The following is a 144,179-nucleotide window of genomic DNA, read 5'->3' on the forward strand; positions in this document are numbered from 1 at the left end:
AGTTACACTGGGAGTTTTTAGAAGGGCAAATGATTCACCCGCAGCTTTTTTGCATCCCTTTTTATTTCTACAGAGAGCAAGTAGGAGAGTTCCAATCAAATATTTAATTTAATTTAATAGGGGCAAGACAGCAGACAACCATTATCCTGTGACAATGTTCTGGTCCATCGAATATAAAAAAGAATGCCCAGAGGACAACTAGTGATATTTCCTTCAGTAGTCTTACCTGATGCTCTGTCAGCGTTATAATGATGAGCTCCTCTGTCTGCAGATTCTGACAGAAGGCTTGAGTTTCACTTGCTTTTGAGAATTGTCCTTTTTCTCAAAAAGCTGATTTGCTTCTATGGAGAGGCTATGGATTCTTCCTGAAGATGTAGTGTTTGCTAGAATGTTGAACAGGTTAGTGTATGGGCCCATATTTGTAAGAGAAAAAGTCAGATAAAAATGCATGAATATAGAGATTACAAAAACCAAAAGCAAATAGGCATTTATTTTCAAGTCAGTTTTTAGGATTTAATTAGCTGCTTGTTCCAGTCTGTGATTTTCTTAAGGAAAAGAAGCTGTAAGAGCTAAAAACCCACTTTCTATCTTCAAAATGGGAATCCTGATTATTTTTTTTTTGGGTTGGTTTGTTGGTTGTTTGGATTCTATATCTATCCTGGTTTCAGTTTGGACAGAGTTAATTTTCTTCATATCAGTGGGTAAAGTGCTGTGTTTTGGATTTAGGATGAGAATGATATTGATAGCACACTGGTGTTTCAGTTGTTGCTAAGTTCAAGGACCTTTCAGCTTTGCCAGTCAGGAGGTGCACTAGAAGCTGGGAGGGAGCACAGCCAGGATAGCTCACCCAAACTGGCCAAAGCGATATTCCATACCATGTGCCATATATAACTGGGGGAATTGGCATGGGAAGCTCTGTGGCTCGGAACTAGCTGAGCATTGTTTAGCGGGTAGAGAGCAATTGTGCTGTGCATCACTTGTTTTATATATTTTTCTATTGTTGTTATGGTTGTTGTTATTATCTTCCATTTCTGTCGCAGTAAACTTTATCTCAGCCTGCAAGTTTCGCTCTTTTTTCTGATTCTCCTCCTCATCCCACTGGGGGTGGGGAGTGAGTGAGCAGCTGGTGGTGCTTCATGGCTAGTTGGGGTTAAACCACAACAATACCTAATGCTATGTTTTCCTGTCATTTTGATGTTGTTGGCTGGCAAGTACACCAAATGTTATCAGACTTAAGGGCTACAAATGGAGGAAGAAAGCAATGGAGAACTTTCAATCTATCTATGTTCTGCAAAATTGGAATGTAGTGTCTGCTCAGTGGGCCATGAAGCCTATGCTAGAACTGTTTCTCTCCAACTGTCTTCTGTTCCACAGTTACTGTAGAATTTCTACTTTAATGAGGGGAATATGCCTGTTAAAATACAGGTTTTGGCAGAATTTCAGTGGTCCATATTGAAGTATGGTAAGTCCAGTGCCTTCCAGTGTAGATTGCTACCAGTGGATGTCCACTAACTCTACTTTCTTAAACTGTTAACATATAAAAATAGGCATTGCCTGTCGCTGTAGGTCTAGCCTGGTGGCATGCTCCAGTTCCTGCAAGCTGAAATTGAGTTCTCTCTGCATTAAAAACAAGAACCCTTGATACTCTTGTCTTAAATGGCTAAACACCCTCCCCTCCCGCCACGCCCCGAAAATATAGGTATTAAAACAGAACAAACAAACCCCCTCTGATACTGTGTTCAGGCTAAATGATCGTGTGAAACCCTTGCCTAACTTTGCAGCTGTAGCATACCCTGGGCTGTCTTGGTCCCACAATACAGGCTGTGTCACTGTGTTACACCAGCACAAGTGTTGAAGTGACATCGCTGGGGAACTGATCTGCCTTAAAATCCTTTTTGGAAGGAGGCTTTTTTTAAAACTGAATATGACCTCCTTGTGTAGTTTGTATCCCTGAAGTATGGGAGCAGATGTAGGTGTCAGAGGAGTGGCAGAGTTGTAGAAACACCTTAAAGCAGTGGTGTTGTTTATTTTATACAGTGAGACATGGCCTCGTAATCAGGTCTCCCCTTCTCTGGTCAGATGGTGATTCCTGAGACAGCTTATTTTGAGAGTACCCTCACGAGCAACATGCAGCAAGTTGTGGAGCGCAGTAATGCACTGCATGATGTAGTACGACCTCGCCAAGTAGGACATGTGTCAGGACAGTGCTGTAACCACAGACCAATGCCATGATACTCAGTTTGAAGGGTTTTCAGGGGTTTTTTAAATTCCTTTCTGTGTGAAAGATCACTCTCAAAATCTGATTAAGGAATGAGTTCTCAGAGGTGGATTTTAAATTGTACCTTTCTTGCATTTCTCCACAGACACTATAGAAAGATTTTTCCCAAAGTAAAGAGCAAAGTGAGATGGGAGTCCATGGTTCACTCTGGACTAGACCCTGTATGGCTCAGAAGTTGTTTAGCCCTTCCTTGTGCATGGCAGAAACTGGAGACAGTGGTACCTATGAAGTGTGTTAGAGATGACATAATAGATTGTGAGGAATCAGTATGCTTTTTGTGGTACTGTGGAGTTTTGTAACTTCTAACATGCATCTGCTGTATCTGTACATTTGACGATACTCACTTTGGATTTTTGTTAAAGTGAAAACAAAATCCAGAGCAAACTCTGGATATGACTAAGGTTTCATGTGTAACATACACTTTTAACATTATGAATAGGAAGTATTAAAGTAAATAGAAGCTGCTTGTTCATTGTTTTGAATTTTGTCCAACTGGAAAAATCAGTCCTGTGACACTCACAATAAACAGTCTGTTTACTTTGTAAGTTTTCGAATTTATCTAGGAGATCCTCTTGTCAAGTGTGTATTAACACACTTTCCAGCCAAAATAAAAACGTTTTCTGTACTTAACAGACTTGCATTTTGATGCCGATTTTGTGCATTAGAGAAGAAAGGTAACAAAATGCAACTCTTCCTCAGAAAAACCCTTCATCAGTTTCAGAAAAATATTTTTTTTCTTTTTTTAGCAACTTCAGGGCTAATGTTTCTAGAAGTGGGTACATCATTGGAAATCAAGGGAACGGAAAACAAGTAATTTGTTACAAAGGAAAATTTTCTTTTTGTGCTCTTGACAGAAAATGTTTCAGAGTTTAAGTCATATGTTAAAAGCAGTGCTCCCAAGGATGGTATTGCAGCTTGCTGTTGGTACCGGACATGTAGTACTGTGAAAAGGATGTGACCTTATAATCAGGTCCCACTCTGGATTCATCTGAGCAAACCCAAGTACAGCTAACTTTCAGGTCACATGCGTTGCTTTTTTGAGGACTAGAGAATTAGGTAAATGCTTATTTCAGTACTAGGACACTGAGGCACTGGGGTCATGTCTGAGTTGTCTGCCACAACGCAAGGTATGGGAGATAAGGTCTCTGAGCTTTCTAATTCCCAGTCCAGTCACCTACCTGAGCTTCTGCCCTGTTTTTTCCTCTGTGCTGGAAACTCATTTTTGCAGTGCTGGGGGCTCTAGATGTGGTATGAGGACACATATACAGGAAAAGTCCTTCTGTGGCAACTGCAGAGAAGGGATGCGGTAGATTCAGGATCAAACCTGCTCCTCCATTCCTCCTCATGTTTTTTATTTGAGCTGGCAGTGATACCAATGAAGTTATCCTGGCCTCTTTGTGTCCCCAGTTGCTCATCTCTCTCGCTGCCTTGCTCTGGCAGAAGCATTTGTTTGGTGACAAAGTGGAGTGGATGCGGAGACCGACCCGCAGCAGAACAGATTGCTCTTACCTGGTGCTCACGGGATCCGTTTCCTGGCTGGGGTTCCCTGTTCTCACACAGGGGAACCCCAGTGCAGGGACAGAAGTGGGGTGAATGGGCTGAGTGCTGGGCTGCTTATTTTACGACAGTGTCAGAGTAAGTCAGCTGAAATATTTGTGCAGCTATGGCAAAGATTCCCTAGAAATGTTGCTTCGACGGTTGGACTCAGTGATCTCAAAGGTCTTTTCCAACCTAGTGAGTCTGTGATTCTGTGATTTGGTGAAGAGGACGACTCATCTGTGGGCCATTATCTTTGAAACAGGAATTTTCCTTTGGTGGTTCACGGTGCTTACTTCCATTAAAAGGGAAAATTACAATAATAAAAAAAAAAATTAGACTGAAAGGTCCACTATAAAATTTGAAGACAACTTACGCTGCTTAATCTTTTTTTCAGATTGTTTGTTCTTAATTTGCCATGCTTCTGAACAGGACAATCCACCCTGGCGATACTGGGGACCTTTCTCATTGTTTTCAGCAACAAAGAAAAACCTGCCTAGTTGCCATGCATATCCCAAGGTTGGCCAGAGTCAAAATTGCTTATTTAAAATATGTAGGACACCCCTTACTCCTAGAGGCCTCTTAGGAGCTTTTATTTTCTGTCAGCTCGAATATTCCAAATTATCTGGAATTTCTTCTTTCTTATTCTCTTCCTTTTTTCTCCCCATTGTAAGTGTGATTGTGGAAGTGTGTCGTCGTGTGTCCCCCCATCCCTTTGCTGTCTTGAAAGTAAAAGAGCAGAGACCTCTAATCTTCACTTTGTTACCGGTGTGGCTGTTGACACAATTGCTGTGGATTTCGGAAAAAGAAAAAAAGACCGAAAAAAAGAGACAACGGCCACCTCTCTGGTCCTACCTCGCCGTAGAAAAGCCCCCGTTACCCTAAGATAATGTTCAGCCTCAAAGGCTGTAACCCTACAGCGCGTTCCTTTATGCTTCTGCCGTTGCTGAGGTTGGCTTATCTGCAGGAGAGAGCACCGCGTTAATGCCTAATGATCAAAGGTGCGGGAGATGCGAAAACCTGTTTCGAGGATTGGGTTTTTTTTTTAATTGTTGTTGTTGTCGTTATCTTATTATTTTATTATTTATCTAGGCAGAGGAAGAGCCGAGCGACGATGCGTGGTGCCGGGCCGGCCGTGTGTGAGGGGTGCGAGCTAGGCGCCGGCCGCGGCCTCCCGGGCGCTGCCCCGCGGCGACGGGGGGTGTCCCGGCGGGCTCCCGGTAATGCCCTCCCTGCTACCCCGGGGCTGTGGCAGCCTGCACCCCCCCATGACCCCGGCTAGGCGGCACAGCCGCCGCTCCTGCCGGCCTCTCTCGCCGGCTCGGCGGGGGGAGGCTGTGCCGCACTTGGGAAATGCAGCAGCGATTCCTCCCTCCCTCCCTGCCCGGGGGGGTGAAGTGCGAGGCAGCGGGAGGAGCTGTGCGTGTGTGTGTGTGTGTGTGCGTGTGCGAGCAGCGCTCCGTGGCCGCCGTGTTTCCTGGTGCCTGCTCCCTGACCCCAGTGGCAGTCCCGCTCACTGCACCGCGCCCGCTCTCGCCGCCGCCCCGGACCCAGACCCGGACCCAGGCCGCCGCCGCCGGGCACAGCCGCGGGGTCGGGCGCAGGCTCTGCCCCGGCCGCGCCCCCGCAGCCCCATGGAGCGGCCCCGCTGCCCGCGCTGAAGGCATCCCCGATCCGCCCGCAGCGGCAGCCGGCGGAGGGAAGGTGAGCAGCCCCGGGTCGGTGTCTCCGTGCGGGGTCGGGGGGGGGGCTCAGCGGGGGGCAGCGGTGCACAAAGCGGCGGGTTAGAGGTGCCGTGTCATGGGCGAGAGCGGGGGGGGCGGGCAGGAGCTCCGGCGGCGGCGCCGGGGCCAGGCTTCTGCAAACAATAATAAGGATAAAACTGGCCGCCTGCTCTCTCTGCCTCCCCCGGCGTGAGCGCCCCGAGCCCGCTGGGTCGGGTCGGGTCGGGTCGGTGCGGCGGCGGTGGCGGCTCCGCAGCCCAGGCGGCTTTTTCGGCGGCGCTAAGCGAGCCTGCCCTGCCCTTCTCCCCCAGGCCGTGCCCCCGCTGCCCTCTGCTGCCGCCGCCTCAGTCCTTGGCGGTGCTGGTAGTGGCGGGGGGGGGGTGGTTGCAGCACTGGAAGTGGGCTGGGGGCGGGAGGCGACGCGCCGGCTCCCGGCTCGGGGGTCGGGGCGGGGGGCGCCGCGGCGGGGCCGGGAGGGTAGGCCGGGGAGCATTGTGCTGGCTGGGGCCAGCGGGCGGGCGGGCGGCAGCTCCGGCGAGCGCAGTGCCGAGCAGCCGGTGGGAGACGGGGCTCCTGTAGCGGAGGGACGCGGGGGTGGGCGAAGGGGGGGTGGTTGGGAGATACACCGCAAAAGTAAGGAGGGTAACGCGGGTTGCTTTGCCGTTTCCCGGCGGAGTTTCCCCTCTCCGCCTCGCCGGCGGGAGAACCCGCTTTGAAACCATGATCCCGGAGGCCTCAAGCACTTGGAAACCTTCTGGGGGTGGGGGCGAGGTGCGGGGGACGCCGGGGTTGGCACCGCTGGAATAAAAAGCAGCGGGCATCCTCAACCCCCTCCCCCCCATCCCACCCCTCGGCCGCGTTCGCCCGCGGCTCGCTGAGGAGTTTATTGCATCCCTTCCCCGAGCATCCTCTCCCTCTTCCCCCCCCCCCCCCCGAAATAATTTCGGCTCTGTGGCGATGGGGGTGCGATGCTAACTTTGTGCGCCATGGCACGTACTGCACAAAAACTGCAGAAATGCCCCTCGGTGGCAAGCCGGGGCCGGGGGGGCAGGGCAGGGGGCGCGGGGCGGGGGCTGCGGCACACGCCGGGACGGGGCCTCGCCGGAGCCATTGGCCACCCAGAGCCATCAATCACCGGGGGGCGAGCCCGGCGCCCCGCGGGGCCGCGGCCGGGGCGGCCCGGGAGCAGGCGGCGGCCGGAGGTGGGGAGCGGCCGCAACCCAGGTAGCGGGGGTCGGCGACGGGGGAAGCTGGGGGGGAGGGGTGGGGAGCCGGGGTCCGCCCCCCCCAACCCCCCCCCTTCCCCGACACCTCGCGGGTGCCTGCGCCTTGGACTCGGGTAGGCTGGAGCGCGGAGTTGCCCGCAAACTGCAGCGCAGCATCGCAGGGGCTGTTGGGGCAGTTGCTAAATTACCCCCGAGGCTCAGGGTAATAAACTGTGAGAAAGCGGGGGTGTGTGGGGGGCCCGCCGGCTGTCGGGGGTGAGGGGGGGGTGTTGCGGCGGGCAGTGCCCGCGCCCCGGCTGGGTGTAACGCGTCGTGCTGCTGTGACAGTGTCGGGATAGTGGATGTGGGCACGCACGGTGCTGACACGGGATTAACCCTTCCCGTCTCCCGCCTTTCACAATTCCCTTTTACAGCCCGGGAGCAGCCAGAAGGCAAATTTTTGAAATTCAGATGAGGAAGGCGTAAATATTTTATTTGGGGGGAATGCGTTTTTCGCGTGCCTGTATGTGCCTGCGCATACGGAGAGCCTCTGTGTGTGTAGCTCTGCGTGAAATGTTACGCTTTAAAATGACTTCTCTGTGCCTATTCTGTGATACTTTGGGTTCGGGGTTTTTTTTTTGTTTGGCTTTTTTTTTTTTTTTTTTTCTTGCCAGGGCAGCGGTGGGCTGATGTAAAATCAGCTGCGCCCAAGTTTGTGTCAGCCCTTTCCCGAAAAAGTGCGGGATTATACCTGTAAAACTCAGCAGACGCCTACAATAGCCCATCTCCTGCCTCGCTGTCGGTCCTCATCCACGCTGGGGAAGGTTTGCTGCCCCCAGGATAACAGCTATATTTGGGGAAACGCAACATGCCGAACAGCAGTGACAACAACAAAAATACACTTACTTGGATTTTGTTATGTAGTCATTGTCACTTAAACCCGCCACATAAGGCGTGGAAGGTGCGGCACATTGTTTTACTTGACAGATGTGAGAAATAATGCAACTTTTAGTCTTTTGTGCTCATCTCCTCTGTGTAATATTCAAAGAGCGATTGCAGTTGGAGAAAGGAGGACAGTAGTTATGAAAAGGCTACTCTGAATGATTTTTTTTTTTTTTTTAATCTTGGGCCTAAACCAAATTTGGTTTTAAAGTTTTGAAGCGTTCAGCTCCTTTTTGATATTTTCTTCAGAGGAATTCACAGTAAAGAAGGTAATAATTACATACTTCTGGTAGGTGAGCTGTAGTACTCTGTAGAGCACTAAATAGAAATTAAGAGAATTGTCACAGGAGCCAGCTTCAAATTTTACACTATCCCCTCTCCCCTCCCCCCCCCCCCCCTCCGGCCCCCCCCAGTCCCGCGTTTGTCGTTTAATTTCATTTAAAAGGATGCTTTGTTCGGCTTTATCTTAATTTAAGTATAGAGATGTATTCTTAAGATTAAAGATTGGAACAATGGAAAGCAATTGCAGCTTACCGAAAGTCAACTTTAAAGTATTTAATACAGCTATTCAAGTATCCTCTTATCATTTGTTTTATGCCAGTTGTAATTTCTTACTGTAACGTGGTTTGTTATAAACCTTGTAAAAAAATGCTTATTATCTTTATGTATAATTCACTCTCGTGAGCAAATTGGAATTTTTCCATGAGTGAACTATAATACACAATTTAATGTTCTGACCTTTCTTATGCTAGATTACTGAAAATAGTGTGATTTAGTTTTTCTGAAAACCTGAGCATGTTTCTGTTGTTGGTTTAACGTGGTGTTTTATATTGTAGCTTTTAATTGCAAAAAATAACATTAGACATGTAATTTTCATACTATTTCTTAGTTTATGCAGCAGCTAAAGTTCTTGCTGGGTAAAAGAAAAAGTGGGTTTTTTTTCTTTTTCTTTTTTTTTCTTTGTTTTCTTTCCTGGGAGCCTTGATGGCTAGCATTCTTGTTAATGACAGTCATTTTTCTAACAGGAAGATGTTTTCATTTGTATTTACTTCTCAGCGCAGGGCAATTATGCTGCTCTGCGTTGCACACTCTCCGTAGTTTCCACCTCAGAAGAATTACAGTGCTCGGAACGGGACTACAATTTGAAGCAGGTGTTGTGTTTTACTGTTATGCAAAATAACACTAAAATATAATTGTAAGGGAAATTAAGGAAACAGCTGCAAACTTGGTGTGGTAACAGCTACATTACGGTTCGTGAGCAGTTGTTGGCGCTGCTTACATCACCTCTAACAGAGGAAAATTTGGTTTAGCAAAGCTCACCTTGCTGGTTTTTGCTCCTGAAGCGATTGTGTGTGTCTTACGACATGGGGTTAGCGCAGTGAGCAGACCAAACCTCGATGACAGACATGTACTGTCTCACTCGTGACTCTGTTTTTAAATGGGAACTTAATGGTTTAGTTTCATCTTCCACCCCGCCCCCCCCCCCCCCCCCCCCCCTTCAAACGCTGAGGAAGATGAAGGATAGAACCCAATTACTGGAATGAAGGTTGCAGAATGTTTTAACCCAACTAACATATGGAAGCCTACATAGGCCTGAGGTTGTAAAATAGTAAAATAAATGGCCTATAGCAGGCCATCTGCCATTTGCAGGGCATTTTTATCGTGCTTCATGCCAAACTGGAAATTAGTCTTTGTATTAAAAGTATATTTTGAATACAAATCAAAGATTCCAAACGTTTAATGTTACACATGGCAAACACATTTCTGTCTGGAAGTGAAGAGAAGTCCAGGAATATCATGCTGGAAAAATACTGCTTAGCTTGATGCCCAGGGTTCAAGTCGCTCTTTTCTCTTTCCTATCTCTTGCCTCCCAGTAAGCACTGATTTACTTTTGTAAATTACACACCAGATACGACAAATTTACTATTGAGTGTTGCAACTAAAAGGGGGGGGGAAGAATCAACTGATGAAAAAGATCGTGATTTCAGGTAAGTCCTTGCAGCTAGAATAGCCTGCTGAGCATCTGCCTCATAAACGAGGCTGTTAAAGAGTTGCTCATCTTGAAAGTATTCTTCCAACATCAGCTGATCAATTTTCACAAAGTCCCTCTGAAAGGAAGGCAGCTGAGGTATCCTCAGCTAATTGAAGAAATCGAAGCTCAGACTCTGTGTGGGGAACTCTAAGGGACGGAGATCAGGTTTGGGGAGTTTCTGGCCGTTGGGCTTATGCTCATGTTAGAAAACTCCCAGCCTTGATGCAACGTCTGTTTAAGAGCACTTTGAAGAAGTGAAAGATAGGGATTCCGCATAGAGAGGGAAGAGTGTATTTCCTTTATCTCATGCAGAAATATTTATGCGCAAAATCGCACTTAAATCTGTCAGATAAATCATTACTGTCTGGTGATGAATCCAAGTGGTTTCACCGCGAGTGCACTGTAACATGGATGTTTTGTTAACATTGTGTAGATAGCAGCCTTTCTCTGGACAGATAAATGCTTTGATTCAGAGGTATTTGGGTGTACCTCTTGCTATGCGATTGTAAAAGTTTCTGCTTCGTATCAACTTCTCATAAGTCTCTTGAATGTAAGTTCTGTAAAGCTAAATCAGGCCCTAGGAAACAAACTGTATTTGTGGAAAGCCATTTGTCCTTCGGGAAACCGGGTCCACTTGTTAATTTTCATGGTTGTCCTTAGCAAAAAGATGTTATTTAAAATAAGGAATAGTAAGTGTGAAGTATTTAACTGGAGCATTCAACAAAGATTCTCCCCCTTTCACTCCCTCCATTTCCCCTCCCTCTCTCCAAAATAAAGCCTTATATTTAAACATTTATCCTTTGGATGTATTTAATGATAGTGAATTTAAATGATGAGGTAACTAAAAAAAAATTGTGAATAGTAATGCTTAGAGAGTTGGGTGATGGGTGCATCAAAAATACAGAAAGGGGTCTTTGGATGGAAATCAGGAGAGGGTAATAAAGTCATATGTCTGCATCTGTTTACATCTCCTTCCAGTTTATAGCAGTGTGTGCTGTCTCTCCTTCCTGACAGAGGTCGGTGGAGTTGATGAGGAGCTGCTGGGAGTTGTGAGCCGCCAGGAACACAATGCCCTACCCCACTCCTGGCCTTGGGAAGTTGTGAGCTGCTCATGTCCATAAGGAGGAAGGATGGCTCATGGAATTCCTTCACAAGGCAAAGTTACCATAACGGTGGATGAATACAGCTCCAACCCCACGCAGGCGTTCACACACTACAACATTAACCAGAGCAGGTTCCAGCCTCCGCACGTGCATATGTGAGTATTCCTGGCGTTGCCGTGGTGCGTGTGTCTGCCTGTGTGTCTGTGTGTGCGTTGAAGCTGAGGTCTGCTGCCCGAGGAGTGGAAAAATTGATTAGTCCCATTAGCTGATAGGCAAAACGGTTTGGTTATCGCTCTTCGTATGTGGCTGGTTGAGAAACACTGACTGCTTGTCATCTCCTGGAGATAACTGTGCCCCCGACTTGGTGAAACTTGGCCCAGGGTACATCATCAGAAACTGTGGCCTTACTATGTCACTGCAACTCGCCTGAGGCACTCATTACTTCAAAATTTAAGCCCCTTTCCCCTAGCCCTTAGGCTGGGCAGTGAAATAGGCCTAATTGGGACTAATTGTGCCCCCTGATCCCCGATCCTTTGTCCTCCTGTAGGAGCGAACGTGTGTCGCATGCTGCTTCCCGCAGTTCCTCCCGAGAAATACAAATGCTGCCTGAAAACCTTGTCTCTGAACTTAAACCAGCAACAGCGTGGGAAGTGTGTGTGTGTGGGGGGGCGAAGGCTTCCTACCTCACCTCCTTATTCCCGGGTGTTGTACCACCCCCGGGATGGTTCTACCTGGGCACAATGGTTTGCCCTGGGAGCTAAGTACCAGCTTTAACTCCGGATTTCCTTCCCATTGTGTGGTTGGGTTTGATCTTTATCGGTTATTTCTGTGCAGGTTCTTTTAGCATTAATAGACTGAAAAGCACGTGAAACTAAAACAAAGACAATATCTCTTGACCTCCTGTGTGCCATTGTTAGTCAGGAGTTTGAACGATGCCACACTATTGAATTTGATAAGGGTTTTGCATAATAAGGGGGGAAAAAGCTGTATGGAACTTCATTGCATTTTGTTATGTAGAAGCCCGCCGGAAGAGTCACAGTGTGGGAGTTCAGCAGCTCCTAATGGGATTTCCTGTGGCCCCGCTCTCCCTAAAGGTGACTTTGGGGAAGGATGCTCAGGAGTGTCTGTCCCGCACGGGACTTTGCAAGGTGGAAGAAGTTTTCGTCAGTTACGTTTGATTTATTACCACAACGGTGATGTAACTCCTCTGTTAGAAATATTTACATTGCTCGATTGGCTTTGCAGACCTTTTGTCAGCAAAATTTCCCTTGCATGTTTTGCACTCCAGACTGCGCTTCTGACCGAGTCCAGGTTCTGTGTAGGGACTGAATTCAGAACAAACAAAAGAAATTCAGAAAGCCGTTTTAAAGAGGCCCTTCTTACTGACAGTGGTTTCAGTGGGGGCTGATTTTAGGACCAGCTAAGTGTAGTGTCCAGCATCATAAAAATCCCTCGTGCTTTGTTTCAGAAACTCACATTTAATTAACTGCTAACCTAATTTGTGTATCTCTGACCTGACAGATGTCTTAAAAGATATTTTACTTGTTTAGAGAATTTGTGTAAATGAAATAAGTACTGAACTTGAAAGTACAACACAGCAACAGTATTTTAAAGGATTTTTAACTGAAATTCTGCAGCTTTCTTCAAAGCTTCCTATTTTCCAGGAAGGGTGTGGTATATTAAAAGGGAGCTCAAAATTTAGGAAAATTGGAAAATTGATGTCTCAGATTTACAGTTGAAGCAAAGAAAATGTTGCAGTATGGGAGGTGAATTCAGGTCTAGGTTTGGATAGCAAATGATGGGTTGCAAAAAACCTGGTGAGGAAAAAGTGATGGGATCCTACCAGGTGTCTGGAGTTGTGGGTAGAGGGGGAGCAAGCAGGTGAATATATACGACTCCTTGTGAGTTTGTGTGATGGTGAGAACTGCAGAGTTCTTTCTGGGGAGGAGAGACTAGAGTGTGCGATGGCTTCGGGGGGGGGGCTTGTCTTCCCAGTGCTTTGTAATGGCAGAGTACATATTTCAAAAAGAGGATGTCATCCTGAACAGAAAATTGGTAAAAGTGCTATTAACAAAATGTGATCTTTTTACTCTGTTGCATCTGTGCTAGTGCCACATTGTTGCAGCTGCCGGGATCCTATGGTTTGGTGTTTGGTTTGGTTTTGCAGTCTGCTTTTCTTTTTTTGCTATCTTAAAGTAATGCATATGTTGGGGTGTTTTTTTATTATTTGGTTAAGAGGGAGTTTGAGCAGGTTTTATTCTTCTCTAGTGAAAATTTATTAAAAGAGGTAATCATAGGGTGATGAAAAATGAGTAAGGCAACACAGGAACTGAGCATTGTGACATGCACATGAATGGCAGGGCAGTATATTGCTACAGGGCCCTGCTGCATACCACAAGCCAGTGGCTGGCTGCAGCTTAGGGACAGTGTTCTTTCCTAAAACAACTTTTGAGGGTTTTTTAAGGTAATTTCTTTATGAACGTGTGTCTTCATGTGCAAAGGTGAGAACTGGATTCTTGGCGTATACTGATCTGTTTCTGGTTCCGGTATCCTTTGGGTTTGACTCTCACAGAGAGTAGACAAGAGCCTATGGAATACCGCCAGTGTAAACCTGTGCATTGCACTGCCTGTTCTGTGGGACATGGATCCTGCACTTTTCCCCCCACTTCCATTTTGTGCCTTTTGCGTTACAGTGTCATGTAGTTTGATCAGCAGGGGCACAGTTCTCTTACTATCATCTTTTATATGTCTTTCTACACCAGCGCTTCTCAGTGAATCCATTCCAGTGTACTGTCAGGTAAATACTGCGTATTAAGGCTCCCGTTGTCTGTGCTGGCTGGGACAGAAGCTTTCAGCTCCTTAGGCTCTGCTGTAGCCTGAATTTTGAATCGTTTGTCCAGTCTCTGTATTTTATTTCTCTACTAATTAATGTTTGAACAGCTGTTCTAAAGGCAATTTTTACTGTATGATTACTTTGGATAAAGGGATATCGTGTTAATTTTTTTGTCATCTGGAACCAGTGCTCTCACCCAGAGGTTTCACTTACTTTCTGAAGCTGTTATAAAATGTTAGTATTTGAGTGTTTACTTTCAGTTAGCTTTAATTAACTGCATCACCCTAGTTCTCTACTTCAAAGGGCAGCCGCAAAATAATGACGATTATAACGTGCATGCCTTTGCTTCTAAATGAGTATTGTTCTTCTGAAAGTTTTTGTACTTTCCCTTTTTTTGTTAGGAATTGTGACCCGAGGAGGCAGATGCTTCTTGCTCCTTTGGTATAGTGCTGGCAAGTACTATAAGCCAGGTTTTTTGTTTGTTTTATTTATTTTTTTAAACAAACAAAAAACTTGTAAGCCTGTTTTGACCCTTGAGATGTATGTGAGGCTGGGATCAGCGTTGCCAGCAATACCATGAGCAGCAGTAGGATGGAGCCTAACCAGTGTGTTCTCTTTTTTTTTTTTTTAAAGACTTTTTACGTATGTGTGTGTGTCTCTTAACTGCAGCTTTTCAGCAGCAACCACAGCAGGTCTTTAAACCATTTCAATTTGAGAGGAATTACTAAGGCTTGGTTTTGTGGAACCTTCCTGTCTCAAATAATTTTTTTTTCCCCTCAGTCCAGTGGAAAGAAGCAGAAAAGAAAATGGGACAAATCCAGATGGAAACTTACTTAGGTATTAGCAAGAAGGAAAAATCTTCCTGTTTGGATATAACATATCATTTACTTGCATGGGAGAAAAAGTAGAGGAAAGTAAGATAAACTTTGTGTATCTGTCTTGGGAAATGCCCATTGTGACAGCCTGGGTTGGAGAGGGTGAGGGAGGTTTGTGGACATAAACTAGCTGCAGACTGAGGCTTTCAGAGGAGGTCAGTAGTTTTCCTCTGGTCCCACCAGAACGGCTCGGTGGCTTATTTTTGGGAGCAGAGTACACCTAAAAGTCAGCTATGGTTTATATTCAGTAGTATGGGACAAAGGAAGGAAGGAGGAAAGAAAGATTTCTGCGCCAGAGCAAAAGTCTTCTAAATGGGTTCGTGCATACCTGGAGATACATTGAACGATCTGTAACTACATAATTTTACTGCCTTTTCTGTACTGGAGTAATTTCCCAGGTGAGTATTCTTACTTTAAACAAAGAGCATAAACAGCATTTTATTTTACTAGACATATAGTTGAATAAAGTATTTAAATGTATGAGTGTATGTAAATGTGTATATATGATAATGATAGTAAACCAAAAATATAGCTGTATAATTGCAGAAGAAAAAACTTTGAACTCTGATGAAGCCTTAAATTGTTAAAATGCAGAGGTCTTGTTAGACTCCTGACCTTGAGAAATAGGTCCTTGCATGGTTGGTTTTTTCGGTTGTTTTTTTTTTTTTTTCTTGGGGAAACCATCCTGCATTTAATGGGTTTTATAAACTCCCACTGAGATTAGTGGGAAATCGTGCATTTGGTTTGTAGTAGTTCTCAAATTTATTTCGTGTAAGGTGTGTGATAGTTAGGGGAGGGAGGAGGGGTTGGCATTTGTGGAATATGGACTCATTTGACATTTACAGAATAGTGGCGTTCGTGCGTGTGGTGGTACTGGTTGGGAGAATACAGAGATTCAGGCTTAAGCTGGTTAGCTATACCTGGGCAGGCTATTTCAGTTGCTACTAATGTGATAGGGGGGTCATATTTTGTTGCTCTGTCCACTGATAACGCTTCACACAAAAGCTTATGTAGCTCATGGCCACCTAAGTTCATTTTGAGTACTTAATTTTTGAAGCAAAAAACCCCATCACTCCTTGAAACAGTCGAGTTACATTTAAGATTAGTCATGACTACATAAGCACCTCAAACAAGTGTAGTTAAAACTTGAGCCTTACTTTTCTGGACACAGGGATTTTTACTGGGGTCACGGCTCACTAATCAGTCAGCTTTACCTGTGAGCACTTGTAGCTTCCAGTCCCTTGCCGGACCCTCAGTGGCATGGGTGGCTCCTGAAGCACAGGGTTTTACAACCCAGTGGGCTAAGTCAAATAAACCTGTTTTTCTGAAGCCAGCAGCAGTGGCCCCTTGGCAGCTGCCCTGGTGCAACTGAGCTCTCCCTGCAGCGGCCTGGGGATTCCAGCAGAAAGGCAGCGAGGAGGGATGACAGCTGGAGGGGGGAATCCGGACAGCTGTCCCAAAATAAATAGTCCCCACTCAAGAAGAGGGCCATTAACTGATGACGTTTTCTGATTCTCCTGCCATAGAACAATGGAAGCCGAGTTGCAAAGATGCTAATTTTAATCATCGTTAAGAAAACTTCTGCTGCAGCGTGCCTCTGTGTGAGTTAAGATCCCTCATGATTTTAATGATTTTACATTATTCAAAGTTACTTATTTTGCAAGAACCTAAGTGTAATGTGAGTTCTAAGCTTAAACTACATGTAAAATGAGAATAAAAGCATTTTTGTGAGGATACACTCATATTTAAAGCCTTTTGAGATGCTGGAATGGGGCATGGTGAAAGTGTGCATACAGTGATGATACAAGGCTCAGGGATTGCAGTTGTGTACTGAAAACTCAGATTTAGGCCCTTTCTATTGTGTTTATGTGGTGTAGTCATCATATACTAAACTCTTGAAAAATTGATCAAGTTTCTGACCTCTCTTTTTGTCATTATAAGAAGGAATAATACCAGCCTACCTTTAAAAAAAAGTTCTGGCATCTCTGTAAGGCTGATGCTGGAGAAGTGACATTATGATTGTTATTACTGTTGGACAGGTTAAAAATAATTTTTTGCCTCTGTCACCCTACTAGTCACTACAGACTGGAGCCCCGACCTGCTGCTGCCTGGCTGGCATCCCTGCCCCTGTGCCACATCCCCCCCTCTGCCCCCTCCCTGGCAGTGCTGGCAGTCTTCTGCGAGGCTGCTGTAACGGTCTAGTTTAACCATGTCCATTCAGTGGTGGGTTTTTGTTGTGGGTTTTTTTTGGTGTTTTTTTTTTCTACTGAGCTACTTCCAGTGATGTCTTCCTTGGCGTAGCCTCACCGTTGGTGGGTTACGGGTGAGAGGGCAGTGAGCTTATGGATCAGCCACTGCGCAAGGGTAGGAGGAGATAGACGTTTCTTCACCTTACTACTTGATTGAGAGAGTTGTGCTGGAGAATCAGCCAGGCCCCTGTGGTAAATAAACCCTGGGAGGGAGAAAAGAAAATTAGGGTTTATGCACATGTATGTCAATGTTTTTTTATTCTGTATTAATCCTGTAATCAGGTTGCAAGTGCTTTAATTGCAAGGCCTGTTTCTGTAACTGAGCATTCTAAATGGAAATTTATCTGTTTCTATGTTACAGTATTGCCTGTGTAGTTCTTTCAGTGGTCATTCGTACTGAGTGACAGTTGACTTGTGATTTCGTGTCTGCGTACCACATACAGCATGTTCTTATGCCATGGGAAGTGTATGATGGGATCTGATGGGTAATGCTTCCTGCAGCAGTAGTCCCTGCCACGGCACCTTGTGCTGGAGGGAGACTGCTCGCTGAGGGAGGAGTGGATATAGGGTGGGTATATGTTTCAATCAGGATGATGCAGTGAGTTGGAAGCTTGTAATTCATTTTTTTTAAATACCAAGACAGTACTGATACTGTTGTGGAATTAGGAGATTGCTGCTTTTGTGTAGTGCTTGAAGGGTGAGAGCATGAGGTACCCTGGGAAACAACTTCTGGAGCACAGATTTCCAAACAGGGAGTTAATACTTTACAACATTTGCTGGCCATGTGCTGGGAATCATATCGTAGAGTTTTTGGCTCATGGTTTTCTACTAGTTGCAGACTGAGGCTGGTCCTCCCTGCCAGCAACAAGCGAGCCTGTGCCTTCTGATGGGTGGCTAACCCAAGCCCAAGGAAAGCGCTGCACCTACCTTCCTCACATGTTTTATTCTAAAACTCCTCGTTTGAACATCTTGTTGGACCGATAAACCAAAGGAAAGCCCTGTGTGCTGGTGAACATGGATTCTGTACTGAATGTTGTAACTTTTTCAGTTTATATTTCCAATTCAGAGCTACCAGAGATGACTTAATTTCTGAGTCAGTTGCCTAGCATGGGTATCTATGGAAAAAATGAGAACAGAGGGCCAGCACGTCTCCTTCTTAAAAGAGCACCTGATGTGTTTTGTTTTTAAATCTGTAAAATGTCATGGCATAAAATGAATGTGTTTAAGCATAGTAGAGATGCAGTAAGGCAGGGAGGTTTCTTTAAAACATGCATCTTAAAGCATAGAACAAACTATAAAGTTGCTTCTTGCTTGATAGAGAGCAGTTTGGGGTAGGGGCTGGTTGTTGCATTGTCCTGAGCGTTGGCAGAGCAGATGGTGGAGTGCCAGTGTTGGGCAGGTCCCCAAAGTCTTCCCTGGTAAAAACATTCACCTCTTAATTCATGTCAGGTTTTTTCCAATTCCCTAGAAAAGATTCCAGCAAGTTGTGAGTTTTGGTCCTTGAAGCACTGGCTTCTTGTTTCCAGAAGTTTGAATCATACTTGGCATATGCAGTTGTAGTTTTGTGGACTTCCTTGTGATGGTTTCTGCTTGCAGAAGGCCTGATGGTGGCTTTCTGGTCTTTTCTGTCCTGTGTATGTGAGGAAGGAGGTAAGCGTGTCTGCCTGTGTGCCTCCATGTACTTCATAGGAGATACTTCAGAAGACACAAGGAGCTGCTTGTTTGATGGGATATGGAAAGTCAGGTCTTGCCCATTTATTTTCCATGTTGAGGTGAGCCATGAAGATGGCAATTTTTCAGTCTCATATTGCAGAGGGCAAGTTTTGTGGAGCCGTCAGCGGTTGTTTTTAATTATGAGGAAGCTGTGGCCAAGATGTGTGTCTGTTTAAAGCACCAAGGTCAAACCAGTTCTGTCCTGTAGTAAATGTGACTAGACTTCATTTAGTGACTTTTATTTTGGTGTTTTTCAAACAAAAAAACTGTGTATGATAATCTTGTACCCAGTAATGTGCCTGGAGCGGTACCAAGCGGTTAGAGCAGGAAACTGCAAGTCTGGATTCCAAACAATAAACTTTAGGTACCTGAAGTTGCAGTCATTTTATTTATCTCCAGAAGAGTTGACCATAAAACTTGGTCTTAACCTCCATAAACCTGGAGATTTCTCCTGGCACATCAGCTGTATGCATCCTGCAGGATCTGCTGCGCCAAGATGGGCTGAAAAATAAAAGCTGGTGGGTGAGCATTGGTGTTGCACACTGCTGCTGAAGCTTTCAGGGCAGGGGCAGAAGATGGCTAGAGAGCAAGGCAACCCGTAATCTCCAAGTACAGTTGTCCTCTTCATAACTCAGATCAAGCCCATGTTAATTTTATTCTCTTGTCTTGCAGTGAACTCCATGCTGTCAACAGAGTTCACCTCTCTGCTCACAGGGAAATGCTTGCCCCTGTTCTGTATGCCCTGTTTTATAATGAGCATCTTCTACGTTTAAATCATTATATTGAAGGGAGAGACAAATAAGAAAACTCCAGCTCTCTCCTATTTTTACCAAAATACTATTTAAATGATTGTGCTGTGTGGTGTCTTGGAAGATTTGTTTTTGTCAATGGGTTGTGGATTTCATATTCCCAAACCCTCTCTTCCTTGCATTAGGGCTGCAGAGATTCCACTGGATGTTGACAAGGAAAAAACACTACTGGAGGCTTCCTCACAGCACAGTCCCCGCTTACTGTACTGGGCATTAACTTATATCCAGCACATTAGACTTAAAAGCACACAGCCATTAAGTGTAGCACTCCTTTCCCCCGGAGGGCAGCAGATGGAGAGAGAATGGGGGAGGGAAGGAGAAGGGAGTATGATAGAGGGACTGTATCTGATGTATTTGTAAGCCTGGAAACTTGCTATTTACCACGTTTACAATTTCTCTGGTATAAGGAATTGAGTGTAGTGACGGGGAGCATCAGGGTCAGCACATTACTCCTAAATGTTTAGCTATTGTATCAGTTTATGGGAAGGAAAAGGTGCAAGTCCAGTATATCTTCTTCCTCCGCGCTGCTTTTATATAGGGAGCACAAAGAAAAAAGTCATTACTTTTTAATTACTCCAGGCTTCTTTGTTTCTTAACGCACATTCACTTCTGGCCAGCAGTGAGAATTACCAAAGGGTTGTTTCCTTCCCTGTGATCGGTGAAGTAGTAAGTATTGGGGGAAATAATTGTTCACAATTAAATTTTCATGTGGTCCAGCATATTTAATAAATAGGAGCCTTGTCCTGTACTAGTTAAATGCAGTGATTAGTGACACTCTTAGTACCTCCAGTGGGACAGGACCACTCGCTTTGATTAAGTAGCTCCCTCAATTTTAAGCTATGATTTTTTTTCAGGGAGTCCTTTTCTCTTGTTGTTGACAGTGTACATACAAGATTATGATAATTAACAGATATTAAAGAAGATGGAAATTTCATCTTGATGGGGGTTTTTTTTGTAAATTTCAGGTTAGATTAGTATTCACTTTTCCTCCTGGTGAAAAGGAGTGATAAATTAAAATGAAATAAATATATAATTACAGAAAAAAATCATTGAATTCAGATGTGATTTTTGAAATTACGTGAAATTTTTTTGAATACATTGTTTTCATTTTGATTATATCTCTCTTGACATGTTTGATTTTCTATCATCTTTTGTTTGTTAAACAGCGATGTTTGCAGCTTTGAAAGGAAGGCATATTAACAAGAAGAACAAATTTTGTTCTGCTGTCATTGTTATGCTATGCTTTGAACATCTCCATTTAGGACACCCTCTCCGGGTTACTGAGGGAGAGTTATAACTCCGATTGCAACTTCTTAGATCTTTTGGAGGGTATTGTAATAGCTTGCACAAAGTTTGTAAGACAGCTTTTCTGCTAGAAATGATGTCAGTATAATGAGGCTGCACAGTAATGCAAGTGTCAGACACCCTTTGAAAATTAGAATGGTGATGATAATCCTCAGGAGTGGTATATGATTTTTTATTTTTTTATTTTTTTCTCTCCCTGCACTGTGACCTCTGGCATCGTGCTGCTCGGCTGCTTTGCATTGCTGCTTTGTGAGAGTGCTGCTGTGTTAATGGAAGGATCACACGTACTGTTCCTCTTGGAACCTGATACATCATCTTGGCAACAAAATGAAGACCTTTAACTCTTGGAGTTTTCATCGTTTGTTGTTAGTTATCTATTGCCTTCAAGAAAACAGGTTGTTTTTTGTATGTATTTGAGTAGAGCCTTCATTTTCTCTGACCCAGAGGAGAAAGGAAATCCTGGCACTGGTTTCAAGGAATTTAAATAGTCTGTTTAGGGGTTTGGTTTTTGGTTGGTTTTTATTTTTTTTTTTCCAGGCTCATTCCTTTTAAGTGTCATTAGTACAAAGCCTATTTTCCTGAAAAGTCTAGGTTGTCAAGAGGAATATTCGTTTAAGTTGAAAATTAATTTTGGGTTAGCTGGCTTCCATGATGGTCTGTTCATACCCTCATTTAATACCGTGACATGAGAGAGTCACTATTTTCAGTGTTTCTCTTAGAAAGGTTTTAAGACATCGTTCTACATAATTGGGAAGACTTTTATAAATAATTTTATTCAGGGCAGCGTTAAAAGGTGTAAACTGAAGCACCTGTAGTCAAGAAGGTAGAGGATTTTTAAAATTAATCAGTTCAAATTAAATGGGAACCTATAGAAAGTTTGGTAGAAGAAGTGGTAATTTTCTGGCCATGTATTTAATACAGAGGCAATAGCATTTCTTTAAGGTCCCACCACTTGTCCAATAAATTGCAAGAGGAATGTACTGGAAGTGACAGATACAGAATAAACAAATATGAGAAATGGATAAATGATTTAAAATACCTGGAGCTAAGCTGAGATAAGATGTTGGCTTAAAGTACAGTTCTTAGCACACCTTACACCTGCAGCTGTGTTTCATTTGCTATGATTTTACTGTCTGCATATGTGTGTAAAGGCAATCTTGCTCTAGTGCGAGGCGTAGTGGTAATATATGGCCTGTTATTGCTGCAGTGATAGTGTCGGAGTCTTTCAGGTTTGTATGTGTTTTATTATTTTCCTAAGAAAAGCTTTTTTTGATTTTGAGCTTCCAGACTTACGCCTTGTAGTTGTTCACAAGGGAATCTGGCAATGCTGACCAAGAGGTTGTACGTTACTGTTCAGAGGCAAGGTCACTTGAACCTTTCAGAGCTGTGCCCAGAACCTAGCAGCTTTAAAGGCACACCTTTTTCCTTTTTTTTTTTAACTTTATTTTATTCTTTACAATTTTTCTTCTGTTGGGCATAGTGTGCTTGTGAGCAGTGTCAGGCTACACGCTGGGAACAAACTTTATTTCTTGGCATATGCACACGAAGCTATTGTAGGTACTGTCAGAGCTTCCCTCCTAAGTTCCTGCAAATGACTGTTGTCTCTTACCTGTAGGGACTTCATGGCTAACCAGGAGGATAGATTAGTGTCTGCCTCCATTCAAACCAGAGTTTCTTCAGAGAGCACCAGTTGCCATAGTGGTCTTTGTTACATGAACGTCTTCGTAGGAACTAAAGCAAGGTCCTTTGTGGGTTTTTTAAGGCACTAAACAGCTGTCACGGGGTAGAATTTCTGTTTGTTTAGGGTCAGACTAGACAATGAGCTCTAAATGAAAACCAGGTATCCTGCTATCTATCCCCTGAGTCACCTAATCTTAAACAATATACTGTGCATTTGTAGGCTGTGAACAGTGCTGACAAGTATGTTCAATAAGTTTATGGATTTTTTCCCCCCGCCTCTTTATTTTCTGAACAGAAGAAGGCCAGAAGCTGAGGTAAAATGTTGACTCGCTGATGGTATAACTTAGGCATATTATGTATTGGCTACAGGGGTGGCTGCTGGAGTTGCCATCCAGCATTCTGACTTTCACAGCCTCTGGAAGGCTGTTACTATGCAGAAGGAACAGTTCCATGGAGCATGCAGGTCCCTCAACTGCCGTAGTTTGTACTTCAGTATCCTACTCCAAGTGAAAATCAGCTTTAGTTTACTTCAGCAGTTTGACTTGCAACAGTCTACCACCATGGTAGATGGGTGGTTATGTCTGGGACAAGTATGGAAGAGAGTAAAACCGAGGCTGTCCTTTGTTTAATTTCTTGCTGAACACGGGGCAGTGCCCTTGCTCAGAGTGGGCAGGGATGCTCCCTAGCATCAGTGCTCCCAGTACTTGCATACTGAAGTTACATTGAGCAGCATTTAAACAAATGTTTTTAAATACTTGTCTAACTTTTGCAATCTTTTTTGGTCCAGTACTGTAGAAGGGTTGTGTTCCTATACATGTGACTACCTGTGTTCTTCAAGCACAAGAGCTGAGGTCAGTTCTCCATAAACAGGTTTCACCCATTACCAATTTGCGGTAGTTGCACCTAGTTGCAGGAGACGTCTTGGCTGCTGCTACTTGAGATTCTAGTGATTTTGGTTCAGTGGTTCTTGGGCTTTTAAAAAAAGGTGGGTATAGTCTTAAAGCAATGACTACACTGGGCACAGGATAAAATAGTTTTTATTTGTCTTATTCGTGGAGCTGTGCCTGTGTTTTTGAGGTGAAGTCTTCTCAGAGGAGCCTTATGTGACTGTATTTTGGACATGTCTTCTGCAAAGCGTGATACAGCTGCCGGTGCCCTGGCAGCTTAATCAAGTTAGGAGTTCAGCTCTGCAAAGAACAAGGAAACCTTATTCATTAACCCCTATGTATCTTCAGGTAGTTAGTAAAGGTGATCTGGTTAATTGCAAAAAAGACTCGAAAGTAAATTGAGACATTTTTAGTAGGTATTTCCCCCACTGTGAGGATGTGACTTTGTGATGGCGTGGGGGGGACACCAGTCCACATGTGCAATTTAAATAGGTCTGGATCCTGCATTATAAACATGCACAGGATGCAGAGGAGAAAACCAGCACATTCTCTCAGGATGCTGTTAGGGCCAAGCAGAATCTCATTAGGGACGACTTCAAAGATCAGTTCCTCATGTCCGTAAAAACAAGTGTAAATTATCTTCTATGAGCCTGCTGTTAGCAGTTGCACTGTTACATTATGCATGATTCTAGACTGCACATGCTATGAACACGCTGCACTACGTTTCATTACCATGTTTCATTTTTATGCTAAGCCTGGCAAGTTTGCTATTTATCGGTGTTGTTTTGGCTCATACACTATTTGACTTAAAACTTCCTCTTATATTAGCTGTTGGTAGTGACGTGACATCTGAAAAGGACTTTTAAGGTTCTGCAGTGCTTACGTTTTTAGAGGAATAGCGTGTAGAAAACTTGCTGTATCAACAGCTTTACTTGCTTTCTCATTCTTCTCCTTAAAAGGGGCTGCTCCTGACTCTTGGAGTTGAATCTTGAAGGAGCTTTCTGTGATGCTGCTCTGCAGCACTAGACCTAAATGTTTATGAAAATAGTAGTAAGAGGGTAGAGCTTCAATAACTTGTGCTTTCACCGAGCTACCTACCCCACGGTACACAATGGAAAGGCAGACTGTAGTTGTTGCTGGGGAAATGTTTTGAAATCTTGAAGTGCAACCTCTGTGCATGGACGTTTTGTCACAGGTTTCAGTGGAATATTTTCCTAAATTGAGGTGTACTGCTAAAAAGGGGAAGTTATTTTATTTATTTATGTATTTATTTTCCCTTTTGTGGTATTTCTGCCTTTATTTGTATGGTTTAATCGCTGATGAAGCCAAGCTGGGAAAGCATTCACTTGCACACCTGGTCAAAGTCCGCCACTGTCTTAAGATGCGGTGTTAAACTCCTGAACGGGTCAGCAACCCGGCTTGCACTGTGGTTTCACAGAGCAACCTGGGGCTGCTTCAAGCAGCTCAAACTAACTTCACTGCAAAGTGTGGTTTGAGAGCTGGTTTAAGCCACTGCTTGTTAAATTCATAATGATAACGAGTGTGTGAAGCTGTGGTTTTATGAGGGCTGTGAAAGCTATGAAGTTGTGGGTTTGTGTCTTACGGAGTTGGATGGTTTAGTGTTCAGTGTGTAGGTGAATTGCAAAGCTAGAACCTGCATGAGACTTTCGTGAATTTCCAAACAAGATGTAAAGAATTCCCCACTCTTGTTCAAAGCTACAGTTGGTGGGAGCTTCAGCCTGGCTTTCTGCGGGGCCAGAGTAGTGCTACAAAGCATGGAGAGTGCTGGGCTGCCAGCTGTGCTCCTGAAGTTGCCACAGGGAGTGGGTGCAAGGGTTGAACAGACTTGCCTGGTTTGAATTGTAGGAGAGGACATCTGGACCTTCTCTGGTACTGAGGCACCTGGAGAGCTGTCAGCAGTGAGCATGGTCCTGCTTCATACTGGGAGGATAGGATGAATGTTTTTTGTTACATGATGCCTTAGATAAGATGCACTTCTCTCCTTGAAACCCCTTAATCCTCATTTAGAGCTCCTACCTGTGCCTCCCCTGGAAGAAAGGGCAGTTAGTCTGAACAGAGGCCAAATCTATTTTAGTGAAGTTTGCTGAAGTTCTAATGTTAATCATGTTAACAGATCCACCTAATGAGGATGCAGATTATGTTGGTAAAAAAAGGTTGTACTCCTGACAGCAAGCAGCCAGATGGAGAAGAACCATGGAAGCAAAAGGTCTGATCCTTCCTGGGCTTAGCTTTCTGTTGTGTTCCATATGTACCGCATCTTTTACTGTTAGAAAAACATTGCAAAAATAATTTTCTCTAGCTGACATCACTTTTTAGTGCAGAGTTGTCTGAATTTTAATGAAATTAAAAAACATTGAGTTCTTTACTCTGGAAAACTCCCAGCCACTTCAGCTGCCTTTTAAAATCTAATGAGCCAAAGAGTCTCCTTTAATTTTTATTTTTCTGTTCCCCAGGTGTAACAGGAGAATTTGATCTCCCTGTCATTAAAAACAAAGGATCCAAAAACCCCACATGGTCTATATTTGTTTTTACATGAATGTAGTATGTACTTAAACATATAGTTGGTGCTTACCTGTTGCCCTGAGAGAATGCTTGCACACAATAATACTGCTTTGCTCATGTCTAGAAGCTTGGTTCCTATTAAAATTCTCTTGACTTCTGTGTTGAAGCCTGTAAAACCCCAACATGGTTTGTTATCTTGTGGATTGATCAGTTGCATTAGAAGTTCAAGACTGCGTTGGGAGGAAGTCTTCATTTAATGTCATTGTTTAGGTCTGGCTCTTTGTCTGACCACAGCAGACAATGTTTGAAACTGCGATAAGATAAGAAGTGGCAGTGATAGCCATGCTGCAGGGTTACTGGAAGGGCATGAAGCAGCATCTGGCTGTTGGACTGTAGAGGTCTGATTCTTAGTTGTAATGGGTGATTGAAATGTTCTTCTCATAGAGTTGGCAGTTAATGTGGCATTCATGTCAGTGTGTCCCCCAGGAAAAAATCAAGTGGTTGTAGGAAAACAAAAAAGAAAAAAGCAGTCTGTAAAACTGAGCAGAGCGTAGCGCTTGTTTCACATACAGCATGGTCACTTGCTGCTTATAGAGTTCAAACAAACACATGACACCGTGTCAGGACACAATTTTGTTCAAGGGCGATAAACAAAAAAGCATTCATTGATGGTTAGGACTGATATTTTGGGAGAGAATGGTGTGAAGGTTGTGAAATACAGCCCCTTAGCATTATATAAAGTAAGTTCAGTGAGGGCTCTTGTTACCTTGGTGTATTAAATTTAAAGGTTTTTCTTTTTTTCTTCATTAATTTTGTTTATTTGCTTTTAATTTTTCTGTTTAGGATGTCTGTTTTCTATCCAGGCCTAGTCTCTAACAAAAGGAGACACCTAGAAGGCAAACATACGATACAAGATAAAACTGTGTCTGGAAATAGAGAAAACTCTCATTCAGACCAAGGAGTTTCTTGGTTTTGTCTTGATAGGAAGGAAAAAAAGGAACACTTAACATGTTTCAGCTTCTGCTGAAAGGAGCAGCCTGCCTTCACTCCTGCCATGCCCTGGTGCTTCTCTGCTTCTCTTGGGCTTGTACTGGTGAGCTTGGTCAGGTTGTGGAGGAGGCATGAAACCTCCAGGGCTAGTCAAGGTCAGCGGTCACGCTATCCAAAGTGCCAAGGTGAGCACAGGAGAACAACTGGACCTAGGTCTAGGTCTGCATGGCTGTCCTGCGAATACTCTCTTCTACACTGCCATGCCTGAATGTGAAGTCTTGACTTGCAGTACTGGCTCCAGGCCATGGCTAGTGCAGGGGCACTGCCAGTGGGGTTGGGGAGAAGTTTGGCTGAACCCAGGCCTGGAAACAAGGAGTAGTTGGAAGGATGTGACCAGGCACCTCTCTACAGGCTTGCATATAGCTTCTGTGTTAGTGGGAGAGTAGGAAGGCCCTTTTTCTATTTTTCCTGACCTGTGAAACAGCTTTGACAAACTCACCTTTGACATCGTCCCTTTTAAGGAGGGCCAAGTCCCTGTCTGTGTATTTTTCACCCTTAGCTTACAAATAGTGGTCCTTCCCAGATATGTGAATGGGATGGATGGTAGAGACAATCATCTTGACAGGCTTCCTGATCCAAGTTGTTATCTTCCATGAGTCAGAGCTTGGTGGGACCCTTGTGAGAGAGACACACAGATAATTGCAGGCAAATCCAGGAGACAACAGGTCTTCGTGGCTTGTAGTTTCCTCTGTATTGCTCAGCGGTGTGAAAAATTGCAGCAGAGTTTACCCAGGGAACAGTGCTTCCTTACACTTACTTCAGAATATAAAAGTGGCTGTTCATTGTGTTACCCTCAGCGTGCAGCGCTGACATCTTGTTAAACGGGTGGCAGGCCATACTTAATGTCCCAGGGTTGAATTCCTTTTGTGCCATACTGCAGTTGTCCCTCCACATATATGCATGTACCCATCACGCTTGGATTGGAATTGCATTTTTGCCACCAGGCTGGGAATGAAAAGTGAGTGGCACATGCCATGAGTCAGAGACCTTGTTAAATTCCTGTGAGGTTAGATTCCCTTTGGATAGTTGGCTTGTCTAAGTTGAGCGCTGCTAGGCATACCCCTGCCTGCTGACGTCTTGGGGTGATGGTGCGTACACTTGGCAGGTCACCTCACATGGAGGAGTAGTTCTGTGGCAAGTCTGTAATTGGGGCTGTTCTCTGGGCATGGTTATTTAGTGAGGGTCAAGGGCAGAAGGACTTACTGGATGGTGTTGGGTCTGTGCGTGCAGAGAGAATGTGGCTTCCAAGGACTGATATTTTGACATGGTGAATGCCACTGATCAATAGGGAAGGGGTTGTCAGCTTCTTTAATTAGCTATTTTACAAGCAGTATACACCTGTGCTTGTTAAGTGACATTGTATTTGCCGTCATCTTGTAAGCTGTGCTGTAAGGGGTATGCAGCTATCAAACTGTAGTGCAGCAGGGTATTGTGTCGGTGAGGAACGGTCTTTGGGGAGATGGCAGTATTTCAGACAAAAAAACGTCGTTTGTGTGGGTGAGATGAGTAAAGCTCTTTGGAACTGCGTGATACTCGCTTCACCAGATAAGGATGATCATTATTTAAAAAATCTAAGATATTACTTGACAAGGAGGGAAATAGTCGTGATCCTTGTTACTGTAGGTAATACCAATGGAAAAAAAGCAAGTGCTAGAGATGAGTTCTCATGTAAAAGTAGTTGCTGCTGGAAAGCCTCTGAGCATGTTACCATGTAGTTTCTACTGCAGCCTGCACACAAAGCCATTCTTGAGGAGAAGTTGAGAAGGCAGATTGACCAGAGCCTCTTAATTCTAGGAGGAGCCAGTTCTGCCCATGAGAGGTATAGTTTAGTCTAGTCTCAAGCCTTCACAGTCTGCAGAAAATGAAGGAGCTCAGGATTTCATAAGCCAGTGCAAACCAGCAGAGTAGAATGAGGCGGACTAAGCAGTTGCAGAAGGGATTATCTGGAACAGACCAAAGCATCTTGCCAGTTTTGCCCTTCAGGGCACTGTTCGTTTTGAAACAGTCTGTAAGTCTGTTCTTGATTGCCAAGATGTTTGGAGGGAGGAAGGAGGAGAAAGGTTGCAGGAAATTAGTCACTTCAGTCAAAGAACTGAAAATCTTAACTGCTAATTTTGTTTAATATAGATGACTGTTAGGGTATTGATGTGAGCAAAGGAGTTTTGCTCAGCTCACATTCCTGTACCATTACAGTCACTGTGAACTCTGACTCTACTGACTTCAGCAAACACGAGCACAAGCCCTTTGTGCTGTCCAACTGGAAATTTCAGTGGCAATGCCAGAATGCAGAAATTTAAAGAAAACTCAAAAACAAATAGATCCAGATGTAAAGAAATGGTTAAGACAGCTGTTCCCAGGTTTACTTAGTGAATTAGCCTGTTTCCTTACTTAGAAAATACCCTAATAATGACAAGCATGTCAAAGGTGCTGGGATAGTTACTTTTACAGAATGTTTAGTAATTTTTTTTTCTGAAAACTCATAAAAACTTTTTGTTTTCCCCCTCTTAATTTGCAATTCCCCATAGCCTTGCAGAGCTGTTGGAGAATTCTGTCATAGTCTGTCCCTGGAAGGTACCTTTTTCTGCTCTGTAATGACAGGGAAAAGAACTGGTGTTTCATTTACATGCTGAGAAAAATACTGTGGATGGGCAGGTGTGTGCAATCTTACACATAATCAAAGACAAAATGGTTTTGTTTGGTAAAAAACCCAAACCCAACAACTAACAACCCACCCACCTTAGTATATCTGGCAGTGGGTGCACCCTGGTACTCCAGGAATTGATGTGTTTTGGATTTGTCAGTTTGACTCTGAATTTTCAAGTAGCTGAAGCTTTCCTTAAGTTCTTATTATCAGAATAGATATTAAAAGCATTTCAGTTTCTTTTCCTTTTAAGTACTAAGAGGACTATGAAGATGAAAACGAAGACTAAGTGTGTATCCATATAGGGAAACTTTTCCTACAGAAAAGGCTGTTCTGCACTGGTGCTCTGAAATTCCTCTTGGTGTGGCAACTCGTGTTCTCTAGGAAAAGTACTTAAGCTAAATCAGAACACAGGGCTGTGCCTAATAAATACGAATAGGGAGTCATATAAGAAAAAGTCACTGGGGAGTCATATGAGAAAAGCTGGGGTACTTTTAATTCACACAGCCTGTCTTAATTCAGAGTACCCTCCTCTTACTCTCAAGCTTGGAGAAACCAGGTGATAAATAAAAACTATGAAAAAGATTATTTTGCATAAAAATATGTGGGGTTGTTTTCTGCAGGGTTTTCTTAGTTTAGCTCGATGTTTTTTTAACTCGTGGTTTAGAGGATCTGAAGTATGATTTCTTTGACTTCAGCTTATTAGTGACAAGTTTGGTGGAATTCATCTTTGTGCATGAGGCCTTACATACCACTGACTTTGTGAGCTTAAACGTGTATACCGCTGACTGAGCTTAAACGTCGCGTTACTCAGTTCATGCCTTACCAGCACCTTCAGCAGCAGGATGAATTTCACCCAGCTTGGTTATTCCCATCTAAACGTGAAGTGATGGTTTCTATTCGTTCTGCTGCCGACAGGACGTTTCATAATTTCTACGCCGAATGCATTGGTGGCAGTAATGAAATTCCCTCTTTTGTTTTGAAGTGTAATCAGTGCGATTGCATTTGCATCGCTTGTGACTGCATCACGGAAGTGAAATTACATTGCCCGCATCTCATTTTGTATCGTAAAACGTTATGTGGTGCAGCTTGTTTTCCAGCCTTCCTGGAGCTTTTCAGGGCGATATCCTTTCTCTAAATTTCAAAGCTACAAAATGTTTGCTTTTTGTATTTGGCATAGAAATTACTTTCTGCGGTGCACTTACACATCTGCCACGTGAACCAAAATTTTGATGGTGTTCAGCATATGGATTTGGAAAGCAGCTAGTTTTAGGTCTTGTGTTCTGTTGCATATTAAGTGATTACTAAGTCAGTTTATATGATTAGCTGCAACCACCGAGTCACATGTGATGATACATTACTGCTGTTCACATGCAGAAGCTGCACATGGCGTGGTTTCAGTTTATTTGCCTTTGGAATTGATTTGTAGATAATATTGAAATCAGAATGATTCTGTTCTTCCCTCGTTTCCCCTGCCTTTGTTACTGGCATAGAAGTAGAAGGAAATGCATTTTTTAATGGAGTTTTCTAAAAGTATCCCTGAGGTAGTTTTCTATCTTGACTATAATTCATTTTTAGATTTATTTGATTTTTGGGGATACATATTTGGAAATAAATGGTTTAACACAGTAAGAATAATTGCTAACTGCAGAAGTCAGTAACAATTCTGATAAATATGAATGTCCCAGGTAGTCTCACTGAGGACTTTTTAAGCATTATTTTTTATGATAGAAATATAAGCAAAACAAAAGTGTTCCTAGATTACCTATAATGCTGTGCTTGCCCGCAAACCCTCTGCCTGTTAACTACATTATTGATAAAACCTCCTGTATATACAGCAGTGCTTCTCATAATACTGCCTAAATGTGATGTGTGTCAAATAAATGCCACAGACAAGTTATAGTGATGGTGCAGCAAAAATATTCCGTCCTGGGCTTTATCTGCAAGATCTTTAAAGTATTCTGCAAGAAGGCATCGGTGCTGAGTTCTGCAGCCTCTGGCATGTAGTACTCATTGGTTAAGAGAAGGTGTAGGAGACCACTGATTAATGAACAAGATTTGAAAAAGAAAATAAAAGGGGCAAAGTAAGTCAGAATGCATTGTGCGTTTCTCAGGAGTGTCTCCAGCTGAAGCTACAGTCGTGCAGTGTTCTGCTAGTGTAGCCATGAGATTTTATTTCTCTCCCTGTAGCTTTATCTACCAAGCTTTTTCTCCCTCAGACTAATGTTTGTATCTTGAAATATTGTGGAATGTATACTATTTGACCTGCGGTTTCCTTGTCATAAGTTGTTTAATACTGAAGAGAGAGAAAAGGAGGAGAAAGCTATCTGGTAAAATCTTTTTAGCTGGGAATGTATTTGGCACAATCTTTTACAAATAAAGGAACCTGCATTCAGTATCTGTGGTGCAGCCTGCTACAGCCCTCTCCAGTAGAGTCCAGTCACCAAGGAATTGCAGTGTTTTGTTGATTGAATCCAGTACTGTCTGCAACTGGGTTTCATGTTAGACGTGTGTGTCAGGGAGACAGTGGTAGCTGTAACGAAGACAATTGCACTAGAAGGGGAAAAGATAGATAATAAGTGCAGAATTCTCTCTGGTAGATGCCTTAATTCAACTTCTATGTTTCCGTGTCACCAGCAAAGCTACTGTAAAGGGTCGAGAGCATACCTAAAGCAGAACCTTGGTTTTGTTAATTTTTATCCCCTACTTCAAAGAAAATTGTCCTAAGTAAATCAGTATCTGTTTTTTTTATGCATCCCAAGACTGATTTGGATCTCTTGCCAGTCTAACCCTAGAATTCACGTAGAGCTTAAGATGACTGGTGTCAAAATCTGTGGCAGTGGATTTTCCAGGAGGATGGCAATACTGGGCCAGCTGTGTGGTGGTACAGCATGAAAGCTTACAGAATTTCAGTGAACCACCTTAAGGAACTGAACTTTTTGGTAACCTGGCTGCTGAGTAGGAACCTGTGTTTTGGTGTTGGTAGAAGGTAATTAATAATCTCCTCTATCTGTTGCTATTAGAAAGAAGGACTTAACTTTAGTTGGAGAGCTAAATTGCTGTCTTTTATCATCTTCCCCGCAGAAAGCTTCTTAAACCTTTAGAGCTAGAGGCTGAAACCTTTGACAAGGGCTAAAATAATTCACAGGCATGAGACTGAATGGCAAAAGGCCTTTTAAGACAGCGTAGCTATTACGAAGAGTTTTACTTAGTAGGAAAATAGTGTTAAATGCCCAGATTTTGATGGGAAGCATTTTATTACTGATACCTTCAAAAAGTCTGTTAGACCTTAGATGGGGTAGAGAATATACATCCCAGTGGAGACAGATCTTTGTGCTGGTTCATATCTGCAGGTGGATTTTGTAGGTAGCATACAGCGCTTGCCAGTTTACTGCCTTAAAATAGTATCTGATGCTACATGAATACTGGGAAATTTCTTTTTATTTGAGTTGTGTGTTCCGCTCTGTTTGTTCACCGACCTCCTACTAACATCAGTGACAATTTCATAGGCATGTTGATGGCTCTCTGTGCCCTTAGTAACTTAAAAATGGGAACTGGTGGTGTTTGCTCAGCACAAAATGGCCTTCCTCTAAACAGGTTTTTTGGAGTCCGTTTCATCAATCCCATGCAAGCCAAATCATGAGGCAGAACAGCAGATAGACTCAAGATTAGCACTCTGTTTAGGAGAGGGCTAACACTTTGCCTGCATGGAGGTTGAGTTGCATCTCATCCCTGGAGAGGGTGATGCCTTCAGGTCAGAAAGTAAAATGATTGAGCAGGGTAAGTGCAGAGTTTCTTACTTGTACTCTATACTTACCTTAAAGAACACCACTTGTATTTCCTGACTGAAAGTCACTGAAATTCTGAGTGGTTACTGTACTTTAGACCAAACAAATATTTGGGGAAAAAAAAGCCCTGAGCCACTGCCACATGTTTCTCAGCAAACACTAAGCTTGATCCTGTGGGTGTGTAAGCACTGAGTATTTGTTTCTGAAACATGAAGATTGGTTTTTAGATTTGGTAGTAAATTCTAAAAGATAACCAGTTCTCAGAATTTTGTGTGCCTTCAGTTGTTGTCTAATTGCTGAATTTATCATGTCCAAGAAAGAAAGTACTGAGTTGTGATGAATTTTGCACATTTTAGGACACTCCAGATTTCATTCATAATACAAATGGGCATCAAAAGTGGAGTATAAATACATACTTATAACCTTGTGATGGTAAGTCATCTTATTAGTTTTCTACATTTGTTCCTCTGATCGATATCATCCTAATTTCTGAGAAAGACAGCTTTTTTGATACGTAAAGTTAGAGATAAAACCAATTACATATAATCTATCCTGGAGATGGGCTTCACTTTGTTTTGGGATTGGTTGTTTGGGGTTTTTTTGCATTACAATTTTGAAGAAATTTGGTTACAGAGAAGGCTTTAGCCCTTGCTCCAGTGGTTTCCACACGAGAAGTAAACCTGTCCCGTTTTAGATGCATGCGTTTGAAGTAATTGGAGAGCTGCCACACATTAATTTAGCCTCACTCTTGGTGAGATACATAAATGTGTATTTTTCAGACCTTGCCCTTAAATTAAAATGGCATAAAAATTTGCTTCTCTTTGAGGTTTGGGCTGTCAGAGTATACTTTCTAAGCATATTGAGTTGGTGTTTTTACAGCTTGTAGTGTAAATAAAAATCTGCCTTTGGTATGGAGAGCTTATTGATCATCTTCCTAATAGGTGTGGTTTTATCAGCAAATGAGTCTTTCAGGGTAGGGGGAAGGCATAATTTATAGCAGTCTCCTAACAACAAAAGAATGTGGGGAAAAGTGCTTCTTAATGACTTTTAATTGAAACCATATGAGCATAAAAAAGGTAATTTTCTTTTTTATTTAAAGGAGAAACTTTTGCCTGGGCCTTAGAGTGATGCCTATACTGGTGTTGATACTGTTTTCAGACCTGTTTTGATTCTCTAGCCTTTAGAAAGCCACTTACACACAAACTTTGTTGACTAAAAGGAAATTTTGCCTGCAAAGCGATGATTAATAGAATTTTCAAAGCCGCTCAAGCAGTTCAGTTTCTGAATTCTTACTGATATCAAGGGAGGTTATGTACTTCAGAAATAAAAGATGAGATGACTGTTTGCTGCCAAAGAACCCTAGAAAAATCTGGGTTTTACCTCTTTTGGTTAATTCCAGATTCTGGTCAGTAATAAAACCAGAGTTTGGACTCTTAATTGTCTGAGGTTTATAGTGGGCTGCAAAGATGTATTATTATAAATTCCTTTTAAAGGAGGCTTTTCTAAGTTTGCCTGAATGATGACAGTGGATAATATAGGTCTTTTCTGTTTAATCTCATAAATCTCACTGGAAGTAAAACAACTCCAAAACCTGTAATAAAAAGATCCATCATTTCCCTGCAGCTATAATTGTTGGGAACGTTAGCAGTAAGCTGCTGAGTGGTGCATTGAATCCTCCTGTGGGTTTGTAAATGTAATTTATTTTTTTTTTCCACATTGCACAGAGACACAATTAATGCCACTTCTGAAATAAATATCAGACCTCTGTTTTACAGTTTCCAGAACTCTCAAGTTTTGATGGGTGACACATGTACATGGAGGTTTCCAGAAGAGGTGTGGTTTTCTAGCTGATGTGGGGTAGTCTGTTCATAGATACGTATGCTTGTATAAATAGCACCTACCAGTGAAGAGTGGTGAAAGGTATTTGCATCCTTTTCTTTTTAGTCAGGGAAGTATGCAGATGTTTTCTTGGTGTTTGACCGTATTGGAAGATGGAGTCAAGTTAACAAAAGGGCTAATATGTATGATTTAAACAATTAATGGGTGACAGCAGCCAACTAAAGCAATGCTGTATTTTGACATGCATTGTGTTTATTGAGAGGAAATGAGTATTTGGCTTTGTGTCATTCAGCATGTGTTGTATCACAAAATCGGCTCTGTATATGTGCATGTATATATTTTTCTGGCTGGAGATGTCTGGATATCTGTATGATACGCAGAATTTATGCTGTAAGGAATTGCAAACAGTCCATCTTTCATTGGAGGGTACAAAGCGATCAGATAACCTGCCCGTCCTCTTTATCAAAGATTTTGTAGTTTCCCTTGCAAGATCAGCAGATGAGTTATAAATACTGAGGAGTTAAACTGTATGCTAAACCGTTTTGCATAATAGTGCAGCTTCAATAATGTTTGAGACTCCAGTTCTTCGGCGTTTTTAAGTTGAAGTTACAAAGTGATGATACTTGACTGATGGGAGCTCTGTTGCAGTGTTCGCACAACACCTGGATTTTTCTCCACTTTGTTTACTGTTCTGTTGGCTCAGGAAAGCCATGGTAACCTGTGTGTCTGGCTTTACTCAGGGGTACTAGGATTTCTGAGGCAAGAAAATGAAAGGACAGGAAGAAATGGCCTCAAGTTGCACTAGGGAAGGTTTAGATTGGATTTTAGGAAAGATTTCTTTAACAAAAGGGTTGTTAATCATGGGAACAGTCCGACCAGGGAAGTGGTCAAGTCACCATCCTTGGAACTATTTAAAAGATGTGTAGATGTGGTGCTTAGGGACATGGTTAATGGTAGACTTGGCAGCACTGGGTTTATGGTTGGACTCAATGATCTTAAAGGTCTTTTCCCACCTAAATGATTCAGTGATTCTGTGAAATCTGTTGGGTGTGGGATTCTCCTTCACTCCCTCGCCCTTGTTCAGACGTGTACTTTGTTCTCCTTTTTATAAACTCCTCTCACTGGGCCATCTTCTTGTGGCATTTCATTTAGGATTGTGATCTATGGCTGCAAATGCTGATCATGTGCCATTGGCTCCAGTGCGTGCCCAGCAGTGGCCCTTTTGCTGGTGTTTCGTCATGGTGGTCAAGGGGATGCGCTTGTTCTGCCCGGCCGGCTGAGGGGTGTCGCAGATGGGTAGCACGTGTGGGATCTTCTAAGCTGCCTTAAAAATTTGGGGAACGGCACCCAGAGCAGGTGTGGCATGGAGAATTCTACTCCTTGTAGCTTTGGGGCAGTGAAGCAGCTCCAAAGATTTTGGGTAAGTTCTGATGAAGAACAGGGGCACTGTGTCTGCTCTGCAGTTAATGCTGGTGTTTTGGGTTTTAATCTGATTGTGTATGGAATTTTCAGTAGTGTATTGATGTTTGTGTCAGCCTGCTCAACTGAAAGACATGACACTGCTATGAGCCCAAGTTTTTAAATTCAGATGTAAAATTTTGAAACAAAAATGTAGACGTTTGCAGTTTGGTTTTGAATACAGTCCTTCTGGTGTGTGGCATTAAAAACTAGTTCTAAAATTGTGTAGTTGGCCTCATGGATTTTTTCTTTTTAAATTAGAACAATCACACACCTCTTACTTTCATTCCATTTCTTCCACATCTGCAGGGTGTACAGATGCATTTGATGCATTTTTCTTCAACTGAAAGACCCCTTGATATATTTTCACAAAAATAATTAAGCCATGGTTCTCACCTGGTTGCTCAATTCCAGGACTTGCGACTGTCTCAAGGAGAAGGAATAAAAAAACAGCGCCAAAATCACAATATAACAAGGCTGTGAAATTTGGTTACGCTAACAAATACTTGAAGCAGGGTGACGGGTTTTTCCAGAATTTCCCTTTAGTCTCTTCTCTTGAACTTCCCGTGCAAAAGGGAGCATGTGTGGAAGAAGAGGTATGAATTCAAAGGGAGAAAAATATGAATATGTAGAAAATACAGGGGTTTTGTTTTCCAGTTTCAATAATATTATCTTTTGTTGCCTTAGTTGAGGAAGGGGAACTAACAGCACTTAAACACAAGCATTTTAAAGTGTTTTTTGCAGAAAATGCTTGTATTTTAAACCTAGAATAAATCTATCAAACTAACTGGCTCTTTTGGTTTACAAATTTTGAGATTAAGAGTAGCAGGAGGACTATGACGATTTTGCAAGAGGAAGCTAAACTGTAAATAAATAAAACTGGTGACTGTACATAGGAAGTATGCGAGTAGGTGGGTTCTTTTTAAAGCTAGCAATATAGATGGGCTGCTAATATAGAATAGTTACTGTATTCCCAAAGTAGTAAGTGCAAAAACATGTAGAGATTTTATGTGGTATACAGGCTTCAGGTCTGTGCTTAAATTAGTCTATAATGAATACTAATTTAGGTGTCGTAAAAAGCAAACCCCCAAATTCAGTCACAGATACAACCCAGTGAAGAAATTACTAAGAGATGAAAAGACGGGATATAACGGGACAAAGTCTGGGGAGGACATGGATCCATGTGGAATGGGACTGTTCGTGCATCTGGTGAGCTGGAAAGGGTAAAATGATGTGGTCTTGTGTGCTGACCGCCGACTTACTCACCTGTAGCCATGCCGACAGAGACAGTTTTAAAAAAGTTGTGTACTGTAAGTGGTCTTAGTGCTGGTTTGAGTTGCTGGGTTCTGTATGGGGGTAGTGGGGGTGGGAAATATCTGTGCATCTGTGAATGTTTTGTTCAGCATAAGTGCTGCATTCATCAGAGTGATTTATTCCATGTTAGGAACTGGAAATTCTTCCTGACTTAATGTTTAAGATTTTTATTTAGTTTTCAGGGATGAATTGGTTTCTGGGGAATTGTGCTGTAAGAGGGGATTTGGGGTCTGCATAGCTCAAAACCCCAGGGAGCAGGGAAGTGAGAAGGCTGTGGGTTCAGCTCTGTAAGCATAGGCATTCCCTAGGACCAGCTAACCCAGGCAGAGTGCTCTATTTTCAGCATTCGAACTCACCCATGCAGAATTATCCTCTGGAATCAAAACTTTCTTTCTTTCAGAAAAAAATGGTGCCTGTGTCTTTTCTAAATTTTCTTTGAAAACGTGACCCCAGTGTAATTCTGCCTGCAGCTATGTCTCTTGGAGAGCTGCACTGCCCTTTCTGTCTCAGAGGTGCTTTTAATGCTGCTGATTTATAAGATGTCGTTATGAGTAACTGTGAGTTTGGGCCGAAATCCACAGCTAACGTGTCCGCTCTGTAGAGTGATGTCCTAAATCAAGCCCTTCCTCCCACCCCTCCCCATGCATGTGAGAGCCCCAGTGTTTTCCTCCTTCATCAGGTTCTGAATTTGGGTCTTGTACATCGCTGTCAAAATCCCCTTGATAATTTCTGTATGGCTGATTGTTGTTTAATTGCTTAGCCTCTGCTTTTAAAACATAATGATGGTATGAAAAAATTTGCCACCTGAAGGATGAGGACAGGTTACAACTCCCAGTTCTTTGCAGTCCCTGGAAGCAGCATGGGGTGCACAGCCAGTGGTGCAAGGGGCAGCACTTGGCTTGCTTACTTACGTGGCCCTGCTGCCTTGGAAGTGCCATGGTAACCGTGGTTTTGGAGAAGGATGACGATCAGAGATAGCTGAGCAAGCCAGATTGGAGCCTGTTATGTTGTCACTTAATTCAGCTGCAGCAATGTGTGAGGATCTCTGAATTTGAGGTTTGTACCTGAGGGACTCTTACTCTGACTGAGAACAGCTGATGGTAAGGGCACTTTAATAAAGCCAAGTAATTATCTGATAAACAAGGTCCTTATAGAAGTGTATGAAAATTACATTGTCCCTTCTGCTTCCTAAACCCTTGTCATAAATGCATTAAATGTGACAGATCTTACATTACTGTCATGATCTTAGAAAGCAGTCATTGCTCACCTGCCTTATGGGATTTCATCCCAGGTCTTACACAGACTTGTGAAAAAACACCCAAGTACATGATTTTCTAAGGCATACAGTATCTTAGATGCCCAAATTAATTTACAAGCTTAAGACTAAAAAAATACTCCTTTGTTTTGATACTTCAATATTTTGTTGGTTGGTTTGTATCTCCTGATTGCTGTATTAATCCTAACGTGTGAAGTTTGATTGTTCTGCAGTAATTTTTACTGCATCTTTTCATGACTGTGTTTTTCTGAATGCAATGCTAAAATAATCTGTCAGGAGTTTCAGTTTGCCAGCTCAAGAATACTGAAAAAAATCAAGGATCGGTGGTGATGGAGAATGTCAGATTTAGCTGGATGCACTGTGTTTGGAGCAAACGGTGAGGAGTACGTTGGATTTCTCAGGCACGTGCTCTGATTCAGCAGAAGCTGGTAGTAGTGGGACTGAAATAATTATTTTGTCTCCTGCTGAGTAGCAGTGAGGGTCAAATGCATAGCTGTTATGGAGCTTTTAGAAATGCCAGTCTGTGTGGACCCCGGTGTTGGGCTGTGAGCTGAGCAGACCACCCAGAGAATGGTGATGTGCAGAGCCCAGGTAGAAGCCTGCTAGCGAGCAGTGCATCACCAAAAGGTGTTGAAAGGGTAGCACCTCACCTACTGCCATAGGTGACCTCACAAGTTGAGAGGCCAATCCTCTTGTGATGTAGTGAAAAAGAAAGATCTTGCATTGCTGTTTGCTATATCATAACTATGGATGGAAAGAAAACTTGAGCTTTTAGGACTGGCAACATCACCCCTTTTGTTAAGTTTTTACTGAAGGACTATTTTGAGTAAGATAAACTGATGGGCTGAACACAATAACCTTTAGTATTTTGCTTTCAAATAATTAGAGAAGAAATTAAGCTAAGATGTAGGAAAAAAGGTTAATTGGCAACATCTTAGCGTTTGTAAAGAGGAGAAAGAAGTGTCAGGAACTTAATGAATTTTGATTATAGAATTTTCTGTAAGTCAGTCATGGCATGAATAGAAAAAAATCTGTAACCAGATTTTGGTGTCACACTGTAATAGGGACTGCCTGAAGCAAAACAGGGTTGATGTAGAAAGAAACTGCAGAGAATAGCAAAAGCATAGCTGCTGTGTGTGAACGGCATCGGACTACACCGGGCAGGCACCGCTGGTCATAGCTCAGGCAGAGACTGAGCAAGGCATGCGGTACTGATGAAAGTTGGTGTTTGTTTTTTGTGTCATCTGGAGTAAACATACTTGGAGGTGTGGAAATGTTGATTCAGAAACTCCTGTTTTTAATCAGTGATGTGTTTTGAGGAAGTTTCAACTTCCATAGTTGGGAGGAAGACATCAGATAGAAAAGTGCTATGGCCTGTAATTATGGTTGTGCCCAGCTTGCCAATGTGATTTCAATGGGTAAATGAGTTCTACTCTGTAATAATAACCTTATTAGTTTCTAGCTCTTGCAGAGAAGAGTAATTCATTGGTTGTCAGAGTTCAGATATTTGCAGTGGGTTTCTGTCGTCGTAACCAGTTGTATGGCTCAACTAATTGTACCTGGTGCTTTGCATGGAACAGGAGGTGCAATACCAAGAAGAAAAAAAACTTCTCTCCAGTCCACCCTGCAGGAAAACCTGTCTTTAAGAGAAAGACCATACTAAATCAAACATCTTCTTAGGTGATGAATTTTTCCTGAATTTTGCAAATTAATTCAGTGGAACATGTCAAGCAAGTACGGTACTTACAATGATTATAGCTTGATTTGAAATATTTACTTGTGATATCTACAAAAGTGCAGTCTAACAAACAATATCCCCCCCATATGCTAAAATTATAGGTGTTAGTAAACAGGCTGCCAAATCTAAAATAGACTCACTAAAATCCTGTTAGTGCGTTCATGTGGACGTTTTTCCGTTGGAGACCAGTACATGTTCATACTGAATTTGATTTCTCCCCAGCTTAGAGATGTGAATTCCTGAGAACTGAATTGCTTCCTGAAGTGTTGGTCTTTCTCACCCATATAGGGGGCCAAAGTTAAGACACTGGTGGAAGTTTTAACAAAGTTCAGTGTATAATAAATACCAAATACAAAGTTACTTACTAAAAAAAGTAAATAAAGTTTAGTGAATAAAGTCTGCATTTTCTTAGGATTTGTGCTTTGTTTTCTATTACTGATGATACAATCTCAGCTGTGAGTTTTCAGGAAAAAAAAGATTCACGGGGATGTGCACTAGTTACTTGTTTTGCTTCTCCTTTCGTGTGGAGAGAAAAAACAATAAAACCTGTTTACTTTTCAATTTGTTTTCAGGCACTGATTTTTTAATGTCTTTTGTGACAGTTTGTTCCATTGAGTCTTAGAACAGCATTATTTTGGGTGCTTAAAAGTGCTGAGAGCTTGGTTTCACTGCACTGCTCTGATGATTGGAGATGTAAGCAGACCATTATTCTGGCATAGCTCCTACATACCTCAAAATTTCTAGCTGAAGCTAAGCTCTAGCCATGGTTGGTGGCACATCAGTGGAATGGATTGAAGTTGAGTTTGGATGGGATTTTCTGTCGTGTTAATCCAGACACCGTGCTATTAAAATGTTGATTTACAGTGTGGTACTCTGGGCTATGTCAGAGGAGTTAAGTCAGCCAAACTATGGTAACTCTGTAGAGAAATAATTACTATTTCAAAGTAGGCAATGTGTTTCCTTGTGTATTCTAAGTTACTGTGTTGCTAATTGGAACTTTTAACCACTAAATATGCATAAAGAACTTTTCTTCCCTCTTATTTTTCTCTCCGTTTTGCTTAAATTTATTAAAATAACTTTGGCCAACCCAACAAAAACCCCCACTTAATGTGAGCCAGCATATAATTTTGGTTTTAACATACATAGCTTGCAAATAGCCAATTGAACAAAAACTTTAACATTGTTGTCTGTAGATAAAAGAGTGTTTTATCTATGGTTGCTTTGTGCTCTACCACATCAGTTCCTGACTTTACAGGTTTTGGGAAGATGAGGTCAGGATTTGGTATCAGGGCAAAAAGGTGTCATGAAACTCAGTTTTGCTATTTCCAGGCTTCATCAGTGCAGTCCTGAATGTGTCTGACGATGTGTAAGCAAATATTCCTGCTGGAATATGTAGGAGTGCCTTTGCCCATGGAAAACATTAGATGGTGAGCTGCTCAGCTCCAGTGAGACCCTGCTGCTGGCCCACCTGTGAGACCTGTTACTTAACTGCCCATGCACCTGTCCATGGATAAGGCAGGTGACAGAAAAAAATAGATCCGTATTCAAAATCTCCAATCCATTTTCTCCAATGTTTAATAATCAACTTCAGTATCGGAAACTGGCCACATCCTGTGTGGTTTTTTTATCTCCTTGCCATTCCAGGTAAGTATTTGAGAAGCGCTGTGGTCCCTCCCGGCTATTGGGCGGTGTTGCATTACAGAGTCATTTCATTCAGCGTGGTGTGTAAATGGATGTGTGTGTGTGTGTGTGTGTGTGTGTGTGTGTGCGCGCGTGCTATATAGAGACAGATCTGTGTTGATATCTGAAATAATAGATGTGAGGGTTTTAACCTTGTAACTGTTACGAGATCTTTATGTGTCTACTTTAGGGTCGACCCTATCCCATATGACACTCCAAAACCAGCGGGCCACACGCGATTTGTCTGCGTCTCAGACACACACTCCAGAACAGATGGCATCCAGATGCCTTATGGGGACATCCTTCTCCACACGGGCGATTTCACCGAACTGGGACTGCCCTCAGAGGTTAAGAAGTTTAATGACTGGTTAGGTAAGGAATTACTGCGTTTTGGTGACCCCAATTAACCTCTCCTGTCCAAGTGTCAGTCATTGCCTCCTAATTGAATTAGAGCACTTGAAAATCCGCCCCCCACCCTTGCTTTACTTGTCTTCGTGTGATGTGCTGTTTCTAGCCTCAATATGATTCTGTTATTTAAGACAAATTTAGAGACTTTGCTGTATTTCTGCATTAACCTTGGGGGGGACAAAATTCTGTCATTCGACTGTAAGAACTGTTTTGCCTCCTGTGTGCGCCAAGGGGGTGCTGGCACCACATACGAATGCATCCAGCATCCACTTTGTTGATGCTGTGGGGTTTTGTATCCGCAGCAGAAACTGTTGCCCACTGTATTTTGGGTTTACCATAATTGAAAGCAGTGCTGAAAGCTACAAGATGGTTGGAAATGAGGAAAGTTCTTCCAGCAACACAGGATAGCAAAACGAATAATACTGTTGAGAAGAGGAGATTTTTTTGGGAGTGGTATTCACATGATGGTCCCTTTGAGGCACAACTCTAACTTTGAGTTAGAGCATTTTAACTTTGAAGGCAGACACTTGGTGCCTTTTTCGTAGAACTCCTGTCATATTGACTGTATTTGATAGCAGTACCTTGATAGTGTTTTGCTGCAGTTGAGGGCAAGCAAGTTGAAACAGCCGAAAACCGGTACGAAGGAGGAGAACTTGTGCAGGATGCTCTGGATATAAATGCCACTGGAAGGCTGGCTGTGTACTGCCGTGTCACCAGTTGCACTGAAAATACTTGGAGGTGAAGGTGACTCGAGCAGATAATATTCAGGAAATGTTAGATTTAATTTACAGTGTTATTGAAAAACTTAAGGGGAGCATTGCCCTGTCATCATGTTTTACCTCCATCACTGCATGCTCTTTGCCTACTATATGATGGCCACATCTCTACATGCCTTTAATAGCATTGTATTCCATTGGAATTCCTTGACTGACCCTTCAAGAGAAAAGTGCGGAACATTTGGGTTTACAAAAGGAATTTTTGAATAAAAGAGTTTCCACGTTCTCTGTCTTTGCACCCTCCTTTGCATTTTCTCCACACTGTTCTTTTTATCTTCTTCCTGACCTCCTCTGATTTCCATAGTCTGGTTTTAAAGAACGTTTTTCCTTCTTTTTATTATTGGTTTTTATTATTGTGGAATTGGGGCTTCCAGATACTGCCATGTTACTGTGATTTACTTTTATTGTTCTTGTTTCTAGAAAGCTGTACTTTATTTTATGGTCTTGAAGCAATCATTTTTCTAGGAATGTCATTGCAGGATCAGGAAAGAAGTGGTGTGAGATGTAGGTGGATGTGTACATAGGTTGAGGGAAGAAATGCTGTAGCAGTCATCTTCCACAGCTTTTCTATGTTCTTTGCGATAACCTGTAAGTGCTGGTGTTGTGAAGGCGGAGGAACAAGCATCGTAAGGGCGGTGGAGGCTGCATAGCTTCACGTGGAGTGATCAGCGTGGTTGTGGTCCTGCTGAGCATTGATCCTCATATCGAAGCTAGGCAGCACTGCTGTACACTGAGGTTCGGTTTTTACACATACCAGTCAGCTCGAGGAACAGAATCGGTTTCTGAAGAGCACAGACCTCCAAAGTCTACTCTAAAAGCAGCATCTGGTTACCAGAGTTCCTCTTTGGACCTTGGGTCATTTCACAAGTACAGTTTTGATACAGCCAGAGCCTGTGTCTAGTAGCGTTGGAAAATGCTAACTCAGCCCTGCTGCAAGCCAAAACAAGTAAGCTCCTAGAGCGTGTTCATCCTTTGGTAGGGATGCATTGGCAGCCACTTGGCATTCCTGGCATTTAATGGGTATTTTGTGATGATGTTACTTTATGACATAGGCCCTTGGTTTAACACTTGCAAAGAAAGAATTACAGCACTTTGAATAAAACTTGTTCCAGCAGAAACTATTTTACCATGGGGCTTTCTTAGCATGTATATTGTCCCTATAGGAGTCAGTAGGATACTTCCCTGAGAAAGCAGGCTTTGCACTCTGGCAGCCAGTATCATTGGAACAGGGAGCTCTGTCTATGTAAGGCTCAGGCTTTCATTATTTCAGGTGTAGAGAAAACTTCTCTGGGTTCTGTGTATTTGTTTGTGTTTACATGCACAGAGCCCACTTGCATTTTCATATATATGACAATGCTATCCTCTCCTCTGGAATCAAAATGAAGTCAGGCATGCCCTTTTGCCACTTTATTTCAGGCTGCTGTCTGCAAAATGTGAGCAATCAGATTTTACTATTTACTGTGTATATTAGAAGGTTAATACCTTCAAGGTTGGGAGGTGATGACGTGTAATAGTTTACAAAATTACATACCTGTGTCGGGCAGGAACAAACAGGATTCCTTCTTCCTCTGCCATAGAGTGGGAGGCATCTTCTTTCCTCATAGTTGGTAGGAGCCTTATTCCAAAGCAGAGCACCGAGGACTCCCATCAAATGCAGCGCTGCCCTTACAGGAAGGGGTTTTCATGTCTTCTGTGTGCATGGTTTCCTCCACTGGCAGTTGTGTTGTAAAGCAGTAACGCAGACAAGGCATCCCTGTCATTTATACCTGGAGGGGGAGAAGTGAGATCAAAGCTAGGCTTCATCCTGCAGCTTCTTTTACCTGATCTGTGGTAACAGAACTGGCCTGCATCTCCACTAGCAATATCTAATGGGTTAACTGGGGCACAATAGCTGTCTATAATTTTCTGGGTAGTAAAGCCAAATGAAAAGTTAAAACGGGATTATTCTGACCCCCTGCCTGGCTTGTACTTCACCGGGTTTTAAGTATGGCAGAGATACACAGGACTGAGAACACATAAAACCTTGCAATTTTTCATTTTGTGAGCCTTTCATCCCTTCACGTCTCTGGGTATATCAGCTGAGCAAAATGTTCAGCATCTTACCCATCTATTTCACTAATATTCATCCTTTTTCCTTGTCTCTGTACCCAAATCACAGAATGTGCTTTCCACAACCCCTTTCCTGTTCCTCCTACCTCTCAGCCCTTCTTGCAACTTCTACTCATCTTTTTTCCCTTTGGCTGATAAATTTTCATTATTGGTTTTGCATGAAAGTCGTCTGGGCTTATACATTGAGTAACCTCTGTGGTCACTTAGTGATTACATACACTGGCTGAGGTAATTTATTCACTTTGTTTTGGTGTGAACACGTCCCTTGGGTCTTGTAACTGCTGTAATCACTTGACCTTAGTGACTGTTAAATGCTTTAAACACAGTTATTTTAAATTTATAATTGTTTTCATTAAAAATCTCTTATGGTAACTTAACTGACCTTGCAGTAAACATGGCATTACGCGCTGTGGAAGAATTAAGATGTTCTTCCATGCCCAGTATATTTCTTACTGAATGTTTCAGCATACTATTATTATCACTGTTCATATTTTTCCCATCCTTTCTCATTCAGTCATATATGGGAAATGAAAAACAGGAATATTTAATTATAGCTCTGTCTTCATAGTGCGATATTTCCTTTCCTGCATGATGGGAAGTGATTGAATAACTCGTAAGAAATGAAGAGGAAGCAAAGATAAATTCAGGCAGATAGATCTTTAATGAGTGACGATATGTTTATTGTGCTCAATTAGAATGGGCCTGATTGTGCATATCCTTACTTGTATGAATAATTTGCATCTGATTTAGTAATTTTTCTCAAATAGCCAGTTTTGTTCATTTTTGTCTAGTGGTTATCTCTTACTGTGCTCTTTTTCTTTGTTTCTTATTTTTTGTTTCTTTGTTGTTTTTTTTTTTTTCCCCTGCAAGTTTTCCAATAGGCATCTTACTGGACAAACTAGGCAAAATTCTGCAGTGATAGATAGGAATAAATCCAGTAGGTGACATAACAGCTGGTTAATGTCTGTGGAACTGAGAGTAGAGTGCGGTGAGGGTTTTCACGAGTTGTTCTGGAAATTAGGGACTTGACTGGTTCATGATGCGTTTTTATTTTATGTCTTGCTTTTGTTTTGAATGCATTTTTCTTAGCATTTCTGTGGGATAATGACTTGAGGAACATTGTGAATGGATTCGTGGCCAAACACATATGGGTTTTACTGGAACAACTAATTTTTTACCTGTAATATATCCTCTACTTCAGTATAAATGTTGCCAATAGAGCTAAAATAAATATTCAGCTTTTTTTCTTTTCTGTGATGTAGTTTCTCCATCGTATTACTTAAAGTGAGAATTCAAGAGGAATTATGCTATTTTAACATGGAGGTTTTCCTGTTACCCTCTGCATATATGGATGTGGTCCTCAGAAACGTATTGTCATTTCTTCTAAAGTTCATTTATGTATAAATGTGTAGTTATTGAAAACAGCAGCTTAAGAATTGCTGGCAATTACATGGAATACATGACAACATGGAAAGAGCACTTGGAAATACGGTTTTGCGCTTGGTGGTATGGAGAGATGCTTGGTCCCAGTTTACACTTAGATTTCAGCATTAGTGCTGTGGAAACTTGAAATTATATCCAAAACTGCAAGCCAGATGCCTGCTCAAATAATGTTTGATCTTGAAGATAGTACAATTTAATCTGAAAAAAAAAAACAACCCTGTAACAAAATAGTGTATACTGAGATCAAGCTCTTATCGCTGTTTAAAAATTCAGGGTCACATTCCTCTTGTGCTCTTTCTCAGTCTCTGACTCAGTTATTCACTCATTTTATCTAGGCTTCATCTCCTCTGCAGGCGTATTTCATTTAGGGGTTTGTGTGCATGTGTTCCTTTTGCTAATGTGCGCTGCAAACAGTTTCACTGTGACAAGGTGTTTGCTCTTGAGAACTTTCACTCCTTAAAAGTGTATTTCTGATGTGAGTTCTTTTAGCATCTGACATGATACTTCTTTATGAAAATAAATGAATAAGCTCTAAATTTCTCCAAATTCAGAGGGATACTGTCTTAAAGTATATTCTGAACTAATTTAAAGCCAGAAGGAAGCTTATGAATATTTTAAAGTAAAATTATGGCAATAAAACAAAATCTCTTCCTATTTTTATAAATTGATTTATTTATGCTTTGTGCTTTTACCATCTGGAGCATATTTTGAACCCTCTATTGCTTTTCTTGTTATAGCTAGAATGAATAACTGACTAAACATAAAATAACATTGTGATGAACAAAACTCAGTGCTTGGAAAAAAAATGCATTCATTGCAAGTGAAAGAAAATGCTGAGGTAGCTTTAATCCTGTAAGTGTGTGTGAGTCTTGCACAGCTGTTCTGGGAGAGAGGGAAGCAACTCCCTGGAAAATCTATTAGTCTAATTTTGAGAACGGCTATGTTTAATGTGAGCGGCTCTGATGAGGAGGCTTCAGATGCTGGAATGGGACACACTTACCTAAAAAGAGATTGAGCTGGCTGCTGAAGGCAGTTGGCTCTTCTCTTGGTGGTGGCATCCTGCTGTTGCTCGGGTCCTGGAGACTTGTGCCTGATTTGCAGGATGCAGACCATGCTGGCTGACTGCTTCAGAGATGCTCTGAACTGGAGAATAATGGAGACCTGACGGTGCCCTGGCGAGCCTGTACGGACAGTTCTGGTGTGTCTGCTTGCTTACTAATTCCCATTGCTAACAGGTGCTGGGCATTACCAGTTTGGAACATGTTGCTGCCATTTCTTTAAAAAGCTTCCACGTGCTACACAATGAAGTCAAGAGTCGTCTTCAAGGTTTTTTTTTGTTCAGGGTGTTCGTTGGGCTGCTTTTCCTTATTTAGTTCTCTCTGGGATATGAATCTCACTCTGTCTTAATGGTAAAGTTCTAAAAAAACTTCTTCCAAGGTTATTTAGATTTTATTACAGAATATTTCCTTTGCTTTTCTTCTAACTTGAACTGTGTTTAATGTCACTATTAAATTCTCATTTGTACTTAGTTTTAAATTCCCATATGGCTTGACTAAATTAATCACCAGTGCTCAGCTTTTATTTGCATACACTTTTAAAAGATATATTAATACAAAATTTTTTTTTTCTCTTCTCAGAGGAATAAAAAGTAATTTGAATTTTGCATTTTATTGTATTTATAAAATAGAGGGAAAATACAGCCATGTGGATTTTTGGTACTAAGCAAACAACATCTTCCTGCTGTAGCAGTCTACAGTGAAATATGAAAACAAAATGGGGAAAAGTACAAAAATCTGCTTTTGTACTGTGGTTATTATAGCAGCATATTCAGATTTATCCTCTGCTTCGAGTCAGATGCTTTGTGGAAAACAGACCCCTTGCAGTATAACTTCAAAGGTAAAAAAGAACGAATTGTATAAAAATGAGGGTCAAGGAAATAAAATTTCCACTGACTAAAGTGAAATTTGTGCATGAGGAGCAGTGTAAGTTTATTTCTACCTGATCAGTTGTTTCTTGTTACTCCTGGCAACTTTTCCTCAAGGGATTCAACAAGAAAGTTTTTACTCTCTGTTAATGGTGTACAGAGAAACCTGGAGATTCTTCCCTAAACTCTAGTGGGTAACTTACTAGAGATGCAACCTAACATACTCTATCCAAGTTGTGCTCTGCCTGCCCTGATCAGTCAAACCAAACAGTAAGGTGTTACTTGACAGCCATTAGAAAACTTGGCTCAGGTGAAATGTGCTTTCAAAGAGAATGATGTTCTTCTGGATGGAGTGGCTCTTTATATGTTTAAACCTTGCATTCATTTGGTAATGTTGAATGGAAGAAAGGAGCCAGGGAGCACTGGAAAGTCTTGCACAATTCTTGGACAAGACTTTCAATCACAATAATTGCTCAGTCATTTCTTGGATCAGGTTTCAAATAACAAACCATAACCAAAACAAATTTATAAAATAACCAAAATAATTCTTCCTTTCAATTCCCTCTTTCCCGCAAATCCACTTTAAAATAGAATAAAGATTTATGGTTGTTGTATTGACCAGGCATGAAGCTTGTAATGCCACCCAAATAGAAAGTTTTATAGACATTGTCATCAAATTCTTCTTCCAGCATTGCTGCTGCAGCCATGTATCATAATACAAGAGTGATTTCAGTGGAAAGCAGGCAAAGTATGTTGTCTTTGTATGCCATCAATTTATTTTTGCCACTTAAAACTGAAATACTGCATCAAAAATACAAAGTCCAAAAGCACCTCTACTGAATTTTTATCTCTTGCACACCATTTTAATGATGTCTAATTAAAATAAGAAGTCATTCTGTTAGTAGAACATCACATACCCGCTTAGAAAGAACAATGGTTTCAGGGTGGAGGAGTTGCTTTGAGCAGGGAGAGGTTGGAGCGGGGAGGAGAGAGCACTGCAGATTTCAGTACAATGTGTAGTGTTCAAAGAAATTTTATTTCATCATAAAGATTAGCAGGCTGTGTAATTCAATTTAAAGCTGGTTGGCAGTGTCCTGTCTATTACAAAGCTTTTTTTTTTCTTTTTTCTTTTTAAATCATCACTGTTGTTGTTAATGTTGTATGTGACTACAGAACCTAACAGACAGCCAGAATGATCTTGAGGTTTTGTGCTTCCCGCCCCCTTTTATCTTTTCGGTTCTGCATGTGAGGAAGCATGTGAGATTACCTTAAACTGAGCTACCAAGCAGTATTTCAGGGAAAGTCTTTCCTGCGTTTCTTCTTTGGCTTGTTTTGAAATGATATTGTTTTTCTTCAAGGCCAGACAGCGAGAGTGAAGATCTGCTAAAAATCTCAGACTGGGGGGGGGGGCGTTGAGTCAAGCTTAAAAATCAAATGTTAGTGTTTATCCCCCCTGTTGTGGACATTGCTATGCTGCAGTTTATGTTAATGCAAGATCGGCAGACCTTTGTCGTACAGTAATTGCCTATAGTAGGGGGTTAATAAACGTTCCAAGAATTACTGACTTCTTTTTTTGTTAAAGAGAACTAGATCGTTGCCGCTTGCTGGCTGTAACCAGCCTGCGCAGCTTGTTAATTAACCCTGTTGTTGCAGCGGCCTGAACCTGGGTATTTGGGCGTGGAAAATCCTGTGTGTTTTTTGTGTGTCAGGGGCGAGGTGTCTTGGCACAAAAGGGCTGCGAAAGAAAGACCTGTGCAGCTCCACCTCTTCTACTCATCCCTTTCATGCCTGTTAGAAGAGCTGGAAATCTTTTTTGACTCTGTTTAGGGAGTCTGCTGATTTCAGAGGATGGGTGCTCTATTCATGGACAATCTGGTACCACTGGAGAAGAAAAGAGACCCCCTTTTCCCAGAGCTACAGGAATTTGTGTAATCTTTGTCCTGCTTTGTGATCCTGAGGAGGACAGCGTGAGTAAGGGTGCTCACTCCATAGGGTAGCTACAGGACCCACAGGGGGAGAGTCTTTTCTCGGTAACCCTGACACAAGGCTGGACTCACTCTGCTGCCATGTGCTGTGGCACTGGGCCGGTCTTGGCATTGAGAAAGGCATGGATCAGCTCGTGGTGGCCCTTCCACAGCTTCAGGAGCTGAGTTTCTCAAGGCATGAGATGGCTTGGAGGCTGAGGTCACTTCAGTGCCTCACTTCACGGAGCTGTTCTGGTCTCTCTGTTCTCATCCTGCACCCCAGCTGTGAGGTGACAGTTACCAAACCCTCGCTTACTATTGATGGTACATTTAGTAGAGAAGGAACAAAGCAGCACGACAGGGGACAGCACTGTAAGGAGAGAGCCAAAGAGATGCGAAGGGAACACAGGAGAGAACAAAATAACATCCCACTGAGGGGGGGATGGAGGCTACAAAGAAGAGGGAGATTCACCTGTTTTTTCCAGAGCTCCATTTCTTCTCAAGTTAACCAAATTAAGAAATGAAAACTCAGGACCACTCTGTACTTTGAATTTCCTGTGACTGTCAATAAGTGAACTTTAAAGACCTTGGAATTACGTACACCTTTTCTAATGAACCAGAATCTTTAATACTACAGGCCAGGCTGGGTGGGTATCAGAGTGTAGTAACTCCTTTTCTCCTGAATGTTGCCCCTTTTTTTTTTTTCCCTTTTTTAATGTGACCAGCCACAGAAACACAGACTATTTTACTCTAAAACAGAGCTGCAAATAGCAGAAATTACTGACATTTCCTTACTTGTAGCTGTGCTGTTCTCTCCATTACTTTGAAGGCTCCTCACTCCTGAAGCAGCGTTTGGTGTTTGCCCTCGCTACTGAGAGATGGGCAGAAAAGCTGGAGGGGTAACTGTGACGTTTCCTGCATTTCCTCGCAGGTGTCTCCTGGGCATTGTAGGGAAATTGTTTCTTTCTGCTCTCCTCTGTCCCCACTGCAAGCTTCATTGGTCACTGGGAATAAAATAAAGTGGCTCCAACAATATCCCTGGCCCTGAGAATAAAGGTCCGAGGCTAACATCCCCTCACAAAACCTCTGGCGATTTAATGCCCAGGCTAGCACTGGTTGGGCTGTAGGGAAAAGCCTGTTTGCAGCCTCCTGGATGTAAATTATAATCCCGAGCCATTAGCTGGAGTGTGAAAGGCGCGGAGGGATCGCTGGAGCAGGGATGGCTGAGGGGGTGCCCTGCTGCGGCAGTCGCTTGCCTGCCTCGGGGACCAGGAAGGCAGAGTTGCTGCTCTGATGACTGACAGCTCTGGCTATCTGTGTTAAAATGGGTCCTGGCATTTGAGTGAGTTACTGGAGAGGATGTATGTACAGTTATAGTGGAAGCAATATAGCCATTCATAAACAAATGCTTCCGTGAAGCCAGCTGTAAAAACAATGATGCTTGCCTTTGAGGTGAAAGGGCAAAACCTTAGCAGAAAGGAGTATAAATAAGAAATAAATTGTTACCTTTGTGCAAGTGACTGAAATAGCTGCTTAGAGCTTTGTCTTAATGACCCTCTCTGATTAACTATAGCTGACGCTTTATTCAGCGAAACTGAAGGTCTGCTGATAGTGCCATTTTATGACAGTATTTTCATTCTTCCACATCCCCCACACCCCTCCCCAAGTCTAGAGATGGTGGCTAAAATGAGTCCATCGAGAGACCCTACTTTGCAGAAAGCGCACTAGGTGTTGCATGCCCCAACAGTTAACGATAGCATTTAATTACAGAGAAATACTTACTCATGTGCCACAATCCTTGGCATACACAGAAGGAAAGTACAAGTGACTTATCATACAGATTTTGTAGCATGTTGTCAAAATGCTACTGTAAATTCAAATGCACAGATACAGGTAATATAAATCTCACATAGACATTTAACTTAAGTCAAAAACATTTCACTACCTTCATAGGTGCTTACTCTTAATAAGGGACAGATGGCTGCAGCAGAGAGCCAGTATAGTAACAAGGATAGGAAAATTTCAAGTTTCACCTGAATTCTGTCACAAATCACACAAATTCTTTATGTTGCAGAATGGAGTTTATCTTAGATACACTGTTTTTTTGTTCATCTGTTTTGTCCTTCCTTCTTTGGAAGAACAGCTAAGAGAGATTTCAGTACATAGGTTTGTCCACTGAAATTCAATGAGCTGTACTTCTGTTATGAGGTCTGGGGATGCTGTAATATGAATAATCTGGTAATTGAAAGTCTGCAAAGGAGAAGAGAGGAAGTGGCAAGAAATAGTAGCAGGGGTGAGATTTGGAACTTGGAAAACCCTGGCACCAATTTTTGTAGTTACCACTCTAGACCTTTATCAGGCTTTTAATGTGTCGTTTTTTTCCTCCTTTTTTCTTTCAGTGTTTGGGATTACTGTGATTACTGTGTGTGCTTAAACTGGCAAGGAGGGTGTCTGAGGTTATGTGCCATTCTGCTCTGGCAATTCTAGGTGGCTAGAAAAAAAACAACCTTGCATAAGCGGAATTCAGTTCCTTGTAATAACACGATACAGCTGGAGTGATTCAGTTGTCTCCTTTAGTAGCTAAGAAACCTCTCTGTGGTCTGGATTATTAAAAGGAATTTCCTTACAGGGCTCAGGAGATTCCTGATATCCAAGTTCATCTTGAAAGACTATAATGGAATGTTTAGGTTTATTTAGAATAGTAAATTTAAATGTGAGATTCAAACAATAATAAAGGAGGTTCATAAAGACATGCCTGAATGTTTTTAGTTGACTGTAATTTCTGTTTGTGTTCTCTGTGTACCTCCTCTTTGATTTTTATCCTGTGTAAAAATTTCAGGAAAGGACTGTGGAGGTAGTTCTGAAATTCCGTACCTAGTGCTGTCAGATGGATGTCAGTCTGCTTCTAGAAACTGAGTTTAGTTCAGGTTTCAAATTTCTCCTCTCCTGTCTTACAAAAGGGAGGAAAAAATCCTAATAAACATAAGCATCACCATCCAAAAATACATTTTAAAACACCTGTGAAAATTAAACTTGCTTATTATACTTAAACGTTTACCAGTAAAAGCACAAAGCGTGATTTCGGGGTGAAGTTTCAAAATCAATGAATTCCTTTAGCACACTGGAGAATGTTACTTTGTCAGAGATATTGAAAAGCCAATATCTTGCTTTTAGACAACAGCCCATATTTTGACTGTTTTGAGGTTATTTAAAAAGTACTGTATTTTTTTCTTCTTTATTTCAGCTTCTTTTTCTTGTTACTGTTACTGCTGTCCCTGCTTATTATTTTTTCCTTATCATAGTGGGAACTTACTCACATTGCACAAGTATTGGTAATCAGTTAAGTCTGAGCCACAGTATTTTTTTTATTTTTAACAACAGCAAACTCAAAAATCATAGTTTTGAAAGGAAGGGTTTCAATTACGTGTATAAAACTTGAGTTATGTAAAATATACTGTATTATAGAAATTGAATTCTCACATCAGAAGTTTATTGTTCATGTATTTGAGATTTTTTTCTTCTTGTAAGAAATGCTCTGACCACCCTCCTGGGTTACAGAAGAAAAAAAAGAGGCATTTTGAGAGATTTTTTTTTTTCTCAGAAGTAGTGATGAGTCTTTACCAGGCTGCGAGGTAGAGAGAAGCGTCTGCTCACTGCTTTGTGCATTGTAAGCCTCAAAGGCTTTCATTTAAAAATGAGAAAACAAATAATGGGAACAAGTTCAGAGAGGAAGGACACAGGAGAAGGTTTTTGGTGACTGCATGTGCTTCCTGATTGATTTATTTATCTATCTGAAGGTAGGTAGGCAGGTACTGGAAGTATCCTTATAGAGGTGTGTTTGTCAGTCCTGTGGACAGAAAAAGTTCTGCTGCTCTCATAAAGGTCCCTGTCCATAAGAAGAAAAAAAAATGTGGGGCAGAATCTCGATCTGGCTTCTGCATTCATAATTCATTTTCATCACTCATTTTGTTCAGTAAGTAGTGAAGAATTGATATCCAAACTTGCTTCTCTTTTAAATAAAGATTTTACTTTGTCTGGAACATCTTGTCCTTAGCATTCACTGGCCTCTTGCAGTGTGAAAATACATGTATATGAAAACACTGAGACATTGTCTGCGATAATTATGATTAGCTTAATTACTTTCTGTATAATTGTTTCTCAAGATGACCTCCTTTTTGATGGCTTTTATTCATTTATTTTAGAAAAAAAGACTTAATTGGAATTGTAAATTGCAGAGACAAAGGGTAGTAGGTCCAGATCTGTTTGTGTCAGACAGTGACTGTTGAGTTTTTTATTCCTAAGATTCATGGAGAAAAATTACTAAAATTGATACAGTGTATGTGTGCACAAGGTAATATCAACAACCAATATATTATTTGAAAATTTGGTGAGTTTCTTTATAGAGGATTAGGTTATAAAGTGTGGGGGGACTCGGAAGAGAAAATAGAATTGTGTATTGATGCCTTTAGAAATACTATTTGAGGGCAATAAAATGTTCCCTGAAATTCCCTCCTGAGTGGAGAAAATGGAGTTTGTTTGCAGTAATTTCATTTTCTAGCATTTGCTTTCGCACTTTCCAATATGAGTTAAGCCAATTGGAACCTGTGATTTCGTTTTGCTTATTGGCAAAAGTACCATGTAAATTGATCTGTGATGCATTTATAGAGAATGCTTTGAAAATTTTGAAATAGAGATGGCTTTTTCTTATTAGATTTAGATAGTATTAGGGCTCATTTCTATATTTTAGCCTAATGTAATAGTAACCAAAAATGTTCCTTTTCAATTTAGCCTTAAACAAGTTCAAGGAGAACATTTCTACTTAGCCCCACTGGCACTCTAAAGGCAGAATTTATGTTCCCGTTCTCAGTGTCTGTATTCAGAATTTAAAATCTGAGCCATTTGAAATCGCACTGAGCTGAGATCGGTCCAAATCCGGTCAGGCCTGGTACATTAAGATCTTGAACACAGCAGAAAGCGTCGAATTCTGTTGGACAAAATATAGCCTGTTTCTGTGTATTTGCAGTATACATGCACTATATATAGACCTTAAACTGCATGGAGCTGGATGCAAATCTCATTACAAGTGTAAATACAGGGTAATTCTGTTTAGAGGAACACCTTTCAGCTCTGCCAGGCAAAAGATGTTCTTGCCTGCAGACATTATATATTTTCCCAAATGAACACCCATTTCACTTAAAAGGATCTCTCTGAAAGTGCACACATAGCACTGAAGCAGTCATCATAGTCCTTCATGGGTTGCTTTGCTGTGGGAAGAAGAGTACCAGGAATTGCCATTTCTGCAAGAACAATTTTTAAAAAGGAAAGGGAAAATATAAGGCTGTTGTGATTTGCAGGGAGGGTGTTTTTAGAATTTGCTAAATTTAAGGGCAAACTTCATAGCTGTCAGCTTTTAAAAGATTTTCTAATTTATTTTTCTTTTCTTGAAAGCTCCATCTTTTAGGTTACATAATTTCAAACCTGCAAAGAAAGTCTGTCTGGGGACTAGCAAGCAGAGAAAGCTGTGCTGATTCTATTTCAAACTTCATCATTTAAAGTCAATTTGGGGGACTTTTTTACACCTGAAAGTTGGCAGTGCCATGAGCGGCAAAATCTGTAGTCTCTTTTTTTTGTTTTTGAGGTTAGACTGAAAAAACGTAAGGTACTGTGTGTTTCAAAACAAGTAAATGCCATGTAAGAATTGGTAAAACACTAGTGAAGCTTTCTGTGTTTCAAGAAAAAAACGTTATGATAACAGTAGGTGGTGAAATTCAAAAACCCAACACAAGTTATGTCAGCATAATGCTGAAGAAGAGGTGGAACAGCGCTGAAGTGAAGCAAAAGGTTATTGCTTCTGTTTTGTTCCATTTTTTCTTTTAACAGAGGAGGAGGAGGATATTAATCACAAACAGTTACATTAGAATAATGTTATGGTTGAGACATAAATACATAAAAGCAAGGAATTGTTACCAATGCAGAGCATCGTTAAATCAGACCCGTAGTTAACTAGGTTGTGCGGCACCCTGTTCGGGGCTTGTACCACCCTCGGCCGTGTCACGGCCCAGTTTAGTGCACAATTCACTGCCTTTACCTATAGGAGAGAGAAGGAGTGGAAGCACTTGGTATCGGGTACCGTTGGTTCTGCAGCATCATACTTGTCTTAAGTGCCTTTATAGGTTGCACAGCACCTGTACCTGAGGTCCTGCGATGCCTTGGCACTGCATAGCTCAGTTAGAGGTGCTGAGGCAAGATTCACTCAGTACTTCCTTGCTTTCATGGGTTTATGACTCAACCTTGGCATTATTGTAACGTAGTTTTTTGTGTTTAATGTTTCTTAGACTTGGTTTTCCATTGCCAGCATGGAAGAAATCCTAATGCATGAGTTTCAGAGGAGAAGGTAGCAGTCTGAACCTGCTGTGTGGCTCGATCCGCAAGTGTGAGTATTAACGCTAGAGCTGTCAGGCCTTGTGAAAATTAATGAAGCCTGACGGTTCCAGAGTGAAAGGTCAGAGGCAGAGCTTGCACTTACCTAACATTTCTGTTTTGTTGTGTCTAACAGCCGTTTTCAACAAAGACGAGCTTTAATGTACAAGCTTTAGATTTATCACAGGAATTCAAGGGGCTCAGCCTTTGCTTCTCCCTGTGCTGTGGTCTCATGTTTTCTTTGCATAAAGGCAAAACAGTTGAACTTCCATTCATCTACTCCTCTTGCTGTGTTGCCTGTGTGTGCTTTGCCTGTATTTTTCTTTCTGCAACACTTTTCTTTGGAAGGGGATTAAAAAAAAAAAAGGAGCATCTGAATCAGTGATAGTTTAAAAAGCTGGTGGAATACTTTTCTCTGAAAAAGTTTTGAGAGATCTTGTACTTCAGCTGTTGGTGCTTTTTCAGAAGCACACTGTTTTTGTGTATGTTCTGTCTTTTTATTTACCTGCGCTTTTTTTTTTGTTTTAATTATTTCACTTTGGAGATTCCTACAGACGCGGGGGTAAAATGCGTAGAAATAGGTGGGTTGCGTTTTCAGCAGGTACGTCAGTTGGCATCAGTTTTAATTATTCCACTGAGGACATTTTGTGAAGGCTCTTTGATCAAAACCACCGGGCCATTTTCCCGGTCAGTTGGTTTTCTTATGCAATTTAGGATCTCCGTACCTGCAATCGATTGTTGGTGGGAGTCCAGCTTATCACTTGAGAGCTCGAGTCTGTGTAACTCTGCTCAAACAGACTAACTCATTTGTTGCTGCTGAAGGAGAAATTCGAGCCTATGACACCTTTTGTCTTTTAAAAATCTGAGAGGGGCTTGTGAGCATTGCAATTAATTCTGTAAATGCTGGGAAAGCAGAGTAACCATGGCCCTGAGATGCTGGTGGACCTTCCATGAGAACTTCAGTGAGGAGTTACAGAGCTGGTAGACAGTAGAAGGTGCTGCTGCTGGTTGCCCTTACCAGCGGGCAGCATGGGCAGCTGTGGCCAGGCAATTGAGAGCAGCCAGTGCTGTGGTGGGGTCTGGTCTATGGGTATGATGCCCAATCTGCTTTACAGAATCACAGAATAACAAGGTTGGAAAAGACCTTTGAAGATCATCAAGTCCAACCATTCTCATCCTATGCTAAACCCTAGGTACCTCATCAACCCTTTTTTTGAACACATCCACGGAAGGTGACTCAACCACCTCCCTGGGCAGCCTATTCCAGACCCTGAGAACTCTTTCAGTAAAAACTTTTTTCTAATCCAATCTAAACCTGCCCTGGCACAGCTTCATGCCATTTCCCCTTGTTCTATCTCCTGTCACCTGGCTGAAGAGACCATCACCCACCTCTCTACAACCTCCCTTCAGGTAGTTGTAGGTGGTGATAAGGTCTCCCCTCAGCCTCTTCTTCTCCAAGCTAAACAGCCCCAGCTCCCTCAACCGTTCCTCATATGATTTGCCCTCCAGCCCCCTCACCAGCCTGGTTGCCCTTCTCTACACTTGCTCAAGGACCTCAATGTCCTTTTTATGGTGGGGAGCCCAGAACTGCACACAGTACTCAAGGTGTGGCCTCACCAATGCCGAGTACAGGGGCACAATTACCTCCCTAGACTTACTGGCCACGCTGTTTTTGATACAAGCCAAGATGCCATTGGCCTTCTTGGCCACCTGGGCACACTGCTGGCTCATATTCAGCCTGCAGTCAACCAACACTCCCAGGTCCTTCTCTTCCTGACAGCTCCCCAGCCAACCTCCCCCAAGCCTGTAGCGCTGCACAGGGTTGTTATGTCCCATGTGCAGCACTCAACACTTGGCCTTGTTAAACTTCATCCCGTTGGTCTCAGCCCATTGGTCCAGTCTGTTCAGATCCCTCTGAAGAGCCTCCCTACCCTCAGGCAGATCAACACTTCCTCCTAGTTTAGTGTCACCTGCAGACTTACTGAGGGAGCATTCAATCCTTTCATCGAGGTCACTGATAAAGATGTTGAACAAGACTGGACCCAGGACTGAGCCCTGGGGGACGCCACTCGTGACAGGCCTCCAGCTGGATTTGGTTCCATTCACCACCACCCTTTGGGCCCGTCCCTCCAGCCAGTTTTTAACCCAGCTGAGGGTCCACCTGTCAAGGCCAGTGGCAGCCAGTTTCTCAGTCAGAATGCTGTGAGAAACCATGTCAAAGTCTTTACTGAAGTCCAGATAGACCACATCCACAGCCTTCCCCTTGTCCATTAAGCGAGTCACCTTGTCATAGAAGGTGATCAGGTTAGTTTGACAGGATCTTCCTTTCGTAAACCCATGTTGACTAGGCCTGATCCCCTGGCCATCACGCATGTGCTGCATGATAGCTCCCAAGATGACCCTCTCCATGATCTTCCCTGGGACTTAGGTCAGGCTGACAGGCCTCTAGTTCCCCAGATCCTCCTTCCGGCCGTTCTTATATATGGGTGTCCAGGTTCATTTCTGGATGTGTACGTGGTTGGCTATAGTTGAATACTCCATGATTAGTTTTGTACTTTTGATGATATACCATAAATTGGAGATGATTCACTTGCACGAGCAGCTCACTTGGACAGATCTTCCCTCTTTTTGAAGGGAATACTATTTGTATTTTAAGGTTTCTCAGCCCATCTCCCAAGATATGGCCAAAAGGCCCATGAGGCTATGAAACAGGCATGAAAATGCTTCATGTTTCCTGCAAGTGTTGTGTGGTGTGAACAGTTAAAGCATGTGTATGCATTTTCAGATTCACATTGAAAGCACTTGTGTGGCATTTGTGTGTACATACAGGTTTCTACCGCTATATAGACAGCTGGTATTGCATTATTTCTTACTCCCCAGCCTCCCTGTGGGTTTTGTAGGTAACTGTAGTCAAAAAATAATGTGATTTTCTATTTTTATAGGGACTCGGCAGTTAACATTCATTGCCAGTCAGACTCCTTTTCATGTCTGCCAGCCCTACAGAACTTGGGTTGTGTGACTGAATTGTACTCGTATGAAGCATGCCATTAAAACAGGAACGGTTGTTGAACAGATTCAGGACTCCTAGGATCGAGTACTTAAGGTGGACTTAAAAAACCCCCACTGGAACACCTACTTAGGTAGGTTAAAAAAACCTAAACACCAACAACCCCCCCACTCCCCAGCTTCCCCACCTTGTCCTGTGCAGTAGGTGTATTAGAAATCAGTCTGTTGTTCAGCTAATGCCTTAAGGTAATGTAAGTGGTGCAGCCAGCAAAAGAAGCTGTCTTACCACAGAACCTTTCTTTTTTTTGCTACACTGTTTTTCAGCTGGATCTGTTTCCTGATCCACTCTGCACTGTGGCCACCAAATCTGGTATTGGCAAACAGTTGTGGTGGCACAGGAGTGAGGGTTGAGTGCTTGGGGGAACATGGGACTGTAGCTTGAGGATTGACTTGTTAAAGGAAAAGTCATGGAAATCTTCTGAGACTCCTAGACTAACGTATTTACTGTAAACAATTTAGTTTTTACAAGTTACTAACTTTACTTTTATTTGAACTCAGTGATACTGATCTTTTGTCTTCCAGATGAGAACAAATTGTCAAATGGCAATATTAATCAGTCATTGTGCCCTTGCTTACTGAAGGCAGGTGTTGAAAAACATCTTGGCCAAAATAATATAAATATATATTGAAGATAAACACATACACACACACACACACACACACACGCACCCTGTGTGTATATACACCTAAAAGATTTTAAATACTCCAGTATAAGTAACTGCTTCACAGGCTTGGCGCCCTAATCATTTTTTAGTAGCTGTAACTTTAGCCTTTTGATCTCACCTGTTTAAATTAAACCTACTTAAATGTTTAACTCTGCTATTATCCTGGGAGTTGATAATTGGGGTTTCAGAAGTGCTCACCCCAGCAAACACATCAAACTCTTTTCCTAGTTTAAAAAAAATCATTCTTCTATCTGTTTTCCAGACTCACATTTTAAATTGAGATGAATAATATTACTGATGCATGGTGGAGAATTCAGTGGTTAGGAAATTAGGCTAATAAAGACCAAATGTAGCTAACAAAAACTCAGCAAAGGAAAATGAGGAAATGCCTTTCAAGCTGTGTGTTGTGCGACAACGTCTCTCCGTAGGGACAGCACGGATGTAGATATGCAGAGAATAATCTGGTCAAGATGAAACTAAAATGCCATGGAGTAGGAGATTTTTCTGTATGACTGTTTATGCTTCTATATTAAACACAGGAGGTCACCAGATTATAGACAAAGGGCAGGGCTGCCAAAAGAAAACATACCAAAATATTTCATAAATTGTATCACAGAGAATGAATGCTGTGCACAGCCACGGGGCTTTTCAGGAAGGGAAAACCTGGACGCAATGAATAAATAGCTAATCTGATTGCAAGTAATTTATTACTGTGATTAGTGCTATATAGTCTTTCCTCAGGGAAGAGGAGAGAAATGGATGAGACTTCCGCTTGCTGCTCCTCTTTGCTTGAGCCTGGTTTTTGATGTGTGGGCACACTGATGAGTAGTGTTGCTCGTTGCTAGCTCCCAAGCCAGCTCTGGAAAAGAAAAGCAAAACATGACTGGTTATAAAGTCAGGGAGCCAGAACTAGATGGGGAACCAGGTCAGACCTTGGTGCCTGTACTGTGGTAAATACTAAATGCAAAAATAACGAGCAAAGCACAACCCATCCCAATGGTGGGTGGGGGAGCTGAGTCCGTAGCCTTTGCATCCTCAACCAGTGCTGGTTGCTCTGGCTTGCGGGACGGGGTTGTGCAGTAGAGCTTATACATAGGTGTTGACAAACTTTGGTCCTCATGAGGTTTCTACTCTGGGGCCTGTTTTGCCTTGTTCCTCAGTCCTGGTGTTAGTCCTTGGGTGGCCATGGTCTGAGTGTCCCGAGCTCCATGGCACCCGGGAAGGGCTGCTGTCTCCCAGGACCCCTGGCTCCTTTCTGGTTCTCAAGACCTGACCAAGCAGAGCTTCTCTCTACAGTGGTCTTATCAATGTTTGTCTTGACACTCATTGCCATAAATACTGTTTAGTTGTCCCTTCTGATTTCAGGTACCTGTAAGACATGTAGATGGTTATATATATATATATATATGTATGTATTTTTTAATAATCATCGATGCCACCATTGGTTTGTCTTTTTGTGTCCTGTGTGTCTTCAGAGTAATCCCCATTTTTCAAGGTGTCAAGATAAAAAAGCATTGACATCAAGCAAGGAACGTTCCAGACTTAATTGGACATAATAGCAAATTGTGCTGACTTTCAAGTCTATCAAAATAAATGGGAGAAAGTGTAAAATGTGGACGTTTATCCAGTAAGATGAGAAGTTTTTCTCTGCTAAAACTGGCAAATGTTGATAACTTGGCAGAAACCTGAATTTAACTTCTCCATCCCACTTCTCCAAGAATTTTATCACATCTAGCTTGTTTTGGAGGATTGATAGTTATGACAAGTGTATCAAATTTCATGCCAGTGGTATCTTTTATGTTTCCTGAGAGAGGAGAAAATAGCAATTTTACCTTGTGCCCAGGAGTCACAGAGAGCAGGAATTGTAGGTACCTGCCACATCGAGTTTTTAAATAAAAATGAATTGCAGAGCAGCGTGGAGCAGAGGTGGGGAAGGGGAGGGAAGAGGAAAAGGAGTCGAGCGTAAACTGTAGAGGAGCATTTATTGCATCTCCCCCAGCTTTTAATCTAATGCAGCACCGCAGAGTGTTATGAATATGTATGATCTTTTGTTCAGATGTGAGGTGTCTGGGAAGATCTTAGCTTTTTTTTTTTCAGAGGACTAGAGCATTTTTGGTTTTCTGTCTAGAATTAACTAATATTACAGAGGTAATATGTATATATACGTATCTTGTATAATTCCTGTTTCCATGCTGTACTGAAATGTTGAAAAGCAGAGGGTTTTGACTGGTTTCCCTAAGTAAGACTTAGGGGAAAGTTAATCTCCTTGTAAATACTTAGAACTTTACATTGAAACTTATTAAAAAAACCCAAAACGACCACAAACCCAAACAGTTTTGAAAGTTGAAAGACAATTTATTTGGAGAACTCTATTCTTTGGAAATATATAGTGTCTGATGCTGTATCTAGAGTACCAGAACTGAACTAGACACATAGATTTCCACATATATTTTGCTGCCTTTATAGAAAGAGAAAGCACCACGAAAACCCACCACACAACAAAAACAACCTTTTCTAAATTATTATTAGGAATAAGCATAAAAATTAATTATTTAGTGTAGGACTAGGAGATCAGGCTTATGGTTAAGGCAATAGAAGTTAGCTTTGATGCAAAGTTAACGTATGGTTTTGGCAGGTCACATTGGGACAGATTTTTTAAAGGAACAAAACTTCTGTATTTTTAAGGGAGCTCAGCACCCAGTATGTTTATATGGAAGACCTGGCACGGATTTTTCATACCAAGTGCTTGAAAATCTGTCTCTGAACTCCAGAAATCTGGCTCCATGGGCCGGATCCATGGCTTGTTCCAAACAGTGGAACTAGTTGCTCTGAGTTAGGGTGATCAAGCCTGCACTCCTACCTCTGTGCCTCACAGTACGTGAATTAACCAGATTTCCTTTTTCCTACCTTATGTCTGACTTGCCAGAGTTTCATGGTTTCTTCTATATGTGTACTTCTTGCAAAAATGAGATAATGCTGCAAACTTAATAATAACAACAACAACAATACTAATCATAATCATAAATACCGTAATCATCATTATGTGAATGCCTCTTGCAGGTGAATTGCAGCTTTGGAGAACAGGCTAGCTCTGGAATACATGCCACTTGAACACAAGTCCATCCAAATAATGGCATAGTTTAAAAAAACCCCAGCACCTGCAGCCTGATTCTGTACCCAGTGCCTGGTACCTTCAGGACATACTTGTGAGGCGTACTGCAGTCTGTGGTCAGCCACCCACGCAGACACCCGGGGTGTCTTGCTGCTGTGCACTCCTGTGGATTAGGAGACAGGGCTGCTGACTCTGACCCAGTCCCAAGAATGAAATGGTAGGATGCTGTGCTGCATTTAGGCTGGCATAAATCAGTGTGCTGTCGGTTGAAAGCAAGGGAGCAGTGGTGGTTTGTGCCACCTTTGGAGCTGGTTTGGTGCCCACCAGCTTGTTTTGCTTAACTCTGCAGTACGTGCTTTTTATTGTGACATTGCTTTGTGTGACGTTACTGTACATTTTAACACTGTTTCATTCAATGGAAGAAAAGCAGCATTAATAACTTCTGCTCAGCATGGAGATGCACACAGATCTTGGGTATTTCATTCTGTCACTGCTAGCTGTCTACTTATTGTGCCGGCAACGCTGGTGTGGGAGGAAAATGTGCTAATTAAGTCCTCTTTTTTGTTATTTCAGGAAACCTACCATATGAATATAAAATAGTGATTGCTGGGAATCATGAACTGACATTTGATAAGGAATTCATGGCAGACCTTGTTAAACAAGATTACTACCGCTTTCCCTCTGTGTCCAAATTGAAACCAGAGGACTTTGACAATGTTCAGTCACTCCTGACAAATAGTATTTACTTACAAGATTCAGAGGTAACAGTTAAAGGATTCCGAATATATGGTGCCCCGTGGTAAGTCCCAATTTAAACTTTCTTTTCTGTTTATTACTTGAACCACAGCAGGAATCATTCCTGCTGAAAATGCATGAAGCTGCTTTGTTGTATTGCCTTGCAGAACAGTATCAAACTTAGCTGTAAACCACCCTGAAACAATTGCCACATTTTTTGTGGATAAATAGGCTATATTTAGCCATGTGTGTGAAGTAACACGAAAGGAATTGTAATTATTTCTATTCTGCTTGCTGAATGCACTTTAAAAAATATGGACTCAATATCCACGCTGTGCTTGTGGATTAACTGTAGTGGCATCTCCCTAAGTACTAGGGAAACTCTGTTACCTTCTGTGTTGTTTCAGTGTTTATGTTTGCTGTGCTAACAGGTTAGTATGCTAGCATTTAGCACCTGCACAGCACAAGGTGCAAGGCCACAGATGCTTTAAGCATTAATTCTGATCAGTTCTGGGCATTGCTTTCTTTTACTTGTCAAGTTGTTCACAAAATTTCAAGCTAGCTTTGATCTCGTCCCGCCCCTGTGCCAAGCATAAGCAGGAAAAGTTGCTGTCCAGTTTTGTACTAAGGAGTCTCTTGGGTTTGGTGCATATTGTGCAGTTGTGGTGCTGGTAACCCTGTGAGCCTTGGGGTAGCTTTGTTTGAAATCCTCGTGCTGGTAACAGCCACAGTTTTTTCAGGCTCCACCAGAAAGCACAGTGATGGTGATAATTATTATTATGCTGCTTGGCATTCTTAATTGTCAGCTGAAGACGCTAATTTATGCATACCTATAAGAAGGGTTTATTAGAGGCTGATAGCTTAGTTTTTTGGTGTCAGGCTTGCTTTAAAGGTGAAAAGAGGAGAGATGAAAAGGGAAGGCAGGGGTTAAACCAGACAACGGGGCAAACCTATACAGACATTATAAATTTTCCCCTTCATCTCATCTCTATTGACTGTTCGCTTGGCCCGCAGGCCTTGGTGACTCATGCAACACCACACAGGTTGACAGTGCTCTGACAATGCTTTTTTTGTCACATTGTGTACATTAATGCTGGCTAGCAGACTGCAATGTAGCTCTGTATCTCGCATTCTTGACTTAAACTGCTAGGTTTTGAAAGTCACAGCCTTTAGCTAGTAGTTTAAAGCAGATTGACATTGCTTAGCTAAAAAAAAAAAAAAAATTACTCTATATCCTGCTGTATCAGCTAATTGGGAAAGATGATCTTAATTCAGGGCCGGAATAATCTCTTAAAGACATTTTGAAGTAATTTCTCTTAGTAATAGCAGCATGTAACACACAGAGGAAGACAGGGCACATAAGGCCTTGGGTAGTGTGAAGTGGATGTGAGACTTGCTGCAGGGTGGGCAGCTGTGTGAGCTGGAAGGTTAGCTCCTAAGTTGAGGTTGTATTCACCTTCATTCATACGTGTTTCTCAGGCTCAGAGGGCTTGTATTCTGCAGGCATCAGATGATTACATAGCGTAGGCATCTTTTCAGATTTATTTGGGGCAGGTTTACCTGAACTCTGCTTACTGCAGGGCTGCGGGACAGATGTGGAGAACGTGAAGTTCAAGTCAGAGGAAGAGAGATGGTGGCATCCTGAGGTGGAGAACTGTATGATAGGTCTTTATGTTTAACATTTATACGTACTACCAAATGTAGTGATATTTTTTCTTCTCTTTTACTTCCCGGATCCATAATGGCAATCTTATCCTTTGTTCCCTGCTACATTTAGTTCTTCCATTGTACAGGTATGTGCATGGATGGGACGCCACATCAAGGAACTGAATTGTTTTAACTGTAACAAGTGAATGGCATATGTATTCTGACCTAGTTGTGGAAGATACATCTTGGTTATTCCTCCCTATAATCCACTGATAACTGGATTTTCCAATTAGTGATCAGTGGGAAATAAAGCTAGAGTGCTGGAAAGGCATACTGAGGTCCAACCAAATGCAGACTGCTCTCTCTTGAAGGATGTTTCATTGGGTTCAACTGTGGAAAGCTGCTGTTGTCAAAAGCTCAGAGCAACTGGTAATGCAGAGTTGAGGCTATCATTTTGCATACAGCTTTTTAGATCAGCTAGTCTCTGTTCAGAGCAGAGACATCCTGTGTAATTTTTTCCTTTCTCTCTCTTTTTTATTTTAATAATTATGGTTCCCAGAAAATGTGAAAATTTCGCTAGTTTCCAGCATTTTCATTGGTCTTTGATGGAAAGAAAAAGACACATCACATACTAGAAAAATCTGTTCCAAGTCCGGTCTGTGCTTGGAAACTTGAGACAGAATGAGCAGACAAGCCTGCTAGCACTTCTTAAATTTTTTCTCCTTCCCCTCCAATCCCATCTCACTCTACTACTGTAAATTTTCACATTACCCCAAAGGAAGAGAATTTGTGGGGGTTTTTGTATGTATTTATGGCCTTCTTACCCCAATTAGTTCTGTCAGAGAAGTGGAACACTGGTCATTAACCTAGAAGATGCTCCAACTCTAAAATGAGATAAGTTGGCACGTTCAATTTATGTGCATTTTTGTAAGTATTTCCAGAGGGAAAAAATTCTCATTTGCTGATAAAGCTACTGGTTTTAATTTAAAAAGAGGGATCAAACCAAGAATAACAGCTGTGAATTCTGGAGGTTTCAGCCTGTCAGGGGTTTCTAAGAAGTAATTGCCAGAATACTGGGAAAACTGGCTATATAAGTCATCTATCTATTTAGAAAATGTAAATTGCCAACTCAGTGTAACTACAGAAAAGAAATAGCAGTCCATATTCATTACATGTTATTACTCATGGTACATCTGAAAGCTTTCTAAAGACCTAAGAGAATTCAAGTAGTGCCTCCTAACTTACAATTTAGTAGAATTTGTATGTAGAAAATAACTTACAATACACAGGAGCATTCATGTGTATTTGCAATTGGAATGTGCGGTGGTGCATATCAACAGCCTCTAAGGAGCAGAAAATTTGAATTTAGCCTGATGGTGCTGAGAGTATTAAATGGCATTAGCTGGAGGGGAGTTGAAAACAAGAGTATCAGTCCCGAAAAAAAAAGGGTGGGACATGAATCATGTTCAGAGCTCCACTCCTTCCCAGAGGTGAAGGATGCAACTGACATTTTCACTCCTTAAGTAACAGATTTCTTTGATGTACCTTGAAGGAGCAAAATGGCTGAAGATTTTCCATTTGGTCTACAAATAACAAACCTCAAAAACATTTCCCTCCTTTCTCTTCCTTCCGACTTTGCCCTATGAACCTGGCTTGTTTGGTGAGAAAATAATCAATAGTTTATATACTCTATGCAGTCAAAACTTTTAAAGATTCCAATGGAACTGTTTTTCTGCTTTGGAAACTTGAGATTGAGGCTACTTGCTGAACAGGACAAAACCCCACAAAGCGTAATGGATACGTGAATTTTTAAATTGTGTAACTCCCTTTGTGAAGGATCCGTATGCACAACTGCATCTGTGAAAGGGCAAGACGAGATGGGCTGGTTTTACAGCAGCTTGGGGTGTGCTAAGTGTGTTTAAGTGAATATGTATAAGTTTTATTTAAATTCAAATGTTACTTTATTTTTAAATTACATTTGAAATTGTTGATCCATGCTAAGGACTGGATTTACTCTAGTATGCAGTAGACGTTTGAATACAAATAGTGTAGCAATGTCTGTTTTCTAATGAAGCTTTAAAAGCATTCAAACCACCAGAGAACTGCAGTTAACTGGAGTCAGAATTTGTTTAAACCACGTTTTGACAGAAACAATTGTTCAGGGAGAATATTTTTCTCTGTTTTATTTTGTTCTGGTGTTCAGCTCTACAGGTAGCTTTTTTGGTTTGATTGAAAGATAACAATAGTTCAGAATGAAAAGGTTTTCTGAAAAACTTTGTGTGCACAGAAATTTATGGTGGTTAATTTCATGAATATTGAGGCAATAGGCTTATTTATGGATTTCAAATTCGTCTCTCCATAAAAATTCCACATAAAATGTCACAAGCCATAAGTATAAAATAATCTAATAAAGCAATCATTTACATTATTTTTAGTTGTTAAAATATATGGGCAGATTCCACCCATATCTAGCACAATGAAAAGTGAAACTGAAGATCCAAGACTTTCAGCATATACATTTGTTTAGATAACTATACATAGATGAATCTTTTTGAGGGGAGAAAATGTTTAATATAAAAGTTAATTTAATATAAATCAATGCATTTTAATTGTTAAAGGCATCAACTTTATGGAAATACCAGAAAAGCACAAACAGAAGAGATTAAAATTGATTATTTAAAAAATGACTGAAATCTGTGATTTGCATCATTGTGATGAAAATCAATTCACCCTGAATGAAGCTGGGAATAAAGCTCTTCCCTTCTGACAGGAACAGCCGCATTGTTCAGCAATATCCTGCACATTTGTCAAGTTGTAGCTTGTTCAGGTCTCAAGAACAGAAGCACAAAGCTGGCCTCCCAGTTGCTTTTAATGAATACTAGTGGGTTTTTCCTATGTCCAAGAATTTGATCTGTAGGGTGATCCAGAGGTCAAGAACAAACGGCTCACTATCGCTCACCTCAGCGAAGCCCAAGCTTTCATTTGCTTTTTTTAGTAAATCTAGAGGAAGTGCCTTAACTCTTTTTCAGAACAAAATTTTAATTGGCATAGGTAATGCAGTCTTAAGAAAGTATAGAGAGGTTCAGTCATCTCCTTGGAAAAAAACCCCTGTATTGTGCAATTTTTGTCTTCTCAGTCTAGTGGCAAATTTGGGGGCTTCATCCCATGGTTTTGCATAAGTTTGAACGTATATCTATAATTCTGTTTCTATCACCGCTTCCTCTACAATCCTATTTTAATGCAGGTGGCTCTAAGTTATTACCTCTCCCTTCTTCCGATCAGTGTTTTCAGACTTTTTGTTTATCCTGTCAGAACAGCATCAGATGTTGTGGGCTTTTTTCCTTTTCAATTATAAGTTTTGTAATGCATCATGGATTTTGCTGACAGTCTTCAAGTTCTTGAAATAGCAAGCAAATTAGCAGCAGATATTGAGCGTGAGGACGGGAAAACCAATTGGCAGCTCACATGATAGGATTCGGATATACTGATGAGTTGGAATGGGTCTCATTTCTTTTATTTTCATAGTCTTAGTTGGCAATTAGCTCGCGCCTAAAGAAAGGGAGGCATGGAAATTGGACTACTCAGCAATGAGAATCTTCATTGCTCTTCAGCAGCGAGGAAACCAGGGAGACTGGACAAGGCTGTTGGTGCTGCACCAGTTTTTCAGGAATTCTGGCAGTATGAGTCGGCAACTGAGAAACGTGCTGGCAAAGACTGAACTCTCCTGTCTGTGTGTTAAGCAAACACACCACTGCTGTAGCGTGGCTGTGTTTAAAGGTGCAGACTTCTGTTACATTTTTCTTGGCATTTGTCCTTCCAAGTCTCTCGCTTTAGGATCGAAGAATGTATTCCCCCAGGTCTACAACTGCAGCTGTTTGTTTATGGGTTTTGCCTCACCGGGAATGTCCCTGATTTTTCTTCAGTTTCCTCCATATCAGATTCACTTCTAAGTAAAAAAAACTTAATCCTGTTTACTTTTAAAAGCTTGCTTTCTTCCTTTCCCCCCCTTTCACTCTTTTCACCTACTTTCTCCCATTTTAAATAGTGGCGTACTTGTAATTTTAACTATTTCATAAAGTCATTTTTAGTACTATGATGGTGACCTGTCCTGGCTAATCCTGTGAACAGCTATGCATCCCAGCACTGTGGCAAATTGTGCAGGCTTTGCCTTTCCTTCAGGCTTGCCTTCAACACAAAATACGAACTTCAGAGTATTCATTACTGTGTCTGTGGGTAGAAGACTACCCAGTTAAAACAGATGTAAAATCATGGTTCTCCCAATCCTTTCGAATCTTCCCAAGCGTGAAAACAGGGATTCGAACTCCTTCAGAGTACTACCAAGCAGATGATTGTGGGAATCTGCTCTGTTTCTCCAATTCCCGCACCGTGTTCCTGGAGTTCAGTAGGTGCTGTGCAAAAATGCAGAGAGCCAGAACAAGCATGAGCTGTGCTGTTGAGGGGCTAATTATTTATGGTGGTCCTAGGTTGAAGTGTGGTTTGCTCAACAGTGAGGTGGTTTTGATTATACAGGTTGTGCATACAAAACCCACAAGTTGTGCTTGTGTTTGGTAGTTTTGCTTTGTTTTGTTTGGGTTTGTTTTTTTTTTTCTTCTGCTTGCCAGCTCTCCAGGAACAAGACATTTGCTTTCCTGTTGCTCAACACTGGAACAGCCCACTAATCAATGTGGTGTTTGTGTGCAAGGAGCAAACTAAAAACATTTGCACCCAGCAAAGTGTTAGGAGAAGTATGGATTAACTAGAGTACTACCAAACTCCTGAAACTTTCACCTTTGCTGCTACAGACTTTGTCTTGAGAGGAGGGTTGGAAACCCTTAGCGAATGGGAGCTGGGGAAGGAGGAGGGAAGGTGAGAGCTGGCAGCGTATCCTCACGTTTGGGTTATTTCCAGGATTGGACTCAGTGTTGTACATTAATGCTTGATTGAATAAATTCTTCCATGTGGCTTCTGCATTTCACAACTCTCAGTTTTCCATTTTATTCTACCTGCATGTGTGCTATATATGAAGAACGTGGTGGTCTAGGGTGGAAGAGAAGAAAGACAAAACTGAAAATACTGTGCTGTTAAGGTTAACTGAGAAATTAATTCACTCAAGGACAACCACATTCACCGTAGAAGACTGGAGAAGTAAGAGAGGGGCTTGAGCTTTGACAGGCTGACATCAGAACAGATTTTTCATTGGTTGGTGCTCTTCAAGCCTAATTATTTTCCTTCCTAAGTTGCCCCTCTGTGGTATACCCTAAGCAAGAAAAAATAGGGAGAAGCTGGATCCTTTGGGTGACAAGAGGCAGTGGGAGGTATGAGCGATTGCTAGCTGGTGCCTGGCTGCTGGACCTTGGAAGAGGAGTTTGGGGTTACTGAAGCCTGAAGTTGCCAAAGAAACCAGGACTCCTGTTGGGAAAGAAGTGAGGGATCAAGACGTTGCTGTAGGGTGAGGCAGGCTACATGGGGGCTGTATTGGTGGATGGGCAAGCCCCATCCAGCCCAATGGGGTGAGCCTGTGTGTGCTTCTGTCAGGATGTCTAGATCCAAACACCACCCTGGTACATTTGATGGGGAGTTATCAGTGGGGCTTCACCCCAGCCCTCCTTCCTTCAACAAGGTACCTAAATGTGCCAAGTTTGGGACATGGGTAGTTTCACTGACTCAGCTTTAATTGTATCTGTATAATTATTAGTTATGTAGAAATATGCTTGATAACAGCTTTGCTGAGTTAAGCTGTAATTGAAAAAATAGGGATGCTTTCAAATGTTTGTACAAGATGTGGTGAAATGAGTGAGATTGGGATGGGGAGGGCAACAGGAGAAGGTAAGTCTTGACCTGCGTTCAGTGAGGTTTTGGAAACTAGTGGTCTGCAGGTGGCTTGATTCATAGTTGATCTGTTCCGGACAAATGGAAAAGGCATGGAAAAATTCACATTGCCTCAGGTAGAACCAGTGATGAAACTCACATGATGCAGCCGTGATAGAATGCAGTAGGAATGAAAGAGAAGTTATGTCTGAAATACTGTATTAGGTTTTAATATAAAAGTAAGTCAAGTAGCAAGTGACTGGATTTTGTTAGCTCCCAGTGAGGGATGAAATTTCTCATGACTGTCTTCAAGATGATTTGGGTCATATTTATCTAATACTTATTGATCAGAATGCTAACTTTACCCTGACGTGTATAAAATGCTTAAAGTAATTCACAGAGGCTATGAAATAAAGCAAAAATTGCACAGGCACTTCAAATAAGAGCACACTGGTCGTGAATCTGAGCATAGACATAAAGGTCAAGAGTGACAGCTACATTCATCAGATTTTCATGAGAATCTGTTCAGTAGAATAGATCTGGCACCTTATTTCAGAAGTGGTCAACACTCATGGATTCAGCTGAAAATCAATGAGACCGCTGATGTTTATAACCACCCCTAAAATGTTTAGGTGCTAGCCTGTATTATGGTTTGTGTGCATTGAAAGAATGAGAGTTGCTGACATTTCTGACTCTGCTAGTTAAATATCAAAATCTTAATATGGCTGAGAGCTATGTTTGTGTCCGTGCACACAGAGAGGAGGCTCAAGCAGTGGTTTACAAGGAGGAAGACGTCAACAGCTTATCATTGTGCCTTCGTAGATGTGGCTGAGTAGCATACACCCTTGAATAAGTACAGAAGGCCTCGTGAGCTGCCCTGCCCTCCTGCCTACCTCCTTGGTTAAATTTGCATAGACAAGGACATGGCTTTACAGCTTGCACACTGTACCTGAGAGAAAGTAATGGGAGTTACCACCTAGTGATTCATTCTGTGTTCCTCTTCAGCGTTTTAGATGCACACTAAACATGGTATCCTTTACTACATGTTCTTGGCTGTTTGCCGTACGTACTGACATGCATGTCATGCTTGGAAACACCGTGCCTGTGGCTACTGTGACAAAGGAAGTAATGCTTCCTAGCAAATGAGCTTGTGATGATTTGAAATCATCTGGCAAGTCTGTTACTGAGTTTATTTTCCATGGAATGCTGTGATTACTTGAGCATTGTATCTGCGGATCTGGCAACCTGTCTGTCCTCTGATTCTGGAGAGTTCTCACCTCCCGTTTTGATGCTTCAGCATTTGCTGGATGGGTAGGACCGACAAGAAAGTTGTGGTCTGGTCCTTCAGAAGGTTGGTTTATTTTTGAACACCTGTGAAGCGTTGTTTTTTACTGACAAAAGCTGGTATTTGCACTTGCTACCTATATTGCTCTCTTGCATAAAGTTTACGAGTTTGTATCCTGGGAATATACTTGTGGATTGTGCATCACCTCAAACTTTGTGGAAGAAAGCTTTATGCAAGAAGGAAGGATGACTCCTTTGCTCTCCTTTTTCCTGGCATAGGTTTTAATACATCTTGTTTCCAAAATGGGAAATGTAATAAAAAGAAACTGTGAGAAAGGTGTTCACGTTGACACCTCTCTTGATGTTCCATCTGGGCTGCTTGGGACGCTTTCATGTCCTGCATCCCGAAAAAAATGGAGGAGAAAGGCAAGCTGAGTGCTAACCTGAGAGCTGTAGTCAGTCTCCAGAGTTTTGGGTACCTGAACTGTTTTTTTTCTGTTCTTAGTAAGTTTGTGTGTCTCTTGTGAATATAACAAAGGTTTTGTATTTGTGGAGAAACACAGAAAGCGGCATTTTAAGGCAGAATATCTTCCACTGCTTAACCTGAAGGTCCTTTTTATAAAGTTAGACTTTCAAGATTATTGCCTATGTTCTTGTATATGTAGCACTGGAAAGGGGGAGAGTTTGGGGAATGATTCAAAAATGTGAAGAGAATCAAGTATAAATCACTCTGAAAATACTGTTTAATCTCTCTGTAGATAGTACACTCTCAATTAAAGGATGAAAATGAGCCTTCCTGAAGTTAGAGAGGCGTTTTGTATTTTGTTCAGGATTTTGGACAGCAGATGCATGTGTTCAGTGAAGCACTGGCTATGAGTGGTACCCATGCTTGTTCTTGAACTCTGAAGCAGGCACAGGCTCAGCCTTTTCTGTTGCTGTTGTCTTCACTGTATTTTGTTATAGCAAACAGAATTGGATACAAAAGCAGCTAAGAGTTTTTCCTCAGGTACATGAAAATGTTGTCATCATTGTCCATACAACATTTTATTTGTGTAGGCAGTGCACATAGTTCATACATAACTTCTAATTGTTTAATATTAACAGTGGTCCAGGTAATGAAAAAACGTACGTTATCTTGCATTTTATTTCAGAGGGATTTATTTGTTGGGCTTCTCTCTGACCAGAGTACCTTTTCCTTACGAGGTGGGATCATGCTCGGGACCAGGAAAATCTGCTGCCTGAGTTGGTGTGGCAGGAGCAGCCCATCTGCTCCCAAGGTTAGACAGGATACGTGGGATCTAGGCAGGATCTGGGTGCGTGCTGGCGTATTGTGGTGGCAAGCAGTGTTTTGAGGAACAGTCACTCGTTACATGCCAGTATTGCATTTGCTGATCCATATATGCATAACTGAAAAGTATAATAGTTCCTACAGATTTTATAATCATCTAATACCAACAGAAATTTAAGTGATACCTACAGTGTAAGGTGAAAGTATGCTTTGTTTCAGAGAGGGATTTTGTTGTTGGTTCATAAATTTTGGAGTTAAGGTACAGATGAAATACCCCGAGATGCAGAGGATGATCATCCATCTGGAAGTGAGCCGCTTTAGCAGAGCGAGATCTTGCCGTAAGGATGTGCCGTTAGCTGATAATTACTGGCAGTCAAACTACCTAGTGTGTACACCTTTTCTTATTTATATTCCAGTCCTGTAACCTTCTCTATTCTCTTGTGCCTTTGTTCTATTAATCTACAAAACAGGGCTCAACTTGTGATTAGTCCTTAGAGGTTGTTTCTATTAATCAGGCTGCAAAACAGGTCTGCTTGGATGTTCTGTTGCAAGTGCTTAATGTGCTTTCCTCATCAGTCCGTGGCACAGAGCTGCTAGGGTTGTCTTAAATGGCAATGAAATCAGTGATGTGTCTGCTGCACTTTCTTTGTGTTTACGTCTTGATTGTGTTGCTGTAGGGTGGGGAAAATGGAAGGAGGAAAAATCATTGCAGTCCTATGGAAAATTGCTTAAGTTAGTGGCATTTGTGGTGACGTGTTGACAGAGGGCTAACCAGCAGCTGCAGGACAGATCCTGTCGCGGCAGAACCGCTCCTTAGCTGCATATTGGATGAGAAGAACCTGCCTCATCCATAAGTGCAAGGATTAAAATTAAAGCTTTGATCACAGGTAGAGAAGGGGGCTAAGTTTTAAACTCCTTTATAGAGTTTTGGAGACAACTCTGTCCCCGTAATATTCAGAGGGTCATTTAAGATCATGCACGTTGTTCTGCAGCATCTAGAAAGCCAGACAGATTTCTGCTGATGCGTATATTACAGAGGATAATCTACAAGTTGGTGGAATATAAACAAAACCCCCCAAACTAAACTGTTCTGTAACACTTCCATTATTAGAACTTATCGTAACATTTGAACAATAAACAGCATATGTAGTGAGAAACTAATCTAGTTTCATTATAGAAGATATTGCTAACCATAAAAGTGTAATGATTTATGCTTCTAATTAAATACAGTATTTCCTCCCCGTAGGAGGAAACTTATCTATTTTTAAAATGTATCAGAAGAAACAAACCAGACCCCTAGTTATTTCTTCTGTACCATTCCTTTGGTTTTATTTTGTAAAGTTTTTGTTATGTTGATTACGTATTTCTTTGCCAGCTCAATAAAGCCTGTCACTGAACTAAAGAGCTGAGCCTGCTGTCTGGAAAAAACCCTGGCCCTGAGGCAGCAGGGCTTGTCTCAGCTGCTGTGCTTGCCTCTCGCTGTGTTGCTGCTGTTTTTTTCTGTACGTGCCTCAATTTCTGCAGTGCACAAGCTGAATTACCAGCCTTTGCAAAACCTGACCAGTCCTGCCTTCTAGTGAAGCCCATACCTGAGTGCTCCTTGTCCATGCCGAGAACTGGTCCCTTACTGCTTCATGCCATCATTTAATGGTTGATTTGCAAGGCTTTGTGCTGCCTCACCCCCAGCTCCAAATCGCTTCATTAGGCCGGTGGTTTGTCCAGTTTGACCTTTCGTGGCCTAAGGAGCAGAGTTAAATACCAGTGTGACACCTCCCCGCCTTGGCTGATGCAGTGCAGATGTAATGCCTTTGGTTGTGCCTTAGTGCCGACGTGATCCTGACACGAATGAGCCGAGCGAGTGGCTTATACGCACCCAAGTAACCTGTTTCACAGCAATTAAGGAGAAGGGGTTCCCAAATGCACCATGCCTTGCACATTCATCACGCCTGCTTTGCTCATGTTGTTTGAGGAGGAGCTGGGATTCTGGGTTAGGACCTTCATCTCCCAGCGGCAAGCTGGCAGTGTTACAGAGGGTGAACCATTTGTAGGTGCTGTGTAGTAAAGCCATTTTTCATGGGTTTATGGATTAGTAATATCAGTCACTTGTACAAACTAGTAATAGTTTGTACTGTCCAAGGTGATTATATTTCTGATTGTAGCAGTCTTTGAATAGTTTTATTTCAAAGCCACACTGTGAAATTCTACATATATTGTGCTCTAAATCAGAAGAAATAGGCCCCCTAACACATTTTTTTCTCTAGTCCCCTTTTGGTCATTTTACTCTCAACAGCTATTTCTACTGGTTTGTTTTCTTCTTTTTTCCTCTCTCCTTATCATTTTGTCAGTTATCACAGAAATCACTCTTCCTGCATTGATTCGTTTTGACCAGAGTCTGGAAGGCACAGAGAATCAAATTAACTAATATTTTACTTTTGCATGTGATTAATGCTAATGCTTACAAAGAAGAAAATATTTTAGTATGATTTAATTTTCATTCTCCGGTTGATGCCCAGTGATTTAATTTTGAGAGGGTTGTCTCTCTGCTTATTGTCTCCTACGGAATGATTGAAGCTAGAGATGGAAAAGACACTTGAAGTCATTCTGCCATTGCCAGATTGTCTCCTCTGCTGTACTTCTGAATGTTTTGCCCAGTTTTAATGAATGGAGATATGGAGTTTTAGTAAATTCTTTTCCAGATTGTTCCTTAACGTAGCAGGTGTTATAATGGGAACTAATATTCCACTAACATTCTTCATATGACCATTTCATATTTAAAAAAATCCTAATTGTACCGTACTTGATGACATAAGTTTAAAGGTTTCTTGTGCCTTTCATGATCACATTCTGGTACCTTTCCCGGCTCTGTGCCAATGATGTTATATATCCACTCTTTGTAATTCTTTTGAATTCTTCTCTTTTACACTTTCTTATTTCTGCTGAGGGGTTTATTTCGGGGTGGCTTTTTTTAATGTGTGTGTATATATATTCCTGGATGTTATGTGCTGATTGGCTGGTTTATTTAAAAAATCTTGAGAAAAGAGGCTCAGATCTGAAGACCAGTGTTCCATTCCACATGGTTGTCACTAGTGTGTTGAGGGGAGATACTTGCCTAGTTGAAGTACTGGGGTAGTATGGTGACTGTACATTTCATTGCTTCTGCAGAAAGTCTAGGCTTGCATCACAGTGTCTTTTTTGATGTCTTGTGATGCTTCCATGAGTGTAGCCTGGTTCATTTTATTACTTTTTCTGTGCATGTTGCAAGCTCATACAGAATTTGCTGTCAGCTGCTGCCCTTTGATCTTTTGTTTTAGCTTAACGGCTTTTGGGTTTCTTCTTTCAATGATTATTTACATTTTTTTAATTGTTCTCAGATGTAGGAGCCTGCATTATTTTCAGAAGGAATCCTGTTTTCTTATCTCAGTGTTTCTAACCTCCTTTTGCATAATTTCTTTTCCCACTCTTGTGTTTATAACACCTCTCGCTGTTCTGAAATCTGTGAATTTAATTAACACACTGTTTACCCGTTCTTCCAGATCATTAATAAAGATGTTAAATAAAACTGATCCTAATACCAGTCCCTGTGGCAATCCACTGGCTGCTGCAATCTATTTGTTTATAGCCCTTTAGCCACTGTTCATCCGTGTGATACTCCTCACAGGCAAGGCAGCTTTAGTCTTTTGAGAAGGGAGTGCACTGCGCTTTGCCACAGTCTGGGGTGATACAATCTACAACGTTATTTTAATCTGCCGACTTGACTGAATTTAACGTATTTGCAAAAATTAAATGTGATGAAACAGAGCCACGGTTTTTGGAAGGCTTTGACTCTTAGCAGCTGAGTAGCTGTAATTCTCCTTTCTTAGAGCAATTACACCTCGTCCAGCCCCCACCTTAATTACGCAGTAATTTTATTCTGTGCGGAATTTACACTTACTGGGAGATAATTCTTGGTGTTGCTCCTTAATTCACGGTGTATAGATCAGCACCGCATTTCTCACTGCTTCTTCAGGATCTGATTTTAAAAACAAAAGTGCTACAGACAGGATTCTTCTGTTCATATTTCAGTTTGAATTGTGTATTGATTTATGTGCTTGCTTAAGTCCAATGTGGGTTTCAGTTCGTTCCTGCCGCGCAGCCTGGGGGTGTCTACCATTTGGTTAGTAACCCACTGAACTGATACTTCATTCGAGCTCAGAGATATTTTTAAATTGCAATAGGAGAAACCTCTTGCTTTGCGACTTTTTCCATTTATGTTGGAATGCATCTATAAGGACTTGAGTCCGATTGTGTAATTGGCAGTTGAAGAAAAAACAGTCTCGAGGAATTTCAGATTCTTTCATGTATGTTTGGCTTGATTTTACGAGCTCAGTGCAAAAATTGAGTTTTACATTATAACGAGTGTTGCAGAGAGCTGCGGCTTGGTTGGAATGGCGTGCTGCCCAAGTCGCAAATGAATCATAACTGGGAGAAGAAAAGGTACTAAAATATGGGTCACAGCCTGATTTACATCAGGTGCTGATCCAGAACTATAAAGGCAGAGTGCTGCTTGTTACCTTTGGGTTGGTTAGGGCTGGAGACTATCGTGGTGTGAGGGAAGGACTGGCACATGTGGTGCTTGTACATCACTGACATTACTGAACTTCTTTCTCTCCGGTGATGCTAAGCAGTGAGATGCTGTATTAAATGACTTGAACGAGAATCATTCTGATGTTACCTTGCAAGCATTTGAATCCTACTGAAATTGTGGAAGGGAAGGAAGGCTGGGAGACAGCCCAATCTCAGTTCCACAGTCAGTATTTCTGGGTCTGGGCTACATACAATCAGTAGTACTGGGTCAGGGCTCTACCATATTACCTGTTAATACAGACTTCTCCAAGTGAGATGGGTTTCTGATTCATTCCCCAGAGAGTAAACTAAGGGGTTGTGTTGACTGCAGGAGGGACGCAGTCACTTCTTCAGTTGTGTTCCAAATTTAGAACTGGACACATCTGTTTATACTGGGCAGATGTTTTGCATCTTGTTGCTACAGTGCTTTCATTTGGGTTTGACTGAGTTTTGGTCTAGTGCTGGGTGTGCTGAAGTGGGATTTACTGTCTTGTTGAATGACTTCAGAACAGAGTAAGTACCTCTGTAACATTAGCACCTCTGTGTATCTTTGTACTTCTGTACGTGTAAGGATGTCCCATTTGAATTAAAGTGCTCTCTGTACAAAGCAGGTGATGAAAGTGGTTGCGATAGGTAGTTTGTTTTTGTTTTTTTTTTTTTTTCTTTTTAAACACATTTGTAAACAGTTTACTTAGCTGGCATACGTTGAACCCTTGAGGAGAAATCCATAAAGTTTCTGAACCCTCCCATCAGAAAGCCATGCGATTTGTGCTTATACAGTTATGTAAAAGGCAATTTCACATAGATGGCTGCTGTGAAATAATTATAATTCAGATTTATTCCAGAAAGATCAGTGGGATGGAGATATGATAAATGCATTGGTTTCTTTGGGAGGTGAACTGTTGGGCCATGGGTTCATGGTGTAAAAGAGAGAGGGCACTCTAGAAAGGTGTCCATAGTTTGTGAGAGCTGATCACGTATGCATGTCAGAAATGCCTTCAAAATTAATAATTAGCACAATTACAACACAAATAGAAGAAGAGCTGTCCTCGAGGAGATCTGCTCCTTCTGCTGCTTCTTGAATGATGCGGTGCTGGTATGTATCACAGCTTAATGAAGACTATTCCTAATTGCAGTATTTGTTCTGTATTAATTGCTGCAGATGTGGTAATCAGTGGAACTGAATCTTTAAGGTTTGTTTGCAGACCTGTGGAGTGTTGGGCAGCTTGTGCCCATGCTGGCTGGGCTTCTGTCAGCCACGTGGTGCTGAAGGGATGAAGCATACTCTGGGGGGAACAGGGAAGTGGGGTCCCAGCTCTGACAGTCTAACTGCGTAAGGAGCAGCAAGTAACTGGTTTCTTTGCCTTGATTTCTTCATCTACAAAATGAGCCTGAAGCACTGTGAAAGTGCCAAGTATTACTGTTAACATACTTTTAGCAAGATGATACAGCAAGGTACCATGCAGATGCAGACTTATTTCATGAATGATTTTGAAGGAGCCAGTAGGACTGTTTGCCTGCTTGAAGTTTGTGTGCTTGCTTAAGTATTTGGTTGGATCCTGGCACTGGAAAGCTAAGTAGGTGTCTATTTTTTGCAGGATAAGAAGAGGCGTATTTGAGATACTGTTGAAGTGGAATAGATAGCTGTGTTACTTGAAGTGGGAGCTGATAACGTGTGATTTCAGGACACTTGAAGCCCTCCTCTCCAAAAAGAGGAAGGTTAATAAAAACTGCACTGAGTTTACTTCTTGAAATTTGTTTGGGATGGTAAATGCATTGCTAATTTATGATTACTTTATTAAGAAAGATTAAAAGAATGTAGACATTCTTGAGTCTGTGCTGCAGTACAGTGGTGCCAGGGAAAACCATCTGAAATTGTTTGCTGGACCCGATTGCCTGTTGCAAATGTGTTCTCCCAAGAAGTGTGAGTAGTCAAAGACCAGGGCAATTCCAGCCCTTCTCTCTCTACCCTAAACTCTGAGCCCAGCTAGATTATTTCCACAAAGCTGTTGGGATGTTGCTTCTTTTTTCCAGTAGACCCACCTTGGCACCGAGTATCTGTGGGGAAAATATCTAGACTTCAAAGGAATTTAGATCTTCATTTGAATTTGGGGTGGGCTGCATGTAAGCACCCGTGGGAAGAAATACAACCTCACAAAATAAAACTAATATTCATTTCTACCTACTAATAACCACTTCCTGCTCTTTATTTAAAATGGGACTAAAAGTAGAAGATCCAATCTTCAATCAAAGGCACTTCCCAGGTATTTGAGGAAAGAGCCTTGCAGTCCAGGCGGTGAAAACTGACACTTCTTCTTACCTTCTATCAAAAGCCGTGTTGAAATGTAGGGCCTGTTATTGTGTATTTATTCAGGCATCAATCACAATCAAGCCTCCTGCTAGTTCGTCTGTAAGGGCATTGTAATCCTATTTTTATCAGTTCCTTCCTGTACAACAGACAGTTAAAATAGCATGAGTAGGGGTCAGAAATATCTTAATGGATTCAGTTCCCAGAGATATCGGTGACCAGAGGAAGAGTTTTGCCGAAATTTCTTCCTGAGCTGATAAGGTAGATAAACAGGGGCAAGGTGCAGAGCAAGGGCATGCTGTGAGAAGGAGAGCGTTGGATGGCACAGTAAAGGACTTGCAGAAAGATTAGGTAGACAGGATTACTTATGGAAAGACCTCGGGAGCAGATGGAAAATAAATGTTACTCTTTGCCAAGTTACCTGTTTGTAAAAGAAACTCTTACATATTTTTTTCCACAGTGCTACAGGTTAAGTGATTTTTATAATCGGCTTTACTCTTGGTTTTGCTTTTGTACTTGGTAAAAATCTGTGAGGGATTATTTGAAGAAAGCTGATTGTAGCTGATTTGCAACATTACATTCTTGTTAACTGTGGATGCTATGCACTTCACTCTTATTTAAAGAACAGAGTATCTTACTATACATTTAAGTCATTGTAGTTTAATTTTACATTTTTACTTATTTTTTGTTTGTATACTTTAAATTTTTCCGGTTACAAAGAGATGAACTAGTCTTTTTAAACTCCTTTTTCCTCATTAAGCTGTCTTTGGATGCACATTAGAATTAATTTATGATTGAACACTGAATGGCTTAATATTCTCATATCAGAATAATACTACCTTGCAAATTCTATAGATGCATTAAGAAAAAGAAAGTTCATTACAGCAAAGTTTATCTTATAAGACCAAGTCTTACCTTTGTCTCAGTTTTTCAACTGAGCTTTTGTTCCTGGTCAAGCTAGTCTTTCAAGATTGCAGAGATAATGGACCTAGTCTTTCATACATATTATTTAATCACAAATTGCAGGTGGCACCTTTGCCTTTCTGATTCCAAGTCTTTTTGTTTTCGTTGAACATGAATATGAACTGCTTGTGTGAACCAAAATAATAAATACAGTATCTTCTCTAAATGCAGAGGCCAAGCCTGTAAATAATGCTTTTGAGCAAAGTGGTTCTCAGAGCTTATGTGGGGACTTGGGCAGTTCAGTGGCTTGACTTTTAACTTTAGGAGCAGATGTTGCTTATTTTTTAGGATATTAATGATTTTAGTATATTATTGTTAGTGTAGACTTCATGTGGGTAGTTACAGATTATAGAGAGTAAATGTTAAAAATAATTAGCTGTCCAAAACCAGTAATACTGTACTTAATCTAAACTAGAATTCATTATGTAAAAACCCCAAATAAAACCCCATGTTAATGAACCCCCCCACTGTTTGCTGTTGTGCACTGCAATAATTCCTGCTGCAAGTCTGTGATAAACTTGCTGAAGGGAGAGGAGAAGGAGGGGACACATCAAGCTAACTTTCCTGCTTAGTAGAGCATTTCCCCCGCCCGTTGTGCAGCTGCTTCTGCCTCTTGGTTTAATGTTTAGTTACACAGTTTGAGAAGTTTTAGAATGCCAACAATGTGCTGAAGATTTTGAATGGCTTTCCAACGTGCTTTAATTTTAGTTGTTAATTATTCTAATTATGTATTCCAAAGTATCCTTGCCCGTGGAAACTTGTGTAATGTACGTTGAGCAGGAAAGCATCCAACTGGTGAAGTCAGAAATTATTTTTGGAGACCTTTTGCAAGTGAGAAAAGAGTGAAGGCCTCAGCGTTCATCCATCATGAATAATGAAAACTAGCAGAAAGTCGTAAGCCGTTCCACTCGTTGCAGACTAAAGCTGTGTACGTAGTAAGCCAAATCGCTATCTCTGGAGTTGTGTGACACTTTCTGGAACACACCTAATGCAAAAGGGGATGAATTTGTGGAACCTGCGTAAGGTTACAGGTTCTGGAAAGCTGTAACGCTCCTTGTGAAGCTGGGAGAAGTGCATGGGGATGGGTGGTGATTTTGCTAATGGATTCGGGGCCAAGAGTGAGCAAGCACTGTAGGGAAGGCTTCCGCGAGGATCTTGTGCAGATCTTCCTGTTTGCCTTTTCTGTTTCTGTAATGGAAGTTCCTTGTGTTTTTCAGCCTACCTGTCAAAAGCACTGGTCTTCCATACAGAGGTGCTATGCTATACTTTAAAAATCTTAAATAACCCAAATTTTGTAGCAGCTGACCTTACAACACGAGCTGTTACTTCTTAATGTTTGAGGAATAAGCTTTAGTTCAAGAAGAAATTCTGCATAGCTAAAATAATCTTGATTCTTCTTCATTGCTGTTCTTTCAAGAAGTAGTAATCATTTCTGGAGACATGGTATGTGAGTTCATTTAAAAGCCGATCTGACTTTTTTCTCTTTAAATAAGGAGATAAGTACTGATGTGGGTACAAGATGCTCTTTGAGTTGGAATAAATAATGGGGGACAGAGGGAGTTGCGACTTTCATATAACAGCTTTCTTCTAATATTTCTGATCCTAATTATATTGCTCTTCCCTCTCGCCCTACCCCAGTGGTAATATTTCACGTGAATTTGTTTTACTCCTGCGAAAGCTGACAAGAAAGGGCAAACTTGGTAGAGGTATAGAAACCTTAATATTCTTGATACTCTGTTCCAGAAACTAGATTTTTTTCATAAGCGTGGCGATTCTTTCAAACAGTTACCCTCAAGGTAGTCGAGCGGCACAGGTTGCTCCCCAGGCTCTCAACAGAAAATCCATCTTGTTCTGCTGCGTTGGGCTTGTAAATGTTCAAGATTGAAAAGTTGCTGTTAAAACTTGATGCAATGAAGTTTACAGACTGGGGTTTCTGTGCTTGATTTCTCAAATACCTGATGAGGCTGCTGAAAGTAAGCAGAGGAGTCTGTCCTGGTAATTTTAGTCTGAAAAACGTGATTTGCTGTAAGTGGCTTCCTGAATGTGTGTCAGTAATTGCCCGTGTTTGCGGAAACGTGGCCTTACTTCTCCTCCTGCTTCCTCACTGTGTTTTCACCATTCATATCTACTCTCGTACTTTTTATACTGTAGGGATTTTATATATGTCGTCAGTACCGTGCCTCTTAATCCTTTGTGTAAAGTTTTACTAGCTCTGAAGACAGTGGTGCTTTAAGCAAGCTATGATCCAGAGCTCACTTCAGCATCTGGTCTTGTCTTTCTGACTCCCACTTTCATGATTTTTCACCCTTTTGCTACGGTTGTCATTAATGAAATATGTTTTCCAATAACTCTGCAGCCTTGCCAATAGTCACCTAAAGTTAAATTTTGATAAAGTTTAAAGTGACAGGCAAACATCTCATTTCAGTAGGAAGTGACACTTCAGGCCCTGTAAAATCTGGGCTGAGAAGACACAGGACTGTTTCCCCCGTGCACCAAGACAGACACAGACTCTGTTTTGCTATGTTTTGCAGCCAAGCAGAAGTTACTGTATAAACCTTGCTAAAGTAAGACATTGTGCTTGCAGAGGCTTTGGTAAACATATATTTAAAGGTTAAACAGTAGATTATACAACATAGAAGATGGCAAATCGTATTTACATATGTGCATTCATAGCTCTTGTAAGAGAGCAGACTGACCTGGGTGGCTTCAGACAAGGAAGTTGATTGCAGCGGCTGTGTGATACTGATGCAGCAGAGAAATGTGTCTGGATTTTCACAGGAGTGGGCTGACAGGTTACAGCGGTTGTAGTCCACTAAAGGAGGCTTTTTCGGCTATCAAGAGGTATCTGGTGTTGGTACTGTGTTATAAAGCATGGCAGTTACTATAAATAAATCTTCTGCAGTCATCATAATGAACTACCAAATAATTATCTGAGAGTTACCCTATGTGAACTGTTTTTTATAATTTAATATCTTTAAATATACTAAAATAGTATAGCTGTTTCCATGAAGAGTGTGAGCAAAAGACCTTGATAATTAAGTAATTTTCTCTTTGGGAGAATAGAATTACCATCTAAAATATTTATAGGAAATATCTCAATGACCATATAATGTATCAAGTCCAGTTTGAAATTGCTGTTTCCTGTAGCTTGAGTTCAACAGAAGTTAAGATATCTTTCCGTAACATGAGTAGAAGTTAAAAGTGTTATTAGTCTCTGGTTCATCATGAGGTTCTATTGACAGGGTTAAAATTCCCAGGTGTACCAGATGGAGAGGGGGGGAAGGGGGACAGCAAAAGAGGCGCCAGATTTCCAAAGAAACAAATAATAAAGAAAATGTCTGATTAGTATGGTTGAGAACAAGTGTAGAAAAGTTGTGAGGAAAACAAAGATAACCAGAATCTTTGATGCTGAACCAGCAAAATTGGCATAGTTCAGCTGGGAATCAGTTTGTGTTCAAACTCCGCACCGTAAACACTGAGGTCTCTGAGTGCCTTCAGCATCTGCAGAAGGGCTGTGGCTTCTCTGTGACAAACTCGCTAGATGCTTTTGTAGGACCTAGGTAACTCGCTGACTGTGGTCCTCTGAGTCTGGTGCAAAGGTTATCGAAGCCAAGAGGATTCTTTCCACTGATCCTATTGCGCTTTTTTAAATGTGCTTGATCCTGAAGTTCTTAGACAACAGGTGAGAAAAACTGAAATACTCTACGTTGAATTCTACCTGATTAAGGACTTTACGTTGTGAAATACAACCGTATCTCCATCTTTATGCCTCCTTTGGCATCTAAAGAGCTTAGAAACACATATTGAAGTCTCTTGGCCTGTATGAATTTGAAAAGGGCTTTTTCTTTATGCCTGCAAGGAGTCCTTCATTGCAGCCATAGCCTGGAAAGTTAGTGGGTGCTGTGTTTTCCACAGTGCAGATGTTTTCCAATACTTCAATGTGCTATTTTAAGAATTTTCTTTCAGGTATTGGTTCATTATAAAAGATTAGGGATGAAAGCCAGCTCCTTCTAAAATCAGTAGCTTCTCAGTTCTGTAAAGCCAGGATTTAAATTCAGAAGTTAGTTCGGAAGACAGGAGCCTTCACAATAAAGATACGGTGAATATAGTTCCATACTAGAACACTAGATAAATAGATGACCCTTATAACAGCTTTTCTGCTGTACTGTGCTTGTAAACAGGACTGTTTGAAACAGTATGAGAAATTCTTCCAAATGTCTTTAAAACTATGGACATTTTCAGTAAAAATACCTAATTCAAAAAATAAATGGTTTTCAGTTTTTTACTTGTGTTTTGTGATGCAGCCCAATAGTATCCCACTTTAGAAAAGCAGATGGGAAGGATAAGGGGAAGCATCTGATGCACACACCACCTTTATGATAACCCTATTTATAATGTGGGTTGAAGATGCAGGGCTTTTTAAGTTAAATTGTGTAGACTTGAAAGCATCGATGCTGAATATTTTATGTGAAGCTTGTCAAGGGCCCTTACTAAAATAGCTTAAAAGCAGTATCATCACAGTTGCCTTCTTACAAGCATTGCACACTTTCAAAGAAGAAACATGCTGAAAGGTTTTCAATGTTGCCAGAAGTTGGTATATGTATTTTTTTAGGTGTCAGATTTTATATCCTGTATATATCCATGCATGCTCATATGAGCAAACACCTTTCTCACCACGTTTTTGCAGCTTTATTTTATATAATGCAAGATGTTCCTTCAGGTATAGTAATTTTTTTAAATTGTTTTGGGGGTTGGTGGTTTGATTTTTATTTATTTATTTTTAAATATTATTTATTTAAAAGCTGAGAGTTGAAGCTAAGGAAGAGTTCCTCAGCTCCCATTTTAGTTAAAAGGTATAGAAAGCAGCACCTGCAATCAATCCATCCCAGCTCCTTTAAACATCATCTTGTGGACGAGTTGAATTAGTTTTTGCAATGGCTTGTATCTCCCCATTGCCTATAAAGGAGCCCAGCAAACCAGTTTGTACCAAACGTTTGACTTTCACATGGCTAAATTTAGCTGACAGGGGCTCTAGTATTAATAGACTTGCATTCACTGTACCTCATAATAACAAGTTCTATTTGTCCCCGATGCACTGTAAGAAACAAAGCTACAGGAGGGATAGACTTACTTCAGTAAGGATGTCATGGCAGTGATTTACACAGCGAAAATCATTAAGTGTGGTGGAAGATGAATTCTTGATGACAGCCAGCAATACCTTGTATTTTAAAGACTTTGCTGATTCATCTGTCTGAATGCAAGTTGCGGTTCAGCAATTAGACATTGAAACAGAAAGGTAAATAAGGCTCTCCCTTCTAAAAATCGGTCTTTGCAGACAGAAGTTGAACTGCTCCAACATTTGATGAACAAAGCTTAGTAAGGACTTGTAAGTTGTGATATGCAAGTATGTCAAACTACTTGAACATGCCAAATCGTGCTCATTTTCTATGCACTTTTTTTACTTTATTTTAATTGCATAGCATATAATATAGCATATCTTGTTTATATATGTGTGTGAAAAAAATATATGGAATATATCACCTGTGTGTGTGCGCACACGTATGCTTATTGTCCTTGCCTGTAGGGAATGTTGAGGCCATTCCTCTAGTTTGTTCTTTGTTTAGTTCATTTCTCCTTCTTTCTGAGGAAGTCTTTTAACCACTGAAGTACTGAAAAAACTGAAGTCAACATCCCCAGCCTTCTGCTTCCCTTCCCCCTCTTTCTCCCAGCTGTAGCAAAGGAATGGTAAATGAAGGAGATGGCTCAGGCTATGGGTCTCCTGGGGGCAGGTAATCTTCTGCATCCCTGGAAGAGGAAGGTTTCAGATGCATCCTGCTATTAAGCTCTGAAAATATATCCCCAAAACAGGGTATGCCTCTCCCTTAATGTCTCAGACATGGAAGATTCTGATCATTTGGGGCCTCCGTTGTACACTGTTAAAGAAAATAGTAGTATAGATTTACATCTAGCCAAAACGCAGTGCAGAACCCTGTTTTTGCACTACCTTTGCTACTAATCAAAAGTTCATTTCCTAATGCTTACAAGAGAGACCATGATGACCTCTGTTTCTTTTACACAGGAGGTATTGTGGTAGTCAGAATGATTTCTTAGGAGGATAAAGGCAGGTGAGAGCTGAATAACAGCTTGTATCAGAGAATGGATGGGAGCAGGGCCTTATAAAGAGGGTAGGATGTGAAGTTTTAAAGTGGATGCTGCTAATAGAAATGCACCTTTTCATATCTTCTGCGCTCTCAGAAGCAAAGCAATATCAAAGAGCAGAACAGTGAGAGATGACTTATTGAAAAATAAATCATGGGTGAAATTTTGAAAATTGACTTCAATGAGAGCAGCATTTCGCACACGTTGACACGGGTGCTGGATGTTTCTAGGTGGAGGTTGCTGCATACAAATGCTCACTGCTCCTTTTTTAGCATTGCTCAGAAAGAGTCATTGCAAGTCTTCCTGTCTCTTTGAGCCGAGGCAGACAGGAGTGATAGTCAGAGCAAGCAGTTACTCAAGGGGAAGAGAGAGAAAGCAAGCAATATGTAGGTGTTAATAGATACATAATATATATATAAACCTATTTATTTTTATTCTGGTGGTTACTAGCTGTGTGATATGAACAAGCCTGTATAAAGAAGCTGCCTTTAAAGGCAGATCATTATTTCCTTACAGCAAGAAAGAGGTTTAGAGAAGAGGAACCCAAGTTCATAGTTGGATCTTGAAGTTCTCCTTAGAACAGTTCATTGTAGTTAAGATACACTCACATAAGTTAAAATAGTGATAGGTGTTGCCACAGTCTTCTCCCAGCTGTCACTGAAAGGAAGTCTTTGCAGACACTGAAATCCAAGTGTGCAGGAGGCATCATCTCTTAAGCAGAAGTTCTCTGAATGATGTTTTCTTTATTGTTCTATCAATACCATTCAATCCTCGTTCTGACTGTCCACATAAAATATGTACTGTGGCCGCTTGGCTCAATCTTCTGTATTGCAGAGGCTTTATTGCAGTCAGTCTCTAACCTGTGGTAGTAAAGTCAAAAATATTTGCTAGATTTGGCCCTTGTGTTTTTTAAATAGTGTGTGTGTGCATATACATAAATACATAGATGGACACAAAGTTTCCTTAACCTCTGCTCTATATTTCAGCCTCCATGAAGTCACACTGCGGAGCTTACACCCTGTTACCATGAATACTTGGGAATGGCACAGGAGCTAGGGGCAAAAGTAAATTTTCATGCTGGCCAGGCATGGTGGAGAAACTAGCTTCGTTACTTTCTTGTGCCTTTGCTCAACTGTCATCGTGGCAATATGTAGTGACATCTCAAACGGCTAGCATGGAAATAAGATAAAAAGTGTTTGGGACAACTGGGAAATTTCATTTAGACAGAATGTCAGACCCTAGACTCCAGTGAAAATACTGTAGGTTTACCATGTCCAGCTTTGCGATATCATTTGATGTGAAATTAAATCAGAGGCCAGCCATGAACAGGAAAGCAGTTGAGCCTGTTCGGTTTTAGCTTGTCATACAATTCTGGCACTGCTGATCTCTGTTCCTTGCAGAAGTAAGTTGCAGTGGCTAACTGTTCATCAAGGTGTGTTGAAAGCATGATTCCGACAGAAATGTCTTTTAATTCCTTGCATCACCTTAAGGCTTGAAAAGTTTCTTAAGTCTCTAAAAACCTTCTTCTGGCCCTCATTGTTCTTGTGGATGGAGTTCATGCTGGCTAACAGTTATTTTGCTTTGTACGGTAACCTAACACTGATATTCCTGGACAAATATGCACCAGCATGGCTCCTGAATGGGTGAGTTACATGTATTCATAAGCTATCCCATTCATTTCTCTGACATGGAAAAAAGGGTAGGGCTGCTTTCATCCTGCTGCCAAGCCTTTTATCGCTAAAGAATCAAATTGCAGGAAATCTTTCTGCCTAGGTCAAAATTTCAAAGCAATCCTGTAATATTAAAAAAGTTTAGCATCTTCTTGTAATTTTAAGGGGCATGTTTCTTTTCCCACTGAAAAGACAAAACAACCTTCTCTTCCCTCCCCCTGACACCGACCCCCCCCCCCCCCCGCCCCCAGCCTCCCCAAAAGACAAAACAGAAACTGACAACTAAAGCAAACCACAGGTTTGGAGATGTGGGGGTTAGTAAAAATATGTTTAGAGTTACGTCACTTCCTACTATTCAGGACAGTGCATTGTTAAACCCGATGTAGTGTTTATACACATTGTGGTTATGGCTATAGTCGGGGCTATTGTTGAAGGATGTTATACAGACATTTATCATAGTATGTCAGTAAACCCATTGTAAAAATGTCCTAGTAGTTAAATGAGGCTTAGATTTAATGAGGCTGTAAGAAAGAACCGTTTTTTTTTATCATACTGTAAATAAGGTTCCTATAGCAATGTCACTGGGATTAACATGCAGATTTTTCTTTTGTTTCAGAAGAACAGTATCTCCATGAAGTTACACAAGCAATTTAAAGAATGCAATTTTACAAAGCCTTTGAAGAAATAATTGCTTGGTCATACTCTGACTACATAATATAGTAAATGAAGGTGTGACACTAAAAAATTCAAGCCTTCTTTCCCCTTCCCCCCCCCCGCCCAACCCTAATAAAATAATAGTATGATGTAGGTTATAAATCCTAACACTAATAAAATACTCTGTTAATGGCTAAGCAATAAATTGTCAATGGCAGGAAAACCCTCTTCAAGACTTCTAAAAAAGATACTAATTTAAGATAGTTCCAAATTTTTGTGCTGCTTCATACGTTGAACTGCCTTCGATGGATGTTTTTAATGCTGCAGCCACCAAGAAATGTAAAATTGAGGCTCGTAACCATTATTAACATTGTACCCACCAACATTTATTTTTCTTGTAGCTGTGAAAACAGCCGTTTAAAGCTCCAGAAGGTAGTCTCTTGGACCACATTTTAGCTTTCTGCATTTATTTTCAATCTGACATATTTTCTGTGAAGTACAGGGGGTGTGCCTTATACTGCTAAAATTAGGAAGTCTGAAACTGTAAGGGGCAGTAAATAGAATTTTAACCATTAGAAATGATATTGTCAACAGCAGAAGATTAGAAAGGGAGGAATGTCTTAATTATTCTTCATGTGTTTCTTTTATGGTAGGGGTGAATTATTCCTGCTCTGAATAACCGGCCTGTGTTTGTGCCACCATTCCACAGTCCTGTACGTGTGGTGTTGAAGGTCTGAATGCTGTAAAACCAAACCACTGAAAAGATGTTCCAGTTTTATTTTTTTAAATGTGGGTGATATAAATGACCCCCATCTCAGTCTCACTGGTACCACCAGGAGGGAGCAGTGCCTGTGGCATGGAGCGGCAGGGAAGGCCCAGGAGTTTTTCCAAGTGGTTTTGCTGACAAAGAAAAATACCTTATTGCAAGCGTCTCTAGTTGTTGTAGATCGAACTCTGCTGTTCCAGTCATGAGGGACAGCTGTCTGCAGTGCAGAAAGCAGGACTAGCCTGGGCTCCTGCCTCTCCGACAGCCTGCTGTGAGCCCCGGGATGGAGGGAGGCTGCCTGGGAGGCTGACTCACCCGAGTAAGAGGCTCACAGTTCAGTTCTGCATCATTTGATTCCAATTTTAGTATTGCTGTCTTTAAGAGGAAGATCCAGACAATGGTGTGTTCTCAGGGAAGAAAAAAAAACCCAGTCATTCAGGATGAGGATATTTGGGTCCATGGCAGCAGCCATAAACACAACAGCTTTTCTCTTCCATCGAAAAAGATTTCAACTTAGCCAGGGACTTGCATGTACTGTGAGTGTCCAAGGTTCCTTTTGGGCAGCATGTTTGCTTTCAGCCGTTTCATTCTTGCCTTAAACTTTTCCAGGGGGATTGCTAGAGACGGGATTCTGAGCACTTTATCTGACAAGAGTAGATTCCTGCAGCTCGCTATTCAGAAGGCTTTTTAATGGTAGTTCTCTATTCATTTGGAAATAATGGTGTTGGGGGGAAAAAATTAATTAAAATGGCTTCGGAAAGTAGTTAATTATAAAGCCTACCATGGCCTGAAGTATAAAATACATTGCAGACTGAGAAATCACGTAGGGGTGCATTACTAAAATAATTAATTTAAAATTTTACATACATCACCCACACAGCAAATGCCGTGGCTGCTGCTAAAATGAGTCCAATGCCCTTCAAAAACTGTGAGCATCTCTTATGTCTCCCACTCACTCCCTTTTAGATATGCTTGTTTTCTTCTTTACTATGGGCATGCACTTCGTGTTAAGAACATTGATTTTGTGGAAAGGCTTTGGGTAAGAAAGGAAATCTGCACTACAATTATTTTGGCATTATCATTGCGTTTTGTCGGGCCAGGGGTTAACTTGTTGAGCGCCGGAACTGACACAGGCAAAAGGCACACAGACCTGACTGCTACCTGTGCCGTGCTTCTTACGTCTGGTGTGACCTCTGTGTAGATCTGGATCCATTCACACCAGCTGCTACACTGGCCTTGCGCCATTTACAGTCTTGCCCCTTCTCTCAAGGGGTAACAGAGGTGTAGCGATGCACCAGGGGTGGGCTGGCCTTATGCCACCGTGGGCTCTGAAGGTAACCAAGTCCATCACTGCTGTACCAAATCAGGGCTTCCCTGTGCTAGAGACGCTGCGCTTGCCTGTACGTGCCAGCTGGGAGTTAAATACTGTAAGGTTTCACGTCTAAGAATAGGAAAATAGCTGTGGGGATTGGTATTTGGGGGTGAAGGTTTGGGGTTTTTTGCTTCACTTTTGAAGAAAACGAGAACGTGTCCTGTGCAGGTGCAGGGGGTGTGATCCCATCCAAACCACTGCTCTCCAGTAGCTAGCTATCTATCAAGATGCTGCAATTCCTGCCTCTTGTCAGTCTAATTTCTAGTTGGTGCAGGTTCTTGACATTCGGCGCTTTATCAAATGTGGGCTGCTTGGCACCTATTACCACTGATCTCAGCATTGCTAATAAACAGCAACATCAAGGCCATATTTTCTGGTTCCTGTCAGACCACTGCTTTCCTGGGTGAAATAAAAGTCCTATTAACATGCTCCTCCTCATTGGCTCTGACAGTTTGATTAATTAGGCCCCCTCTTTAGATGACCTCTGCACTGACACGACAAGGAGGTGAATATAAAATGAATCGTTTGCCCACATAATGGCCTCCTGCAAGTTTCAGATTTTTATCGGATCAGACTGAAGTCCGGGGCCTGTACTAAAACCTCCGGTGTACAGCAGTGTACGGCCATGGGTTATGAACCACAGGCTTTACTGCATGGTTAAAGAATTAGAACCAAACCAGTCCTAGCCATTCTGATATATTGACTTCTCCTCAAAGAATTAATCTTTCCTTTACTCTCTTGACCATACAGTACAAATCTAACTCGTTTACATTATCAAACAAAATGACCTTTTGTTTTCAACAGATATTTTTATTGCCAGAAAATACAGTATGTTAACTCTGTGGTTATTCAGACTCCCATAAAACACTGATGTAAAGCCATTATTCTAGTGCCACTCTATTTAAATGTCAGTCTGCCTTTCTGTTACAAACCAGCAGTTCATAAGGCTTGTAACTCATCGATAAAAAATTTACCTCAGGTGAGAACTTGGAATATGAGCTCACGACTTTTCGTTGGAAGTGTATTTTTTAAAAATAGGAGTGTATGTGATGCCAAGGGATTAATACGTAATAGCGAACCTGTAGCGTGGCATTCATAGCACCAGAAGCATCTGATCATGTCAGCGTGCTGCCCTGACAGTGTCCCTAATGGGGCTGGTGGTCAGCTGGCTATGCAGAGGTTATTGAACTTGGCTGCAATCCAAGTAGGACATACCATGGGCTTTTCATAAAAACTGGAGTTTTGACTGGTGGTTAGTGAGAAGATACCTCCCCTACCTCTTTTGTTTTGCTGCTGCTTGCTTGCACTTGATTACTTCTCATCAGTACTCTTCTGAGACGGATTAGGTGTTGGACGTAGCTCTGGAGAGATGTGGGGGTCAAAATCCTCTCTCTGTCCAGGTGAGATCTGGAAAGAGCATTTCTAATTAAAGTTTTCATGTTTGATTCTTTTTTTCACCGGAAGAGTCAAAGAGCTCTCATTTGATCTGTGGTAATCTCCATCTCCCACAAACCTCTTTGAAGGGACGACAGGAAGGTGGATGAGACTAAAATGAAATGTTGTGTAAACTGACCTGCATGTAATCTGAGCTCCTTACTTAATGATCTGGAAGCCAACAAAAGCAAGTGACCCATGCTTAAACAGATCCTTTTCAATTAAAGTAACGCTCCTTTTACCTCTGCGATGCCGAACGCTCTCTGCAGTCTTTTCAGCAGCTCCTGCTTCTTTTATGACCCTCATATGTTGGGGTTTTTGTGACCCTGTCATTTTTTTTCCCTTTGTGTTCATCTGTTGATGAAGTAACTGCATTGCTTTAATTGATTTGCTAAATTGGCTCGTACACAAGACAGCTCCTCCAGGTAATAACCTGGAAATGTTAGCTTATATTATTGGGGTCATGCTTGAGTGCTACAGCAGTTGCAGTTTTTGTTGGTTTGGGAGCACGCTGCGCTATTGCTTCAACTTTTTTTGTTGGACTCCTCACGGGCAGAGCTACAGGAGAGAAATATATTTTTATACATGCATGCACAAGCACACAGTGTATGCATGTAATGTCAGGTATAGGAGTTTTGTACGTGTGAACTTTGTTTGCATACAAGTCTCCTGAGGTTGCCTGAGCTGAGAAGGAGGTGTGATATGCATTCGGAGATCCATAATCGCCCTTTTCCCCAGATGATTTTTTTTAGCTTGCCTGCTGTCAGAATTTGACAAATGAAGTAGCAATGTGTTTGGGATGAAGGTTGGACAGGAGTTACTAACTTTCCCTTCCTGCAGACTCTGAAGTAGGATCACAGTTTTCAGGAAAGGAGAAATTTTGAGTAGGACAAATGTTAAATTTCTTAACAATGCAAAGGCTGTAATGAACGAAGAAAATGAAGCAAATCTGCGTATCTTTTACATAAATAACATCTCCTAATACTTGTAAATAAACAGTAAACCAGTATTGTGGCTTGAAGTCCAGCCATGAAATTTTATGCCATACGTAAATGCCAAATAAGCATGCCTTGTGACACTGGAAAGCTCCATTTGTTTTGGCTGTTCTCCTCTGGCTAGCGAGGGTGAGCTACTCGACATCCAGCTTCAAGAGTTAAGCTGAAACGGAAGGTAGCACAGGCTTCAAACAAACAAGAAATGCTGGGAGCATCCTGTGGCCTAATTATAACTAACTGTTTCCATTCTTTTCCGTAAATTTTCAGAGGATTATGTTACAAGTTCCTACAATTAAATATCACTGGCTATGTGGATGTGAAAGACTAATACATGTGAACCCTGTTTGCTTTTCCTACCCATTACTCTGGAAAGTTTCAGTTCCTTCTTGGAAGAATGCTGAGCAGCATTTTGAGCAAAACATATAAAAGTAGTGGTGGTATTATTTATTGATAAAACGCACTGTCTGGCAATAAGCAATCTCAGTGTCTGATTTTAAATCACTGAAGTAGGTAATAATTGTTACATTGTTAAAGACTAATAGTGAACGTCATGGAGGGCGGCATTCTGTGTCTGCCTTCTGATGCACTTAAAGCAAGTCACTTAGGGATATATTCTGGCAAAATTATTCTTCATGTAGTCAGCGTAGTGCTTCACAGCACTTCTGTAAACAGTCATCTACCTGGACTGCTTTGAGGCTGAATTAATTATCACTTGGAAGGTACTGGAAAAGAGTTTTTGAAAGCCTTTGAATTACAGAATTATAGGGATTGGAAGGGACCTCAAGAGATCATTGAGTCCAACCCCAATCACAGTTCCTGTGATTGTGATGCAGGTTTGTGCTTAGTGTGGTTTTTATAGTCGTTTTTTTTTTTTTACTTTTCAGAAACCACAAACTTTTAACAACTCAGAAAAAACTGTAGCAACCATAGTTTGTTTCACTCTAAGGATCTGAGTACTGGTGCTGGGCTTCATTCCTAAGGCAGCCGAAAGCCCAGCTGTGATACCCAGTAGTAGGTGTTCCTGTAAGCACCAAACAGCAAGTCTCTTTTTGGAGGATTATCTTCAGCTAACATCACAGTAAGAAAAGTTACTTCCTTTCAGGTATCCTGGCTGTCACTTTTTTCATCCATCTGCAGCTGAGTTTTGCCCCATGGCTTATAGAAGCAGTGATGTCATCTAGTGATCTCCTTCATTTGTCAGTCAGGATTCAGACTGATAAAGTGTGCAAGAACTGGAGCTGGTACAAGGAGTGATGGGGGGCAAGGCTGTGGTCCCTCTGGGCAGCAATGAGCTGGTACATTGGGTTGGTGGCTCTAGGCTCTAGGTCGGTGGCCTCTGCCAAAATTAATCCTCAGGGGGAACACTCATCTTTCATGCTGGTATCGTTAAATTATGTAGATTAAGAGCAGTAAAAGTGGATGTAAAGTTACATGAAGTTGCTGAAACACTGCTTGCTAGTATGTATCTGGAATTCCTTTGGATTGTGGCTTCAGTATTTGTTAACGAATACACAATCCTGTTGTTCTCTGACCAGCACTGCCTTTTGGAGGAACTGCTGAGAATCTTCAGTGATGCTGAACAATTCTAGTTCAAGTAGCATTCAGAAACATGAAGTTTCTGGAGGGTGTTCCTGAGGAGCAAGAACCAAATTCACCAGGAGGGCAGGCAGGCATGGCTTCTCTCCTGGTTTTTGTTTGTTGTGTTAACTTCTATCTGGCAATATTTGTTTGACAATTCATTGAAGTGTAGCTTGTTTGTTTTGAAGGCAGCCATCTTTCAGTTAGTGTTTTATAAATGCTACTTTTATAAATATATAAAATACTCAATGGAAGCAACTGGATGTAATTACACCTATACAAATTCTGCTTTCTTATGTGTCAAATGCATGCATTCTACCCCAGTGGATTGAAAATATGCCTAAATTAAGGGGATATTGGGGGAGCAGTCTTTACTTCCCTTTTCTTTTGCTCAACTTTAATTTGTGTTGTCATTGCAGAAACAGGGCTACTAGTAAAACCTTCTTCCAGATCTGCCTGGGGTGGAAGCTTTGTCATTCAACATTTCCTCCATGGATAATAAGAAGCATGTAGAAAATTAATTTAAGATGTAATGCAACTAGCATATTACGGTCATGTTTACTAGAAGCAGCCAGGCGTCCAGGCATCAGTCTGTAACGTGCACAGTTGTTGAGCAAAATTGAATCAAAATTTCAGCCAGCTGGTTTTTTCCCCCCCCTTTTTTCCCTGGTCTGTCCCTCGGAGTGGACACTTGATTTATATTGTGGTGAGCCTCAGGATGAGAGAGAGATCCTTCCTTCTAGATAGATATTCTACAGTTCTCTGTGTTCCTTCAAAGACCACAAAATTCCACCCTAACAGTTGGAAGAGCTCAAGCTCTTTTCAATCCCGCAGTATCCTTTGACACTTCCAAGGGTGGAGGAAGTATGGGCATGCAGGGGAGAATGTACCCACTCTGGAATGAGGAGCAGTTCTGCAGATCATCCCAGCTTCAGAGGCCGGAGCTGCTGCCACACTGCTCCCATCGCCACGTGGGGAGGAGCAGCGTACTTACTGTATGGAGGCTGGGGCCAGCTTAGGCCAGGTTTGCCCTTCAAGCTATCCTCAACTGTATGCAGCACTGAAGTATGCGAGGTCTAATACTCGCTTTTGTTAGCAGAACTTTGTAACTCTGTTCTTTTTAAAAGTAGAATGAAATTAGCCCTTGAGTCAAGTTTGAATTATTTTCTTTTTCTTCTTTTTTTTTTTATTATTATTAAAATATCTCCCAGATCTCATTAAGTAAAGCCCTAAATAAAATAATTGCAATGCAGTTAGGGACTGCAAAATCTCAGAAGATTTGGAGGAAATTTCCCCTCTGATGAGCAGTTCAGATATTAAGCAAAGGTTGCCTGAGTCATAAACTTAAAAAATTCATATATTCCCTTCCTCTCTTTAATATCCACTGCTTTCTGATGTTGTCCCCGTCTCTGCTTCAGTATATTTTCTTGCCCTCTCTCCTAAGGGGTCCCTGTGTCCTGCGGTCCTCTGTGTCTTGTGATCCTCCACAACATTGCTGATAGTTTAACCTCCTGCCTGTCTGCTCCTTGGCATCTGTTTCTTAAACCCTGGCATTTTTTGTGGGTAGTGGGGTGGTGGTATTTGGTATTGGGGCTTTTTGTTGTTCGGGTTTGTTTGTTGTTTGCTTTTTAATACATCTTCCCCACAGAGGGCAAACTGTGTTCTTAAATGCTCTCTGTGGTGCTCTGGTACTGTTAACACAAAACATGTGAATTGAGCCGATGTTGCTCCTCCTACAGAATATGTTGCTAACTGTTCAAGACATAGAAGTTGACAGCAGTTGTTACAGGCCATCAGAGAATCTGAACACTGAAAAGTATCCATAGAGTCAGTAATATTTACATTTGGGGACCAGGGCTCAGTTACCCATTCTTAAAAGCTGGGGCAGCCTGGAGGCAGCAAAGGCAGAGGTGCACAGAGCAGGAGAGGGAAGAACAGCAAGATGCAGGAGGGAATTCTTTTCACTTACTGTCTTTCAACCATATGGACAGCTACAGCTCTGCTTTCCTGTATCTCTCCCTGCTTTAGGTGATAATCTGGTCCTGATCAATACAGCCTTGGAGTGTGCTGAACATCAGCAGCTGAGGTCCTAGCTTTTTCTTTTCACAGACCCAACCACAGATCTCCGGCAGCAGTCTAAGCTAAACTGACCAGTTTGTACAGTCTGAGGTAGAAATTGAGAACACCTTGATGCAAGGAGTCTACCAGGTCACAGTAGCTTGTGGTGTTGAGGTGGTTGCAGCAGCTTTTCCTTGCAGAAGGTTGGTTCTGGAGAGCAGGCACTGTGGGGGCTCTCCCTTCAAACACAGTGGACGTGGAGGGGGCTCGTGTGTCTCAAATGTTTTGTCATTTAGGCAACCAGCAAGTGTTTAGAGTTGTAATATATGAGTTGAAAGAGAGAGAAACCCTACAAAAAATATTACCGGCAGCTGTTGAGGCTTCAGGTTTTTGTGGTGTTGTAAAAATAGCAGAACTATGTTTTAGAGACTTCCCGCCTTCCGTGCAGGCCAGTAATAAGGAGATAAATCCAGGAGCATGACTAACAGTCACTGTACTGGTTACCCACTTGTGTGAGAGCTTCAGCTGTTTAAAGATGCAGGGCAAGCAAAATGCCAGGGAACCAGACCCTGCGATGCTGCTTGTGGTTGTGTGTTACTGTCCTGAGTTCCTAATCGGGACACTGAGCCACAACAGGTAAGTGCTGGTGGGTGTGAAATGCAGCTCAAGCCACCAGACTCGGCCTTGTACTGATTGATGTCACAACAGTCCATACAGTGCGCACATTTCCGAAGTCATTTAGCCTTTAAGGTTTCCTGGTTGCTGTGTTATGAAAAAGCATTTGAATGGTCACTGGAAGAAAGAGCTTAACACCCCCCCAAATACGCTTTTGTAGCACAGGAGGCAAGTTTCAGAGCCTTTATAGAAGCTCTTACCTTATAAAACGTGCTGCTTAATACACTGTGCCCTTGCCCTCCTCAGCCCTTTGTTGCCATGATTACACACGCTCCCCTTCTTCCCCTTCCCCACGCTGCAGTCCCTTTCAGCGTATTCCCACCAGGCACGCTCTGGCCATGGGCTGAATGGAGACGGGCACGTGTGCGCTGCACTGCCCTGGCAAACATTTGTGCGCGGCGCTGGAGCAGAGGGAGGAGGGCTGAAAGGCTTTTCTTTTCCCTGCACAAAGGCCACTATTTTTTTTCCTGCCCCCTTTTGTGGTTTGTTTTCTGCTAGTGTGCTGCACTGCTGCAGCTTTCCTCTGGGACTGTAACAGAGACTTTGGGGGCTATGTTTGTAGCTTTAGTCGTCTGCCCAAATGCATCTGGGAGTGCGCAGCGGTGTCCGTCCCACCGTTTTTGTTCAGCTCATGAGCCAGGTCAGTGTGTTCAATTGGAATGCTGGCAAAAGCAAAGATCATTTTGCTCCTGTCAATAGTTGTGTAGAAGCAGTTCCTGCCGCCGTGCCTTTTAGGTACCCCTTAGCTGTGGTCCTGTGCAAGGACGGCAGCAGACTCAGATTTTTCGCCTCCTCTGCAATTTACTCATTGGAGTAAGGATAAAATGGAAGCTTTCCTAAAAGGCTGGGTAGCCTTAAAAATGAAGGAGTATGTGGGATTTAAAAGCACAGGAGATTTTTTTTTCTAATCATGTTTAGTGGTAACTATTGAAATAAATGGGTTTACTGGGGGAGGTAAATGGAAATCCTGAATCTAGAAGGCCTCATTGTACATTTACCTTTTGAGGTGTTGAATTCTGAGGATCAGATACTGAAATTTATGGCCCAGAGAAGAGATAAAAGTAGATAGTAGGAGATAAAAAATGTTTAAGATCCAGAAAGAATTGCAGTTCCTCTATCACCTGGATGAACTTGGCCCTGACCTTCTTTCTCCTATTTCCCTGGTGTACACACAAGAGGAACAGTTCTGCTTTGGTGTCATCACGTTTTCATCACCACACTTTTTGTTTTGTGGGGTTTTTTTATTATTAAAATACTAAAATAATAAACCCACACAAAGTTAAAGTTACTTGGGAGAAGGAGATCCAGTCTCCTGCTGAAGAAACATCTCTCTGCCTTTAAAAGCAAATGGATTTGTATGTATTCAGGGGCTTCTCCCAACACATACCAAAGGGAGCACAAGTCTTATTGCGAAGATTAAGATCCCCCTCCTCCTTGGTATCATGTCAAGTGATGTCTGCCTCTCTTGCTATGCAATGTTGTAAACATTCTTTTAATTGCAGAAAATGTAACTTCTGAAATGCCAGGTGGGGGGAGGTCTGTGAGGATTCCTGGGTAGAAATGGAAGAACTGAGGAGAGTAACAATGTGGCAGGTGTCTGCCTTTCCTGAGGGTATTCCCTGTGTCACCTCTGGTGCCAGCATAACTGCTACCCCTAAATGATAAGGAAGCTTTGCAGTCAGGGGAGGGCTGAGCTGTCAGGTGAGCCGGGGATCAAGAATTATCCTGACGGTTTGATGGCACGTGAAGGATGCTGTGAAGTGCGACATAGTTCTGGCAAGCAGAGGCTCAATTAGGTTCTCCTGGACGTGGGCTGACGTGCTGGGCAAGCGGGACCCACGTCAGGCCGTGCATGGGGTATGAGGAAGTGTTCTGGTCCATCAAACGTAAAATGACAAAATCATTTGTAGTCTCTCATTACTAATCCCTGCGGTTTTTACAGCTGCACCTCCCTTGTGGCGTGCTCGGTAGCTGATTGCTTTCTGTCTTAAAAAGTAAGTTTACTAAGTTTACTATTAATGGTTTTTTTTTGGTTTACTGAAATCTTTTACTTAGTACTTCATAGGAAAGAGATATGTCAGATCTTAAATATGGTTACTAATTACTAAGTAGCCTTTACTAATTATTTGCACCTGATTGCAGCTAAACACAGGTGGGTGCAACCAAAGTTCATGACAGACCTTTCTTCCTAGATACAAGGTAAGGTGGTTTCTCCCAGGAAGTAATCTGCTTCAGAAGATGTTGCAGAAGGCACATAATCATGTGTACAGTTTTTTTCCTCTTAATTGCTAAGAAGTTGAGGGCGACTCCATTTAATGCTTACGTATGCAAAAAAGGGCACTGATAAGAGTAAAATACCCCTATCTGATACCCTTTGATAGGATGCTGCCTACCTACAGTGCAGGCTTTGTCTTTCCTGCACGCATTTCAAGTTTGCTGGGGGTAAACAGCTATTCATCTGTCTGCTCACGGGATTCACAGTACATCAACTCCATTTTGTCTGCAGTGCAACACAGCGTAGTGCAAACATCGGGTGACCTTCCTTGTGATCTCATCTAAACCTGAGTCTGTGCCATAAAACCCTTTTTCTTCTCGGTGGTGTTGTGAACACATCCTCTTTCCTCCTGGCTTTTCTGGCAGTGCCTGAACAGCCTCAGAGACACAGGGACTCTGGGTTTGCATCGTCAGGGCACAGTGCTTCCACTGAATATGCAGTGCAGATTTGGCTTTTAAATGCCTGCAACCTAAATCTGTAACCCAGGTGTTCTTCTAGTCATATCTGCTTGTCTCCCCGATTTATTCATTTTGTATGAAAATGTTCAGTACGTTAAGGAAGTACTTGACTGTCGTTTTTTTGTGCACATCCTGCATGCTGGGGAAGGTCTCTCAAAAGTTTTCTTACTAGTGGATTCCCATGTGGTGCCTGTTAGTCACAGCTAATTATGGGGGCTGGTGAATGAAGAATATATTGGAGCTCAGGTTCCCCTCCTCCTCCCCCAGTGCTTCAGAAGAAAATAAAATAAAAAACCTGCAGACAAATCCAGGTTTTTCTGTGGTTGTAGTCTCTGAAGAGCTCCAGAGAGATCACAGATGTGGTTTCACATTTCAGGTTTAACTATGGTGTAATAACTACAGTATTATCTGCAGGAGAAATGCAAGTGGGGAAAGAATCATTAATTGACAGTGAAAAGTTCAACCTATGCATGGTGTGTTTGTTTTTCCAAGCAGCTGAATGTTTAGCCAAACCATATTGTAACTTTTACCCGCAGCCCTGAAGGTTACAATAATCTTGATATGTTAAAATTTAGGAAAGGAAATTTAGATCCGTGTTTCAGAAAGGTCAATCATGGAAAAGCAGGAACGCTTGTGATTTAACTAGAGCTAAGACACGTGCTTCGGTTTTAATTCATTTGCCTACAAACCTCCTGTGAGGTACACTGACCTTACTTTACAATATAGGAGCTTTTTTAAGTGTTTCATAGGGTACAGAGTAAGCCAGCAGCGAGAGGTGAAATTTCATTGCTGTGCACATGAGGAACACCTACCCTACATAAAATGCTTAACTAACGTAGAATTTTCCTGTCTTTTATTAGCGTTCATCCAGCTTCCAGGAAGTCTTCTAGGTTGAACGAGTTCCTATGTGTGTAGTACAAGTGTTAGTTCAGTAGGGCTACATGGGTTGTGTCTATTATTTCTTCCTAAGACACCGGTGACCTTCCTGCTCCTGTATTAGCAGTGCCGGCTGTTTTCCCATACTGTGGATTGTCAGGAATTCAGACCATATGTATAACCACGTATATACTCTTCACTGGTCACATTGTTGTCCCTGGAAAATAATTACGAAAACAAAAATTAGAAATGCAATCTCAGCAGGAGAGTTCCTCTTTAATGTGAGGTTGAAAAAATGCATAATTTAGAGGGTGCAGGGGCATCATAATGAAATAATCCAGAACTCTTACATACGTTTTCTCTTTAACAGGTGTACCATTTTTTAAGGTTGTTTTGTGGTTGTGTGTGTCCCTGTCCCTGTCGTGTGTGTCCCCCCAGTTTTTATTTTTGTTTTCGGAACAGCAGTACACAGGGCACTGACTGCAGGAGTTGCTTGAGCTCTCAGAAAGATGCCCCTAAATCGTTACTGGGGCTAGGACAAGAGTGTCCTACCTGGAAAATGAAACAACCCACTCTTAAGTGTGTTGCATGAGCTCTAGGAAACATACACGTGGATGAAAACTCTTAAGATTAGTACAGTTCTAACAGGTGAATAAAAATTTGCTAGTGACAGGTGTGGATATTGCATTGTCTCTTAAGAGCAATTGTTTTGTGGACATACCTGATGAAGAAAATCTTTGTTATAATATACCTGCATCAGAATGATTCAATTTGGCTGTACTCTGAGGATGTCTAGTTTTCATCACTATATGCTTGGGTGGGTGGAGAAGCCAGTGTGTCAGAACAACTCTGTGCTAGAGTGGAGGATGCCGAGGGTCTCATTTCCCCATAAGAAATACTAACAGCGTTTTAAATTATAAGGTCTCTTTAAGAAGGCATTGTGATGCTAAACATTGTGTGATCGAGACCTCTCGGAATTCAAGGCCAAGTTGGGTGACAGTGGCCTGATGGTAAAAGTGCTAAAAGGGGCAAGGTTGAGTTTCGTGCGATACTGTGGCGCAGACACACGGTGCTTACCCCTGCAGCATCGTACAGCCTTCCTGTGGAGCTGTTACCCACCAGCTGCCTTGTGCTGGGAGATGGTGTCTCTTGCCCCCAAAACAACTTTGGAGATTTTTTTGCTTGGTTTTGTAGGTAATATAAGGAAGGAGTTCTCACGTTTGAGCATCCCCAAGTCTGGGGAAAAAGCTATTTAGATTGTTATTTTAACTTTTTTCCCCTTTCTCTGTAGTAAGTAAACGCCCCCAGGGCTGAATACCCTTGAAGTACAAGAGTGTAGGATACTAATGTAAATTCAGCCATATGATTACTGTATGTCTGCATTTGAACCAATTTGTTTGGGAGGCATCCCCTTCAGAAAGGCTTCCTGCAAGTAATCTGTGAAGCACAGGAATTGTTGTAATTCAGGAGAACTAGAGAAGGGAAGAGATTTTTATTTTACACTGATGCAGTTCATCTTTTTTCCCCTGAAGGACACCGTGGTTTAATGGATGGGGCTTTAACCTACCCAGAGGTCAGTCTTTGCTAGACAAGTGGAACCTTATTCCCGAGGGAATCGATATACTAATGACACATGGACCTCCCCTTGGTAAGTGAAAAAAAAGCTTTGTGTGGTTGTTGTGGGGTTTTTTTTGGTTGGTTGGTTTTTGGTTATTGGGGTTTTTTGTATGAGAATTTTACTTTCAAAATAGGCAAAATTAATAATGTTTTGAGCTGTCCTGTAGTCACAGCCTCACTCAAAACTAGGAATTAAAAAGCCTTTTTGCAAGAAGTGTAAAGCAATGATGAGCCTTAGCAGATCTGTTGAGCTGCCAGGTGTTTTCTTAATAAAACCTACTTTTTTTTTTCTTAAACTCAAGCTAGGGAAGATCAAATATCTGACTCCATAGCCATTATAGTTTGACATTTTATTTAAGAAGAGTGTTCGTCTGACAAACAGTTTTCAATCCCATATGATTTTTTCAGAGATCAGCTAAAAACTTTTAAAACATCTTCCCAGGGCAGTGATGTTTCTGTAAGGTTTTAGAGCGCACCGTGGAGGGTTCAGGAGCGCCTAGTCACACACTCTCCTTGAGAATGTCCTTGTAAACTAAGAATCTATAACAGGAGTTTTAAAGATATTAATTGACTTGTAGTAAATCTGTGAAGGAATAAAATTATTCTCTCAGATAATTGTTCCTTACCCGAACTAATGACAGGTGAGCACAAGTCTGTGAATGCATGATTTGTTTTTTCATTACGTAGTTGAAGTTTTTCATGTGGTTAAATTTTGCATGTCTTGTAAAGGTGAGTAGTTTGCTGATCCCCATTCTGATTCTGAGTTTCAAACTAAGTCCTGGTGGTCTCAAAAAGACACTCATGATCATTCAGTGGAGGCAGGAGTACTCAGTTGTGGCATTAAAGTCCACACTAAAACCATCTGAAAATTCTCACTGTTTTTTCCCGTCCTGTATCCCTCAAGATAGTATCGCGTATTATGTGCTGCTTTTCTGTAAGGCACATGTGGCAAGCAGTCTAGGACCATATTTTAAATATTTCAGTTGGTTTTACAACAAGTGAGCATCTGCCTTTTATAAATACAGCTCACCAGGATAAGAAGGTGTGTCAGGCTCTGCTTCATTACTGTTACTGTTAGGAGCCTGTGGTTTTGTCAGGGTGTTAGTGAGCTCTTGAAATCCAGCAGGTCTCATCATCGCTTGATCATGTGAAGTCACTGACTTCTGAGATGGTGGTAAGTATTAAAAAAACACTTCTCGGAGTTGGAAGGCACCACAGTGAAACAGCATTTTGGTGCTACCAGCCTGGCTGGGTGCTCTCTCAGCTGCACAGTGACCATGGAGTCAGGAATTAATGCGTGCTGATGTTTTATATCCAGTTAAGTGTCCACAACCTAAGCATAACTAAGGGGTGGGTGGGAGAAACGTACAGAAAGTGTACTTACAGCTCCTTTTATATCCCAGTTACTCTTTTAATGCTACTTAGAGAATAAGGTGGATCTGTAAATTTTCTTTAATCTTACTAGTGCTATCGATGTACTGCTTTGATAAAGCAGCAACGCACCATCCACTCACATGGGGTGCACCCAATATTGAAAAGCAGTGCTTTGGATGGTGCTATTTTAATCTGTTTATTTTCCCAAAGAAGGACAAAACCCCCATAAGCATAGTTTCATGGGTACTATTTTGGATGGGTTGCTAATCCCTCTGCTCTGAATCAGGTTTGTATAGAAATACTGTGATGCTGCAGACAGTAAGGGGTGCTTTAATTCAATAAGCAATATTTGAATTTTGGGTTTGATGGAGATAATGAAGTTCAGTTTCAAAAGGCTGGCACTGTGTTTTAACTACAGACACAGATTCAGTGCTAGTACTGTGCCTAGAAGGAAGGGTCTCGACCAGCATGGCAATATTGACAAAATGCTGCTTTTTAAATTACGTAAATACTGAGGGAGGTAGGGGTGTAACTGGGTTCTTTGTTCTCTCCAAAATTCAGTCAAGTTCATGTCACAACATGTTTTTACTACCTGGGATAAAGTTGGCGCAGGGTGTAATTACTTTAGAATCAGTAGAATGGTGCTGCAGTTGGACGTGGCTCCCAATTTCCCTTTTTCCCTCATTTGTCTCACCCTACTGATCCGTCTCAGCGCTGGTAGGGGCAGCAGACTTCTGATGTGTCAGTCAGGTTCTGTGCGTTCCTCCATACTACCTACAGGACTGGATGGCAGCGCAGGTGATTTGCTCTAGCTTGTTGGAAGCTGTCTTGCTACACTGCTGGTTGTTGGTGGCCGGGGACGCCAGAGTAACCTGGTGTTTGCAGACCATGGTCCTCTGGAAGTTGCAGGACACTTTATTTTAAATCTTGGGGGTGGCAGAGGCATCAGGTCGTAGATCAGCTGCAGTTCCTGAGGTGTTTCATTTCTGGAGTAACCACACAGCTGTCTTGGGAAGCCGAGTGCTGCAAGAGCCAGGGGAGAGGGAGGAAAAATCTGCAGCAGTGCTGGGAATAAATGTCCCAGGGCTTCAAGGTGGAAGATAAGTTTAAACCTGTAGTTTAAAAACCAGATCACATCCAGAAAAATATTAATGCAGATGGAGGGAGGAAATCTTAAGAAAGACAAAGTGACAGTGAAACATTTCTTAAAAGCCATTGTGCGCTTTAATGGAGAGGTTACGGCTACAGATAATGTAATAAACCTTCCGTGAATTATGACTTCCTGAAAGACTACGTGAAACCTTACCTGAATAGAGAAGATTAATAGTATTGATTGCATTTTGCCTTCAGGTTTTCGAGACTGGGTTCCAAAGGAGCTGCAGAGAGTGGGTTGTGTGGAACTGTTGAACACGGTGCAGAGGCGAGTGAGGCCCAAACTCCATGTCTTCGGTGGGATTCATGAAGGTAAGGAGCTGCTCCCCTCTTCCGTCTCAAAGGAGCACGTTTTGATGGTGCATTGCAAAGGATGCATAATGGCATATTGGACTAAAGTAGGTAGGGAATTGAGGGGAGCAGTTGCATGTGCAGCACTCTGTAAATTTATGCCAGAATTAAAGCAGACTGTTTCAGGAACGTGTGCTACTTTTATCCACCTACATCTTTCACTGTGCAAAGGTCGTTCTATACAGGTTATCTGAAAGCAATTCAAATTTTGACAAACTTGGTTAGAGGAACAGATGAGATTCCCCACACTTGCAAGCCAAAATAAAAATGATCCCCATTATTCCAGGCACAGGAGCCAAGAAAGGTGCTAGAAAAAAAGGAGAATTGAAGACAACTTACTATCTCAGATCACCTCCCTCAGCTTATAAGGAAAAACAGAAAGGAGGGCATCTTGACTCAGACATCAGGAGGAGAGATTGCCAGAACTCACTTTGCATCCATTTCTAAAAGCATCCTGTAATACAGTTTGTACTGGCTGTATTACTTTCCAGCAGTCTCGTCTTTTAGAAGAGATACTTCCCCACCAAATGGGAGTGTGAAGCTTCAGAAACAATTGGCTCGGTTTGTGGACATGGAAGATACTGAGAGATTAAATATACTTCGGAGATACTTAAATATTTAACACAATTTTGTAGCTTTCATGTGGCTGAAAGAAAACACTAGGAGTTCTGCCTGAGAGTGTAAGACTTGTGACCCTAGAACTCAAGATTACACATTAAATGCTTTATATTGTCCCCCCTGGAGGTTTCTCCATTGACTCTAATTAGGTTCTCCATAGGCTTAAAGATTTGGAGGACTTCATAAAAGAAAATTTAAGAGAAAAAGGACAGCTTTCTCAAGTAGTGGTGTTGGTTTTTCTGAAGCCCTTGTGACTTCACATAATGAATTTCATGCCCGGTATCTGTAAATAAAGAGTTTATAATGGAAATACTGGCATGACCTTAAGTACAGTGGCTTGAATAGCAGTTTTTTAATGCACCCAGGAAAAGATTGGCTAGTTTGTATAAACATTAATGCTTCCATATTAAGAAAAAGAGAATACGTAAGACTTCCAGCTAAAACATGTAAATTTTCTTCTACCTTTGTAGGCACATTGGATCATGAAACTTCCAATTGTAATAGTGTTAAGTAGAGGGAGAGGATGGTATGATAGTGTACGAGGTCATGGCTGTGAGAAGGCACCAAGGAACCGTGTGCAGCACCCGACATTTAAACCTCATGGGAGAGGTGGCAGCACATACAAATAAATACAAATAAATTCCTACCAGCATACTAAGGAAAAAGTTAAAATGCTGGTTATGGCTTGGGCAGAAGACCTCAGAACGGCTTGTTTCAGTACAGAAAGCAACAGCCGAGTGTCACGTGCTTTATCTTACAGTGCAATTAATTCTCCTCCGACTCAGCCGAGGTGAACGTACCCCACGTTCCATCAGATCAGCGGGGGCTGTACACGCGTTTTGGTGAAACGGGGTGGTGTTTTTGCGGGTTGATAAGCAAGAACAACCACAAGCAAGGCTTTTCCCACCGTGAGATGATCTAAATCAAAATTGCCAGTCTAAATAAATAAAGTAATACAAGCGGACAGTGCAGCAATTCTGAAGTGATTATTCTTCCTGATAGACACTGTGGGTAGCTGTATTTATCTTAGCTTTCAGACAGCGGTGATCTGTACTGTATCATAATGGTTTAAAAGAAAAACGTTTTTCCCCTGTGGGTTTGTGATGGGAAGTTCTCTTCCTCCATGAAACTCTGGGGGGTTTATTTATTTATTTTTAAAGTGCACTTGGTGCCAAACTCTTCTTAGATTTTTCTTTTCTAGTTTCTTTGTTGTTTTTGTGTGGATATCAGCTGAAAACAATGGCAGAGTTTTTTCTCACCTTTTTCACTGGTGGAACCGGAGCCCCTGTCTGCTTATGCCTTCTCCATGTCTCTGTACTTGTGTTGCCATTCATTTCCTCACATTGCATTTGTTGAATATTGGCTCCTGTGAGACTCAGTTCATGGACCACTGTAGTTTGCTTCACTTGCCCAAAATTACTTCTGCTATCTCCTATTCCTGTGCAGCAGATGGTTAGAGAGAGGATAGAGGCCAGCAGAGAATGAGCATTGCGGCTGGTTCCTCAGACGCACTCTGAACAAGAACATTGGTAGCCAGATGTTCAGGAGGTTGAGAACAGTCTTCAGTGTCCTGAAATTGATGCCACAGCGTTACTGGGGAGTCAAGTCCTTGGCATGCTGAAAACCCTGCGATTAATATTAAACAGTGTGGCCAGCAGGTTGAGGGAGGTGATTCTGCCCTTACACTCTGCTCTCATGAGACCCCACCTGGAGTGCTCTGGGGTCCCGAATACAGGAAAGACACGGACCTGTTCTAGTGAGTCTAGAGAAGGGCTATGAAGATGATCAGAGGGCTGGAGCAGGCTTACGAAGGCAGGCTTGTTCAGCCTGGCAAAGAGAAGGCTCCAGGGAAATCTTACTGCAGCCTGCCAGTACCTAAAGGGGCCTACAGGAAAGATGGAGACAGACTGTTTGCAAGGGCAGGGAGTGATAGGACAAGGAGTGATGGGTTTAAACTGAATGAGGGGAGATTTAGATCAGACATTAGGAAGAAATTATTCACTCTGAGGGCAGTGAGGCCCTGACACAGGCTGCCCAGAGAAGCTGTGGCTGCCCCATCCCTGTCAGTGTTCAAGGCCAGGCTGGATGGTGCTTTAGGCAAACTAGGCTAGTGGAGGGTATCCCTGTCCATGGCAGGGGGGTGGAACTTAGATGGTCTTTAAGGTCCATTCCAACCCAAATGATGATATGACTCTGTGAATATTGACTGCTACTCGCTTTTTTTTTTTTTGGAAACAAGTTATCAAAGATCCCTTCAGAATGAAAAGCTGTCATCTATTTAACCTTCACCTCTATTTTCCCTTAAGATAGGGGTCATCCACCAACCTTCAGGGCTCTTATAGCAGGAGATTCCTTTCCTTAGTAGTAATTTTTACTGATAAATAACACACACACGTATATAAATATGAAGTAGAGATGTGCATATGTGTATATTTTTACCCTGCTAATGAGTTTCTGGGGTTTTATGAGCCAGCATGAGCACCAGCTTGGCAGTCCTGTGCTGAGTAACTGGATGGTAAGGGCTAGCATGGGGAAAGCTTACTAGGTTTGGTTCGTTGCCCAGAGAGGGGTTTTTGTACATGAAACCAAAGTTAGTTCTAAATCTTCTGCTCTTGATTCGGTGTTTTTTCCTTATGACAGCATGAGAGGCATGCAAACTACAGTTTGCTAATTAAGTAATTAGAAACAGCACATGTGAGGGTTTGTGTCTGTTTTTACTGTATCCAATTGCAACAGGATTTTCCATGGGGCAAGCACGTTTGTACATAAAGGAAAAGCCTCAGTTTTTATTTCAAATACAGTGCATTGCATTCTCTCAATCAAGCCCTTGTGGCAGGTTTCAAGAGCTTGTATCATTTTGAGGGGATTAATTTAATTTTATTCCAAAGCATTGATCCCACAACAAGCTTCCAGTGCCGCTGCCTACAGGCCGTGTCGTTTATGTTACAGCCGGTGTGACATGTTCTCCCTACAGGTTACGGCATCATGACAGACGGTTACACAACGTACATCAATGCTTCAACGTGTACAGTCAGCTTTCAACCAACCAACCCTCCAATTATATTTGACCTTCCAACCCCTCAAGGATCATGAAGCACTACTGCACATTTGGAACTGGGGAAGGTCTATAAACTGCCATTTTCTAATTATAAAACTTGTATTCTATTCCATGTTTATTTCTAAATTGGGGTGGGTGGGTGAGAGTTTGGGGAGATCGGGGGTTTTGGTTTGGGCTGGGGTTTGGGTTTTCAGTTGGTTTTTGTTGGGGTTTTTGGGGGTTTTTTTTGTAAATTGCTGGTACAAGAGAAACGAGAAGTTAGAGGTTGTGCTTTTTGGAAATGCAGCATTCATTTTAAATTGATAAGGCATTGTGAATTTGTAAAATGAATTTTGTTTTTTTTCAATAAATTTGCCATTGTAAATTGTTATAGTGTTCTCAAAAGGACAGCCAAGCTTTCTTTTAAGAAGTGAGAGACCTTATTTTAATATTATATTATAAGCTAAAAATAGGCAGCATTTAAAAACACCCAAATTTGCACAACTTACGTTATTGTCGGGGTTTTTTAAGTGTCTTCTTTTTCCCTAGGTCTAAATGTTAGCTTTTCATCTCCATTTATATATATATATATTATTTTTGTTTTAGTAGCACAAACAATATTTAGGGGTCCATTTACCTCTTGATGCGTGTGCATGTACTGAAACTTGTTTCTATTAACAGTAGAATGCAGCAAGGGGAAAATAGACTTCTCAGCTGTTTGTCTCTGCCTGCTTTATGCATTAAAGACTGATTTAGATAGCCACAGCCTGTATGTGATACCTACCTTTTATTGATTGTTTTTTAAATTATTTTAGCTTTAAAAGACTGGGAGTGAAAGCTGCAAAGAGCAGGTATTTCATGCAGTAAAAAAAAAAAATGTAAATGCGGACTCCTTTTAAATATGAATTTATATATATATGTATTTTTTGTGCATTATAACTAAGCTAGGGTTTAATATTGCCAGTATAGCATCTGCAAGATTATGCTGTACAGCACATCTAAATTATGAAGGATGTGACACATTTTCCAAGTGCTCAAGGCCTTCAAGAGCCCGAGTTAAATCTTTGTCGTAGTTCAGGCATGTATAGACTCAAATGGATACAATCAAGCCTAACTAAAATAAGGCTTAGTTGTCCTTTATATTTAAATATTCTTCTTGTCTTTTTGTTTCCTTTTTCTTATTTTGCACTGTGTGTAAATGCAATCTCGCTAGCACAAAATACTGTTGCAGGTAGCTATTTCTGTTCTACCACTGTAAATGCTATTGAGCTTTGTTCTGTTTTATGTTACCTTGTTAATGGAATTTAGAAAAGCAGTTGTTTCTTTAAATTTATTGTGATATTATATCTAGCGGCCTTTATATGCAAATAAAATTGCAAGATTTTTAAATACGTGGTTTAAGGGAATTTTGCATTTTTTCTGTGGCGGTAACAGTTTGGGGGGCAGTGAGAAGGGTAAGTAAGAACTTTGCTATTTCTCAATAAAGTTTTATCGCTTACCATTCATAGGATGTCAGGCGGGTCGATAGCACTCAGGCTTCTCCTTCCGTTTCTCTGCCATCCATCTTTCCATTCCTTTCAGACAGAAGGAATTTTGTCTTCAGATGTTGTAATTCAGTGCGACCCAGTCTGTGCAGTTAAACCGTGTAGCCTACGGTTCCAGGCGACACGAGGAAGAATTGATCCGGCAGTAACCTTTGTGCTTCCTCGCTTGGTCATTAGCACCGAGCTGCAGGTGCCTCAGGCTCATCCACCGTGGGGTAAGAAATGAATAGTCATAGGTGAAGTGTATCACTTTATCTGGATCTCTCCTCAGTTTTGTGGCTACAGCAGGACGCACCCGCGAGAGAACTGCAGGGGAGCGCGGCTCGGTGCATGCAAACAGAACAGGACCTGCTGGCCTTGCTGCAATGCAGTTAAGTATATAATAATAGCATCTTCTTCAAAAAAAATAGAAGTTATGGCTGTGAAAATCCACTTTCAAACATGAGAAGATAAGGGATTGTTGGGACAACAATGGGTCTGCGCCTGCAGTAACAGGAAAAAAGATCTGGAAAGCCACCAACTGTTCCCGTTTATTTTAGGAGGTTGTTAACTTCTGTGTTTTGATACCAAGGTTATAGACAACAAACCTGAGGCTTTTATAGCAGAGTGCTGCTTCGAGGGCTCCTGCTTGGGTATTTCAATGCCGTGAACATTACGTGTAACTGTGGAGTTAGGCTGAAATTTTCAGATTTGTAAGGCTGCCACACCAAAGCCTGGGAAAGAAGCTGCTGTTCTTGGGGAGTGTGTGTGTCTAATTTCTTGTCAGGTTTCTGTACGACAGACACCTTCATTCTTTAATATCTGCCCTGCTTTGCTTGCAGTGCTGGTTATTTTATCAGATGAGGCAAAGGGAAAATGTCACCAAGTATCAGTCCTTCTCTTTTCTGGGTGTAGATGCAGGATTGTCTCATGGGGGTTTTGCCAGCCAGCAGTGGGAATTGGTTTTGGCAGTCCCACAGCTGGCAGAGAACCTGGCTGCATTTAAGAGGGCTGTTCTTCCTCAGATAAAGACTCTGCTTGGAGCACGCAGAAATCCTATATATATATAGTGTACTTTAGATCATTCTTTCACTGAGCTCTTGCTTGTTGTCACTGCACAAGGAGGAAAGGTCCGTTGTCTGAGAAGCTTTCTAGAGCCATGAACTTTGAGGCAAGTGGAGGATAGCTGCTGCGTCTGGATTGCTCCCCAGCTTCTGAAGGACCTGGTGCCAGCTATGACAGGTACAGCCCGTGGTGCTAGTCTGTCACTCTCCATTTGAGCTATCTGCCTCTAGTGAAAACTAGGTTACTCCTAAAGCAGAAAATTTAAGCCAGCGGCTTTCTTCCAGGATTTGAGCAGCCTGAAGCCTTCTGGCAGCAGACAGAGCCAGATGAGTAAGGGCTGACATAAGGTCAGCCAGGAATCTGCCTTGGGTAAGGCTGGTAGGGGGAAAATACCAGAAGTTCAGTGCCTTCAAGAAGCAGACCTCTGTACCAGACTCTTCAATTAACTCTAAACTGGTACTTGTGGCTGTAGATGTCCTAAAGGGGTGTGTGTGCGTGTGTGTGTGTGTGTCTCAGTTTGAGTTGTTCACTTTCGGGCTTTCTCACTGTTTGGTGCCGCAGGCATCTTACCAAGTGGATGTGAGAGCCTGGATTTGTAACAACAGGACAAGAGTCTGCTTCCCTTAAGACAGGCATCAGGGATAGTTGCTCCTTGTCAGCTGTTGGTGCTGAATACAGCTGTTAATCTAAAGAAATGCTTCATCTTCAGGAGTACTCTCCGTGTGTGCATTTTCTCCTCTTTTCCTCTCTGGCTCCAGCAGCCTCACCTCCCGTACCAGCCGTTGCTGAGCACTGAGCTCACTCGTCTGTCTGGCGGGATCTTCTTTAATTTCATTCCCTCAATTTTCCTTTGTCCTTTCAGTAACCAATGGAGCATTTCCTTTTCTGAGAAAGTTATTATTTTGGCTAGTGGAAATTACAAAAAGGCCAGGAAAACATGAGGACTTTGGCATTTCTTCTCTCTGTACCTTTCACAGATTTTGACATGTATATGTGTCTGTCTTTGCTGTCACAGGCAGGTGATTTCCTTTGCTGGATGTCAGCCATACCTGGCAGTCGGGGACACAGTATGATTTGAAGGAGTTTGATTTCACAGGGAGGCAAAAGTGTGATGAATCTGCTTCTTTTCAAGGATCCCTCACTACTGGAAGTAGCTAAATATCTGTATGCAGAATAAACCTTAGATAATAAGTCTTTCTCTGGGGTCTGATCCAAGCCCATTGAACTCACTGTGAGTCTTTCTATTGACTTCAGCTGGCTTTGGATCAGAAACCTGGCATCTCTCTGGATTGTGTTTCTGTCTGTTACTCATCCTTCAAACTGGAGGAGGTGGTCCCTGGTTAACATGCAAGAACCTCTTGGCAGGATGAGGGACCTACCTATTGTAAGTGCTGAATCTTTCCAAGTGATTGATTAACAGCAGCGTAGTCGATTAACCTTTCTTCTTCTGAGAGCAGCTTTCATCTAGTCATCTCGATAAGGCTGAAAGCAGTCAAGGCCTTTATCAGGGGAGGGCTGTGGAACAGGATGTTGCCCAGAGGTGATTGGTTCCCAATTCTCTCTGCATAGTGAATTTAGTGAATTCAGCAGACCTTGAGGTCAAGCATTTATTAGGCTAAGAGACTGTCAAATCAATCTGGTCTACTCCAGGCAAGTTCTACCAGGAGAATGGGTTTTGCCAAGACTCTGTCTAAGAAATAGATTGATGACTAACTCCTGGTTGAAGCTGCCTTTCTTTTTTCCATTTTCCGTGAATCAGATTTTTTCCCCTCACTGACACCAATATTTTCTCCTTAGACAAATTTTATTAGGGAAACTCCTGGAAACCATCTATAATTTAAGTCACGGGGAGACTTCCAAACTCTGTAGCCCTTCGTTCTGTGTTAAATTGACCCAAGGGCTTTCTTTAGGACCTTGCTGTGACCACAACTGATTGAATTACGTTTCTGGCATTTTCTTTTCACCCCTTCTCTACCCACCCACCAGCTTCTCCCTCCCCGTCCCTTTTGTTTTTTAACTTGATATTTTCCAGCACCTAACAGACAGACAGGGATCCTGGTTTTCCCTGTACAACGTGGTAACTTCTTATAGAAAGAGAAATGCGTCACAAAAGCTGTGTGGAACAAAGCCTGCCACGCAAAGCAGTGCATTTTGCTTTGCCTCTGTTTTGAAGTATAGATCCTGACTTCCTTGTACATTCCTCTTTTGCAGTAACCAATCTTTTACACAGTGTTGTTGTTTCTACTTTACATGCACGTGCTACTCTGGGGGAAAATCACGTTATGATCAGGCTTGGACAACTCTGTCACACCCTGTGCACTTCTGCTGAAGGTCCCAGCCATCAAAGCAGCCTGGCCTGCAGAAGCACAAAGAAAGGGACTCTGATCAAGCAGTGCAGCCAGAGTGCAACATGGAAGGCTAAAGTCGGGTTTTAACATTTTCAACTTCCGTTCCTGTCAGTCTAATCAAGAGAAAATGCAAGAGAGGTCTGAGTGAGCTCTAGTGCACTAAATTGGTTTTCAGTCATCCATATTGATTTATTTTTTTCCCCATCTAGTTACTGCTTTTCATACCTTCATCTCTGGCTTGAGCCAGCCAGGTTTGCAATGATTAATTTATGATGTGGCTGTAAGGACACATCTCATTTTGGTTTACCTCTGAGTTTTTCTGAGGACATTTTCCTCGGGCTCAACTTGCTTTATCATAGAACAGAGCTAAGAGGAGTCCTTCATTTCTTCTAGGCAGCATTTCCCTGCAGTCCTTATTACACAGGTCAGTAATTTATTTTGTACCTAGGGTTTGCGTTCACAGGAGAGGGTCTGCCAAAGGCCACGTACCTCAGTTTAGGATAACTGAGTGAATGGCCTACATTCATCTCCTCCTCAGACACTGGGCTGTATTTGGGTAGGTGGCTCAGTGGTGCATAGGGCGTGTCAGCTTTATGAACACAGGAGCTAGGACTGCCAGAGTCCTGAGAGAGGACATTCTTAAACTACAAAATACTCCAACTTGAAAGTACAGACTTAAAAGGATAAAACAAAATACTTGAGTCTTCCTCTAATCCCATTAAAATGTATCTTCGTACTGCTGGGCCGTTGGCACGTCTCAGTCTGTCGTCAGGGGCTTTCAGTGGTGAACTGTTAGAACAGGAGCAGCCCCAGAAGCTTCCAGGGGTTTGTGTACAGCGTCCAGCCACTCTCAGCGTTCAGTGGCATGGGAATAGTGCAGTAAAGTGGTTTTTCTTTCTGGCTGCTGAGAGTCACTGCAGTTGGAGTGTAGCTGTTCTTCGTTGTTGCTGTTGTTAGTGGTCAGTATAGGTAGTATTGCCCAAAGTCAGGGCAGATCTGGTTGGTTTGGGAGCTCATTATGCATGTAACAAGGTATCTCCCATGTCAGGCTGAGTCTAAGGGGACAGGACGCTGTAAAGGCAGGAGAAAAGGAGTCAATCTTGAGTTAAAAGTGACTGACATGCCCAAGATCTCACAATCACCGAATCTGCATCCCCCAAGCAGAGCTCTAGCTCTTCAATTACAGGTCTTCTTTTTGTACACCTTCCTCTGCAAATAGATGGAGAAACCATTTCCTTTGTTCCCCAAGAACAAAGCTGTTGCTATGAAAATCATCCCAGGATCCTGGAACACAGGCTGGCTTGTGACAGGGAAGACTTACAGCTAGGCAGAAAACAGAAATCAAAGCTAATTCCTGCATTTTTAATCAAGTTAGAATAGAGGGAGGATAAATGGGAAAAAAACAAGCTCTTGGTAATAGAACAAGTAATCTCTGTTAGATGCATAGCAAAGCCTTTATCAATCATCTGTAAGTGTTAAAGTGCATCATGCGTTTTTTTCTTCAGCAGGCAAATAAGTGATGAATTAGCTTAGTTTAAACTCTCTGAAGATGATCACTAGCATAGATTCTTTAAAAGGTCTGAAGCAGGTACAAAATCTTTATGTTACTGTAAGATACAGACTACAGCTCTGTCAGAGCACCACATTGCTATTGGCTTTGTGTTATGAGTTATCTAGAGAATTTTGGAGACAATGTACTTGAGCATCATATTGACACTACAAGGCATCTGGCTCGAGCCCAACTTGGGCTTGCAGAGTGGCATCTCCTAAGAGGACCTACATTGTATTGATTAAGGTCTCCTAATCAACAGAACAACTTCTACTACAAAGTGCTATTGAATTTACTGTAGACTTAAAACTACAAAATGCATCGTCTTATTATTCATAATCAATTAAACTAGATGTAAGACTTTGAAACTCAATAGCTGTATCTGCGTAAAATGAAACTCAAGTGGTTTACTTTTGTCTTTGATTTGGGTTTCTATTATTAAACCCTGGCCAAATTTTCAAATATCTTTATGTTGCTGGGAACACTTGCAAAATCCTGTTGGACACCCATCACTTTGATGGCATTTGCATCCATCACCTTATTGTGTGTAGAAATAGGTAAGAAAAATCCAGGTTTGTGACATGTCCTATGCCTAAATTCTTACCTGTTGCTCCAGTATTACTCCGGAGCCACCACAGTTACCGGGTGGATCGTTGGAGGTAAAATTTACTGTTCTTAGTATAATGCCCTGCAGCATTGGCTATTCAAATACTTGCTTAGAAAAGCTGTGGCTCTCATTTACATAACAGTGGTGTGCCAGTCAGGGTTAAGGCCTTCTTGACTTGGTGTTATGTCCAATGTGGAAAGAGAGTCCTTTGCTGTGAAGCCAAAGTTGAGCAAGAAACATGGGAAACAAAAAGCTTGTAACTCTGGTACTTCAACTGGTGGAGGAGCCACGAGACAAAAATGAAGCTCATTGGCCACGGCCACATCAGTGACCTGTGGCCAAACTAAGGATTGGATCCTCCTTTTCCGATCATGACGGCTTGGTCAGCTCCCCACAGCTTTTTATTTGGAAAGTGAGAATGAGACGGCTTCCTCATCCGAACCGGGAGAAGCAAAACGTATAAAAACCCACAAAACACTTCACATTAAAGCTATCATTTGAACCAATGACAACCAAAAGGTACTGGAAAGGGCGACCTGGAGACACGCTGGATCTCCAGGTTTAAATCCGTAAGCTGTAACTTCTGCAAATGTTACACAAATAGTATTTTTTTAGTTCTTTGCTGAAATCTTTCTTCCCCCAGTAAAGCTCACGACAGTGTGTGCCCAAGACAGGAACAGTTTTAAGACCATCCCACCTTGGATTTTTTGGAGAGGGGTGGTTTGGGAGAGGAGGGGTTGCGCAGTGGTTCTCACAGCGCTGTGCTGTGGGTCGGGAAGTGCTCTTTGTTGAGAGCTTAATCCCACTTTAATTTTTTTCAGACCAGCCAGTCAGACTTCTATTTGCTGTGCAGTAAATTTTTTTCTTAAACTGTGTTTTGATAGATTTAGCTCCCTGCTGTAAAGACATGCTCGAACAATGGGGGCAGGTAAGCAGTATGGTTGCGCTGATGATTTAGAGTTTGCTGGCTTTTATATGGAACAAGAGGAAAGCTGGTCTGGTGTCAGCAGTCATTACCTTCTGTCTGTGATGTGCTTTCCCGACACAGTGGCACTTGAGAGACTGCTTTGTATCTATGTTACTATGAAAACAGACTTTTCCAAGGAACGAATTATCTATCTGGAGTGTAGTAACCGTATGCAGGCAGCCCCAGCTGTAGCTGTGGCTTTCACTAGTATCGTTTACAGGCCTGAATATTTGTATAAATGCCAATTAAGCTGCAGTACCATTATTTGTCACAGAAAGCTTGGCCATGTAATGAAAATACCTCGGTTTCTGTTGCCAAACAATTTGAAGAGGACTTTTACTGCCATAAATCAGCCTTGCGTGATTAGAGAATTGTGGTAAGTGGTTTCAGCATTCCTGTGGATTTTTATGGGGTTGGTGATACTGCTCATGTGGGTTAGGGACCGGGTGCTGTGAAATTGCTGACGAAACAGCAAGGCCAGACAGATTATGAGAACTTGTATCTGATGAAACAATCTTAAAGCCCAAGAATATGGCAATGGAGGAAATGCTGGAAATGTGTTTAGGAGGAGGGAACACAGAGTTTATTCCCTCTTTGAAATACACATGCAAACAAGAACATCAACCCGAAGTAGGTTTGACCAGCAGCAGCAACAGCACTGATTTTGTAAATGAACATGAAATGTGTTGCATGTGCCTATGAATCACCCTGCGTATTTGTGTATTTAGTGACTGAAATAGCTGTCTGTACTTCTCTGGCCTCTCACAATCGGTGTGGAGCTGTGCTAATGCGTATTTGTTCCTGTGCACATAGGCCAACGCTGCGATGAAAACCTGACACATCCACGGGAAGCAGTCACTGACCTACCATCTAGGTCAACTGGTTCTTTTTCCTTTGAGACAAGATAGTAGCTCTTCACAGCAAATGAAGCCTCTCTAATCTTCAACCATTGTCCATTTACACATGAGTAAATAGGTTAAACTGTTCATAAAACGACAGAATCATAGCAAAGAGTAATACGAAGTGGCAGTAGCAAAACGGAAAAGCAGTCCATTACATTCTGCTCTGGATAGTACCCACCAACAAACCAAAGACAGAGTAGGGTCTTGGATAGCCATCACATCAATGGGTATGGGGAAATACGGTTATTCAGGAGAGTGTCTTGCCCTCATTCCCCTGCCCGGAGACATGAGTGCTCTCACCACGGGCCTCCAGAGCTCTGTGCTGCCATTCAGTGGTTTCCTGTGAGCTAGGACCCTGCCCAAACAACCAGCTGGCCCTAAGGAAATAAAATGTGCCTGATTACAAGACTGGGTCTCTGAGGGTTCCCCTCATCAGCACTCGCTGCCCCATGAGACTTCCCTAAGGCCATGGGAACAGGTACTCGACACGGGCAGGAGAGAGAATAAGTAAGAAGTAGCAATATGATTTACAGTACACTGGCATGCACAGCAGAACAGTATTGTTACAGGATATAAATAAGCATAAGAGAGTATCAGTATTACTCTATCAAGCAGGAACGATTAACTGAGCTAGGCAATTTCCCAAGCCCATCATCATCCCTTACACTCCGGAAAGCTGCTATGATCCTATAATAATCACTGGACGTTATCTTTCCATGTGGGTAGTTTGTCCAACGTAATTCAGCCAGGACTTACGGCTCATCCCTACTGTAATAGGTCACCATATGCTTCACATCTGGTCCTACAGAAAAAGCCATATTACACAGACGATGGCAACTATTTTCGGGGACAGTCTCCAGAGACCCATAAGCATGACTAGCAGCCTTGACAGGTTAGCACTTTCATTAATCAGCATTAAAACCTCATTTTACTATTACAGGCATAATTACTACTAGTTGAAATGATGACTAAAATAAGCACTTGCACAAGTTTTGTTTCTTAGTGAGCTGATACAGCCAATAATTTCTAAGATTTAGGCGCTTTAAAAAAGCCAACAGCAAGACCACTGTTTTGTCTCATCAAAAGTCATTGGACCACATTGACCCCATCAGTGATGATAGAGCAGAAGTGTATTTAATCAGAAAACAGGAGACAGGTGTCAGCTTCTTCGTGTTTCGCAGAATTCAGGTCTCTCCGGTTTGTCACAGAAGAAAATGCTTCCTTAGAGTATCTGAGTATCTGTTGTCAAGTGAGTATTTCAGCTTACAATTGGGATCTAACTCTAGCTTTTACCTGCTAGGGCAGGAAAAAGAAAAGAAAAAGGAAAAAGAAAGATCCCACTCGGCAGACAATAGTATGCAGAGAAAATACATCTCTTCTTGCCTCCTGGAAGCCACCGGTATGTAGAGCCTATAGAGGATTTTCACTTTACCTGATGTTGTCCTACAGGGATAGCACACAGGAGCCTGGATCAGAATCATAGAATGATGGAACACTTTGGGTTGGAAGGGACCTCCCAGATCACCTTCACTAGGTCAGGTTGCACAAAGCCAACCTGGCCTTAAACACTTCCAGGGAGGGGCTTCCATGACTGACATGTACAGTTCTGTGCACGTGTCTGTTGTTGTTCTCCGATGTCCTGACAGCCTTTTCTTAACATACCATCCTCTAAAACCTTAATGAGAAAGCAGTATGCAAATTGGACAAGTACATTCTAGCTTTCAAATATAACTTCCTAATAGCGCGAGACAGCTGCCTGCAAGGGTCAGCCTGGCAAAGTGAGAAAAATGTCCTTAAGGAGAGCCAGAGAAGAATAATTTGGTTCTGCATTACCCACAGAATCAGAACTCATCCTGCGACCTGTACAACCCAGCTGACAGCTTTTGCCTTCACCAGCGCCAGGTCCCTAGCCTTTGAGAGGACTCCCCTGTATGCCATTGCCGGAGGGGCCAGGGAAAGCTAACTTCATCCTCTAAGCAAAATGATTTCTTCTCCCCTACTGAATGAAGAGTCACTTTCCATCACATCTGGCAAATACTTGGGATTTCAGGACCCCAAGTCCAGTGTAGCAGCAAGGTCCGTGTACCCTTTTAAAATGAGCTGCGTTACAGCTGCAAAACAAGGAAAGACGTTTATCCCCAGGCAGTGCCATGGATTTGGGTTTACTCAGTATCCCACCTTTAAACCAGCTAGATATTGGGGTAAACAGGCAGGGATACTGGCCCAGAGCTGCCTCGTTAAGTCCTTTTAAGGGCTGTCTGCTGTCTTTCCTGGCTGGCTTCCTGCCACCTTAGAAACTGGAGCAGGAGGCATTGGAAATCCCTTGAAAACTGTCATTTTCCAAACTGCCAACAACTGTGACGCTAATGAAGGAAAACATGGGAGATGTGCTGGATTCTTCACATGAGGAAGTCTCCAGGGTTGAAGTTTATTTTAAGCTCGTGCTTATTTTTAGAGAGTTTCTTGCTGTTGTTGTCAAACTTATGCTAAAGCAATTATTGCCTCTGGGGGTCACCCGGAGTTCAGTGTTACTGGAAAACTTGGAGCAGGGTTGTGAATGGCCTGAACACTGGGCAGAGCAGCCAGCGCACATTTTGGCACTGAAAGCAGCAGCAGAGCAGCTTCCTTCTGGCCTCCCTGCTTGCTTCTTTTTCTTTTGTTTTGTATTGTTTTTTTTTTAATGAGAAGCAGGTTTGAGCTCTTTTCTTTAACTTACACCCCCATCTGTCTCCAAGCAGCCAGCCCCCTCCTGAGGTGCAAACCCTGACCTGTACGGGGTAGCAGCTCTGTCCCACTTTGGCCCGAACAAGCTGTCAGTAGGTTTCAGAGTGACCCACCCAGGCAAGCTTTGTGTTGACATACATCTGAAAGGGACAAACCAAGATACAGATCAGATAAAATTAGGACCAGTGGTAGAGCCAAAACAGGAAACAAATGTAGCCATCTAAAGGGAACCCCTCAAACATGCTTTCCCTTCTGGAGCAGCTGCTGGCCAAAGCAGTGGGTCTGGAGCTGCGTCACTCCAGTGTGTGTGTTGCTGCTGCACAGAAGGGAGCGCTGCCTGCTCCCTCCATCCACCTTCATTTTAATCTTCACATTTTCTAACTGATAGACAAGCTCTTAAGTAACATCATTTTTACATTCAAAGGAGTTAAGAGACTAATTTTTCTACTTGGTCTCTTGGTTGGCGAATTACTAGGCATTGCCAGACAGCTGTTCCTGCATTCAAAGCACTAAGAACTTGCAGGGAGAGAGAAGCCTGCACTGCACTGGGGAGGAGAAGTGTAACAAACAGCAGGGATCCCCAGCTGGTTGCTCAAAGGAAAGATGAGGATGCTAAGAAGCTGCATCAGAGCACTACAGCCATCCTCTCCACCACAGAAGGAGGGCTCAACAACCTAGGTGAGTACTGTCTTCCTTGTATGAAAGCCACATTCGTTGTTTTTCTCCCTGCTATAAAAGAGCAGAATGCACATGGGGCCAGCACTGTCCCAAAAAGGGTTGTATTTTGACATTTAATGTATTTTATGTATTTGACAGTTAATGCTCCAGAGAAAAGTAGGATAGTTGTTTTGGAGAGGGACGAAACATACCAACAAGCAGCTTTCTTACGTGTGTATGTATATGTATACATGTATATATACACACATATACACTGGTTGATGGTTTGTGCACTGTCAAGCACCCACAGGTGTCAAGGTAGCTGGTTTTATGGGATATACGCACTCATTGCACACAGGCTTTGAGGACTGGTTTCATTATACCCAGCCAGGAGGATTTTTATTACAAGGGGTCAGGAAGTTGTAGGAGAAGATTTATTTTCAACTTTTCTGTCATTCGTGAAAAATACCTGCTCGCAGATAAACCTGTTTAATAACTCAAGAGAGCCATGATTATAGGCAATCCTCAGGACAAACCTCTTAGACAATACAGAAATGCCACGGTTTTCATCACAGAAGGGTTCTATGAGAGACTGTGGAACAGCAGTAGAGCAGGTGCGGGCCTGGTCCTGCACCCTGTGGAATCAAAGACTTTGCCACTAATCTCAAAACTGTGTGTGAGCTCTGGTGCTGCCGTTGCTAGTCAGGAACAATAGTTTTATTTGGCAACAGAGACTAGAAACAAAACCAGAATTCTGATGCCAGTGTTTGGTGGAAATGTATTTTCTGCTATGAGCATCCTTCTCATATTTAATGATTAGAAGTATGTGTACTAAGTAAGCACAGCAGGATCAAAATAGTTTCCTGATGGAGAGACCGAGGCCTTCAGGAAAGGATCAGTCTTTATTGCCTGTGAGGGTGCTGTCAGCATAAATAATTATCATGAACTTCAACTTCAAGCAATCAAACTTCATCGTATTGAAGGAGCCCCATTAAATGCTCAGATTGTTCTTAATTTGATCTAGTGCAGTCAATTCCTTAGGGCGAGAGCGACTGCAAAAAAAATCAATACAGCATCACAAAGGAAGCTGAGGCGTCTTGGTCATGTCTACCAGAGGAAGTAGAACCATGGAAGGAGGGGAGCTCGTCTGGATACCGCTGAGGAGATAAAGCTTGTGAGCTGCTCAGAAGCCCTTGGACCAGGTGACAAGTTTCAAAGGCAGCTCAGCTGAGGTAATTCAGACCCGAAGTAGCACTTCTAAAGCTCCGCTGAGATGGTATCAAGTTCCTCTTCCAGGTTTCCTTGTTTCCCAGTCGTTGCCCAGCCAGTTTGCATGACGGCATCTGCTCTGCCGTGACGATGCTTTTCCACCGCTTGCTGCGTGCAGCTGGCAGGCTGCTGGGGCCATCGCTGGTGCCTCGCCTGGGGTTTAACAACTTCTGCCTTCAGAGAGAGGCAGAGCACAGTGCAGGTTTCAATGCACCTTCTGTTCCCTCTCTGTTTATAGCTCTGCAACTCAAAGCATGCTGCTGGTTTCAATTTATTCACAAACAATAATATCGCACTCATCACTTTCTTCAGAGGGGATAGTGAAATACTAGACATTAAAAGGGAATAATCCTGAACTTGTGGGCAAAACTTAAGGATCAAAATCTAACCCACTAGACTGAGCTTTGATATTCATAACATTTAGACTTGTTTAACTTCCTGGACCTGTATAAACACTCCCTCCCCAAATTAGTCCCTTATCTGTCTCTATCTACCTTGCATTGTGAGCTTCTGCTGCACTACCTGTTGCAAATATTATTGGAGAGCACTAGAGACTGGAAACAATTGGCACAGAACTTTCTGTTACACCTGCTCTTATTTCTCATGACTTAAAAATTACCCTTTGTCATTTTGTAGTTATTCTTTTAACCAAAGTTCATATTGATTTTTTCCTAAACAAAAGAACAGCTTGTGGTAATCAGATATTTTTTTTTCCTCACTCATATTTTGATCATAGGACTGTGGGAACAAATTTGCCTTGAAAAATCCCCAGAAAAATTAATAAATCTAGGGCCATTTATAAAGTAAAATGCATTTTCATTTGAAAGCTCTCTCTACCAACCCACTTACAGGAGTGGGGATCGCACCTGGGGGATCCGAGCTGTCCAGCAAAAAGAGAATGAGAGAGGCTTCTTCTAAATCACACCTCAGATAATGAAGTTAATTTGGTGTCAGGGATGCTGCAAATGACAGAGAGAAAGATTTTGCAGGAAAATTTTCCATTTCCCTTTCTCATTCCTGGTTGAATATTGGGAAACTTGATTTAATTCAGAGCAAGAATAACAACTCTTTCAAGTAGGCTTCAGTGGAGAAAAGGTGCCTTGCCTCCCACTCCTCAGAGATAGAGAAAGAAATCAGGCTTTCATATCGCTGTAGCCTTTTCCCTACGGCAGGTTCAGAGTGCACACTTAAATCTGCAAAGGGAGGATGCCCAGCTTTCCCTCGCCTCTTCAAAATAGAGGAACAAAACTTTAGCTTGCTTGTACCAAGCAGCCACCTTTTTGTGTGGCAAAAGATGGCTTTTGACTGACTGACACGGCAGGTGCCGCGGGAGCCAAGACAATTCTGTGCCTCGACTGATTGTTGTCACTACCAAAGCCTATTATCTAGGGTAATAAAGTTTAAGATTAAGGGGATTCTGCATGTTTGTGTTATTCTCCACAAAGCTTATCTTCTAATAGACCAGCTGCTTTATTACACTTCGCCCATCCCTTCTCATTGTATAGAGAAGCCCCGTGTGCGAATGGGAGCGCACTGAGGCAGCCCTTGTCTGCCAGCTGGGAATATCGCATCGGCCTCAGCCTCCATCTGGGAGTATTAAGTTACCGGCAGTTGCCAGCTGGGAACGCTGCATCTCCCACCTTGCCCAGCAAAGCACAGCACGTTAGTGGTGGGCTTCTGCCCAGGCCGTAACCCGCTTGTGTTCCCGCTCTTCTCCATCCTGACTTTGCGTGCTCCACGTACAACTGCTCTGGCTCTGCTGTCCCAGGGTGACCATGCCTCCTTCGCACTGGAGATGCAGGTGTTCAGATGGAAACACCTTCTCATTCTGATCTCTGGCGTGTGCCCTTGGAAAAAAATGGTAAATGTCTGCAGCAGAAAGTACTCAAATGAAACTGCCGACCATTCATCACTGGGAGAATTTATGGATGTCTTTCCCTCAAGTCTTAAACCTTGCATTCACTGAAGGCCACAACATTGAGATATTATTGCCACATATCTTATACCAAGCAGGGACTAACCTCAGGTCGGTTGCGGGGGAGGAAGGGGGGAGTATGCAGAGATACTCTGTGTCATTGACAACCCTCCCCCTTTATTTTTTTTTTTAAACTTCTCTGGCTATATCCTAGATGCATTCTAAGAAATAGGATCTGCCAGTGTAACATCCTGCCTTCCTCACAGTGTATGTGGGAACATTAAAACATTCCATTGTAGCTCCAAAATGAAGACTAGGCTTGACAGTTTTGGTCTTTGGGGATGGCATTACCTTTAGTTAGCAGATAAGACTGCCCCTAACTTAGAAACTGAGTTGTCTTTAGGATTGACATAGCAAAGCCTTGAGTAAACTGCCTTGAGATTTGAGAACAGTTTCAAATATCACTTATTTCCATCCTTGATTCAGACATGCTGTCTTCATATTCACTCAAGAAAGCAAGCGCATCAAAGATCAATATACTTTAGGGAACAGATGGGAGAAAGAGAAGAGGAGTAATGGTGAGATGATTTTCATATTTCTTTGAGACATATTAATATTTCCTTGGCCACAAACCACAGATCACAGGTGTCCTGAACTCCACTGAGGTCAGCTTTTGCAGCAAGATGCATAATACCTGTATGAGCTGGGAGCCCCACAGGTATCTTTGTACAGGTACCAAATATTTATTGGGGAAACAGGAAGAAAGAATGGCAACTCTGGGCCAAGACAGTCTGCGTGGGCAGGAGGACTTGGGCTTTTCTCCTGTTTAGGGGGGTGTCCCCAACAGTAATGCACTCAAACGTAGGCAATAAGGTGGATTGCCCTGCAAACTCAGAGCCATAGATAAAAAGCCTGAGTGAGCATTAACCAAATATCAACAAAAAAACCCCAAAAGAATGTCAAAGATTTTCCCTTCAGTAATTCGCTTTTGAGAAAGATCTAGCCAGTCTGACTAGAAATTGAGATCAGAGCACAGAGTATACATAGACTACAGTGACAATACCACAGTTCACACTCCCATAAGCTGCTTTATCATAAGGCAACAGCACTTAATTTAGCTCTTAATAAAAAGTGTCAGAAGATTAAGACCAAGCTGAAGATTTCTACTGCCATCCTGGGATTTAGAGGTTACGTTGAAATCATTAATACAACCACTATTTGAACTCTTTTGATCACCAAGTATTAAATTCATCCATAAGTACATAAATCCTAGGAAGCAGGAAAGCAGAGCTACCCAGCATCAACAGTCCTTTTTCACTTGCTTTTCTCATCATTGCCTGTGGTTGTAATGTCTTTCAATCATCTCCTGAACCACATAAAGGACCGATACTACAGTTCCTCCTCATAAAATGCCATCCTAAATTCTCTTAGAAGCTCTCTTTTCTTATTTCAGTCTCTCTCAGAGCATGCATTAAAATCCTCCATGGTTTATTTCCCTCCCCAGGGCTCCCAGGCACGCTTCGTGCCACCCCTGAGCACGGCGCAGCAGGCTTGACTTTGCCCTCTGCTCTTTGTAGCCAGCAAGTACTTCTCAGGTGCATTTAAATGATGCTGAGTCTCGATACGTTTGCAGCATCTTGGGTCGTGATGGCCCAGCTGAGCCTATGCAGGATGCTGAAAGAGAGTGAGACAAATTTCAGGTGTGAATGTGGGAATGTACCTCCTCGCTCGCTCCCCTGGGGAATTCAGGTATGTTGTACAGTCCTGCATGGGGTGTCTGGCTGTGTGTAGGGGAGGCTAGGAGACAGGAGCTGCCATACACTTCCTGTCCGCATGGGCAGGGGCAGAGGTCTGGCTCAAAGACATGGCACAGCAGCACCTGGTCTACTTAGGTTTCTGGTGAAGGTCGGTCCTTCGCCATGCTGTTCTCTTTGCCAGGGTGTATGGCTTTTGGGTCTATCCCTGTGGAGTGTATTTCATATTTTACCGTGGTGATGTTGAGTCCGCGGCTATGACCGCTCATCTGCTGGCAGAGCTGACTTCACAGGGCTGTTCTGGCTTGCACATGCCACCACAGTAGGTCTGTGTGTAGGCCCAAGCACCTTATCCCTGTGCTGTGGTAATAAAGAAGAAAGCCTTTCTTTTTTTTTTTTTTTAAAAAAAAAAAGAGTGGCTAATATAGAAAACACCCTCTAAAGCCAGAAGACTGCAAACCATTGATTAAAACAAAGTCTTCAGTGGGAGAGGACTACAAGTAAGCACAGCAGTCAAGGAACTCTTGCAGCCATTTTTTGGTTGTTGTTTTACAAGTTCTTAACAAACATTTCTAAATCAGACAAAGGATTATGGTAATGAGCCTGCCGAGTTGACACGGCCTTCCCACAGCCGCAGCTTTTAAGACAATGGCCACATTTTCTTCTAAAAACAACTCATTAAAAGAAAAACCTCCAGAACACACAGATTCTCACAGAGAAGCCATTCCTCTAATTATATTTTCTATTCCAATTTAGGGACTATTTGGATAAAACTGTCACTCCAAAATATTATACCATTGTTTCAAATTCTTTCTTTTCACATTGTTTTCTGCCCTTAAAATGAAGATTCGTACGAAACCTCTACTTACTGTTGCAGAAAACTGCTGGCTTGGGTTGGTTTGTTGTTTTTTTCAGCGCCCCTCTCTGCAGCACTGACAGCTCAGGTTAGATTGCGGGATCTCTTAGGAGGTGAAACGGTCTTAGTAATGCTTTCGGCTTTCATTACTCAGCCAGATTGTGGAGTCTATCAATTATACCTACATTGACACGCTGGTGAATTAATTGGCGCGTTTGACAAGGACAGCTATTACCCCGTGTTGTCCTGACAGCTGGGTTTGATATCAGAAATTTGTCAACCTTCCCCTTCACGTGAGCTGCTGGAGCCACAGTTGAGTAGATCAGGTGAGGACATTGCAAGATTATTTTTTTTCTCCCCCCCCTCCCCCCCGTACAATCTCAACAGCTGGTGATAACCTAAACCCTAAATAAAATCCCAGCCGTTCATAACATCAATAAGCAAACAACACGCCAGACCTGCTCTATAAAACAATCTCTTGTCTCAGCTGACAAAGCGTTCAAGGAGTCAGAAAACTAATTTATTATCAGAAAAGTTAGCACCTTTCAGTAATGACTTTCTATGTGTCCTTCAAGTGCCAGTTATACTTACTGGGTGGAAGTATTCCAGTTTAAGTTTGGGGCCCAGCAGTTACAAGACAGCTGATAACTTAAACTTCACCTCACTTAAAATCAGAGGCAAGATTTGCACTACAATTGGGTGTAAGTAGCTCTGGGCATGGAGGAGCTTGCTAGGCAGTGTTACTGCTGGCTGGCTACCACTGCCCCGCTTTGAGACGGTTCCCAATAGTTTCTCATTTTCTTTTCCATGGCTGCTCATGCTTTTCATTTGCCTTTTAAGGCAATTAATCAGAATTTTAACGAAGAAAACAATGTGCAGGCATGCTCTCCCCCAGAGCTGGCAGATACTCGCTGGCCTCACAGCCTTAGTCTTAGTCTTCTTACCCCCTCCTGCAGAGGGAAACATCTTGGCTGGTCCCCAGCTCAGTGATATGTCATCCCTTTCTTTGCCACCTCCATGCCCACCCATGGGGAGGGGCAGAAATGCAGTGAGCAGTCCCTTTCTGAGCCTGGCAGGAGAGCAGTGAAAACAGACTCATTCTCACAGCCTAAAGCATCTTAGAAGCAAACCCTTGGACACGTAACATCATTAGATCTAGAATTAAGCTCAGGTCATGCTCAAAAGTTAATTTCTAAACAGTTGCCATATGTTAAAGCTATCAGAGAGTCAAGACTTACAGCAGCTCTTTAAAGAAGAAGAAAGAATCTCAAAACTTGCTAATTCCCCAGCTCAGCAAAGAAGTACCAGCTCCTTGGCTTTCCCAAAGCCATGTGGCAAATCCAGAAACAACTGGGTGCTTTGGGCAGCCCATCAGCCATGAAGCAGCTAACTATTTTGTTGGAATAGAATGCTTTTTAAATAATTATCTGGAGAACAGGTTATCATCATCTGTTACCATAAGGATGCAGACTTTCAGCTGGGCTGTGAAGGGACCAGAGGGACGCTGGTCTGTCTAGCTGGTTGATGTCACTGAGAGGGCAGAGCCCAAGCCTGGTAGCTGGCCTCTCCAGGCAGGGCTTGGGACCTCACCCATCCTACTTTGTGGAAGACAGCAAGCTCAACAGAGAGCTGCTCAGAGCTGCCTGAGCCGACCAGCTAAGGAAGGTGGAATCCCTGTCCCAGCGCTTCCCTTCAAGGCCAGCTAAGCCTTTGTCTCTGCCTAGATGATCAGCATAAATCCTTTCTCCTGCAATTGCAGTTCCCTTCCTTGAGAAAACACAAGGGAGACGAGCAGCTCCCCTCCACTCATCAGCCAGTAATCCCTGATTAATTTTGGGCCTTGGTAGGATTTCAGCACAAGCTAGGTACTGAAGTGCGCAGCACTCTGACGATTTCAGCAAACTCTGGCTATGCCAAGAGCATTTAGGAAGATATTTTGGGAGACACTCAAACACCTAAGGAGTCAAAGCAGAGTGGCTATGTAGCAACAGAGTGGGAGGTTGGAGGTCTCCTTACTAGCTGGGCAGCTCAATGGTTAGGGGTTTCGTTGCATTTTCCCACCCTCCCCACACTAAGAAGCCTTTAAATCTGTGTTTCTTGGTATCACACTTGCTACTCAGAAGACCAAAAAGGACTTCTTTCTCGTATAATGTGTAGACTGTGGTGTGGTGAAGCATTGCCATCCTGGCTAGTGTTTGGCTCAAGGCTTCAAAATGTCCAATGACCGTATTATAATTAGATCTGGAAATTACCGGTCTTTTGAAAGGGTAACAAGGCAGCCAGGTTTTTACTTACACCTTACTAGTTTTGATGGTAAGTGCTACACAGCAAAGATTCAGTCTATCCAAAGCTGGGTGAAAAGGTGTGTAGGAATTGCTATTACAGTGTTTATGACCCTGCTGAGGGGAAATAGCTGTAACCAGCTCATTTATTTTCTTTGACCAGGTCACATGGTGGTGGACAGCAAATTCTTTTCATCCGACATACAGACACGTGGTTAACACCAAACTTCTTTAGCAGCCAGTCCAAGGAAAGTAAAGTTAAAACAATAAATGTCTTGCTGTAACACATTAAAAAAAACCCAAAAACGTAGCAGAGGGTGATCTTGCAGGCCCAGTCCCACAGATACTTGTAGGAAAATTTGCGTCATGAAAGTCAGTTGTTCCACTTGCGTGACTGGGGGCTGCTCACGGGTGCAGGGGTTTCCAGGGCTGCTTGCTTTCCTGTGAAGCAAGCAAGGGCTGCCTGCCTGCCTGCCATGGCCTCATACTGTAAAGACTGGACTCCTGGGTGGCTTCTTATTTCATCCTAGAAAAATCCTAAAACGGGGCAAGAACGCAAGGGAAGCAGTTTGCTTGCTCCTCCTACATCTGGCCGCAAGGCTGGTGAGTGATAAATTGTTTGCAAAGAGATGAAAATGTGCAATGGGCAAAACGTGTCCCAATCTCTCTAAGTCTGGTGCTGTCGCCTCTGAATTGAATGGGGGATTTAAAAAGATGATTCAGTCAGCAGGCAGAGAAAGTTGCAAAAATTAGATGTGGTTTAATGGTGAAACATTTCCATTTTTGAGGCACTGCATTAAATTATGCGGCTGTACATCAAACACGCTTTGAAGTCAAAGTGACCTTTGGTTAAGGTATATTGGAAAAAAATCTTATTTTACAAAATATTTGTTGGGGTGGGGAAACACATGGCATACATAGAGTTTGCCCTTTCAGGTACTTGTATTGCTAAATTAAAAAATGCAGCCTTTATAAGTGTTCATTAGCAGCTAAAGAAGCTCAGGGATACATACAGTTAGTGTGATCACAGTGAAGTGTTAAATTACCTGAGCCAGAACCACAGTAGTAGATTTCCTTTAGAAAAAGGATGGTCAAGTAGACACAGGCAGTAAGATTACCTTTAAAATGTTTTACTGTAGACCTAAAATAGATACCTAGCTTTTTTTTTAAAAAAAATGAGAGGGAAAAGGGGAGGGGGGGAAGAGAGAGAACATAATTTCAAAACCCTTAGCTTATTTTTAATTTATAGTCCTTGGAAAAAAAATAAGTGGATAGCCCAATCATTTATATGCTTGGGCAAAAGCAATACATCTATATAAAAGTACAGTGATATATTTCTGTTGCTAGTTTAATGTGCTGCTCTGTGCCCTGCGTGTTCTGATTCATTGGAGAGCAGCAATCATGTCGACAGGAGCTGTTCTTCAGTTCCCATCAGCGACAACTAAAGGCCAATTCAAGGTTGTGGTGGGGTCATGAATCTAACATAGTCACTGATAGAACAATTTCCCTTCCACATGACACCGTCGGTGGGACACAGAGGGAATATACGGCAAGGACTGCTGCCGCTATGTCTTGTTTTTCCCATCCCTCCTCTCCCCCCATCCTCCCTCCCTTTTTATTTTTAATTTTTGGCGATGGTCTGTGCTGTTAACGAGGGGCCTCTGGGGAATACTGAATCAGTCAGTGGAAAATAAAAGGAAAGGGGAAACTTCTAAACCTTTAAGAGACCAGCATACTCCTGGCCCTTGTGCAGGGCAACGCAGCAGTATTAGCTCAGTTTGAAAGCTGGATCCACCCCAACACAACATGAGCTGTATGTCCCTGCCAGCCTTACAAATGGGAGAGATGCTGAACCCAACTCCACAGTGACTTCACCTCTGCTGCAGCACCCTTTGATTTAAATAAGGAGGCATTTTCTTCTGGATATAACCCACCAGACTCCCTAACCTTCTGCAGTATGAAGATCAGGCCTGAGTTTTGCCTGACTCTTGTTCTTGCACTCTGTAGCCCCTAGATGATCCTTCCAGGGGACTTGGCACGAGCTTTGAACATGTCACCAAAAAGAAGAGCCAACTCCTGCCATACATGTCCCACAGAGAGCAGATTTTGGACCAGATGAATGATATTTCATTCCCATGCCGCTATTAATCATCACATAGATTGTACCGTTAATACAGTGTGGCTTAGCTAAGCACCAGGCATGGGGCTGTTGCTGAGGAGTAGCTGCATTGCAGGTGATGTAAAGCTTACTGCATTAGGTATTTCTGTTTTGAAAAATTACTTCCAGTACCTCAAGCCTGCAGACTACACTTTTTCTGCCTTCCCTGTTAGAAGACCTGTAAAATGTGTTAGAAAGCGACCACGCAGTGCTACAGTTCATTTGCAGTTAATGTTTAAATGATGCTAGAAATTGCTGCAGACTACAGTTCAAAAGCTAAAATAATCAGCTATGGCAAGGGGCACGGTTACCCTTGAAGCTTTGTGTTCTCCATGTCTCAGAAGCCAAAAGCCTAGGCCATATCCACAGTGAAGATGGATAGGTCCAAGCCTTTCTTGCGACCAAATTTTCCTCCCTTGTGCATTGCACTCATTTGTGCACAGAGCGAGGCGGCCATGCTGCAGAGGGCTCTGAAGAGACCATAAGTGAACTTGACCTCACTGAGGCACAAGTTTTCCTTCAATAGGCAGAGCACAGAAGGGCTGAATGAACAACTACCCTTCCTATTCACACGGATGCTGATTAACAGGGGTGTTGGGAGCTCAGCCAGCCTGTGAGCCAGCTCATCAGTTCAGTCTTCTCTTTCTGATACATGAGTTGTGAGTCAGCAAGGACAGGGAAGAGGGAGCTACAGCAGTACCAGAAACCAGGGTGAGCACCAGGAAGGGCTCTGTTTCTTAGGGGATCTCTGCAGGATTCTAGTGAATGTTTCTAATGTATGTCTTGCAAATTAATGTCTTCTCCAGGAGAACAAGCCCAATTCTCCCAGCCTACCTTCACAGGAGAAGTGCTCCAGCCCTCTGATCATCTTTATGGCTCTTGTCTGGATCTGCTCTAACAGCAGTATGTCTCCCCACTCCAGGTGGGGTCTCACAAGAGCAGACTAGAAGGGGACAGTCCCGTCCCTCAACCTGCTGGTCATGCTTGTTTTGATGCAGCCCAGGATATGGTTGGCTTTCTGGGCTGCACGTGCACATTGCTGGCTTCTGTCTAGCTTCTCATCTACCAACACCAAGTCCTTCTTCTCAGGGCTGCTCTCAATCCATTCCGAGCCTGTACTTGTGCTTGAGATTGCCCTTACCCATGTGCAGGACCTTCTACTTGGCCTTGTTGAAACTCATGAAGCTTGCATGGGCTCACCTCTCAAGCCTGTCAAGATCCCTCTGGATGGCATCCCTTCCCTCCAGCTGATCCCACCACACAGCTTGGTGTCATTGCAAACCTGCTGAGGGTGCATTTGACCCCACTGTCCATGTCATTGACAAAGATGTTCAAGAGCCTGAGTCCCAGTAGCAACCCCCAAGGAATGGCATTCGTCAATGGTCTCCACTTGGACACTGGGCCGTTGACTGCAACTCTTCGAGTGCGACTATCCAGCCAATTGCTTATCCACCAGGCAATCCATCTGTCAACATCTCATCTCCAATTTAGAAACAAGGATATTGGTCAGGACAGTATCACACATTTTGTACAAATCCAGGTAGATGACGTCAGTTGCTCCTCCCTTATCCACCAATGCTGTAACTCCCACCAAATTTGTCAGGCACAATTAGTGAAGCTGTGAACTCTCACCAATCACCTCATTATTTTCCATGTGCCTTAGCATAGTTTTCAGGAGGGTCTGCTTCACAATCTTCCCAGCACAGAGGTGAAACTGACTGACCTGTAGTTCTTCAGCTCTCCCTTTTTCCCCCTTTTTAAAAGTGGGGATTATGTTTCCCTTTTTCCAGTCAGTGGGAACTTCACTGGACTGCCACAGCATCGCAAATATGATGGATAGTGGCTTAACAGCTTCATCTGCCAGTTCCCTCAGGACCCATGGATGCATCTCATCAGTCGTCCCACAGTTACCAGCTGCAAACACTAAAATCACAGTGTTTCTGGGAAATACTGAAACTAAATGAACAAAACCCTCAAATCTAAAAATAGAGCTGTAACTTACAATTTCCTTTAATAGAATTTATTCCTGCACTTGTAATTAAAGATGTTTATAGATGGTGTTAAAAAAAAAGGACTGAAAATTTGTATTTATGAATAGTAAGACAGATCTGTACATGGACAGAAGAGGCATGCAGCGCTCCTGCTGAAATGCAGGCTTCCCCAACAAAGTCCCACCAAGGATGTTAACTCTTGCCCATTAACTGTTGATGCTGGCTCAGGCCCGTCAGCTGTATGCAGCTGTGTCTAAGCACATGATGAGGTTTTTTTACTCTTGTTTATGCTGCTGTAGTTGTTCCTAATCAGACTGGCTGCAGATAAAATCACAGCACGCATCTGAACTCAGAGGTGAAACTGCCTGTCTTTATCCTCTTATTGAGCAACTTCCATGCGTATGTGTCTGTCACACCACGGGTGAAGAAAACAGAGGGTCTAAAAACCTCTTGTCCTCGGGCATTACAGATAAACTCTGTCTTTAGCCTTGCTTTGGGCACAGTGTGTTGCCATGCTGACTTTGCTTGCATTAAAAATTCCTCTCTGGAAATGAAAGACTTGGATCTGTCTCATTATTTTAGATCTGAGCTGGCAACTGAGTTAGTATTAAAATGACATACACACACAAATCACATTTCCTATGTTACAAATAACTGGAGCAAAGCGAATATACCAACATGAATAATTTACCTTATGAGCTGAGCTCCTTTTTTTCTGCAACTTCCATGAGCAGATTGCAATTTCCTCCTATTTATTCATTATTCAAATTCAGTCAACAATTTAAAATAAAATGTTTACCTACCAGATACCTTGCATTTGGCTTCCATTTTCACTACTGGGTACTTGCAAAAAATTGTTACTCACAGTCGTGTAATTAAATCACACAATTTCAGATGCTCAGCTAAATCAAAATGTAATACTTCTGGGGAAAAGTGCTGTCCACATGTCTATAAAAATAAAATTTCTACAAATAGTCTTGTCTATGTCTAAATTTAACCTACATTCGTTCAGACCAACAACTCAACCACTTGGGTGTTTAACAATGATCATTAAAACAGGCAAAGCAGCTTTATTTCTTTCTTTCTCTGAAGAAAGAAATACATTCTTTTTCCCGCTGCCTCGTTTTCCCCTCCCCCTGGTTCTGCAGGTGCCATTAACAAATGAAAGGCTACTGACAAGGGACGTCTTTTAGCTATTTTTTTTATTCACTTCCTTAAAAGCAGCCTCTGGATTTCCACAAGTGGAGACCAATAACTAAACCAAAGAAATCTTGGGTGTCAGAAGCAGAACAATGAATTGTCTTTCACTCTTCCCTCAATTATTTTTCCATTTTCCTTGTCCCTACCCAGGACAAGATTTTTTCATCTCTTTTTAGTTACTTTTGTTGTTCATTTCTAATCATATTCCTTGTTTATTGGGGGCCAACAAGACATGAAACCTGCACGTAGGAGCTTAAAAGGCACCAAACACAAACCTTTGCCACTTCTCCCTATCTGATTTTCAGCTAAGCATTCAGGTGCTCCCCACACGCTCAGAAAACTCCGCCATTGCGGAGCTATTTCTTTCCATTACAACTGGAAAGGCAGTGTCCCACCAGCCCTAAGTCCTTACCATGTACTGCAGAAGACCAAATTTGATCAGACATAATCCCTGTGTGGACAGTGTAAATTGCTTGGTCAAGCCCCATGGGGTGCGTGGTTCCTGTGAGGTGAGCCACCCGGTTGACTCTTGTTCGCTGCCCTGACTGACTGAAACCCCAAATGAGAGTAGAAATAAATATACCAAGATGAAAAAAAAACCTGTCCTAGGAGGCAGCATTGCTAAAGCATGCTTTGGAGAGGTGGCTCCCTGCTGACCCTCTGTAGTGACAGCGTAACTCCCAGTTGTCCGCTGCAGCAATCACTGAACGTGATCAAATTGCCTACGCAACCTGTAGACTGCTCTGTTAGGCACCGTAAGGATTCAACATGTGTGCCACCCGGGCAGCTGTTCCAGCAGCAGCACTGCAAGTCCTGCTACAGGGAGGTGACTTCTACCAAAAATAGTAATTACATATGGAATTAGCATAGCAAGTTGGCAATACCAGGTGACAGCTGCATACGAACTGCAGATCTTCCATTGCTAAAGCTCTTCATAAGAGTGAGATATGACTGCAGCCTTTACTTAGCTGCCCTGTTGATAGGGCTTGTCCCCAGCAGACACCAGGCACTGCAGGCAGGGGCTGTGAGATACTTCCAAGGTCTGTCCCAAGTTTGACCAGGCACCTCCAGCAACTGCTGGATCATAAGGCGTTTGTGCAATTCAACCAGGCAAGGAGACTTCTGCCAGTCCTGTCTTTGATGCCACTAAATGAATGTAAAGATTTTAACACCAGTTTGTTTGCCTGTGTACAGCTCTCAGAAATGAGCAAAGGCTTTTCCAAAGCAGAGCTGCGTCAGGGCAGGAACCACGCTGCTGTTGAGAGGCATGTGTGAAGGCAGGGGTGGCAGCAGGCAGGTCAGCTCTCTGAGGGCAGGGATCTCTTCTAAATCTATTCTGCCTTCTGAACTGCGATGTGCTCTCTGCATTTTTGGAGGATACAGAATAGATTTAGAAAGTGGTTGCTTATCGATTTATAGTCTTTATGCCGGACATAGCTTTTTATTAAAGAAAGCAGATACTCAATAGCGTTAACTAGTAATGGGAATTGACTTTTCACTAATTGCACAGAACCTGGCATTAATACACTTTAATAGAAAACAGGGCTCTGCACTCTAGATCAATCCAAAAGTTTTTTTCCTGACTATGCTACAGACAAAGGGCTCCAACACCAACACCACCACCACAGCTAAATAAGACATTCTATCTATCTATCTATCTATCTATCTATCTATCTATCTATCTATCTATCTATCTATCTATTTGTTATCCCTTCAATTATTGAGTTAAGGACATATCTCCAGGGAATGGGGAAAACACTTTAACTTGGCTGCTCTTGTGCTGTTTGCTTGTGCTATAGGGATCATTATTTCCTGGTGTGCTATTCTGCCCCTTTCACCTGGTCTGTAGACAGAGGAATGGTTTTGTCTGCCTCAGGTACAGTGGGATTGCAGGCAGAATAAATGTCCTGGGGGTATGGCTGACATTAGAAATAAACAGCTTTGGTTTTCAATAAATATTATACATATTTATAGGTGGTAGTGGTTGTTGTTGTTGTTAGGTGGTGGTGGTGGCTGTTGTTGTTATTATTATTATTATTATTAGCTTGTTTTAAATGCTAATATTCCACTTCTGGTTTCTCATTAGACAAGGAGAAGAGGGTGAACAACCGTGCCTTGCTGAACACCCTCTCCTGCCTCAGCCCTTTGCCTCCAGCCAGCCCTCTCCTGAACCACCCTGTCACTGGCAAAGCTCTTGCTTCCACAAGAGCAGTCCCTACCTGGTGGTCTGGCTGGGTTTCTCTTTGCATCCAGAAAACACATAGAGACCACAATTGTTTGTGATAAAAAGGTTGGCAGTTGTTAACCCCCCCCTCAATGTTATCTTAGGTGTGTTGCTCCCCAGGGGTCAGCCGCTGGGTGCTGAGAAGGTACCACAAATTTCTGGGGGTCCAGCTGGGGAACGCTAGTGTGCTCAGATACAAACATTGCATTTTGCACCCAGGTGGTGTCACTAAATTTGAACATTTACTGCAATGTCCTGTTCCCATTATGCAGTTTACATTTTGCATTGCCTGTCAGCCACCTCTCTAAAATAGTTGAAGACAAACAAAACAGGTTGAAGACTCTGATGCTGTCCCACTGAAATGCTCATAGAAAATGAGAAGAAGCGCTCTCACAGCACAGAGTGGTTCCAATTGGAGCAAATTGGAGTCCCGGCCCCTTTTAGGCACTATTACCAGTCAAATAAAGCAGCTAATAATAAAGGATTGCTGTTTTATTTCATGCACTTAAATAAAACAGATTGGCAAAACCTCACTAATGGCTTGTGACACTCGAGCATTATACCAGCCAGCTCCTGGAGACAGGCCGCTGCAGAAAAGCAGATTTTTTCACTAGCTTTGGGCTTCTAGAGGATGCAAGCCCATGACTCCAGTTGAATAAAGCTTGAACCACCCTCACCTTTATGACTACCCCTCCCACAGTTAGTGGCTGCTTTTAGATCTCCCCTGAGCCCAGCTGAAAAAAAGCCCCATTCCCCAGGGCACCGGCAGTGACACAGGAGCTGACAAAGGGCAATGCTAATTAATGCTTCATGCTAGTTAATGATGTATGCTCGTGCCATGAGAAAATAATTTTTAGCTCCCCGTAGTTCACACAGCTTGACTTCTACTGTCACTGGCCTCCCATCAAACGGAGCCTGAGATGCGCTGGGTACAGCCACACTGTATTTCTCCCCACACAGGCAAAAGCAGCTCCGAAAAAGGAATCCTAAACTTCTGCAAACTTCTGTTTCACCACAACACTCCTTGTATGACAGAACCAAAGTGCAGAGGAAAACTCCCTCTCCTGGGGAGTGGATGCTCCCCTTTCCGGGGGAGTGCAGATGCCTTGGGCCCTGTCCTCTGCTGTGCTTGGGTACCGGAGAACCCAGGAAGGCAGGAGGTTGCCTGTGGCAGTGCTTCAGGCTGAGCGTGTGGATGTGCCATCTGAAAGGACAGTGAACACGGTCTTGCGGGCAGCTAAAGGGGTCCCCTTGGGACATACTCGTTTAGCTCTGTTTTGGTATGGGTCCCAGGAATGAAAACCAGGAGCCACACCACCATCGTCAGTTCGTTTGGTCTGCTGCAGGGCTGCAGCAGAGAGCAGACCTGTCTGTGGCAGCAGGGGAGTGATGACCTCAATGCTGGGCTGCACTTCCACTCGGGGACTGAAGGCTCTGCTCTGCAGCTCACCTGCCACCCCTTCCACTGAGGAGACAACCTCCCCTGGCCCTTGTTGTGGTTGCCCTGGAGTGCAGTGCTAAACATGCTCAATAACCCACCCAACAGGGTGTTGAGAACACCATTAGATTTTTTCTGTATTTTGTGGCTAAGAGTTTGTCAAAGAAACAAGACCTCAGTATTAAGAAGACAATCAGTTTACCACGACTGCTATTTAAAAGCACATTATGATACTGCCTGTAAAACACCACTAACACACTGCTAATATCCTATCCTGAAGTGATTTCTGCCATTACTGATCAGTGGTAAAGCTGCCTATTTTTGTTCTCCTTCCAGAACATGGTAGTCTATACAGAGCTATTGACGGAGTTTTGGTTTCTTCTGGATACCTGTGCATATGTGGAGTAACTTGCCCCACAGGAATGTTTTATTTAGTAAGACAGGACTTAGAAGTGAAAGGGTAACCATTTCTGATCATAACCTTGGCTTTGCACTTCTAGTAATTATCCTTTAATTGCGTTACCCTATTTGAAATAGAGTTGTAATTGGAAAAACAATTTGACATCCATTCCCTGATGCACACTCTGACATGCATTATTTGCTTTTTATTCAAATATAAATGTTCTCTATAATACTATCAAGGAAAGGGTAAAAATAAAGCAAAATTGAAATGTCAGTAGCAATTTCTGACATATGAGTAGCATCATCAGCTAGTGCTGGATAGCAGGCAAAGGGTTTCAATTTACTTAAAAAAAATTCAAATTACGAAATGAGTGGAGTCAGAGTAAAGGAGAGATGTCAAGGGGGAAAAGAGCTACTGCTCCATTCCTCCAGGAGCACTCTCTTGCACCTGGTAGTACCAAAACACCAAGCCAGCTTCCAGCTGTAATTGAGTGATGAATGGGCCTTTCAGATCCCATTAAAGCAGATGATGCAGAAGGATATTTTCCAACTTTCCAGTTAAATACTGACTAATTGTTAAGGCAAATAAAAGCCAGTGAAACGCAGCCCCCCTTTCTCGTAGCCTACAGGACAGAACTTCCACTTAGGCAGAAATGTCAGTTCATTTTTGGGGAAGTTCAAACAAATCCTCTCTGATCAGTAGCAACTTACACCATGTCATTTGGACCTTGTGTTTCTGAGAGGTGAGCTCCAACCAGTTTGTCTGGATCAACTGCATACACACTCCTGTAAGTGCTTCCACACTCACGGACACTCAGAGATTTGGAAGAGGTAAAAAATACCTGATGAGGTTCAGGATGAGTCAACCTTAGACCATCTAGGGTACTGTGCAGATTAAAATGAAATAAACCACAGGTACAAAGTTAGTGGGTTATCTTCTGCCATTCTGGGGGAAAAATATTCGCCAAAGGCAAGGAATTGGTATGTACTTAGACAAAACTGTGGCTCAGTGTGTTACCCCCATTTGGGAGGTAGCTGGTTGGGATGGGGGGTGTGTACATGTGGAGCTGGATTGCAGTTCTCTTACACGGGAGGAGCAGAAGCTGCAGACACCTTCTGCAGCAATTCCTATGATGGATGTCCTTTGTCAGCAGCCCTGCATTCTCATTTGCTCCAAACCAGATCTAGCCCAATGTTTTACTTCAAAGAGTCAGCAGTTCACAGACAAGAAATTAACACAGGGGAGTCATAAAGCGGAGGCAGTTGGCACAGACTAGGCTGGATAAATTGTGCCTTCCTGGTGTTTTGATAAAAGCAAAAACAAGCCCAGAATACAACAGCAGGAAGAAAATTTCCTCTTAAGAAAATTAACCAACTTCCATTAGTATAAGTTAATTACTCTGTGCTTTCTACCCAGCTAGTTTATTATGACTACATCCAACACATAGCACATGAAAAGTCATCTATTCTACCTCTCTGTGTTCAGCCGCCTTGCCCCCATCTCCAAGCCTGACTCTGAACTCCAACAGGAAGTCCAGATACGCAAATCCAGATCCAGGCACTGAGCACAAAACTTTCATAGGGACTTCAGGCTTCTCTGGATCTGGTCTTTAGGTTACAGTCAGTCCCATGAAGGTTACCTGAATAATTTATTTTGGGACCCCAGCAACAGAAGGAGATTTAATTTTAGGCATACACTGATGGTTGCTCTGTAGCTGCCTTCTGCAGTGGCTTTGTAAGATTATAGGATCTTGGGCACAATCTCTACTCCTGTGTTGTCAGCACAAAAGCGTATGTAGTCTTTGCATTAACAGCCTGACCAGCTTCAGCATGTCATCATGGCACATATCACAGAGCAGAAGCCCTCATTTGCTTGGCCTGCATACCCACCTACACAACTCCACTGAAGTCGCAGGACAGTTACTACAAGCTCACTGCTGAGACAGAGCAGCTTGCTGTTGCCAATGAAATACATAAACACAGTGGCTTGACAGAACACTGTAACTGAGATTTGGGGCTCCCCCGGTGATGATCTGAGGAGCTAGTACAATTTAAGGAATCTGGCTGGAGATTAAGCATGCTACACATGCATATTTAGTGGAAGAATAACCCAGTTTTCTCCTTTCTTTAGACATTGAGCTGAAACTCCCAGGAATCAGCACAAAGCTAATAACTGTAAACTAAGCTGCAATACAGCCGCTCTAATTAATAAGATAACTATTAAGAAGA

At 42.2% G+C, this 144,179-nt stretch overlaps 1 protein-coding gene across 1 annotated transcript; it reads left to right on the top strand.

Annotated features, from left to right (window-relative positions):
- Positions 1-10,847: 10,847 nt before the first annotated feature.
- Positions 10,848-112,175, top strand: MPPED2 (metallophosphoesterase domain containing 2; the record flags this gene model as incomplete). Its single annotated transcript, XM_084263524.1, has 6 exons — positions 10,848-10,975; positions 42,669-42,850; positions 64,939-65,164; positions 105,503-105,618; positions 108,312-108,425; positions 112,057-112,175. 6 exons carry the CDS (start codon positions 10,848-10,850, stop codon positions 112,173-112,175), a joined length of 885 nt encoding a protein of 294 aa, XP_084119650.1.
- Positions 112,176-144,179: the final 32,004 nt, after the last annotated feature.

This window comes from Gallinula chloropus (genome assembly GCF_964237585.1).
Source record: "Gallinula chloropus genome assembly, chromosome: 4".
In the NCBI taxonomy this organism is placed as follows: Eukaryota; Metazoa; Chordata; class Aves; order Gruiformes; family Rallidae; genus Gallinula; species Gallinula chloropus.